The sequence below is a fragment of the Mixophyes fleayi genome, chromosome 3 (genome assembly GCF_038048845.1).
Source record: "Mixophyes fleayi isolate aMixFle1 chromosome 3, aMixFle1.hap1, whole genome shotgun sequence".
NCBI classification, from domain to species: domain Eukaryota; kingdom Metazoa; phylum Chordata; class Amphibia; order Anura; family Limnodynastidae; genus Mixophyes; species Mixophyes fleayi.
The window spans coordinates 7221267-7363590 of NC_134404.1; the positions used below are offsets into that span (position 1 = coordinate 7221267).

At 43.4% G+C, this 142324-nt stretch overlaps 37 non-coding genes across 37 annotated transcripts; 4 read left to right on the top strand and 33 right to left on the bottom strand.

Annotated features, from left to right (window-relative positions):
* Positions 1-6674: 6674 nt before the first annotated feature.
* On the bottom strand, positions 6675-6746 carry TRNAG-UCC (transfer RNA glycine (anticodon UCC)). Its single transcript has one exon. It is a non-coding gene; the product is annotated as a tRNA-Gly (tRNA).
* A 182-nt stretch (positions 6747-6928) lies between these two features.
* TRNAY-GUA (transfer RNA tyrosine (anticodon GUA)) lies at positions 6929-7018 on the top strand. Its single transcript is given in 2 exon segments — positions 6929-6965; positions 6983-7018. It is a non-coding gene; the product is annotated as a tRNA-Tyr (tRNA).
* Positions 7019-23440: 16422 nt separating this feature from the next.
* Positions 23441-23512, top strand: TRNAE-UUC (transfer RNA glutamic acid (anticodon UUC)). Its single transcript has one exon. It is a non-coding gene; the product is annotated as a tRNA-Glu (tRNA).
* A 3409-nt stretch (positions 23513-26921) lies between these two features.
* Positions 26922-26993, bottom strand: TRNAG-UCC (transfer RNA glycine (anticodon UCC)). The gene has a single exon. It is a non-coding gene; the product is annotated as a tRNA-Gly (tRNA).
* A 182-nt stretch (positions 26994-27175) lies between these two features.
* TRNAY-GUA (transfer RNA tyrosine (anticodon GUA)) lies at positions 27176-27265 on the top strand. The gene is given in 2 exon segments: positions 27176-27212; positions 27230-27265. It is a non-coding gene; the product is annotated as a tRNA-Tyr (tRNA).
* A 6682-nt stretch (positions 27266-33947) lies between these two features.
* TRNAE-UUC (transfer RNA glutamic acid (anticodon UUC)) lies at positions 33948-34019 on the top strand. The gene has a single exon. It is a non-coding gene; the product is annotated as a tRNA-Glu (tRNA).
* A 20743-nt stretch (positions 34020-54762) lies between these two features.
* On the bottom strand, positions 54763-54834 carry TRNAA-CGC (transfer RNA alanine (anticodon CGC)). The gene has a single exon. It is a non-coding gene; the product is annotated as a tRNA-Ala (tRNA).
* A 1314-nt stretch (positions 54835-56148) lies between these two features.
* On the bottom strand, positions 56149-56220 carry TRNAA-UGC (transfer RNA alanine (anticodon UGC)). Its single transcript has one exon. It is a non-coding gene; the product is annotated as a tRNA-Ala (tRNA).
* A 1384-nt stretch (positions 56221-57604) lies between these two features.
* On the bottom strand, positions 57605-57676 carry TRNAA-UGC (transfer RNA alanine (anticodon UGC)). Its single transcript has one exon. It is a non-coding gene; the product is annotated as a tRNA-Ala (tRNA).
* A 1384-nt stretch (positions 57677-59060) lies between these two features.
* Positions 59061-59132, bottom strand: TRNAA-UGC (transfer RNA alanine (anticodon UGC)). Its single transcript has one exon. It is a non-coding gene; the product is annotated as a tRNA-Ala (tRNA).
* A 1383-nt stretch (positions 59133-60515) lies between these two features.
* On the bottom strand, positions 60516-60587 carry TRNAA-UGC (transfer RNA alanine (anticodon UGC)). Its single transcript has one exon. It is a non-coding gene; the product is annotated as a tRNA-Ala (tRNA).
* Positions 60588-61972: 1385 nt separating this feature from the next.
* Positions 61973-62044, bottom strand: TRNAA-UGC (transfer RNA alanine (anticodon UGC)). The gene has a single exon. It is a non-coding gene; the product is annotated as a tRNA-Ala (tRNA).
* Positions 62045-63427: 1383 nt separating this feature from the next.
* TRNAA-UGC (transfer RNA alanine (anticodon UGC)) lies at positions 63428-63499 on the bottom strand. The gene has a single exon. It is a non-coding gene; the product is annotated as a tRNA-Ala (tRNA).
* Positions 63500-64884: 1385 nt separating this feature from the next.
* TRNAA-UGC (transfer RNA alanine (anticodon UGC)) lies at positions 64885-64956 on the bottom strand. The gene has a single exon. It is a non-coding gene; the product is annotated as a tRNA-Ala (tRNA).
* A 1384-nt stretch (positions 64957-66340) lies between these two features.
* TRNAA-UGC (transfer RNA alanine (anticodon UGC)) lies at positions 66341-66412 on the bottom strand. Its single transcript has one exon. It is a non-coding gene; the product is annotated as a tRNA-Ala (tRNA).
* A 964-nt stretch (positions 66413-67376) lies between these two features.
* TRNAA-UGC (transfer RNA alanine (anticodon UGC)) lies at positions 67377-67448 on the bottom strand. The gene has a single exon. It is a non-coding gene; the product is annotated as a tRNA-Ala (tRNA).
* Positions 67449-68832: 1384 nt separating this feature from the next.
* On the bottom strand, positions 68833-68904 carry TRNAA-UGC (transfer RNA alanine (anticodon UGC)). The gene has a single exon. It is a non-coding gene; the product is annotated as a tRNA-Ala (tRNA).
* Positions 68905-70287: 1383 nt separating this feature from the next.
* Positions 70288-70359, bottom strand: TRNAA-UGC (transfer RNA alanine (anticodon UGC)). The gene has a single exon. It is a non-coding gene; the product is annotated as a tRNA-Ala (tRNA).
* A 1385-nt stretch (positions 70360-71744) lies between these two features.
* TRNAA-UGC (transfer RNA alanine (anticodon UGC)) lies at positions 71745-71816 on the bottom strand. Its single transcript has one exon. It is a non-coding gene; the product is annotated as a tRNA-Ala (tRNA).
* Positions 71817-73200: 1384 nt separating this feature from the next.
* TRNAA-UGC (transfer RNA alanine (anticodon UGC)) lies at positions 73201-73272 on the bottom strand. The gene has a single exon. It is a non-coding gene; the product is annotated as a tRNA-Ala (tRNA).
* Positions 73273-74657: 1385 nt separating this feature from the next.
* TRNAA-UGC (transfer RNA alanine (anticodon UGC)) lies at positions 74658-74729 on the bottom strand. Its single transcript has one exon. It is a non-coding gene; the product is annotated as a tRNA-Ala (tRNA).
* A 1384-nt stretch (positions 74730-76113) lies between these two features.
* On the bottom strand, positions 76114-76185 carry TRNAA-UGC (transfer RNA alanine (anticodon UGC)). Its single transcript has one exon. It is a non-coding gene; the product is annotated as a tRNA-Ala (tRNA).
* Positions 76186-77570: 1385 nt separating this feature from the next.
* On the bottom strand, positions 77571-77642 carry TRNAA-UGC (transfer RNA alanine (anticodon UGC)). The gene has a single exon. It is a non-coding gene; the product is annotated as a tRNA-Ala (tRNA).
* Positions 77643-79026: 1384 nt separating this feature from the next.
* TRNAA-UGC (transfer RNA alanine (anticodon UGC)) lies at positions 79027-79098 on the bottom strand. The gene has a single exon. It is a non-coding gene; the product is annotated as a tRNA-Ala (tRNA).
* Positions 79099-80062: 964 nt separating this feature from the next.
* On the bottom strand, positions 80063-80134 carry TRNAA-UGC (transfer RNA alanine (anticodon UGC)). Its single transcript has one exon. It is a non-coding gene; the product is annotated as a tRNA-Ala (tRNA).
* Positions 80135-81518: 1384 nt separating this feature from the next.
* Positions 81519-81590, bottom strand: TRNAA-UGC (transfer RNA alanine (anticodon UGC)). Its single transcript has one exon. It is a non-coding gene; the product is annotated as a tRNA-Ala (tRNA).
* A 1384-nt stretch (positions 81591-82974) lies between these two features.
* Positions 82975-83046, bottom strand: TRNAA-UGC (transfer RNA alanine (anticodon UGC)). Its single transcript has one exon. It is a non-coding gene; the product is annotated as a tRNA-Ala (tRNA).
* Positions 83047-84429: 1383 nt separating this feature from the next.
* Positions 84430-84501, bottom strand: TRNAA-UGC (transfer RNA alanine (anticodon UGC)). The gene has a single exon. It is a non-coding gene; the product is annotated as a tRNA-Ala (tRNA).
* Positions 84502-85858: 1357 nt separating this feature from the next.
* Positions 85859-85930, bottom strand: TRNAA-UGC (transfer RNA alanine (anticodon UGC)). Its single transcript has one exon. It is a non-coding gene; the product is annotated as a tRNA-Ala (tRNA).
* A 1384-nt stretch (positions 85931-87314) lies between these two features.
* Positions 87315-87386, bottom strand: TRNAA-UGC (transfer RNA alanine (anticodon UGC)). Its single transcript has one exon. It is a non-coding gene; the product is annotated as a tRNA-Ala (tRNA).
* A 1384-nt stretch (positions 87387-88770) lies between these two features.
* On the bottom strand, positions 88771-88842 carry TRNAA-UGC (transfer RNA alanine (anticodon UGC)). Its single transcript has one exon. It is a non-coding gene; the product is annotated as a tRNA-Ala (tRNA).
* A 2829-nt stretch (positions 88843-91671) lies between these two features.
* TRNAA-UGC (transfer RNA alanine (anticodon UGC)) lies at positions 91672-91743 on the bottom strand. The gene has a single exon. It is a non-coding gene; the product is annotated as a tRNA-Ala (tRNA).
* A 1384-nt stretch (positions 91744-93127) lies between these two features.
* On the bottom strand, positions 93128-93199 carry TRNAA-UGC (transfer RNA alanine (anticodon UGC)). The gene has a single exon. It is a non-coding gene; the product is annotated as a tRNA-Ala (tRNA).
* A 10955-nt stretch (positions 93200-104154) lies between these two features.
* TRNAA-UGC (transfer RNA alanine (anticodon UGC)) lies at positions 104155-104226 on the bottom strand. Its single transcript has one exon. It is a non-coding gene; the product is annotated as a tRNA-Ala (tRNA).
* A 7480-nt stretch (positions 104227-111706) lies between these two features.
* On the bottom strand, positions 111707-111778 carry TRNAA-UGC (transfer RNA alanine (anticodon UGC)). Its single transcript has one exon. It is a non-coding gene; the product is annotated as a tRNA-Ala (tRNA).
* A 4007-nt stretch (positions 111779-115785) lies between these two features.
* TRNAA-UGC (transfer RNA alanine (anticodon UGC)) lies at positions 115786-115857 on the bottom strand. Its single transcript has one exon. It is a non-coding gene; the product is annotated as a tRNA-Ala (tRNA).
* Positions 115858-119714: 3857 nt separating this feature from the next.
* On the bottom strand, positions 119715-119784 carry TRNAA-CGC (transfer RNA alanine (anticodon CGC)). Its single transcript has one exon. It is a non-coding gene; the product is annotated as a tRNA-Ala (tRNA).
* Positions 119785-142324: the final 22540 nt, after the last annotated feature.

A 142324-nucleotide genomic window follows, 5' to 3' on the forward strand; every position in this document is an offset into this window, starting at 1 on the left:
AGCTTCGTTTTTTCCTAGAAGCAGTTGGCAGAGAAACTGAAGGAGGAGACTGTCACGGGCACTAGGAGTCTTTACCCAGGGATCACCAGGTGATAGGCTTACCAGAGCAGTATAGGTGGTAATATGGTACTCTGGTAGCAGGGTGATCACGGAACAGGAAATAGCAGATGATGAGATGCTCAGGAAAGTCTATGACTAGCAGCACTGGCAATATGGAGGTAATAATACACGAGGAACTGTATGGACAAAGGACACGTGAAGGTAGTCAGTGGTCTGCGGTAGCAAGTTGTACCACTGCTATAGTGAGGAGGAATGTCCAACAGAAACGAGGAGGTGATGAGAGTCAGCGGTCTGCGGATAGCAAGTTGTACCGCTGTCTGAGTGAAGGAATGGAATCCAAGTGGAGGTATCCGGGGAGTCAGTGGTCTGCGTTAGCAAGTTGTACCACTGCTATGTGAGAGGATACTGGAACAGGTGAAACTGTAAACAGGAGTCAGTGGTCTGCCACTAGCAAGTTGTACCACTGAATATATATGTGAGGAGGTGCACGGGGAGAGACTGCAACACAATATATACACGGGCACCTTGACTTTGATCCACAGTAATATGCACAATATAAATGTATAAATGACTGAACAACACTGCCAATATAGAAAGTCTCTTGAAGTAATCCGGCATGAGATAACACAGTCAATGATGGCAGTAGAGTCAGCAGATAGTACACTCCAGAGGAGAACCAACACAGTCAATGATGGCAATAGACTCAGCGGATAGTACACTCCAGAGGAGAACCAACACAGTCCAGCAAGGTATGCAATACACAGCACAGTCAATGGGAAGTATGCATACCGTGGTTCAGGAGAAGGCAGTCAGACAGGAGTGCAGAGATACCTGAAGGGCAGGAGGCCAGCAGGATACAAGTCCCTGGATGGGTGAAGCGGGGGTCTAGCAGGTGCAGCGCACAGGTAGGTAGACCAGCAGGGAACACAGGAAGGCGTGGAGAGCGGATCAGCAGTAGATGGATGAGTAGCGCTGAGAAGTAACAGCAGCGGGTCTCTGCGGGAACACGGAGGTAACCAATAGCAACCAGCAGGTGCAGTAACGATGGGACACCGGAGCAGAGTTGAACTGGAACAGTTGATCACGGAGAGTAGCGGGTAGCAATAGTGGCAGCAGACTCAAGGAAACACGGTAGAGTTGACAAGGACTGAAGACTGAAGCGCACAGAGGCAGCGGATAGGAATCAGCTAAACAGTCACGATGAAACACAGACGGGTTGCAGGTTGAAGACTGTAGTGCACGGAGGCAGCGGATAGGAATCAGCTAGCAGTCACGATGATGAAACACAGACGAGTTGCAGGTTGAAGACTGTAGTGCACGGAGGCAGCGGATAGGAATCAGCCAAACAGTCACGATGATGAAACACAGACGAGTTGCAGGTTGAAGCCTGTAGTGCACGGAGGCAGCGGATAGGCATCAGCTAACAGTCCCAATGATACATGGTAGAGTTGAAGTGATTAGAAGACTGTAGTGCACGGAGGCAGCGGATAGGAATCAGCTCACAGTCACGATGATACAGTAGATGGTAGAAGTGGTATGGGAACCACAGTAGTAGAAGTGGTTTGGAAACCACAGAGGTAGAAGTGGTTTGGAAACCACAGGAATCAGCTGGGCTGAATAAACAAGGAAACACAGGAACACCTTCAGAGACTCATGGGGAATGAGACTCCAAGATCAGGCAACGTGGTGTTGACCACAGGTGCTTAATATAGGGAGGTTGCCTGATCTGCCAATTTAGTTAAAGGAACATACACTGGAGGTATGGAAAGGGCTGCGCATGCGCAGTCCCTCAGGATGGAGGACGGCCACGGTTCCTAAATGTCCGGGAAGAAGCACTCACAGTCCGGTGAGTGACAGAGACTTAATTGTGTCATGTACCATTTGAGCTGTCAGCCTGCTAACCAGGAGCTCTTTGCATCTCTTGTGACCTGGGACAGTGGGGTATAAAGTCTATGGAAGGACCAATCAATTACGCAGCAGGAGAGTCAGCAACTTGCAGCTATACTTCAGAGGCACTATAGGCTTTAGTCCTAATAACAGGTACCATGCAAAATAGTAGGGTAAGCTGCTCCTGACATATGTTCCCGCTGGTAACTGTGCAGATGCTGGTATAATACTAGATAGCGTGGAGCGGTCTGCGGCTAGCAAGTTGTACCACTGATATGGAGAGAAGACTTGTCCGGGTGCAGTTATGTTATAAGGTAGCGTGAAGTGGTCTGCGGCTAGCAAGTTGTACCACTGATATGGAGAGACGACTTGTCCAGGTGCAGGTATGTTATAATATAGCGTGAAGTGGTCTGCGGCTAGCAAGTTGTACCACTGATATGGAGAGACGACTTTTCCAGGTGCAGATATGTTATAAGGTAGCGTAGAGTGGTCTGCGGCTAGCAAGTTGTACCACTGATATGGAGAGACAACTTGTCCAGGTGCAGGTATGTTATCAGGTAGCGTAGAGTGGTCTGCGACTAGCAAGTTGTACCACTGATATGGAGAGACGACTTGTCCAGGTGCAGGTATGTTATCAGGTAGCATAGAGTGGTCTGCGACTAGCAAGTTGTACCACGATATGAAGAGAAGGCTTGTCCAGGTGCAGGTATGTAACAAGGTAGTGTGGAGTGGTCTGCGGCTGACAAGTTGTACCACGATATGGAGAGAAGGCTTGTCCAGGCGCAGGTATGTAACAAGGTAGCGTGGAGTGGTCTGCAGCTGATAAATTGTACCACGATATGGAGAGAAGGCTTGTCCAGGCGCAGGTATGTTCCACAGCAAACAGAGAGCACGAGTAGAAACCGGAAACACCTCAGAGTCACAAAGGAATGAGAACCAAAGAACAGGCAACGGTAATAGAGTAACAGGTTCCTTAAGTAGTGAGAGGTGATTGATTGACCAATGAGACTATGAGCAAGGTTTTAACAGTTTGTGGTTTCTGCACATGTGCAATCATTGGTCAAGATGGTGGACGGCCGCGGCGCCGAACAGGCGCCGGCAAGAGAGAGAGAGACCCATGTCCCAAACCAGAGGCACTAACTGTCCGGTGAGTGACATAAGGATTGTTTAACAGTCAATTGTTGTAAACTACTAGTAGTCTTCTTCTTGGTCTGCTTCTGGCTTGAAGATCCACCCCCAGCAGCAGGAGCAGCAGCAGTGGGCCTAACGCACAAGGATTCTTCTGAAGAGTCCCGGGTTCGACTCCCGGTATGGGAAGTTGTTGTTTTATTTCCGCTAGTAACAGCTCTCTTAGCTTTAGTCATTTACAACCTGTCACAACACAAAATTCAGGTTAAAGTGTACTATCGTCATGTAAATGGGAGTGGGTCAAATCCAGAAGATTCATATACATCCCAAAACTTCTACACAAAAAATCAATACAACACTGACCTGTCATGATCAGCTTTTTTATTTCCCCATAGAGTAGAAAGGATGCTGCTTATGTGAGATTAGAGTTCAAATGAAAGCCCCCAGAACTGATGGGGAAATTGATTAAACTTTACAGTGGCTATGAATGGATTTCTTTGGAGAGTTCACAGGTCCGTAATAGGGACTGTACTGATAATGTGAGTAAAACTACACTATACCATACTTGCCTATTGTTGTGAAGTGCGAGTCCCAGGTGCGGCTGGGCGTCACAGATCGCATCATTTTGGCCCTGTCCCCCTTGACAATATAGTATTATCCCAGGTGCTATGTGGATATGTAAGGTGAATCTTAGTTATATTGAGCACTGTTATGTGGTGTGGTTACAAGTGACAAGATACACAGCCAGTTCATGATAAATAATAATTGTGTATTACAGCAACAGTTGACAAATTCCAAGTGCACTGGATACATTTAAAATGTTGCATACAAGATACTGGCTTGAATGGTCTCAGTAACTTCAGACAAGTATAAATGAGCAAATGTAATAACACCTTACTTCAAATACTTAGCTGCAATGGGTTCCAATGCAATATAATGTAATAAATAAGTCCAGCCGTATAACTCAGTCCACGTGCTAGGCTGAATGGGCCCCAAATAGCGACAAAAAGAAGTGTCCTGAAATATAAATGTCTTTTCCAGGACATTCAGAAAATGTGAAATGTCCTTTACGGGACATACGATGATATGGTCTTAATAATTCAATCCTGCTAGATAACTTCGTGAGCAGAAAGTGTAATAGCAGAGGAAAGTCCACAGTCTAGAATGGCAATAATAATGACGCGAAGTGTGGGTGAAAGATGGTAGCCCCACTTACAGGTAGTAGCAATGATGGCTGGTGGGTGATTCCCAGGAGCATCCAGTCCATTTCTCTGTCCCTTCTTTCCACTTGCATAGATGTTGTGGCGGCTGTGAGCCTCTTTTCTGTGCCCAGTGCTTTGCGCATGCTTTGAAAGACTCCAGTCCTCTGTTTTATTTCAGTGGATATGTTGATGAGCTCATGAGCTAAAAAATAGTTTGTAGATATGAACCCTACGCATTTCGCCATGCGGTCTTCATCAGGGATTGCTGGATAAGAATTGAATGTGGAGTGTAGTCTTTCCAATATAAGGAGAAACCTTATTAGAATGTAGGAGCAAGGATTGGTCCTTTTAGAACTACCCTCTTGGCTAGTTCTAAAAAAATGTCTAAATTTTGATCAGCCTCTTGACTACGAGACTGGGATAATTCCCTAGTATGTGATTTGTTTCTCCAAAGTGGCTGAGCTTTTCCAGAAAACCTTGCTTGGTCTTCCTGAAGTCCACAAGCGCCTCTCGGTTACCTTTTTTATAATGCTGCCTTGCTAGTGAGGTGTAATTTGCCCTACGTGGTGGCCTCTGAGAATTTTCCTGTCCAATGTTCCTAGGATTTAAGGGCTTGTGTTTCCCTTTATTGGGGATGTCCTTTACCAGGGGTGATCTAGGTGGGTTGCCACCAATCTGCAAGTTATGGTAAAGGTGCTTAGTATGCCTATGATTGCTATGGTATGCGTATTACCGTGCTTGCTGTCTCCTCTGAGGGTTATGGTGCTTTTGTGAGTGATGTGGTTGCCTAGGCTGATTTATATTCCTATTTAAGGGGTCATCTTGCTGGAGCTTATAGTCTATGACATCCCTTTGGAATTTCCTTTCTTTCTGAACATTTTCTGAATGTCCTGGAAAGGACATTTATATTTCAGGACATTTCTTTATTGTCGCTAATTGAGGCCCATTCAGCCCAGCACGTGGACTGAGTTATATGACTGGACTAATTTACTACATTTAATTGCATTGGTACCCATTGCAGCTAAGTATTTGAAGTAAGATGTTATTACATTTGCTCATTTATACTTGTTTGGAGTTACTGAGACCATTCAAGCCAGTATTTTGTATGTATCATTTTAAATGCATCCAGTGTGCTTGGAATTTGTTAATTGTTGCTTTAATACACAATTATTATTTATCATTAACTTGCTGTCTATCTTGTCACTTGTAACCACACCACATAACAGTGCTCAATATAACTAAGATTCACCTTACATATCCACATTGAGCCTGGGATTATACTATATTGTACGCTTACCTAATTGGGATTTAGGGCCACTGCCCTTTCTTCTTCCCCAAGGCAGCATACTCACCACCATACCAATAGGGAAGCGCGGATTCTATAGATTTGCATCTGCCTCCCTTGACATAATGACACCATCATATAATATTATTATGGAGTCCCCCATCCTACTCACTTTACTAGGATGTGGACAGTACGGGGGAACGGGACAATGTCCTACTCACCCAAGAAACCTACCTGGAATTTGGGAGTCTCCTGCACCTGTGTTCTTTCATTCTCTGTCTGCCTTCCTGAGTCATCATAGGGATCATCTGTTGTACACCACTGCCACCTACTGGCTAAATATGCATTCTGTTGCAGATTATTGGTCATACAGAAAAAATAAAATAAAAAAAACATAGTTGGCAGTATGTGAACCTGTACAGGGAGACCCCAATGGATTTTGAGTCCATCGCCTTAACCAGTCAGCCACAACTACAACCTTTCTTGCAGCTGACTTATACATGGTATTATCCAGGGACTCAGGGATTTCACAGATCACTGATTCTGTACATTAGGCGACATTTCTAAAATAATCTTTCTGATGACTGTAAGATTCAAAGCTCTGATCTGTAAATATAAAGTGCTAAATTGTGACAAGATTATTAACTAACAAATTTGATTAACAAAGTTGCTTTAAACTATGGTCCCCAAACAAGTTACACTTAAACTGTGAGTGCTTAGTACACACAGACTTTATTTCATTGTAATGATGTCTGTTTTCTGTTTATATTTATATTATTTTATGGTTTATGTAAAAAAAAATCATTAAAATGTACTTTTACAGAACAAATGGATTATATTTTTGAAGATACTTTTCCGTTAATGTCATCCCCACATATGTTTTTTATTGTTACATAATCATTTTAAAAATATATTAGGATATTAAAGGTCTGGAAAATAATGTTCTTCCTAAGCACAGCTATCATAGTATTGTTTTAAACACACTTGGTTGTACAGTTTCAGCAGCAGCAGCAATAATATATATTATCCGGCTTTCCCTCACTTGTTTCATCATATTTACAATACTTTCTTGTAATTAGTTAAATACATTGTAGGTTAATTTAAAATTGAGCTGCGTTGGCCAGGAATCGAACCAGGGTCAACTGCTTGGAAGGCAGCTATGCTCACCACTATACCACCAATGCTGTACAGTTTTGATGGAGCACAACTACTCTTTTCTGTACTACCTCATACACAGACTTCTCCCTTTTATTGGATCCAACCGTCAAAGTATCGCATCAGTATAAAACAATAATATGGGTATAGTTTACTGTTTGTGGCAGGTTTTTTTTAACCTATGATTTCACAACATCAGTAAAAATACAACCCTTCGATAGCTCAGCTGGTAGAGCGGAGGACTGTAGTGGAAATGGATGCAGAAATCCTTAGGTCGCTGGTTCAATTCCGTCTCGAAGGATTTATTTTTTAATTTTTGTAGAATTCCTAAAATGCTCATTTTTAAAATACTAAATTACTTATCCTGATTTCCCCTTTTTAAATGAGAGAAATAATAATTATTGTGCTACATGTTAATCATACTTCATGCTACTGAGGCTCTATTTGGGTGATTAACATCCATGCACTCATCATCTCCCGCCTGGACTACTGCAACCTCCTCCTCACTGGCCTCCCTCTCTCCCATCTCGCCCCGCTCTGATCTGTACTCAATGCAGCTGCCAGACTTATCTTTCTCTCACGTCGCTCCTCCTCTGCCTCCCCTCTCTACCAGGCCTTACACTGGCTCCCTTTCCCTTACAGAATCCTCTTTAAACTCCTTACTACCACTTACAAAGCTCTCTCCCAGTCTACTGCTCCCTACATCTCTAACCTCCTTACCATTCATACTCCCGCTCGCTCCCTGCGCTCAGCAAACGACCGTCGCCTCTCCTCCACTCTTATCACCTCTTCCCACTCCCGAGTCCAAGACTTCTCCCGAGCTGCCCCCCTGCACTGGAATGACCTCCCTCGCTCCATCCGTCTCGCTCCCAATCTGTGCTCCTTCAAACGGGCACTCAAAACTCACCTGTTCCTGAAAGCCTACCAACCATCCACTTAACCCCTCATCCACTCTGCTTGTTCTCCCTCCTCTCCCCTGGTCCCTTTTTCTCCATTGCATCACTGCCTCTCTTCATGCCTGTTTTGTCCACCCTCCCTTAGGATGTAAGCTCGTATGAGCAAGGCCCCTCTCCCCTCCTGTCTTCATTCTGACTCTTCTGCTCCGCCCTCACTCCATATGTCTGCCCGGAGTTTCCGAAGCATTGGTACTTAGTGTTTATTGTTCTGTGATGTTTTACCCTGTATGGCGGCGGTTCCCAAACTGTGCGCCGCGGCTCCCAGGGGTGCCGTGGCGCTGTCACTGGGGTACCGCGGGCCAGACATAAAAAAAAAACCACATAAACTTACCAATCCGTCGAGCACCGGGACCCAGCAGCCTCCTCTCTCCCGCAGCTGTCACTGAATATCGACGTCGGTAACAAGCTGCAGGAGAGAGGAGGCTGCTGGGTCCCGGCGCCCGACGGATTGGTAAGTTTCTGTGTTGTTGTTTTTTTATGGCTGGCGCCTGGCACGGGGCGGAGTGAGAGGGATCGTAGCAGAGGAGGGGGACAGAGGATGGTGACAGCGGGACAGAAGAGGGGGACAGAGGATGGTGAGAGGGGGACAGAGGATGGTGACAGCGGGACAGAAGAGGGGGACAGAGGATGGTGAGAGGGGGACAGAGGATGCTGACAGCGGGACAGAGGAGGAGAGCAGAGGATGGTGACAGTGGGACAGAGGTTGGTGACAGAGGTTGGTGACAGAGGGGCAGAGGAGGAGAGCAGAGGATGGTGACAGCGGGACAGGGGAGGAGAGCAGAGGATGGTGACAGTGGGACAGAGGTTGGTGACAGAGGATGGTGACAGCGGGACAGAGGAGGAGAGCAGAGGATGGTGACAGTGGGACAGAGGTTGGTGACAGAGGATGGTGACAGCGGGACAGAAGAGGAGAGCAGAGGATGGTGACAGTGGGACAGAGGTTGGTGACAGAGGATGGTGACAGCGGGACAGAGGAGGAGAGCAGAGGATGGTGACAGTGGGACAGAGGTTGGTGACAGAGGATGGTGACAGCGGGGCAGAGGAGGAGAGCAGAGGATGGTGACAGCGGGACAGAGGTTGGTGACAGAGGAGGGTGACAGCGGGACAGAGGAGGAGAGCAGAGGATGGTGACAGTGGGACAGAGGTTGGTGACAGCAGGACAGAGGAGGAGAGCAGAGGATGGTGACAGTGGGACAGTGGTTGGTGACAGAGGATGGTGACAGCGGGACAGAGGTTGGTGACAGAGGATGGTGGCAGAGGAGGAGAGCAGAGGATGGTGACAGCGGGATGGAGGTTGGTGACAGAGGATGGTGACAGCGGGACAGAGGAGGAGAGCAGAGGATGGTGACAGTGAGACAGAGGAGGGGGACAGGATGTTGACAGCGGGACAGAGGAGGGGGACAGAGGATGGTGACAGCGGGACAGAGGAGGAGAGCAGAGGTTGGTGACAGCGGGGCAGATGAGGGGGACAGAGAGCAGAGGATGGTGACAGCAGGGCAGAGGAGGGGGACAGAGAGTAGAGGAGGGGGACAGAGGGGCAGAGGATGGGGACAGAGAGCAGAGGATGGGGACAGAGAGCAGAGGATGGGGACAGCAGGGCAGAGAAGGGGGACAGAGAGCAGAGGAGGTGCACAGTGGGGCAGAGGAGGGGCACAGCGGGGCAGAGGAGGGGGACACAGCGTGAGAGGGGCAGTGGAGGGGGACACAGCGTGAGAGGGCAGAGATGGGGACAGCGTGTGAGAGGGCAGAGGGGGCAGTGTGAGAGAGGGCAGTGTGTCTGGATGTAGAGGGGGCAGTGTGTCTGAATGCAGAGGGGGCAGAGTGCCTGAGGGCAGAGTGTCTGGATGCATAGGGGGCATTTTTGCATACAACTAAATAAGTATTTCTGTCCTGGCCTAAATACTTATTACAATTTTTTGACCCAACTACTTCTAAAACAGGACTGCTCAATAATTATTTTGGAGGGGTGCCTTGAAAAAATTTGGAGACTCTAAGGGTGCCGCGAACTGCAAAAGTTTGGGAACCACTGCTGTATGGTCTACTGTTCGTATTATGTAAGGCGCTGCGAAAACCCTGTGGCGCTCAACAAATAAATGATAATAATAATAATAATAATAATAATAATAATAATTACGGGTTACCACACTACATGTAAGAACAGGGCACAGACAGATGATAGAGACAGAAGTCCTGATCCTGGTGATACTTTCCATAGCTCAGCTCACTGAGAGAGAGGAGATTCCCTGTGATTAGCAGGTTATATAGGACATACACATGGTGTCTGGCTGCACAGCAGGTAGGTGAGATGTCTGCTTTTACTATGTGGGGGGCAGTTGTCTAGAGGTGATTTGAATACAGGAGTCTGTTCACCAAGAAACGTTCTGCCTTTGGGGACAACACCTTGATTGAGGGTGCACCAGTGTGGGTAGCATAGGAGGGAGTAAGGTAAGCTCTAAAAAAGAGGTGAGTTTTCAGAGAGCAAATAAAGATTTGACGCCTGTGGTTGAATAAGATTTTATGTGTTGTAGGGAATACAATAGGTGGGTAACAGCATGGGATGAGCCATATAAACAGGAGTGAGAGGTGGTTATCAGAGACAAGGCACAGGTCAGAGGTAGATCTAAGAGTGTGACAGCGAGGGTATCTTCAGATGAGATTTGAGAAACCCTACCCTTGTAGGTAAGGGTGAGTAATTTGAATTGGATCCTTGAGAACACAAGAAACATGTGCAGAAATTTGCAAAGTAGTGCGGCAGATGTTGAACAGCAAGAGGAGATCAGTCTAGTTGTGGCATTTAGGGTGGATTGAAGTGGGGATAGATGGGTGAGGAGAATGTCAGATAGGAGGTTGCAATAGTCATGGCTGGAAATGAGGGAATGGGAGAAAGAATTCTAGTAGCATCTTCGATATAAAACTAATTTTAACAATATTTCGAAGATGGGGTTGGCATGACTGCAAGACAAACTTAATGTGATGGTCACTGCCTGCTGCCACAGTAACCCCTGGGTCTATGTTTCATGATCCCTTCTAATTTCCTGTCCTTCAAAAGTACCCAGTTCTAGCTCAGATAAAGATTAAATATGGCCTAGAACCATATCTATTGGACAGTCATAAAGTCGAAGAACCCTAATAGCTGACACACATCTTTCATAAACCTGGTCATGTACGGGGTGCCCTGGTCAGTCAGATTTTTCTTGGGAATTCCCAAATGTGTAAGAATCAATGCAAGCTCTTTAGCTATAATGTTGGACTTTATATTCTGCAGAGGAACTGCCTCTGTGAAACTGGTTACACAGTTAAGCACCACTAGTATATATTGGTGCCAACGAGTGAACTACTTCAGTGGCCCCACAAGGTACATAGCTATATGTTTAAATGGGACTTGAACTATTGGTATTGGTATGAGAGGTGCCCTGTATAGGGGTTTAGGACAGGTTCTCTGACAAAAAGGACATGACTACCTTCTCACCTTCATATGTAGACTGAGGCAGTAAAACATGAGCAGAACTTGTTCCCGTGTTGTATCTTCCCCTAAGTGTATGTGCAGATTTTAACACTAGAGGTAAAAGAAGCCGAGGGCTCATCCGTGACATCACCAGCCCGAGCTGCTTTCCATTGTCCAGGCTCCCCTGAACAGTGACACTTTTGTTAAAGCCCTGTCGTTACCCCCAGGGCAGCATTCCTGGTTGGCAGTTCCCAAAGGTCAAGGTCCAGACACTGATTTATTGGGCTGAAACTTTAAAACTGGGCTTCCAACCATTGATTAGGTTGCTGCCATGAGCAGAACTTGTTCTAAGGGGCCCACTTTAAACAAAGAATAAGCGGACACGGTAGCTTAGGCACTATGGCCACCCTCACCATAATGGTTTTTTTAAGGGTGACTGGCAGTAGAGGTCTCTCATTTTCCTTAGACTTTTCATTTATGTAAAGAACTATAACCTTAAGCAACAAAGTAGTTATGATTTAGGGCAGGGCAGAGCTGGAAACCAACATAAACTCACTCCCAGATCAAAATCAAAGCTAGAAAAAGATATTAGTTGATAAGCACAGTCACTCGGAACAAAAAGGACTTCCTGATGTGGGACTCATTGTACAACAACATCTTGGAGAAGCAGGCCCAATATGAGCGATAGAACAGATCATTAGCTTAGGACATTCGGCCCAAAAGTGGCTTGTCCCCCCAAATTCGGATAACTTCAGATTAGACACCTTTTTAACTGGTCCTCAGTCACTTGCAGTTTTACCGTTCTGCACTGTGGCAATGATTGTCAAGCCTGACTTTTGAAATAGTTTTGGATTTAACACAAAAGCTGGTAAAGCAACAAACCTCTCAACCACTTTGGCAAGTTCTTCATAAGTCTGAGGCTCCGACTGCAGCTCTTATCTTTGCAGACAGCGGTCTAGCCCTCGGATGCAATGATCTATCTCCAAAATTTCAATAATCCAAGTAGGCGGATTCACCTCTGGCTGTAGTAATTTTTTAAAATATTTGGAAAGCTTGGATAATTGTGCTCTGACTGGTTAGTCTTTGTCATAGCGACACTCGTGATATTGCTGGGCTCGTCCCAGGCCCCAAACCCCAATGCGAGCTAATATCTCAGACTTTAAGTATGAATAATCAGAGGCTCAGTCCTCACCAAGATCCATAATAGCTCACTGAGCTTAACTAGCTAGATATGGCGCGAGTGTCACAAATCGGGATCTTAGCCGCACTTACCTCATCCGCCGCTGTCATAACACGGCTACCTGGGTCCCTTCTGGTCGTCTGCAGCATTCCCATCCTCCACACCTCCGTTTGTAAACAAACACATACTGTTTGTTCTGCTGCATGGGCGCGGCCATCTTGGATGCAGTCAAGTGATCATTCCAGACCAACCAGATTCTGCAGCTGTGATCACATGAACTGATCAGCCAATAGTTGTTTAGGACATCCTATTTAAACCTGCTGCTGTGATCTGTTCATTGCCAGAACAACACACTTCTCTCCAGAGGATAGTTCTTGGCTCCAGTGTTCCTGACTGCATTACAAGTGCAGTGTTCCTGACTGCATTACAAGTGCAGTGTTCCTGACTGCATTACAAGTGCAGTGTTCCTGACTGCATTACAAGTGCAGTGTTCCTGTCTGCATTACTAGTGCAGTAATCCTGTCTGCACTCCTAAGTGCAGTGTTCCTGACTGCATTACAAGTGCAGTGTTCCTGTCTGCATTACTAGTGCACTGTTCCTGTCTACATTTCCAGACTGCTCATTCCCCTGCTATATTCTACAATCAGCAAGAACATGAGCAAGAAGATCATCCAGGCTGCTAAGTTCTGTTTCACTCCTGCTCCAGCTAGTCCCAAGGGTCCCGAATCGGATCAAGAAATTCAGACGACCGTGACAGTTTGTTCTGGCCCAATGGATCCGCTAGGGGAACATACCCCGAGGGAGGACTCTGTCCAAATATTAGCTGAACGCATTGAGAGACAAGAAACTAACCAGGGGCAAATTTTGAGATTGCTGCAGGATGTTTCTACACGTATGGATACCTTGCAGTTATTCCGCAGTCAACCATCCCATACTCCGCCTGAGCCAGTAATACCTGCTTCACTACCTACTTCATCCGGACTCCATCTTCCCACGCCAGCTAAATACAATGGCGATCCGAAGAATTTCCGCGGGTTTCTCAACCAGTGTAGTTTACACTTTGAATTACAACCCGGGAATTTCCCTACTGCACGTACCAAAACTGCTTATATTGTTTCGCTACTATCAGGGCAAGCTCTGGCATGGGCATCACCGCTCTGGGAAAAATCTGACCCAATTTTATCTGATATTGATAGCTTCCTGTCTACCTTCCGCAGAATATTCGACGAGCCTGGAAGAACAACGTCAGCCGCTTTAGATATTCTGCGGCTTCGGCAAGGGCAGCAGACCGTGGGCCAGTATGCCGTTCAATTTCAAACACTTTCCTCTGAGCTGTCTTGGAATAACGATGCTCTTGTTGCGGTCTTCTGGCAGTGCCTGTCTGACCACATTAAAGATGTATTAGCGTCTCGGGATTTACCTACAACGCTAGACCAATTGATTACCATCTGCAATCGGGTTGATCTTCGGTTCAGAGAGAGAGCTCTAGAAAAGAGGAGGCTGAAACACCCCAAGTTCCTCCCTATTCAACGGGTCCGTGCATTGTCTCCTTTCCCTTAAGGACCCATGCAACTAGGCAAAGCACGTCTTTTCACCCACCGAGCGACAACGGCGAGTTAGAGAGAAACTTTGCTTATACTGTGCCAGTTCTGGACATCTGCTACATTATTGTCCTCGCAAACCGGGTAAACATACCCTCCTAGCTGACTATGAGGAGGTGAGCCTAGGAGTGGCCCTTCGCTCCCCACAAGGCAAGGACTGTATCATCCCAGTTACCCTGAAACACGCTCAAGGCTTCCAATACATTTCAGCCCTGCTGGATTCAGGAGCAGCTGGGAATATCATGTCTGCCAAATTAGCTGCTGAACTAGCCATTCCACTAGTGAAAATTCCAGTGACCATCTTTCTCTCTGCGGTTGATGATAGCCGTATTCCAGGGGGTACCATTACGCATCAGACTTCTCCAGTGACGCTCCAAATAGGAGTTCTGCATTCTGAATCTCTTACCTTTTTGGTCATCCCAGAAGCCACTAGTCCTGTGGTTTCCATGGCTTCAATTGCATAACCCCCATATCGACTGGTCGACTCCACAAATCTTGGCGTGGGCTCCAACTTGTTTTGGGTCCTGTTTACAACGTGTTCTTCCACATTGCTCCACCTCTGATAAAGAAGTTTTGACAGTTCCTTCTGCCTACCAAGAGTTCACAGATGTTTTCAGTAAGCAGGCTGCTGAAACTCTACCACCTCATCGGGATTGGGACTGTCCCATTGATCTTGTTCCAGGTAAAACCCCACCACGTGGCAGAATCTACCCTCTTTCTATCCCTGAGACAAACTCTATGTCTGAATATATAAAAGAGAACTTGGAAAGGGGCTTCATTCGTCCATCCTCTTCACCAGCAGGAGCCGGGTTCTTTTTTGTAAAGAAAAAGGATGGTGGATTACGTCCCTGCATCGATTACCGAGGTCTCAATGACATTACCATCAAGAACCGGTATCCTCTGCCCCTCATCACAGAGTTATTTGACAGAGTCAAAGGTGCCCAAATATTCACAAAGTTGGATCTCCGTGGGGCCTACAATTTGATTCGCATTAGGCGTGGCGACGAATGGAAAACCGCCTATAACACCAGGGATGGGCACTACGAATATCTAGTCATGCCATTCGGTCTGAGCAATGCCCCAGCAGTTTTTCAGAAATTAATGAAATCTTTCGTGACTTACTGTACCATACTATTTTGGTATATTTGGACGATATCCTCGTTTTCTCCTCTGATATCCAGTCCCATCGCAAACATGTTAAAGAGGTCCTCAGCCGTCTCAAAAGGAATAAACTGTATTGCAAGCTTGAAAAATGCACCTTCGAAGTTGAATCCAATCCATTCTTGGGGTATATCATCTCAGGTACTGGTCTCCGTATGGACCCAGAGAAGGTGCAAGCTATTCTTAACTGGCCTCAACCATCTACACTAAAGGCAGTACAGCGATTTCTGGGATTCGCGAACTGTTATCGAAAATTTATTCGTGGCTACTCTACTGTAGTAGCACCACTCACCGCCCTCACCAGGAAAGGAGCTAATCCTGCCAAGTGGTCTGAAGAAGCCCAAACAGCTTTTCAACTTCTGAAACAAGCATTTATTTCTGCTCCCATACTCAGACAACCAGATTTAACCTATCCATTCTACTTGGAAGTTGATGCTTCATCTGTCGGAGTAGGGGCAGTTCTCTCCCAAAAACCAGCTGATGAGCAATGGCATCCCTGCGGGTTCTTCTCCAGGAAATTTTTACCAGCTGAACGAAATTATGCCATAGGGGACAAAGAACTGCTTGCCATCAAATTGGCGCTTGAAGAGTGGAGGCATTTACTTAAGGGGGCTCGTTATCCTGTCACAATATACACAGATCACAAGAATCTGCTCTACCTTAAAACTGCACAGTGCATGAATCCACGACAGGCCCTGATGGGCACTATTCTTTTCTCGATTTGATATCCATGTCACCTTCCGTCCCGGTTCCAAAAATCGCAAGGCCGATGCTCTGTCACGTTCTATGGTGAAAGAGGATGATTCCATCACTGTGGATCCACGGCCTATTATCAGCCCACTCAGCATCGCAGTCAGTAGACCCGACAATACACCTCCCCAGGGAAAAACTTTTGTTCCTGAGAATCTGCGTAAAAAATTGCTCCAATGGGCACATTGTTCCAGATTTGCCGGTCATGCGGGCATCCGCAAAACTCAATCTTTCATATCGAAAAGCTACTGGTGGCCTACTCTTCATCAGGATGTTTAGCAATTTGTTTCGGCATGTGGCAGCTGTGCCCAACATAAAAGTTCAAGACAATCTTCAGCTGGTCAACTTTTGCCTCTGCCTATTCCCACCAAACCCTGGACCCATATTTCTATGGACCGATTTGCCAAATTCTAATAATATCAATACCATCTGGGTCATCGTTGACCGATTCTCTAAAACGGCGCATTTTGTTCCTCTCCGTGGCCTCCCATCAGCACCTGTAGGCCATAGACCATATGAAATGGAGTGGAAGCAGAAGATTCGTGATAATGATTATTATGAGCAAATTCTGCCCAAGGAAGCAGATCTACCCAGTCGTCTTGAGAAGAAGATATGTACAAATGGAGAAATGTTTGTAGGTCCAGCAATTGGCTCAGCAATTTATAAAGGAGATCTTCCGTTTGCATGGGTGTCCTGAAGAAATCGTCTAAGATAGAGGAGTTGAGTTTGTGGCGAAATTCTGGAGATCCTTATGCCAAGCGCTACAGATCAAACTAAACTTCTCTTCGGCCTATCATGCACAAACCAACGGGCAAATGGAAAGAGTCAATCAGGACCTAGAAACATTTCTCCGTTTGTACATATCTTCTTCTCAAGACGACTGGGTAGATCTGCTTCCTTGGGCAGAATTTGCTCATAATAATCATTATCACGAATCTTCTGCTTCCACTCCATTTCATACGGTCTATGGCCTACACCACAGGGTACCCTTGTTTACTCCACTTCCTACAGCCTCAGTACCTGCCTATGAAGTTTTCCTAAATAATTTTGCAGGCCACTGGCGCTAGGTACGGGAATCTCTACTTAAAGCGTCCCAACGCTACAAAATTCAGGCCGACAAAAAGCGACGAGCCATTCCAAGCTTGAAACCAGGAGACAGAGTATGGCTGTCTACTCGCAATCTATGCCTCAGAGTTCCATCTATGAAATTCGCTCCCTGCTTTATTGGACCGTTTAACATCTCCCGGGTCATCAATCCAGTGTCCTACAAATTACATTTACCATCTTACCTCAAGGTACCCAACTCCTTCCATATTTCTCTCTTAAAACCACTGGTGCTAAATCGGTTTTATAAAGGTGTGAAGTTACAAAGGTTCTCCCTGGAGGACAACTTCTCTCAGTCAGCGGAGACAAAGCCAATATACAGCTGGTATCCAAGATGGGTTTGTTTCTCTCTGAGGCTTCAGTATCAGTGGCATCAAATGAACGAGAAATGGCTTCCACTTTGACATATTTTGAGCCTGGGTGGAAGGTAATATTGATATTAAAGCGGGAAAAGAAAATGTCGCATCTGGCCTGACGAGGGTTCAAACAATGTGCAGACCGTAGATAAAGTAAATTCTTGTGATCGGTGTATACCGTTACCGGAGACTGAGTACCGTCAATTAAATGTCTCCACTCAGAGAGGGCCAGTTTGACAGCCAGAAGCTCCTTATCGCCAATTCCATAATTTTTTTCTTCGGGGAGGAACTGACGAGGAAAAAACCCCACAAGGATGAAATTTACCATTCGAGTCTTTTTGGGATAGTACCGCTCCGACCCCCACATAGGATGCGTCCACCTCTACGAATAAAGGCCGTTGACAGTCCGGTTGAAGAAGAATTGGAGCTGTAGAGAATAAAGTTTTGAGATCCGTAAAGGCTTTGATTGCCTCAGGAGTCCAGAACATAGGATTGGCAGATTTACAAGGGAGAGCTGTGATGGGAGCTACTAATGAAGAGTAACCTTTAATAAACTGTCAATAATAATTAGAGAACCCTAGAAATCGCTGAGTAGCCTTAAAGCCCGATGGTTGTGGCCAGTCCAGGATGGCTTGAAGCTTGGATGGGTCCATTTGAAGACCAGTTTTGGATATAATATATCCTAGAAAGGATAGTCTCTTCTGTTAAAACCCACATTTTTCGAGTTTACAATATAATTGATACCTTCGAAGCCTACTCAGTACTTCTCTTACATATCTGCGATGAGATAATAAGTCTGGGGAAAAGATAAGGATGTCATCTAGGTAGATAACTACGAATTGATAGAGTAGGTCTTGGAAGATTTCATTCATAAAATTCTGGAAAACAGCAGGAGCATTACATAACCCAAAGGGCATTACCGGGTGCTCAAAGTATCCATCCCAAGTATTAAAAGCTGTCTTCCACTCGACCCCTTCTCTTACTCTAATTAAGTTATATGCACCTCTTAAGTCCAACTTGGAGTAAATGGTAGCCCCTTTTAATTGGTCAAAGAGCTCAGAGTTCAAGGGTAGGGGATATCTGTTCTTCACAGTAATATATTTTTTTTTACAAAGAAGAGGCCTGCCTCTGCTGGAGATGATGATTTACGTATAAATCCTCTCTTGAGATTCTCTTGGACATATTCAGATACTGCATTAGTCTCAGGAACAAAAAGGGGAAAAATACGTCCACGGGGAATGGGTTAGCCAGGCTGGAGAGTAATAGCACAGTCCCAATTTCTATGAGGTGGAAGTTTAGTGGCCTCCTGTTCACAGAAGACATTTGCAAAATTCTGGTATTGAATAGGCAATAATTCAGGGTTGCCCAATTGTGCATTGATTTTGGAAAAAATAGGAGTCACTTTAGTTAAACAATAGCTGTGGCAAGCTGAACTCCAGGAAAGAATCTCACCAGAATGCCAGTCTATCACAGGGGAGTGAAGGCGAAGCCATGGAATCAAGGACTTAATGGCTTTGGGAATCACTAAAAAAGAGATGGTCTCAACATGTAAAGCTCCAATCCTGTGTCCTCCAGAAATAGTGCCTCCGTCAATGGTGGTGAGGGAGATGGGCTTCTCCAAGAACTGGGTAGGAATACCTAGATGAGAGATGGTAGCGGAAGAAATGAAATTGCTTGCTGCCCCGGAATCCAACAAGGCAGGAACAGGGTGGACAATGGAACCTACCACTACTTCACAGGGAATGATAGGACAATCTTTACTGTTGGAAGAAGAGAGGATGTGAAAAGAGGGACCTAACGTTACCTCACTACTAAACGTTAGGTACTGTCGTTTCTCGGACGCTTGGGACAGGCACCCAAAAGATGACCCCCTTCACCACAGTGCAAGCACAATCTGTTCCTGAATCTTCTTTCTCTCTCCTCGGCAGAGAGGCGGGTTCTCCCAAGTTGCATGGGTTCCTCCGGAGGTTGAAAAAACTAGGAGCTAGACGAAAAGGACCACGCCGGGACTGTTCCTTCTCCAAAGATCGCTCCTTGAAGAGAAGATCAATTTTAATGGATAAGGAGATTAAATTATCCAAAGAAGTAGGGAGTTCTTGGGAGATCAAATCATCCTTAATTCGGTCTGCTAGACCTTGCTAAAAAGCAGCTATTTAGGCTTCATTATTCCAACGGAGTTTTGAGGCCATCGTTCTAAACTGTACAGCATATGGACCTACAGAGAGACTTCCTTGCCAAAAACGAAGTATGCTGATAGCTGCGTTGGCGACCCGACCAGACTCATTAAAAACCTTCTTGAAGGTTGAGAGGAAATTGGGGTAATTATGAAGTAAGGGATCATCTCTCTCCCAGAGCGGAGATGCCCAGGCTAGGGCCTGTCCAGACAAGAGAGATATTATATATGCTACATTCGCTTTTTCAGATGGAAAATTCCCGGGAAGGAGCTCAAATTTTATAGCACACTGATTTAAAAATCACCTACATAACTTAGGGTCCCCATCAAACTCAGGTGGGTTAGGAATGCGCAGGGATGTAGCTGCCCCTGCAGGCGAGGAGGCAACAGTAGGAGCCGTATGGGGGCTGATGCCACCCCTGAAGCTGCTAAGGTTGTCTGCAAGGTATCCATTCGGGCTGACAGTCCTTGTAAAAATTTAAGCAACTGGTCCTGATTAGATTCCTGCTTTTCTACTCTTCCTAACAGGTGTTGGAGCAAATCCCTAGGAGAAGAGTCTCCCGCTGTATCCATATTTTGTTCAGAGCAAACTGTAACAGTAATGTAACGTTAAGTAATATTAGATGGAGTACTTGCCTTACTCTAGATCAACGCTGGCCCGCCAGTGGTGTGGAGTCTAACGAACACCCTGGTGTTCACCAAGAACAGCCGCAAGGCGGGATGGGCTTAGCTGCGGAGGATCGCAGGTCGCAGTCCACTGATCCGCCTCTATAGGTAAGGATGCGGGAGGTAGCTCACTATCAACACTGAAGCCAGGAGATGGATATGAACCAAGCCGTGGTCAGGATAGCCGGATCGGTACACAGGAATGCAGACATATGCAGTTATGCACATGCATCTGGCCTCTCTCCTTATCCTTTCAGCCAGGAATGATTTAGACTGTATCAGCTTCTAATCTGAAGTATACTAGCATTGCTCTGATCCTACTATTCAATTGGAGATATTCATTATTAATTGGATTAACCAAAAGAGCTTCCAGATCAGCAGGATGTAAGTCACATACTGCTGTATAGCATTGACGTGCCTTTTATTGCACATATGTGTGCGTGTGCTGCAGTCTGATCTGTGTGTCACATGGAAACGTTCTTGAGATACGCTTAGATTTAAATGAACAAGTTTCCTGCAAGTTGCATTTGGACTTGATTTAGGCCCTTTGTATTGTATGGTAATTATAAAATCAAATTGCTGAACACAATTCTGTTCTCTATGGGGGACATTTATGACAATTGGTGCACAGACATTTTCTAAAGAGGACTGGTTGCTATGGGTTACAGCATCTTTTGCCATTGCATTTTCAAGAAGAATTAGTGAAATACAGGTCCTGAGGGCTTTGGAACCATACTTTACAGATTTCCACAATGAATTGGTTCACTAGCTTGCTGACTATTTTATTGTTTTTTAAGATAGTATATTCTTCTCACCTAAATCTGGACATCATTATGCCTTTTTAATTTCCCTCTCCTAGAAATAAGGGAAAAAAGTAGGTTGTTTTTCAGAAGATGATAGTTAACCATTTTATAGAAAGTCCAAAGATATAGGAAATTCTATGAACAGCAAGTCTTCACCTCTGTTCCAAAAGCAGGTCATCAGGCTTCTAATTCGGGGCCTCCTAAATGTGCTTAAACACTGAGATACAGCCTCTCTTATGGATTGTATTATAACTTTTCCCATTAAAGAAGAGTGCTTTCATGGTCATTGAAGTGATGTTACTATCTTTGCCAGTGTTAATATGCAACTGTGATCCTAGATCTCACAAGTGACAACACAAAGCATTTGCATGAAAGTTTTTCAAAAAAGGGAAAGGGTGGCGTTCAGACATGTTAATGTTTCTTTTTTATTAAATGACCAATTGTCTCTGTCAGCCTTTCCTTTACAGTCATTGTTTTAAAATCCTTATAAATCAATTTTTTTACCCATACATCTGTTGGTTTGCTTGATTTCCTTGGCTCTTTCGGAGAGACAACTTTCAGTTGCGAAAGTAACCATAAAAGCTGGAGATGCCGGGGATTCAACCCGGGGCCTCATACGTGATATACATCCCCTTTTATTCCGTGAATAGGGTGCTCGACTGATTGCCTCTTTACATGTTATTCCAGTGCTATACTTTACAGTCTTCATAGGTAGATCTAAGAGGATGGAACGATGAGCACCATTATACTCTGATGGTGAGTAGAGAAACTGTGGTTTCCGCAGGTCATCAGAATGGCAGTAGAGAAACAATTCAAACTTTGGATGTTTGTGAGCCTTCCTCATCAGCGATTGATTTTTCATCAGATATCCTAGCAGATGTAATGGAAGTCATGGATATTTTCACAGTTGATGGTCAGCGGAGTACTGTCCGATAGACTGTAGTGCGCTAGAAAGTCATCCAGCTCTAAAAGATATTCAATGGTCTGGAAGACTTTTGCAACCTGGTGTGTAGCATCCAAAGTGCATGTTGAAGCTTGTTGGCTAATAATATGGAAGAGTTCCTTTCGATGGGTCTTGAAAATTACCTGAGACAGAGAGAGGGCTAAGGGAGGATGCCAGGAGGGCAGAGGAACAGGTTGCAGGTGACTGGGGAGACAAAGGACACGAAGAGAATGAGAGGGAGAGAGGAAGTCAGTTAATGAGGCTAGAGGTGGAAGGGAGAAAAGGTGTGGCAAATGGAAAACAAGGCAGGAGGAAAACAGTGAGTGATAGAGTGAAAACAGTGAGTAATGGAGACAATAAAATGGCGTAACAGTGGATAATAGAGACAAAAACAGTGAGACAAAATAATGGAGTAACAGTGGATAATAGAGACAAAAACAGTGAGAATGGAGAGAATGAATAACAGATGGTAACAGGAAAATAAAAATAGAGGCAATAAAACAGGCTATAGAAGCAATTGGCAATAGGTAACAGGCAATAAATGGCAGTAAGCAATGGGTGCCTAAATGTGGCTAGGAGCTGTTCAGAGTGGCAAGCCAAGCCAGGGGAAGAGTTCGAGATTCCAGGGAACAGTCAGGGAAAATGTCAGAGGTGTGATCCAGAGAAACAAAAGTGTAGACCGTAGACGATACCTGGAGAGCATGGGTGAAAGTTAGAGGAGAGCCAGGAGGCATCAAAGGAGGGGCAGCATCCGTGGACATCAGAGGTGGCAATGGAGACAGTCCAGGGCATGGATGGAGGGACCGTGGGCAGCGATGGAGACAGACCCGGGCGTGGTAGGAGGTAACATTTCCTTGAATTACTCGCCAAGGGAAGTTTCTTGTAGCTTCAAGGTGCTGGTGTGTGCTTTGATGGGTGAGTAGTTGTTGGAATCCTGCTCAAGTGAAATCCGGAGGGTAACTGCAGAGTGGAGAGGCAGCGGAGGCGAGGAGGCCATCATCCACCAGGAGGAGGCCTCAGAGCGGGTCAGTCCGGGGAACACTGAAGCGAGGTGGAGAGGTGCGGCACTTGAGGCCGGGGGTGAAACCGGAAGTAGCCCACGCGGTCGGCAGCGGGAAGATCCGGGAAGACAGCCGGGGAACACTGGAGCGGAGTGGAGGGCGGTCGTCTTCGGGAGGAGCGCTGAGAAGAAGCTGGAGCAGCGCAGGCCGAAAGCAGAACCCAGACGAGGTGGAGAGGTGCGGCACTCGAAGCCGGGGATTAAACATGTAACATTGAGCCATTGTTTTAAAATCCTAATAAATCAATTTTTTTACCCATTCATCTGTTGATTTCCTTGAAATGATGAACCCACCGGCCAGGTGTACCAAGATGAGATCACTGTTACTTAACAATGGCACAGGCATCCCTGGGTATGTCCAGGTGTGGGTGTTAAAATCACTGGTGAAATGCTTCAATCTGCGGTTTGTTTGAACTAACTGCCAAACCTGCACATTAATGAATTCCTCACCCCTGGTATCTGGGTGCATTGCAGATAAATAGCAGTGCTGTGTTCAGCTGTTATTGCACAAGGGTAGATGTCAGATCCCATATGGTCTAGCGGTTAGGATTCCTGGTTTTCACCCAGGCGGCCCGGGTTCGACTCCCGGTATGGGAAGTTGTTGTTCTATTTCCGCTAGTAACAGCTCTCTTAGCTTTAGTCATTTACAACCTGTCACAACACAAAATTCAGGTTAAAGTGTACTATCGTCATGTAAATGGGAGTGGGTCAAATCCAGAAGATTCATATACATCCCAAAACTTCTACACAAAAAATCAATACAACACTGACCTGTCATGATCAGCTTTTTTATTTCCCCATAGAGTAGAAAGGATGCTGCTTATGTGAGATTAGAGTTCAAATGAAAGCCCCCAGAACTGATGGGGAAATTGATTAAACTTTACAGTGGCTATGAATGGATTTCTTTGGAGAGTTCACAGGTCCGTAATAGGGACTGTACTGATAATGTGAGTAAAACTACACTATACCATACTTGCCTATTGTTGTGAAGTGCGAGTCCGAGGTGCGGCTGGGCGTCACAGATCCCATCATTTTGGCCCTGTCCCCCTTGACAATATAGTATTATCCCAGGTGCTATGTGGATATGTAAGGTGAATCTTAGTTATATTGAGCACTGTTATGTGGTGTGGTTACAAGTGACAAGATACACAGCCAGTTAATGATAAATAATAATTGTGTATTACAGCAACAGTTGACAAATTCCAAGTGCACTGGATACATTTAAAATGTTGCATACAAGATACTGGCTTGAATGGTCTCAGTAACTTCAGACAAGTATAAATGAGCAAATGTAATAACACCTTACTTCAAATACTTAACTGCAATGGGTTCCAATGCAATATAATGTAATAAATAAGTCCAGCCGTATAACTCAGTCCACGTGCTGGGCTGAATGGGCCCCAAATAGCGACAAAAAGAAGTGTCCTGAAATATAAATGTTTTTTCCAGGACATTCAGAAAATGTGAAATGTCCTTTACGGGACATACGATGATATGGTCTTAATAATTCAATCCTGCTAGATAACTTCGTGAGCAATAAGTGTAATAGCAGAGGAAAGTCCACAGTCTAGAATGACAATAATAGTGACGCGAAGTGTGGGTGAGAGATGGTAGCCCCACTTACAGGTAGTAGCAATGATGGCTGGTGGGTGATTCCCTGGAGCGTCCAGTCCATTTCTCTGTCCCTTCTTTCCACTTGCATAGATGTTGTGGCGGCTGTGAGCCTCTTTTCTGTGCCCAGTGCTTTGCGCATGCTTTGAAAGACTCCAGTCCTCTGTTTTATTTCAGTGGATATGTTGATGAGCTCATGAGCTAAAAAATAGTTTGTAGATATGAACCCTACGCATTTCGCCATGCGGTCTTCATCAGGGATTGCTGGATAAGAATTGAATGTGGAGTGTAGTCTTTCCAATATAAGGAGAAACCTTATTAGAATGTAGGAGCAAGGATTGGTCCTTTTAGAACTACCCTCTTGGCTAGTTCTAAAAAAATGTCTAAATTTTGATCAGCCTCTTGACTACCAGACTGGGATAATTCCCTAGTATGTGATTTGTTTCTCCAAAGTGGCTGAGCTTTTCCAGAAAACCTTGCTTGGTCTTCCTGAAGTCCACAAGCGCCTCTCGGTTACCTTTTTTATAATGCTGCCTTGCTAGTGAGGTGTAATTTGCCCTACGTGGTGGCCTCTGAGAATTTTCCTGTCCAATGTTCCTAGGATTTAAGGGCTTGTGTTTCCCTTTATTGGGGATGTCCTTTACCAGTGGTGATCTAGGTGGGTTGCCAGCAATCTGCAAGTTATGGTAAAGGTGCTTAGTATGCCTATGATTACTATGGTATGCGTATTACCGTGCTTGCTGTCTCCTCTGAGGGTTATGGTGCTTTTGTGAGTGATGTGGTTGCCTAGGCTGATTTATATATCTATTTAAGGGGTCATCTTGCTGGAGCTTATAGTCTCTGACATCCCTTTGGAATTTCCTTTCTTTCTGAACATTTTCTGAATGTCCTGGAAAGGACATTTATATTTCAGGACACTTATTTATTGTCGCTAATTGAGGCCCATTCAGCCCAGCACGTGGACTGAGTTATATGACTGGACTAATTTACTACATTTAATTGCATTGGTACCCGTTGCAGCTAAGTATTTGAAGTAAGATGTTATTACATTTGCTCATTTATACTTGTTTGGAGTTACTGAGACCATTCAAGCCAGTATTTTGTATGTATCATTTTAAATGCATCCAGTGTGCTTGGAATTTGTTAATTGTTGCTTTAATACACAATTATTATTTATCATTAACTGACTGTCTATCTTGTCACTTGTAACCACACCACATAACAGTGCTCAATATAACTAAGATTCACCTTACATATCCACATTGAGCCTGGGATTATACTATATTGTACGCTTACCTAATTGGGATTTAGGGCCACTGCCCTTTCTTCTTCCCCAAGGCAGCATACTCACCACCATACCAATAGGGAAGCGCGGATTCTATAGATTTGCATCTGCCTCCCTTGACATAATGACACCATCATATAATATTATTATGGAGTCCCCCATCCTACTCACTTTACTAGGATGTGGACAGTACGGGGGAACGGGACAATGTCCTACTCACCCAAGAAACCTACCTGGAATTTGGGAGTCTCCTGCACCTGTGTTCTTTCATTCTCTGTCTGCATTCCTGAGTCATCATAGGGATCATCTGTTGTACACCACTGCCACCTACTGGCTAAATATGCATTCTGTTGCAGATTATTGGTCATACAAGAAAAATAAAATAAAAAAAACATAGTTGGCAGTATGTGAACCTGTACAGGGAGACCCCAATGGATTTTGAGTCCATCGCCTTAACCACTCAGCCACAACTACAACCTTTCTTGCAGCTGACTTATACATGGTATTATCCAGGGACTCAGGGATTTCACAGATCACTGATTCTGTACATTAGGCGACATTTCTAAAATAATCTTTCTGATGACTGTAAGATTCAAAGCTCTGATCTGTAAATATAAAGTGCTAAATTGTGACAAGATTATTAACTAACAAATTTGATTAACAAAGTTGCTTTAAACTATGGTCCCCAAACAAGTTACACTTAAACTGTGAGTGCTTAGTACACACAGACTTTATTTCATTGTAATGATGTCTGTTTTATGTTTATATTTATATTATTCTATGGTTTATGTAAAAAAAATCATTAAAATGTACTTTTACATAACAAATGGATTATATTTTTGAAGATACTTTTCCGTTAATGTCATCCCTACATATGTTTTTTATTGTTACATAATCATTTTAAAAATATATTAGGATATTAAAGGTCTGGAAAATAATGTTCTTCCTAAGCACAGCTATCATAGTATTGTTTTAAACACACTTGGTTGTACAGTTTCAGCAGCAGCAGCAATAATATATATTATCCGGCTTTCCCTCACTTGTTTCATCATATTTACAATACTTTCTTGTAATTAGTTGAATACATTGTAGGTTAATTTAAAATTGAGCTGTGTTGGCCAGGAATCGAACCCGGGTCAACTGCTTGGAAGGCAGCTATGCTCACCACTATACCACCAACGCTGTACAGTCTTGATGGAGCACAACTACTCTTTTCTGTACTACCTCATACACAGACTTCTCCTTTTTATTGGATCCAACCGTCAAAGTATCGCATCAGTATAAAACAATAATATGGGGATAGTTTACTGTTTGTGGCAGGTTTTTTTTGACCTATGATTTCACAACATCAGTAAAAATACAACCCTTCGATAGCTCAGCTGGTAGAGCGGAGGACTGTAGTGGAAATGGATGCAGAAATCCTTAGGTCGCTGGTTCAATTCCGGCTCAAAGGAATTATTTTTTAATTTTTGTAGAATTCCTAAAATGCTCATTTTTAAAATACTAAATTACTTATCCTGATTTCCCCTTTTTAAATGAGAGAAATAATAATTATTGTGCTACATGTTAATCATACTTCATGCTACTGAGGCTCTATTTGGGTGATTAACATCCATGCACTCATCATCTCCCGCCTGGACTACTGCAACCTCCTCCTCACTGGCCTCCCTCTCTCCCATCTCGCCCCGCTCTGATCTGTACTCAATGCAGCTGCCAGACTTATCTTTCTCTCACGTCGCTCCTCCTCTGCCTCCCCTCTCTACCAGGCCTTACACTGGCTCCCTTTCCCTTACAGAATCCTCTTTAAACTCCTTACTACCACTTACAAAGCTCTCTCCCAGTCTACTGCTCCCTACATCTCTAACCTCCTTACCATTCATACTCCCGCTCGCTCCCTGCGCTCGGCAAACGACCGTCGCCTCTCCTCCACTCTCATTACCTCCTCCCACTCCCGAGTCCAAGACTTTTCCCGAGCTGCCCCCCTGCACTGGAATGACCTCCCTCGCTCCATCCGTCTCGCTCCCAATCTGTGCTCCTTCAAACGGGCACTCAAAACTCACCTGTTCCTGAAAGCCTACCAACTATCCACTTAACCCCTCATCCACTCTGCTTGTTCTCCCTCCTCTCCCCTCGTCCCTTTTTCTCCATTGCATCACTGCCTCTCTTCATGCCTGTTTTGTCCACCCTCCCTTAGGATGTAAGCTCGTATGAGCAAGGCCCCTCTCCCCTCCTGTCTTCATTCTGACTCTTCTGCTCCGCCCTCACTCCATATGTCTGCCCGGAGTTTCCGAAGCATTGGTACTTAGTGTTTATTGTTCTGTGATGTTTTACCCTGTATGGCGGCAGTTCCAAAACTGTGCGCCGCGGCTCCCAGGGGTGCCGTGGCGCTGTCACTGGGGTGCCGCGGGCCAGACATAAAAAAAAAACCACAGAAACTTACCAATCCGTCGAGCACCGGGACCCAGCAGCCTCCTCTCTCCTGCAGCTGTCACTGAATATCGACGTCGGTAACAAGCTGCAGGAGAGAGGAGGCTGCTGGGTCCCGGCGCCCGACGGATTGGTAAGTTTCTGTGTTGTTTTTTTTTTATGGCTGGCGCCTGGCCCGGGGCAGAGTGAGAGGGATCGTAGCAGAGGAGGGGGACAGAGGATGGTGACAGCGGGACAGAAGAGGGGGACAGAGGATGGTGAGAGGGGGACAGAGGATGGTGACAGCGGGACAGAAGAGGGGGACAGAGGATTGTGAGAGGGGGACAGAGGATGCTGACAGCGGGACAGAGGAGGAGAGCAGAGGATGGTGACAGCGGGACAGAGGAGGAGAGCAGAGGATGGTGACAGCGGGACAGAGGAGGAGAGCAAAGGATGGTGACAGTGGGACAGAGGTTGGTGACAGAGGTTGGTGACAGAGGGGCAGAGGAGGAGAGCAGAGGATGGTGACAGTGGGACAGAGGTTGGTGACAGAGGATGGTGACAGCGGGACAGAGGAGGAGAGCAGAGGATGGTGACAGTGAGACAGAGGTTGGTGACAGAGGATGGTGACAGCGGGGCAGAGGAGGAGAGCAGAGGATGGTGACAGCGGGACAGAGGTTGGTGACAGAGGAGGGTGACAGCGGGACAGAGGAGGAGAGCAGAGGATGGTGACAGCGGGACAGAGGTTGGTGACAGAGGTTGGTGACAGCAGGACAGAGGAGGAGAGCAGAGGATGGTGACAGTGGAACAGTGGTTGGTGACAGAGGATGGTGACAGTGGGACAGAGGTTGGTGACAGAGGATGGTGGCAGAGGAGGAGAGCAGAGGATGGTGACAGCGGGATGGAGGTTGGTGACAGAGGATGGTGACAGCGGGACAGAGGAGGAGAGCAGAGGATGGTGACAGTGAGACAGAGGAGGGGGACAGGATGTTGACAGCGGGACAGAGGAGGGGGACAGAGGATGGTGAAAGTGGGACAGAGGAGGAGAGCAGAGGTTGGTGACAGCGGGGCAGATGAGGGGGACAGAGAGCAGAGGATGGTGACAGCAGGGCAGAGGAGGGGGCAGAGCAGAGGAGGGGGACAGAGGGGCAGAGGATGGGGACAGAGAGCAGAGGATGGGGACAGAGAGCAGAGGATGGGGACAGCAGGGCAGAGAAGGGGGACAGAGAGCAGAGGAGGGGCACAGTGGGGCAGAGGAGGGGCACAGCAGGGCAGAGGAGGGGGACACAGCGTGAGAGGGGCAGTGGAGGGGGACACAGCGTGAGAGGGCAGAGATGGGGACAGCGTGTGAGAGGGCAGAGGGGGCAGTGTGAGAGAGGGCAGTGTGTCTGGATGTAGAGGGGGCAGTGTGTCTGGATGCAGAGGGGGCAGAGTGCCTGAGGGCAGAGTGTCTGGATGCATAGGGGGCATTTTTGCATACAACTAAATAAGTATTTCTGTCCTGGCCTAAATACTTATTACAATTTTTTGACCCAACTACTTCTAAAACAGGACTGCTCAATAATTATTTTGGAGGGGTGCCTTGAAAAAATTTGGAGACTCTAAGGGTGCCGCGAACTGCAAAAGTTTGGGAACCACTGCTGTATGGTCTACTGTTCGTATTATGTAAGGCGCTGCGAAAACCCTGTGGCGCTCAACAAATAAATGATAATAATAATAATAATAATAATAATAATAATTACGGGTTACCACACTACATGTAAGAACAGGGCACAGACAGATGATAGAGACAGAAGTCCTGATCCTGGTGATACTTTCCATAGCTCAGCTCACTGAGAGAGAGGAGATTCCCTGTGATTAGCAGGTTATATAGGACATACACATGGTGTCTGGCTACACAGCAGGTAGGTGAGATGTCTGCTTTTACTATGTGGGGGGCAGTTGTCTAGAGGTGATTTGAATACAGGAGTCTGTTCACCAAGAAACGTTCTGCCTTTGGGGACAACACCTTGATTGAGGGTGCACCAGTGTGTGTAGCATAGGAGGGAGTAAGGTAAGCTCTAAAAAAGAGGTGAGTTTTCAGAGAGCAAATAAAGATTTGACGCCTGTGGTTGAATAAGATTTTATGTGTTGTAGGGAATACAATAGGTGGGTAACAGCATGGGATGAGCCATATAAACAGGAGTGAGAGGTGGTTATCAGAGACAAGGCACAGGTCAGAGGTAGATCTAAGAGTGTGACAGCGAGGGTATCTTCAGATGAGATTTGAGAAATCCTACCCTTGTAGGTAAGGGTGAGTAATTTGAATTGGATCCTTGAGAACACAAGAAACATGTGCAGAAATTTGCAAAGTGGTGCGGCAGATGTTGAACAGCAAGAGGAGATCAGTCTAGTTGTGGCATTTAGGGTGGATTGAAGTGGGGATAGATGGGTGAGGAGAATGTCAGATAGGAGGTTGCAATAGTCATGGCTGGAAATGAGGGAATGGGAGAAAAAATTCTAGTAGCATCTTCGATATAAAACTAATTTTAACAATATTTCGAAGATGGGGTTGGCATGACTGCAAGACAAACTTAATGTGATGGTCACTGCCTGCTGCCACAGTAACCCCTGGGTCTATGTTTCATGATCCCTTCTAATTTCCTGTCCTTCAAAAGTACCCAGTTCTAGCTCAGATAAAGATTAAATATGGCCTAGAACCATATCTATTGGACAGTCATAAAGTCGAAGAACCCTAATAGCTGACACACATCTTTCATAAACCTGGTCATGTACGGGGTGCCCTGGTCAGTCAGATTTTTCTTGGGAATTCCCAAATGTGTAAAAATCAATGCAAGCTCTTTAGCTATAATGTTGGACTTTATATTCTGTAGAGGAACTGCCTCTGTGAAACTGGTCACACAGTTAAGCACCACTAGTATATATTGGTGCCAATGAGTGAACTACTTCAGTGGCCCCACAAGGTACATAGCTATATGTTTAAATGGGACTTGAACTATTGGTATTGGTATGAGAGGTGCCCTGTATAGGGGTTTATGACAGGTTCTCTGACAAAAAGGACATGACTACCTTCTCACCTTCATATGTAGACTGAGCCAGTAAAACATGAGCAGAACTTGTTCCCGTGTTGTATCTTCCCCTAAGTGTATGTGCAGATTGGATGCAATGATCTATCTCCAAAATTTCAATAATCTAAGTAGGCGGATTCACCTCTGGCTGTAGTAATTTTTTAAAATATTTGGAAAGCTTGGATAATTGTGCTCTGACTGGTTAGTCTTTGTCATAGCGACACTCGTGATATTGCTGGGCTCGTCCCAGGCCCCAAACCCCAATGCGAGCTAATATCTCAGACTTTAAGTATGAATAATCAGAGGCTCAGTCCTTACCAAGATCCATAATAGCTCACTGAGCTTAACTAGCTAGATATGGCGCGAGTGTCACAAATCGGGATCTTAGCCGCACTTACCTCATCCGCCGCTGTCATAACAGGGCTACCTGGGTCCCTTCTGGTCGTCTGCAGCATTCCCATCCTCCACACCTCCGTTTGTAAACAAACACATACTGTTTGTTCTGCTGCATGGGCGCTGCCATCTTGGATGCAGTCAAGTGATCATTCCAGACCAACCAGATTCTGCAGCTGTGATCACATGAACTGATCAGCCAATAGTTGTTTGGGACATCCTATTTAAACCTGCTGCTGTGATCTGTTCATTGCCAGAACAACACACTTCTCTCCAGAGGATAGTTCTTGGCTCCAGTGTTCCTGACTGCATTACAAGTGCAGTAATCCTGTCTGCACTCCTAAGTGCAGTGTTCCTGACTGCATTACAAGTGCAGTGTTCTTGACTGCATTACAAGTGCAGTGTTCCTGTCTGCATTACTAGTGCACTGTTCCTGTCTACATTTCCAGACTTCTCATACCCCTGCTATATTCTACAATCAGCAAGAACATGAGCAAGAAGATCATCCAGGCTGCTAAGTTCTGTTTCACTCCTGCTCCAGCTAGTCCCAAGGGTCCCGAATCGGATCAAGAAATTCAGACGACCGTGACAGCGAGTCTCAGCCCAAAATTCAGGAAGCCAAATTGCACTTTTTTCAACTCTCTCGATAGACACCAGATGCATTTCTATATTATTAGTTGACAGTGGCGGATCCAGGGAGGGGGGGCGGCGATCATGGCGATGGCCCCCCCTAGCGGGGTCTTGCTGCCGGCGGCTGCACACTATGTGCGGACCAGTGACAGTGTGCTGCCCGGCTGTTCTGATTGTGTTTAAAACACAATCAGAGCAGCCGGGCAGCACATTGTCACTGCCGAGCGGACCTGCAGCCGCCGGCAGCCTTGAAGTCAAAAACGGGGTGGGGCGGGGCCTAAATATATAATATATTAAATTATATAGGCGCCTTTTTCAGCTATCTATTTTATTTTGCATCCATTAAGGAGATGTATTAAAAAAGTGGCAAATTAAGACACGCTAAGTTCCATCAAGCGATGTGGTATAGATAATATTTATTATAAGAGTCATGGGACAAGATACTTAAAGGTTGGCACAAAATAAAGAGCAGCGACGTGGCCAGACAAAGAGCATTTGTCTTTTTAACTGTTATCTTCATTCAGTGTGTTATTTAATTACAAATTTTAATATTTCGCTACTAGACCTGGTTTACGAACATTTAATAAAGATTTACTCAGGAAAAGTCCTGATCAGATGGCATTCTGTGCAGGCATTTTCGGAATTACATTTTTTTGAGTTTACAGTTTGTGATTTTTCTTTGACCTCTGAATTCACAAGCTCCCACATGAAAACAAATATTCTGTAGCTCAGCTAGTAGAGTGAAGGAAAGCAGTGAAAATTTATGTGGAAACCTTTAGGGTCAATGGGTCTAATCCAGCTCCAAGGATTAAGGTTTCCTATTTTTGTCTAATTCCAAAAATGCGTATTTTTGAAAGTAGCAAATGCCCACAAATACACAAAGTTTACATTACTCATCCTGATTTCAACTTTTTAATGGAGAGAACTATTCATTGTTCTGCTACATGTTAATCATACTGCATGCTGCTGAGCCTCTCTTATAGTGATTACGGTTTACCACACTACATGTGAGAACAGGGCACAGACAGCTGATAGAGACATACATCCTGATCCTGGTGACACTTTCCATAGCTCAGCTCACTGAGAGAGAGGAGATTCCCTGGGATCAGCAGGCAGGTAAAGGGTTACCAGGTTGCATAGGACATACACATGGTGTCTGGCTGCAGGGGTCTGTGGTCAGCGATTATTATGTGGAGGGAGATGTCAAGTGGTTATTTGGGTGATTTTAGCAATGGGAAACCACTGAAATGTAGCAAAAAACTGCTGGATGCACTGTTACTATTGTATTTGATAAAGGTGGCACTACTAGTGTCTTTATTCATAAAGGGGGCACAGAAAACAATATTTATTTATGAGACACATTTTTGTTTTACTTGGTACCCACCGGCCAGGTGTACCAAGATGGTGCTAATGTTACAAGCATCCCTTGGTTTGTCCAGGTGCCTGTTAGGTATGGGGGGGGACACATTACCAGCAGTGTGGGTGTTAAAATCACTGGTGAAATGCTTCAATCTGCGGTTTGCTTGAACTAACTGCCAAACCTGCACAGTGATGAATTCCTCACCCCTGGTGTCTGGTTGCATTGCAGATCAGTGACATAGCTGGGTTCAGCTGTTATTGTGAGCACTTTGCCATCAGGTTCCATATGGTCTAGCGGTTAGGATTCCTGGTTTTCACCCAGGTGGCCCGGGTTCAACTCCCGGTATGGGAATTTGTATTTTCGTAACAGCTCTCCTTGCTTTAGTCCAGGCTTGTCCAACCTGCGGCCCTCCAGGAGTTGTGCAACTACAAGCCCCAGTATGCTTTGCCAGTAGACAACCTGTTGATAGCTGGGATGGCATGCTGGGACTTGTAGTTTCACAACATCTGGAGGGCCGCAGGTTGGACAGGCCTGCTTTAGTCATTTACAATCTATCACAACTCAAAAATCCAGCTTAGAGTATGCTATGGTCATGTAAATGGGAGTAGGGCAAATCCAGAACATTCATATACTTCCCAACAATTCTGCAGAAAAAAATGAGGGGGTTACCTTGGACGTCAGTGCTTGTCTTGTGTTGATGTGGTGGTTGCTGCTTTTGTGCATGTGACAGGTGTTCCGGTGCTGTGGGTACCGCTTACAATGGATGCTTCCATGGTGTAACGTAGGGTGCTGCTGTGTTGTTGAGTTATAGTGGGTTTTGGTGGTCTAGATACCTTTTCTTTTTGGTCTCTATACTGTACCTGTGGTTCAGAGAAAGGGCCACACCACATAGATACACCACATAAATGTCACCTATATCCCAGACACAAGATTAAGAGCTATAAACAACTATAAACCTACTAAAAAAAACAAAACCCAATCTATATACATTAGGAGCCATAAACAGATTGAGCTACAATCACTGCAAAGTAAAAACACCAAGAGCATGAACTCCAAGAGCTAGAGACACTCCACACAAACTGCTATAGATACCAAAAGCTATAAACATGCAATACTATAAACCTACAGAGATATATAGCCAGAGCTATAATCACTTACACCACTTGACCACCAAACCACTCAGCGGAATAGAAATATACTTTCAGGCCAATACTACGTGCACGCCAAAAAGACTGCATAAGTGCTCTAAACCTATAGATAATATTACTGTACAAGGGAAAGTATATTGCCTCAAGTCTCCCTGGAAAGAAATTGGCTGCTCTCCACCTCCACACCTGTTCTACCCCACTCTCCTCTTCTCTATCCCACAGACTGAACCAGGAAAACCAACAAGAAAACAATCAACAAGGCTACAAATATTAACACTAAGAAGGAACAAAAAATAACCAAAGAAAGGTGAGACCCCCGAGATAACCCATCACCACCTTGTCTGTCCCCCCTCCTCTCCTCTTCTCTAAACCACAGTACGGAGACCAAAAGAAAAAGATTCTAGACCACCATAGCCCTGTATCGGGTAACAACACAGCAATACCCCACATTGCACCACAGAAGCATCAATTCTAAGGAACATAATTATGATGCAAAGTGTAGACAATATTCAGGCAGCATGGTGTTATGAAGTACTAATCACTGCTGAACTAAAGGCTGCTAGATGGAGAGTAGGAATAGGATAATTATACACAGAACAGTAAGACTGGGCTAAACCTTTTAGTAGTGGCTACACAGAATGAGAGAAAGGTATCTGCTGTATGGGGCTCTCCACCATTCATTTGTATTAGTCCACTATTCAATAAAAAATAAATCATATTTCTTTATTATTGCACTTAAACGAGAAACCTTTGTTAAACACATAACCATTGAAGACGAAATATTAAAATCAGAGGTAAAGAGTGAAGACTATGGAAGAAAATGATTAAAAATGTATCAACACATTATGAGAGAGCTCCTGTGATATTGTGTTATCATTTTATGGAATTCTCCAATGATGTGATAACACTCAGTGATTTATACTCTGTATTGGTCAGGGAGTATTGTTACTGGGTATTCATTCACCTCGTGTTATGAGAGCTCTGCCTAGCTTCCAGATCGTTATTCGTTTATTACAGTCTGTTAATTCATGTTCTAGTCCTCGATATATAATTGTGGTCATTTGATATTAAACTCTGTGGCTCCTTATCCCAAGCCAGTAATTCCCCTTAATCTCTTAAACCGCTGTTACCGCTTAGTGTCTCGTGTCAGTAGTAATACTCCTATAATACAATGTAGCTATTTCTCACTTAACTTGCCATCTGACAACATAGTATCAAACACTGGTCTCTGTATCATAATAGACTAGGGGGTAAATGTATTAATGTCCGGATTCTTCAACTCCGGCGTGTTCGGCGTCTTCGGCGATTAAATTTAAAGCGGCGCTGCCTTGTAAAGGGAAGTTTCCCTTTACAAAGCAGCGCCGCTTTAAATTTAATCGCCGAATACGCTGAACACGCCGGAGTTGAAGAATCCGGACATTAATACATTTACCCCCAGATGTTCTTCTGAGAGGTATTAATATTCATATGGTCTTTAATGGTGGGGAAGTCATATAATTGGATGGAGTCGTTTCAAATTAATAACCATCAATCTAATTGACTTTATCAGAAAATATGCACATAGCACACTGCGGCTTGGAAGGGCGTATTTATCAATAACACGTTCGAACACTTCTGCATACACTTACACTCACACATTAATTTGTAAATAGTTCACCTTAATAAAGTTCCAACACACAGTCTTTTATAATCTAATGTAATAGCTTTAATAGTTTAATATAATAATGTTAAAACCACTTTGTTGATATCTTAGGTCCAGGTTATAGGAAACATATCATGTTTAGTGTTATTTTAATCCAATTTTTACCACCAGATACTGGCTATAATCAGCTAAACGATCGTACCTTGCGTATGCAAGTTATGGATAACAGAGGATTAATGATCAGAATGATATTGTGTGCGTAATGTTAATAGACCAGTTTAAACCAACTTTTTGGTGGGAAGACACATAGGCAGCTGTTGGAGAGCTGACCCCCACCCTTGTAGGGCATTGTTTGAACCGACCTATGACCTGCATTATACTGGACTCTCCTAAATCCTGAACCATTGGAAACATACCAAGACATTACTACTGTTTTTTATGTACCACAAACTGTATATAAAGCAGGCACTGAGACGATCATACAGTCTACTTGACCACAGACTTCAGGATTGAATGATTGAAGGACAAACAATGGCACAGTACAAGGTGAAACAGCACAGTACAAGTAACAGTAAGCACTATAACTATGGGGGCTCAGGCACAGCTAGAAAGAAAGGGAGGGTAAAAGTCAGTACAGGTAGATAACTTGAGCCCAAGAGGGTGGGCATGGATGACAGGTTAAGAGCCACTGAGGGGAGCCGAGAGAAGCGAGAGTAGACAGAGGGCAGAGGGACCGAGAGGAGGTGAGCTGAGTAGCTGGAGAGCACAGTTAAAAGTGATTGAAACAGGAGGTGGGAGAGTCCTGCTCAAAGGAGCGTACAATCTAAAGGGAGGGGAAGACAGACAGACACAAGGATGAGACGGAGAGACGGGTGAAACGGAGACGGAGTTGAGGAGGGGGGGAGAAGGGAAGAAGGGATGAGAGGGAGAGGTAGGCCAACAGGGGGGAGGTTAGGCATGTGACTGGAAGGCTTTTAAGAAAAAGGTGGGTTTTTAATGTTCGTTTGAAATGCTGTATGCTGGACCATGTGCGCTACGTTTGTATGGGCTGTACTTTATTTATTGAATGGTTAATTGTTGCATCTTGCTTTTAAATTGTAACAGTAATGTAACGTTAAATAATATTAAATGGAGTTCCTGCCTTACTCTAGATCAGCACTGGCCGGCCGATGGTGCAGAGTCTAACGAACCCCCTGGTGTTCACCAAGAACCGCCGCAAGGTGGGATGGGCTTAGCTGTGGAGGATCACAGGTCGCAGTCCACCAGTCTGCCTCTAGAGGTAAGGATGCAGGAGGTAGCTCACGATCAACACTGAAGCCAGGAGATAGATATGAACCACGCCATGGTCAGGATAGCCGGGTTGGTACACAGGAATGCCAGAGGTATGCGTAGTCAGGATTGCCGGATCGGTACACAGGAATGCAGAGATATGTGTGGTCAGAGTAACCAGGTAGGTAAGCAGGAATGCCAGAGATATGCGTGTCAGGATTGCCAACGGTACACAAGAATGCAGAGATATGCGTAGTCAGGATAGCAGGGTCGGTACACAGGGATTCCAGAAATATACATAGTCAGGATAGCCGAGTTGGAACACAGGAACACAGAGATATGCGTATTCAACAAGCCTGGGTCTGGTACACTGGGATACAGAGATAGGCGTGGTCAACAAGCCTGGGATTGGTACACTGGGCTAGGAGAGCCTGAGTAGTCAGCAACCAGGTCTGGTACACGAGGAAGCCACACTGAGAAATGCCAAGTCAGGAACGGAGGAAGTTGCTCTGACGCTGCCCACCATCAGAGCAGGATTTACATAGTGCAGGTTTGAATTCCCCGCCCTGCACGATCATGTGACTAGCACTGCCAAAACCTGGAAGAGAGAGGCGATCGTGGCGCAGGAACGGGGACAGGTGAGTTGTAACAGTACCCCCCTCCAAAAAAGGTGGACTCCGGACACCTCCACAGGCTTTGTGGGTAATTTCCTATGGAAGGCTCGCATGAGCCATGGGGCATTTAAATCAGAAGCAGAAACCCATGAACGCCAGAATTTGCTTGACTTATTTGACAGGATGGACCGCCTATGCCACCCTGTCTGTTGTTGCTGGGAAGCGGCTGGGCTTATTTTGCCACCGTTCCCTTTCATTATCCCAAATGCGCCCTCTTGCCACAGTAGGAGGGGCTTATAATGCTGCCACCACTGAACTCCTTTATGGCGCTCAGAACCATGTTCCTTCTGGGTAACTGTCACTGCTAGTGTACTCTGTGCTGGTGTACCTGGGCTGGTAACTCTAGACCTCTTACTATGGATCCGGGTTGCTGTGGATGGATCCTCCCTGGCCTATCACACTGACCAGAGCTGCAGGTAGCATGCAGAGCATTGGTACTGGAAAATCTTGTGTCCAAACCTCAGAATCAGCTGGAGAACGGATTAGATTTAGGGTCTAATCGGCAGGTCACAGGATTACAGCAATATTGAAGAAGCTGTCTGTCACTCACCGGACTGTGAGTGCTTCTTCCCGGACATTTAGGAACCGTGGCCGTCCTCCATCCTGAGGGACTGCGCATGCGCAGCCCTTTCTATACCTCCAGTGTATGTTCCTTTAACTTAATTGGCAGATCAGGCAACCTCCCTATATTTAGCACCTGTGGTCAACACCTAGTTGCCTGATCTTGGAGTCTCATTCCCCATGAGCCTCTGAAGGTGTTCCGGTGTTTCCTTGTTATTCAGCCCTGCTGATTCCTGTGGTTTCCAAACCACTTCTACCTCTGTGGTTTCCAAACCACTTCTACTACTGTGGTTCCCATACCACTTCTACCATCTACTGTATCATCGTGACTGTGAGCTGATTCCTATCCGCTGCCTCCGTGCACTACAGTCTTCTAATCACTTCAACTCTACCATTTATCATTGGGACTGTTAGCTGATGCCTATCCGCTGCCTCCGTGCACTACAGGCTTCAACCACATCCACTCACCTGTTCATGATTGTGACTGCCAGCTGATTCCTATCCGCTGCCTCCGTGCACTACAGGCTTCAACCTGCAACTCGTCTGTGTTTCATCATCGTGACTGTTTGGCTGATTCCTATCCGCTGCCTCCGTGCACTACAGTCTTCAACCTGCAACTCGTCTGTGTTTCATCATCGTGACTGCTAGCTGATTCCTATCCGCTGCCTCTGTGCGCTTCAGTCTTCAGTCCTCGTCAACTCTACCGTGTTTCCTTGAGTCTGCTGCCACTATTGCTACCCGCTACTCTCCGTGATCATCTGTTCCAGTTCAACTCTGCTCCGGGGTCCCATCGTTACTGCACCTGCTGGTTGCTATTGGTTACCTCCGTGTTCCCGCAGAGACCCGCTGCTGTGACTTCTCAGCGCTACTCATCCATCTACTGCTGATCCGCTCTCCACGCCTTCCTGTGTTCCCTGCTGGTCTACCTACCTGTGCGCTGCACCTGCTAGACCCCCGCTTCACCCATCCAGGGACTTGTATCCTGCTGGCCTCCTGCCCTTCAGGTATCTCTGCACTCCTGTCTGACTGCCTTCTCCTGAACCACGGTATGCATACTTCCCATTGACTGTGCTGTGTATTGCATACCTTGCTGGACTGTGTTGGTTCTCCTCTGGAGTGTACTATCCGCTGAGTCTATTGCCATCATTGACTGTGTTGGTTCTCCTCTGGAGTGTACTATCTGCTGACTCTACTGCCATCATTGACTGTGTTATCTCATGCTGGATTACTTCAAGAGACTTTCTATATTGGCAGTGTTGTTCAGTCATTTATACATTTATATTGTGCATATTACTGTGGATCAAAGTCAAGGTGCCCGTGTATATATTGTGTTGCAGTCTCTCCCCGTGCACCTCCTCACATATATATTCAGTGGTACGACTTGCTAGTGGCAGACCACTGACTCCTGTTTACAGTTTCACCTGTTCCAGTATCCTCTCACATAGCAGTGGTACAACTTGCTAACGCAGACCACTGACTCCCCGGATACCTCCACTTGGATTCCATTCCTTCACTCAGACAGCGGTACAACTTGCTATCCGCAGACCGCTGACTCTCATCACCTCCTCGTTTCTGTTGGACATTCCTCCTCACTATAGCAGTGGTACAACTTGCTACCGCAGACCACTGACTACCTTCACGTGTCCTTTGTCCATACAGTTCCTCGTGTATTACTACCTCCATATTGCCAGTGCTGCTAGTCATAGACTTTCCTGAGCATCTCATCATCTGCTATTTCCTGTTCCGTGATCACCCTGCTACCAGAGTACCATATTACCACCTATACTGCTCTGGTAAGCCTATCACCTGGTGATCCCTGGGTAAAGACTCCTAGTGCCCGTGACAGTAAGATCAGGCCATGACAGACCCAGATACGGAACCTACTGCTAAAGAGATGCTGCAGCATCTGGTCAGCCGTGTGGAGCAACAGGATGCTCGCCAACAGCTGTTACTTCAATGTTACCAATCGTTAACCTCCCAAGGAACATCTGGACAGACTGTTACAGCTAGTATTGAAGCTCCTGTGCTTTCCTCCGTTTCCCCAGTGCCATCCCAGGTGTCTACAGCTCCTACGCTTCACCTGCCTACTCCGTCAAAATATGACGGGGACCCCAAAACTTGTAGAGGTTTCCTTAACCAATGTTCAGTCCATTTTGAACTCCAACCTCAAAATTTTTCTACCCATCGTTCCAGAGTGGCCTATCTTATCTCATTGTTTTCTGGACAAGCCCTGGCTTGGGCCTCCCCTCTGTGGGAAAGAAACGATCCAATTCTACAAGATAGTGCCAAATTCATTTCCACGTTCCGAAGTGTGTTCGATGAACCAGGTCGTGTGACCTCCGCTGCTTCCAGCATTCTTCGTTTGCGACAAGGCTCCCATACAGTAGGACAGTATGTCATTCAATTTAGGATCTTAGCCTCTGAACTTCAGTGGAACACTGAAGCATTAGTTGCCGCCTTCTGGCAGGGGCTCTCCGATAAAATTAAAGATGCACTGACTACCCAAGAGCTCCCTTCGTCACTAGAAGATTTGATCTCTCTTTGCCATCGTGTAGACATGAGATTTCGTGAAAGAGAATCTGAGAAAACAACTTCTGCTAAAGCACCTCTTCGTTTAAACCCTCAATTTCGTCCAGTTTCACCTTCTGTGATTCCCATGGAGATAGGACGTTCCAAATTATCTTTAGAAGAGAGGAAACGAAGAGTAAAGAATAGACTCTGTATCTATTGTGCTGATTCCACACATATGCTCAGTTCTTGCCCTAAGAAATCGGGAAATGCCAGGCCCTAACTAGTTCTGGAGAGGTGAAGTTAGGGTCCCTGGAGTCCTCTCCATTGTCTATGAAATCTAAAGTCTGCGCTTTCGATGTTACGATTTCCTTTGCTACCAAATCCTTTGAGTCACAGGCATTGATTGATTCCGGAGCAGCAGGAAATTTCATTTCTAAATCACTAGTGAATCAATGGTCCCTACCAGTGATCACTTTAAAAACACCCATTACTGTGACGGCTATAGATGGATCACGTCTCATCAATGGTCTCATCACCCAGAGTACGTCTCCAGTAACCCTTCAGATTGGTGTACTACACCATGAAGAAATTTCGTTTTTAATTCTTCCTGTTACGACAAGTCCGATTGTCTTAGGCCTTCCATGGCTTCAATGTCACTCTCCCCAGATTGACTGGCGCACCCCTCAAGTTACGTCTTGGGGGTCTGAATGTCACCATCGTTGTCTCTCTCAAGTTATTCCTCTTAAAGTACAGCAATCTTCCATCTCATCTTCCTCCCCGGGACTCCCTCCTCAGTATGCTTCATTTGCCGATGTGTTTGATAAAGCTCAGTCTGAACGTCTTCCTCCTCATCGTTCTTGGGATTGTCCGATCGACCTTCTACCTGGCAAGACTCCTCCCAGGGGTCGGGTCTATCCTCTCTCGTTACCTGAAACTCAAGCCACATCTGAGTACATACAGGAGAATCTCCAGCGTGGGTTCATTCGACCTTCCACCTCTCCCGCTGGAGCTGGGTTCTTCTTCGTCAAAAAGAAGGATGGATCATTACGCCCTTGTATAGATTTTCGTGGACTCAACGCCATTACTATCAAGAATCGGTATCCCATTCCGCTGATCACTGAGCTATTTGATCGCATCAAGGGAGCTCGGATATTTACTAAGTTGGATCTTCGTGGTGCCTACAATTTAATTAGAATCCGTTCCGGTGACGAATGGAAGACCGCGTTTAACACCAGAGATGGGCATTATGAATATTTAGTAATGCCCTTCGGGCTGTGTAATGCCCCCGCGGTTTTCCAGGGTTTCATCAATGAGATCTTTCGGGACTTATTATATGTATGTGTCGTTGTCTACCTGGACGACATATTGATCTTCTCACAGGACCTGCCTTCTCATCACCAACATGTGGCAGAGGTCCTCTCCAGACTACGGAAAAACTCGTTGTTCTGCAAATTGGAAAAATGTTCATTCGAGTTACCCCAGATTCCATTCTTGGGGTATATAGTTTCCGGAGTTGGCCTGAAGATGGATCCAGACAAAGTAAATGCTGTACTACATTGGCCTCAGCCAACTACTCTTCGTGCCATCCAGCGTTTTTTAGGTTTTGCCAATTACTATAGACGCTTCATTCAAGACTTCTCATCCATTGCATCTCCCATTGTGGCCTTAACTCGGAAAGGGGCTAATACTAAGCAATGGTCATCTGAGGCTCTCCAAGCCTTTCAAATCCTCAAAGAGTCCTTCTCGTCTGCTCCCATTCTGCGACAACCTGATGTGACACTCCCCTTCTTCCTAGAAGTAGATGCCTCTAATGTGGGCTTAGGAGCTATTCTCTCCCAACGCTCGGAGCAACAAAAATTACATCCTTGTGCCTTCTACTCTCGGGGTCTTCTGCCCGCAGAGAAAAACTATACTATCGGGGACAAGGAGTTGCTGGCCATCAAAGCTGCATTAGAGGAATGGAGATACTTGTTGGAAGGAGCTCGCCATCCGGTGACGATCTTCACGGATCATAAGAACTTGTCATATTTGCAATCTGCTCAATGCTTGAACCCTCGTCAAGCAAGATGGTCTCTTTTCTTTTCCCGTTTTGAATTAATTATAACCTTCAAACCAGCTGCTAAGAACAAGAAAGCTGACGCTCTATCTCGAGCTTTTGTGACGTCCTCTGATGTAGAAGAGGTTCCCAACCATGCTATTCTAGATCCCAAATGTATTTCTCTGGCTGCTTCATCCACCAAAATGCTACCATTTGGGAAGACCCTCGTGCCTCCTACTCTGAGGAGGAAAATCCTTTCGTGGTTCCATGCCTCTCGTTTTTCTGGACACGCCGGTGAACATAAGACCTTTGAGATTCTCTCTCGTAGTTACTGGTGGCCTTCAATGAGGAGAGACGTCAAAGAGTTTATTGCTTCCTGTGATTTATGTTCTCAGTTCAAATCCTCCCGCAGAACTCCAGCAGGGTTGCTGCGACCACTACCCATTCCGTCCAAGCCTTGGACCCATATTAGTATGGATTTCGTTACTGATTTGCCACCAAGTAAGAATCACAATACTATTTGGGTAGTGGTAGACAGATTTTCGAAGATGGCTCATTTCGTCCCTCTGTCCGGTTTACCTTCCTCGTCTACTCTGGCTGAACATTTCATTAAAGAAATCTTCCGCATCCATGGATGTCCGTCTGAGATTGTGTCAGATAGAGGAGTACAATTCGTTTCCAGATTCTGGCGGGCCCTTTGTAAAACCTTGGGCATACGATTAGCACTCTCATCGTCTTACCATCCGCAATCTAACGGACAAACGGAACGAGTCAATCAAGATCTTGAGACTTTTATTAGGATGTTCTCTTCAGCCAACCAAGACAACTGGGTAGAATTGCTCCCTTGGGCTGAATTCGCCCATAACAACATGTACCATGAGTCATCATCCAAAACTCCATTCTTTGTGGTCTACGGTCACCATCCGTCTTTTCCGGAATTTCCTGCCCTCCCGCCCACCCAAGTTCCTGCTGTGGAGACTGCTTGTCAGACCTTCAAAAATATCTGGTCTCAGGTCAAAACCTGTTTAAAGAAGACATCTAACAAATATAAGTCTTTCGCAGATAAGAAGAGGCGGGCTATTCCACCACTAAAAATTGGAGATCGTGTCTGGTTATCTACCAAAAATATTCGTTTGAAGGTTCCATCTATGAAATTCGCCCCTCGTTTTATTGGTCCATATAGGATCATTCAAGTTATCAATCCAGTATGTGTTAAACTTCTTCTTCCTAAGAATCTTCGGATTTCCAATGCCTTCCATGTGTCCTTGCTCAAACCTCTCATCATCAACCGTTTCTCGACTCCTTCCTCAGCACCGCAGCCAGTTCAAGTTCATCAGGAGGAGGATTTCGAGATTACTGAGGTATTGGATGCAAAAATTTCGCGAGGAGTCCTCCGTTTCCTCGTTCATTGGAAGGGCTTTGGTCCTGAAGAGCGTTCATGGATCAAAGCTGAAGATCTTAATGCTCCTGCCCTTCTGAAGAAGTTTTATTCCAAAAATCCGGACAAGCCCGGTTCCAGGCGTTCTGTGCCCACCTTTAAAAGGGGGGGTACTGTCACTCACCGGACTGTGAGTGCTTCTTCCCGGACATTTAGGAACCGTGGCCGTCCTCCATCCTGAGGGACTGCGCATGCGCAGCCCTTTCTATACCTCCAGTGTATGTTCCTTTAACTTAATTGGCAGATCAGGCAACCTCCCTATATTTAGCACCTGTGGTCAACACCTAGTTGCCTGATCTTGGAGTCTCATTCCCCATGAGCCTCTGAAGGTGTTCCGGTGTTTCCTTGTTATTCAGCCCTGCTGATTCCTGTGGTTTCCAAACCACTTCTACCTCTGTGGTTTCCAAACCACTTCTACTACTGTGGTTCCCATACCACTTCTACCATCTACTGTATCATCGTGACTGTGAGCTGATTCCTATCCGCTGCCTCCGTGCACTACAGTCTTCTAATCACTTCAACTCTACCATTTATCATTGGGACTGTTAGCTGATGCCTATCCGCTGCCTCCGTGCACTACAGGCTTCAACCACATCCACTCACCTGTTCATGATTGTGACTGCCAGCTGATTCCTATCCGCTGCCTCCGTGCACTACAGGCTTCAACCTGCAACTCGTCTGTGTTTCATCATCGTGACTGTTTGGCTGATTCCTATCCGCTGCCTCCGTGCACTACAGTCTTCAACCTGCAACTCGTCTGTGTTTCATCATCGTGACTGCTAGCTGATTCCTATCCGCTGCCTCTGTGCGCTTCAGTCTTCAGTCCTCGTCAACTCTACCGTGTTTCCTTGAGTCTGCTGCCACTATTGCTACCCGCTACTCTCCGTGATCATCTGTTCCAGTTCAACTCTGCTCCGGGGTCCCATCGTTACTGCACCTGCTGGTTGCTATTGGTTACCTCCGTGTTCCCGCAGAGACCCGCTGCTGTGACTTCTCAGCGCTACTCATCCATCTACTGCTGATCCGCTCTCCACGCCTTCCTGTGTTCCCTGCTGGTCTACCTACCTGTGCGCTGCACCTGCTAGACCCCCGCTTCACCCATCCAGGGACTTGTATCCTGCTGGCCTCCTGCCCTTCAGGTATCTCTGCACTCCTGTCTGACTGCCTTCTCCTGAACCACGGTATGCATACTTCCCATTGACTGTGCTGTGTATTGCATACCTTGCTGGACTGTGTTGGTTCTCCTCTGGAGTGTACTATCCGCTGAGTCTATTGCCATCATTGACTGTGTTGGTTCTCCTCTGGAGTGTACTATCTGCTGACTCTACTGCCATCATTGACTGTGTTATCTCATGCTGGATTACTTCAAGAGACTTTCTATATTGGCAGTGTTGTTCAGTCATTTATACATTTATATTGTGCATATTACTGTGGATCAAAGTCAAGGTGCCCGTGTATATATTGTGTTGCAGTCTCTCCCCGTGCACCTCCTCACATATATATTCAGTGGTACGACTTGCTAGTGGCAGACCACTGACTCCTGTTTACAGTTTCACCTGTTCCAGTATCCTCTCACATAGCAGTGGTACAACTTGCTAACGCAGACCACTGACTCCCCGGATACCTCCACTTGGATTCCATTCCTTCACTCAGACAGCGGTACAACTTGCTATCCGCAGACCGCTGACTCTCATCACCTCCTCGTTTCTGTTGGACATTCCTCCTCACTATAGCAGTGGTACAACTTGCTACCGCAGACCACTGACTACCTTCACGTGTCCTTTGTCCATACAGTTCCTCGTGTATTACTACCTCCATATTGCCAGTGCTGCTAGTCATAGACTTTCCTGAGCATCTCATCATCTGCTATTTCCTGTTCCGTGATCACCCTGCTACCAGAGTACCATATTACCACCTATACTGCTCTGGTAAGCCTATCACCTGGTGATCCCTGGGTAAAGACTCCTAGTGCCCGTGACACTGTCAAGCAGGTCTTTGAAACAGAGTGATGTTTATTGCTCAAGTGTCCTGACAAGGACAGTCCCACTGATTTAAGGTATCAGTGGTCAGGTCAGATGAAACATCAGAATGATAAATTTCAGTGTACAAGTCAGAGCATTTATACCTTTCAGACACATGCTATTTTTAGCATCAGATTATACTCTATTTTCACAAACATAGATTTACATGCATTCAAAGCCACTAATATGTATACTTAGCTATGAAATTCTTAAAAACCTTGCTGTGATTTCCTGGATCTTATTTCAGAGGCAGGAGACCCACTAGCAAGTCAAAAGGTCTGACTGGCATGAATACTTCAGACAGTCGTCGAATACCCATTCCCACAGAAAAAAAACAAAAAAAAAACCAACAAGCTACTTCCCCACATCACAATACACCAAAGGATTGGTAAACACAGGCTCATTGTATCAGATATATACATCAGAAATAGGCATATCCTATAGCAAGGTTAAACAAGAGACGAATTTCTTCCAGTGGTCTCAGAAACAATGATTTCCTATATTACAATATGCACAATTTAAAAAAATAAGTGCATTGGCAATTTATATAAATCAGCGGCCTGCAGTATTTGCTTTAAATAAATTTATACCAAATGTTATTTAATAATGATCCAGTCACAACTTCAAACACAGGCTGTTCTTGAATTACCCCAGGAGGTGGAGGTCTCTCTGTAGTATAAAATTGATTGGTAATCAAAGGTTTAAGGAGAAAAACATGGAAAACACTAGGAATACGTATTGAAGAAGGAAGCTTTAACCTAAAAGCCACCGGATTGATAGCCTCGGATATTTCAAAAGGACCGATAAATCTAGCAGCCAATTTCTTGCTAGGAACTTTCAAATGGATGTTACGGGTGGACAGCCACACCTTATCCCCTAGGGTGAGTTGAGGGACTACCTTCTTCTACTTGTCATACGCCTTCTTAGCACGGATAGCGGATCGCCTCAGGTTTGTTTTCACTAGATCCCAGATGGTAGAAAACCTGCGAAAGAGAGAATCCACCGCTGGTACCTCTGAGTGAGGAAGAGAAGAGAAGGCTGGTAGCCTGGGATGACAACCATACAAGATAAAGAAGGGGGAATTGGAGGCTGCTTAATGGTATTGGTAGTTGTGAGCAAACTCTGCCCAGGGAAGAAGATCAACCCAGTTGTCTTGAACCTTAGAAACTTCTCCAATTGTTGATTAGTCCTCTCAGTCAACCCATTAGTCTGGGGATGATATGTAGAGGAAAGATCCAGTTTGGTTCTTAGTTTTTTGTGAAAGGCTCTCCAGAATTTAGATACAAATTGTGACCCAGGATCAGAGACTATGTGTGTAGGACAGCCATGGAGTCGAAAAATTTCTTTAATAAAAAGGTCGGCTAAAAAGGGAGATGAAGTGAGTTTCTTCAAGGGAACAAAATGTGCTACTTTAGAAAACTGGTCAGTGAAGACCCAGATGACGGTGCATCCTTTAGAACTTGGAAGGTCCGTGATAAAGTCCATTGAAATGTGGGACCATGGAATATCAGGAATAGGTAATGGCATAAGCGGACCAGTCGGCTTTTCTCTGGGAATTTTATGCTGAGCACATCTTTGAGCATGCGAAGACAAAAGACGTGACATCTCTACATATAGTAGGCCACCAGTATTTTTGGGAGATTAATTCCCAAGTCTTCCGCATCCCAGCATGTCCGGAAAAAAGGGTAAGAATGGACCCAACGTAATAGTTTGACACAAAGGTGTGAAGTTACAAAGGTTCTCCCTGGAGGACAACTTCTCTCAGTCAGCGGAGACAAAGCCAATATACAGCTGGTATCCAAGATGGGTTTGTTTCTCTCTGAGGCTTCAGTATCAGTGGCATCAAATGAACGAGAAACGGCTTTCACTTTGACATATTTTGAGCCTGGGTGGAAGGTAATATTGATATTAAAGCGGGAAAAGAAAATGTCGCATCTGGCCTGACGAGGGTTCAAACAATGTGCAGACCGTAGATAAAGTAAATTCTTGTGATCGGTGTATACCGTTACCGGAGACTGAGTACCGTCAATTAAATGTCTCCACTCAGAGAGGGCCAGTTTGACAGCCAGAAGCTCCTTATCGCCAATTCCATAATTTTTTTCTTCGGGGAGGAACTGACGAGAAAAAAACCCCACAAGGATGAAATTTACCATTCGAGTCTTTTTGGGATAGTACCGCTCCGACCCCCACATAGGATGCGTCCACCTCTACGAATAAAGGCCGTTGACAGTCCGGTTGAAGAAGAATTGGAGCTGTAGAGAATAAAGTTTTGAGATCCGTAAATGCTTTGATTGCCTCAGGAGTCCAGAACTTAGGATTGGCAGATTTACAAGTGAGAGCTGTGATGGGAGCTACTAATGAAGAGTAACCTTTAATAAACTGTCAATAATAATTAGAGAACCCTAGAAATCGCTGAGTAGCCTTAAGGGCCGATGGTTGTGGCCAGTCCAGGATGGCTTGAAGCTTGGATGGGTCCATTTGAAGACCAGTTTTGGATATAATATATCCTAGAAAGGATAGTCTCTTCTGTTCAAACCCACATTTTTCGAGTTTACAATATAATTGATACCTTCGAAGCCTACTCAGTACTTCTCTTACATATCTGCGATGAGATAATAAGTCTGGGGAAAAGATAAGGATGTCATCTAGGTAGATAACTACGAATTGATAGAGTAGGTCTTGGAAGATTTCATTCATAAAATTCTGGAAAACAGCAGGAGCATTACATAACCCAAAGGGCATTACCGGGTGCTCAAAGTATCCATCCCAAGTATTAAAAGCTGTCTTCCACTCGACCCCTTCTCTTACTCTAATTAAGTTATATGCACCTCTTAAGTCCAACTTGGAGTAAATGGTAGCCCCTTTTAATTGGTCAAAGAGCTCAGAGTTCAAGGGTAGGGGATATCTGTTCTTCACAGTAATATATTTTTTTTTTACAAAGAAGAGGCCTGCCTCTGCTGGAGATGATGATTTACGTATAAATCCTCTCTTGAGATTCTCTTGGACATATTCAGATACTGCATTAGTCTCAGGAACAAAAAGGGGAAAAATACGTCCACGGGGAATGGGTTAGCCAGGCTGGAGAGTAATAGCACAGTCCCAATTTCTATGAGGTGGAAGTTTAGTGGCCTCCTGTTCACAGAAGACATTTGCAAAATTCTGGTATTGAATAGGCAATAATTCAGGGTTGCCCAATTGTGCATTGATTTTGGAAAAAATAGGAATCACTTTAGTTAAACAATAGCTGTGGCAAGCTGAACTCCAGGAAAGAATCTCACCAGAATGCCAGTCTATCACAGGGGAGTGAAGGCGAAGCCATGGAATCAAGGACTTAATGGCTTTGGGAATCACTAAAAAAGAGATGGTCTCAACATGTAAAGCTCCAATCCTGTGTCCTCCAGAAATAGTGCCTCCGTAAATGGTGGTGAGGGAGATGGGCTTCTCCAAGAACTGGGTAGGAATACCTAGATGAGAGATGGTAGCGGAAGAAATGAAATTGCTTGCTGCCCCGGAATCCAACAAGGCAGGAACAGGGTGGACAATGGAACCTACCACTACTTCACAGGGAATGATAGGACAATCTTTACTGTTGGAAGAAGAGAGGATGTGAAAAGAGGGACCTAACGTTACCGCCCTACTAAACGTTAGGTACTGTCGTTTCTCGGACGCTTGGGACAGGCACCCAAAAGATGACCCCCTTCACCACAGTGCAAGCACAATCTGTTCCTGAATCTTCTTTCTCTCTCCTCGGCAGAGAGGCGGGTCCTCCCAAGTTACATGGGTTCCTCCGGAGGTTGAAAAAACTAGGAGCTAGACGAAAAGGACCACGCCGGGACTGTTCCTTCTCCAAACATCGCTCCTTGAAGAGAAGATCAATTTTAATGGATAAGGAGATTAAATTATCCAAAGAAGTAGGGAGTTCTTGGGAGATCAATTCATCCTTAATTCGGTCTGCTAGACCTTGCTAAAAAGCAGCTATTTAGGCTTCATTATTCCAACGGAGTTTTGAGGCCATCGTTCTAAACTGTACAGCATATGGACCTACAGAGAGACTTCCTTGCCGAAACGAAGTATGCTGATAGCTGCGTTGGCGACCCGACCAGACTCATTAAAAACCTTCTTGAAGGTCGAGAGGAAATTGGGGTAATTATGAAGTAAGGGATCATCTCTCTCCCAGAGCGGAGATGCCCAGGCTAGGGCCTGTCCAGACAAGAGAGATATTATATATGCTACATTCGCTTTTTCAGACGGAAAATTCCCGGGAAGGAGCTCAAATTTTATAGCACACTGATTTAAAAATCACCTACATAACTTAGGGTCCCCATCAAACTCAGGTGGGTTAGGAATGCGCAGGGATGTAGCTGCCCCTGCAGGCGAGGAGGCAACAGTAGGAGCCGTATGGGGGCTGATGCCACCCCTGAAGCTGCTAAGGTTGTCTGCAAGGTATCCATTCGGGCTGACAGTCCTTGTAAAAATTTAAGCAACTGGTCCTGATTAGATTCCTGCTTTTCTACTCTTCCTAACAGGTGTTGGAGCAAATCCCTAGGAGAAGAGTCTCCCGCTGTATCCATATTTTGTTCAGAGCAAACTGTAACAGTAATGTAACATTAAGTAATATTAGATGGAGTACTTGCCTTACTCTAGATCAACGCTGGCCCGCCAGTGGTGTGGAGTCTAACGAACACCCTGGTGTTCACCAAGAACAGCCGCAAGGCGGGATGGGCTTAGCTGCGGAGGATCGCAGGTCGCAGTCCACTGATCCGCCTCTATAGGTAAGGATGCGGGAGGTAGCTCACTATTAACACTGAAGCCAGGAGATGGATATGAACCAAGCCGTGGTCAGGATAGCCGGATCGGTACACAGGAATGCAGACATATGCAGTTATGCACATGCATCTGGCCTCTCTCCTTATCCTTTCAGCCAGGAATGATTTAGACCGAATCAGCTTCTAATCTGAAGTATACTAGCATTGCTCTGATCCTACTATTCAATTGGAGATATTCATTATTAATTGGATTAACCAAAAGAGCTTCCAGATCAGCAGGATGGCAGGATGTAAGTCACATACTGCTGTATAGCATTGACGTGCCTTTTATTGCACATATGTGTGCGTGTGCTGCAGTCTGATCTGTGTGTCACATGGAAACGTTCTTGAGATACGCTTAGATTTAAATGAACAAGTTTCCTGCAAGTTGCATTTGGACTTGATTTAGGCCCTTTGTATTGTATGGTAATTATAAAATCAAATTGCTGAACACAATTCTGTTCTCTATGGGGGACATTTATGACAATTGGTGCACAGACATTTTCTAAAGAGGACTGGTTGCTATGGGTTACAGCATCTTTTGCCATTGCATTTTCAAGAAGAATTAGTGAAATACAGGTCCTGAGGGCTTTGGAACCATACTTTACAGATTTCCACAATGAATTGGTTCACTAGCTTGCTGACTATTTTATTGTTTTTTAAGATAGTATATTCTTCTCACCTAAATCTGGACATCATTATGCCTTTTTAATTTCCCTCTCCTAGGAATAAAGGAAAAAAGTAGGTTGTTTTTCAGAAGATGATAGTTAACCATTTTATAGAAAGTCCAAAGATATAGGAAATTCTATGATCAGCAAGTCTTCACCTCTGTTCCAAAAGCAGGTCATCAGGCTTCTAATTCGGGGCCTCCTAAATGTGCTTAAACACTGAGATACAGCCTCTCTTATGGATTGTATTATAACTTTTCCCATTAAAGAAGAGTGCTTTCATGGTCATTTAAGTGATGTTACTATCTTTGCCAGTGTTAATATGCAACTGTGATCCTAAATCTCACAAGTGACAACACAATGCATTTGCATGAAAGTTTTTCAAAAAAGGGAAAGGGTGGCGTTCAGACATGTTAATGTTTCTTTTTTATTAAATGACCAATTGTCTCTGTCAGCCTTTCCTTTACAGTGTAACATTGAGTCATTGTTTTAAAATCCTTATAAATCAATTTTTTTACCCATACATCTGTTGGTTTGCTTGATTTCCTTGGCTCTTTCAGAGAGACAACTTTCAGTTGCGAAAGTAACCATAAAAGCTGGAGATGCCGGGGATTCAACCCGGGGCCTCATACGTGATATACATCCCCTTTTATTCCGTGAATAGGGTGCTCGACTGATTGCATCTTTACATGTTATTCCAGTCTTCATAGGTAGATCTAAGAGGATGGAACGATGAGCACCATTATACTCTGATGGTGAGTAGAGAAACTGTGGTTTCCGCAGATCATCAGGATGGCAGTAGAGAAACAATTCAAACTTTGGATGTTTGTGAGCCTTCCTCATCAGCGATTGATTTTTCATCAGATATCCTAGCAGATGTAATGGAAGTCATGGATATTTTCACAGTTGATGGTCAGCGGAGTACTGTCCGATAGACTGTAGTGCGCTAGAAAGTCATCCAGCTCTAAAAGATATTCAATGGTCTGGAAGACTTTTGCAACCTGGTGTGTAGCATCCAAAGTGCATGTGGAAGCTTGTTGGCTAATAATATGGAAAAGTTTCTTTCGATGGGTCTTGAAAATTACCTGAGACAGAGAGAGGGCTAAGGGAGGATGCCAGGAGGGCAGAGGAACAGGTTGCAGGTGACTGGGGAGACAAAGGACACGAAGAGAATGAGAGGGAGAGAGGAAGTCAGTTAATGAGGCTAGAGGTGGAAGGGAGAAAAGGTGTGGCAAATGGAAAACAAGGCAGGAGGAAAACAGTGAGTGATAGAGTGAAAACAGTGAGTAATGAAGACAATAAAATGGCGTAACAGTGGATAATAGAGACAAAAACAGTGAGACAAAATAATGGAGTAACAGTGGATAATAGAGACAAAAACAGTGAGAATGGAGAGAATGAATAACAGATGGTAACAGGAAAATAAAAATAGAGGCAATAAAACAGGCTATAGAAGCAATTGGCAATAGGTAACAGGCAATAAATGGCAGTAAGCAATGGGTGCCTAAATGTGGCTAGGAGCTGTTCAGAGTGGCAAGCCAGGGGAAAAGTTCGAGATTCCAGGGAACAGTCAGCGAAAATGTCAGAGGTGTGATCCAGAGAAACAAAAAGTGTAGACCGTAGACGATACCTGGAGAGCATGGGTGAAAGTTAGAGGAGAGCCAGGAGGCATCGAAGGAAGGGCAGCATCCGTGGACATCAGAGGTGGCAATGGAGACAGTCCAGGGCATGGATGGAGGGACCTTGGGCAGCAGAGGCAGCGATGGAGACAGACCCGGGCGTGGAAGGAGGTAACATTTCCTTGAATTACTCGCCAAGGGAAGTTTCTTGTAGCTTCAAGGTGCTGGTGTGTGCTTTGATGGGTGAGTAGTTGTTGGAATCCTGCTCAAGTGAAATCCGGAGGGTAACTGCAGAGTGGAGAGGCAGCGGAGGCGAGAATCCACCAGGAGGAGGCCTCAGAGCGGGTCAGTCCGGGGAACACTGAAGCGAGGTGGAGAGGTGCGGCACTTGAGGCCGGGGGTGAAACCGGAAGTAGCCCACGCGGTCGGCAGCGGGAAGATCCGGGAAGACAGCCGGGGAACACTGGAGCGGAGTGGAGGGCGGTCGTCTTCGGGAGGAGCGCTGAGAAGAAGCTGGAGCAGCGCAGGCCGAAAGCAGAACCCAGACGAGGTGGAGAGGTGCGGCACTCGAAGCCAGGGATGAAACATGGAACATTGAGCCATTGTTTTAAAATCCTAATAATTCAATTTTTTTACCCATTTATCTGTTGGTTTGCTTGATTTCCTTGGCTCTTTCCGTTGCGAAAGTAACCATAAAATCTGGAGATGCCGGGGATTGAACCCGGGGCCTCATACATGCGAAGCATGCGCTCTACCACTGAGCTACATCCCCTTTTACTTTAAGAATTAGGTGCTCGACTAATTGCATCTTTACATGTTATTCCAGTGCCATACTTTCCAGTCTTCTTAGGTAAATCTAAGAGGATGGAACAATGAGCACCATTATACTCTGATGGTCAGTAGAGAAACTGTGGTTTCCGCAGGTCATCAGGATGGCAGTAGAGAAACAATTCAAACTTTGGATGTCATCAGCGATTGATTTTTTATCAGAAACCTTAGCAGTTGTAATGGAAGGAATGGAAATTTTCACAGTTGATGGTCAGCGGAGTACTGTCCGATAGACTGTAGTGTGCTAGGAAGTCTTCCAGCTCTAAAAGATATTCAATGGTCTGGAAGGCTTTTGCAACCTGGTGTGTAGCATCCAAAGTGCATGTTGGAAGCTTGTTGGCTAATAATATGGAAGAGTTCCTTTCGATGGGTCTTGAAAATTACCTGAGCCCTGAACATTGAACATGCAATTTATCATTCTTTAAGCACACTTAGGCATTGTATCCTTTAATTGTCATATTATTCAGTGAGTCTAGCGGTTGAATACTCCCAAATCATTGAAGAATCTCGCTTGAGTTTTTAACATTCTTTTTTTAACATTCTTTCTTAGAGCTCTGTCATGCCTTTAGTGAAATACAGGTCCTGAGGGCTTTGGAACCATACTTTACAGATTTCCACAATGAATTGGTTCACTAGCTTGCTGACTATTTCATTCTTTTTTAAGATAGTATATTCTTCTTACCTCAATCTGGACATCATTATGCCTTTTTAATTTCCCTCTCCTAGGAATAAAGGAAAAAAGTAGGTTGTTTTTCAGAAGATAATAGTTAACCATTTTATAGAAAGTCCAAGGATATAGGAAATTCTATAATGAGGATGTCTTTACCTCTGTTTCAAAAGCAGGTCATCAGGCTTCTAATTTGGGGCCTCCTGAATGTGCTCAAACACTGAGATACAGCCTCTCTTATGGATTGTATTATAACTTTTCCCATTACAGAAGAGTGCTTTAATGGACATTGAAGCGATGTTACTATCTTTGCCAGTGTTAATATGCAACTGTGTACCTAAATCTCACAAGTGACAACATAAAGCATCTGCATGAAAGTTTTTCAAAAAAGGTAAAGGGTGGCTTTCAGACATGTTAATGTTTCTTTTTATTAGATGACCAATTGTCAGCCTTTCCTTTACAGTGTAACATTGAGCCATTGTTTTAAATTCCTTATCAAACAATTTTTTTACCCATTCATCTGTTGGTTTGCTTGATTTCCTTGGCTCTTTCGAAGAGACAACTTTCAGTTGCGAAAGTAACCATAAAAGCTGGAGATGCTGGGGATTGAACCCGGGGCCTCATACATGCAAAGCATGCGCTCTACCACTGAGCTACATCCCCTTTTCTTTCGAGAATCGGGTGCTCGACTGATTGCATCTTTACATGTTATTCCAGTCTTCATAGGTAGATCTAAGAGGATGGAATGATGAGCACCATTATACTCTGATGGTGAGTAGAGAAACTGTGGTTTCCGCAGGTCATCAGGATGGCAGTAGAGAAACAATTCAAACTTTGGATGTTTGTGAGCCTTCCTCATCAGCGATTGATTTTTCATCAGATATCCTAGCAGATGTAATGGAAGTCATGGATATTTTCGCAGTTGTAGGTCAGCGGAGTACTGTCCGATAGACTGTAGTGTGCTAGGAAGTCATCCAGCTCTAAAAGATATTCAATGGTCTGGAAGACTTTTGCAACCTGGTGTGTAGCATCCAAAGTGCATGTTGATGCTTGTTGGCTAATAATATGGAAGAGTTCCTTTCGATAGGTCTTGAAAATTACCTGAACCCTGAACATTGAACATGCAATTTACCATTCTTTAAGCACACTTGGGCATTGTATCCTTTAGTTGTCACATTATTCAGTAATTCTAGCGGTTGAATACTCCCAAATCATTGTAGAATCTTGCTTGAGCTTTAACATTCTTTCTTAGAGCTCTGTCATGCCTTTATTTGAACCTTTCCAGTAAATCCCTCTTAAGTCTCTTAACTGGTGTATTGCCATTCCCACTGATCATAACATCTTCAAGAAGAATTAGTGAAATACAGGTCTTGAGGGCTTTGGAACATTACTTTACAGATTTCCACAATGAATTGGTTCACTAGCTTGCTGACTATTTCATTCTTTTTTAAGATACTATATTCTTCTCACCTCAACCTGAACATCATTATGCCTTCTTAATTTCCCTCTTCTAGGAATAAGGGAAATAAAGTAGGTTGTCTTTCAGAAGATGATAGTTAACCATTTTATAGAAAGTCCAAGGATATAGGTAATTCTATGAACAGCATGTCTTCACCTCTGTTCCAAAAGCAGGTCATCAGGCTTGTAATTCGGGGCCTCCTAAATGTGCTCAAACACTGAGATACAGCCTCTCTTATGGAATGTATTATAACTTTTCCCATTACAGAAGAGTGCTTTCATGGACATTGAAGCGATGTTACTATCTCTGCCAGTGTTAATATGCAACTGTGTACCTAAATCTCACAAGTGACAACATAAAGCATCTGCATGAAAGTTTTTCAAAAAAGGTAAAGGGTGGCTTTCAGACATGTTAATGTTTCTTTTTATTAGATGACCAATTGTCAGCCTTTCCTTTACAGTGTAACATTGAGCCATTGTTTTAAATTCCTTATCAAACAATTTTTTTACCCATTCATCTGTTGGTTTGCTTGATTTCCTTGGCTCTTTCGAAGAGACAACTTTCAGTTGCGAAAGTAACCATAAAAGCTGGAGATGCCGGGGATTGAACCCGGGGCCTCATACATGCAAAGCATGCGCTCTACCACTGAGCTACATCCCCTTTTCTTTTGAGAATTGGGTGCTCGACTGATTACATCTTTACATGTTATTCCAGTCTTCATAGGTAGATCTAAGAGGATGGAACGATGAGCACCATTATACTCTGATGATGAGTAGAGAAACTGTGGTTTCCGCAGGTCATCAGGATGGCAGTAGAGAAACAATTCAAACTTTGGATGTTTGTGAGCCTTCCTCATCAGCGATTGATTTTTCATCAGATATCCTAGCAGATGTAATGGAAGTCATGGATATTTTCACAGTTGTAGGTCAGCGGAGTACTGTCCGATAGACTGTAGTGTGCTAGGAAGTCATCCAGCTCTAAAAGATATTCAATGGTCTGGAAGACTTTTGCAACCTGGTGTGTAGCATCCAAAGTGCATGTTGATGCTTGTTGGCTAATAATATGGAAGAGTTCCTTTCGATAGGTCTTGAAAATTACCTGAACCCTGAACATTGAACATGCAATTTACCATTCTTTAAGCACACTTGGGCATTGTATCCTTTAGTTGTCACATTATTCAGTAATTCTAGCGGTTGAATACTCCCAAATCATTGTAGAATCTTGCTTGAGCTTTAACATTCTTTCTTAGAGCTCTGTCATGCCTTTATTTGAACCTTTCCAGTAAATCCCTCTTAAGTCTCTTAACTGGTGTATTGCCATTCCCACTGATCATAACATCCTCAAGAAGAATTAGTGAAATACAGGTCTTAAGGGCTTTGGAACCATACTTTACAGATTTCCACAATGAATTGGTTCACTAGCTTGCTGACTATTTCATTCTTTTTTAAGATACTATATTCTTCTCACCTCAACCTGAACATCATTATGCCTTTTTAATTTCCCTCTCCTAGGAATAAGGGAAATAAAGTAGGTTGTCTTTCAGAAGATGATAGTTAACCATTTTATAGAAAGTCCAAGGATATAGGTAATTCTATGAACAGCATGTCTTCACCTCTGCTCCAAAAGCAGGTCATCAGGCTTGTAATTCGGGGCCTCCTAAATGTGCTCAAACACTGAGATACAGCCTCTCTTATGGAATGTATTATAACTTTTCCCATTACAGAAGAGTGCTTTCATGGACATTGAAGCGATGTTACTATCTCTGCCAGTGTTAATATGCAACTGTGTACCTAAATCTCACAAGTGACAACATAAAGCATCTGCATGAAAGTTTTTCAAAAAAGGTAAAGGGTGGCTTTCAGACATGTTAATGTTTCTTTTTATTAGATGACCAATTGTCAGCCTTTCCTTTACAGTGTAACATTGAGCCATTGTTTTAAATTCCTTATCAAACAATTTTTTTACCCATTCATCTGTTGGTTTGCTTGATTTCCTTGGCTCTTTCGAAGAGACAACTTTCAGTTGCGAAAGTAACCATAAAAGCTGGAGATGCCGGGGATTGAACCCGGGGCCTCATACATGCAAAGCATGCGCTCTACCACTGAGCTACATCCCCTTTTCTTTTGAGAATCGGGTGCTCGACTGATTGCATCTTTACATGTTATTCCAGTCTTCATAGGTAGATCTAAGAGGATGGAACGATGAGCACCATTATACTCTGATGGTGAGTAGAGAAACTGTGGTTTCCGCAGGTCATCAGGATGGCAGTAGAGAAACAATTCAAACTTTGGATGTTTGTGAGCCTTCCTCATCAGCGATTGATTTTTCATCAGATATCCTAGCAGATGTAATGGAAGTCATGGATATTTTCACAGTTGCAGGTCAGCGGAGTACTGTCCGATAGACTGTAGTGTGCTAGGAAGTCATCCAGCTCTAAAAGATATTCAATGGTCTGGAAGACTTTTGCAACCTGGTGTGTAGCATCCAAAGTGCATGTTGAAGCTTGTTCGCTAATAATATGGAAGAGTTCCTTTCGATGGGTCTTGAAAATTACCTGAACCCTGAACATTGAACATGCAATTTACCATTCTTTAAGCACACTTGGGCATTGTATCCTTTAGTTGTCACATTATTCAGTAATTCTAGCGGTTGAATACTCCCAAATCATTGTAGAATCTTGCTTGAGCTTTAACATTCTTTCTTAGAGCTCTGTCATGCCTTTATTTGAACCTTTCCAGTAAATCCCTCTTAAGTCTCTTAACTGGTGTATTGCCATTCCCACTGATCATAACATCTTCAAGAAGAATTAGTGAAATACAGGTCTTGAGGGCTTTGGAACATTACTTTACAGATTTCCACAATGAATTGGTTCACTAGCTTGCTGACTATTTCATTCTTTTTTAAGATACTATATTCTTCTCACCTCAACCTGAACATCATTATGCCTTTTTAATTTCCCTCTCCTAGGAATAAGGGAAATAAAGTAGGTTGTCTTTCAGAAGATGATAGTTAACCATTTTATAGAAAGTCCAAGGATATAGGTAATTCTATGAACAGCATGTCTTCACCTCTGTTCCAAAAGCAGGTCATCAGGCTTGTAATTCGGGGCCTCCTAAATGTGCTCAAACACTGAGATACAGCCTCTCTTATGGAATGTATTATAACTTTTCCCATTACAGAAGAGTGCTTTCATGGACATTGAAGCGATGTTACTATCTCTGCCAGTGTTAATATGCAACTGTGTACCTAAATCTCACAAGTGACAACATAAAGCATCTGCATGAAAGTTTTTCAAAAAAGGTAAAGGGTGGCTTTCAGACATGTTAATGTTTCTTTTTATTAGATGACCAATTGTCAGCCTTTCCTTTACAGTGTAACATTGAGCCATTGTTTTAAATTCCTTATCAAAAAATTTTTTACCCATTCATCTGTTGGTTTGCTTGATTTCCTTGGCTCTTTCGAAGAGACAACTTTCAGTTGCGAAAGTAACCATAAAAGCTGGAGATGCCGGGGATTGAACCCGGGGCCTCATACATGCAAAGCATGCGCTCTACCACTGAGCTACATCCCCTTTTCTTTTGAGAATTGGGTGCTCGACTGATTGCATCTTTACATGTTATTCCAGTCTTCATAGGTAGATCTAAGAGGATGGAACGATGAGCACCATTATACTCTGATGGTGAGTAGAGAAACTGTGGTTTCCGCAGGTCATCAGGATGGCAGTAGAGAAACAATTCAAACTTTGGATGTTTGTGAGCCTTCCTCATCAGCGATTGATTTTTCATCAGATATCCTAGCAGATGTAATGGAAGTCATGGATATTTACACAGTTGCAGGTGAGCGGAGTACTGTCCGATAGACTGTAGTGTGCTAGGAAGTCATCCAGCTCTAAAAGATATTCAATGGTCTGGAAGACTTTTGCAACCTGGTGTGTAGCATCCAAAGTGCATGTTGATGCTTGTTGGCTAATAATATGGAAGAGTTCCTTTCGATAGGTCTTGAAAATTACCTGAACCCTGAACATTGAACATGCAATTTACCATTCTTTAAGCACACTTGGGCATTGTATCCTTTAGTTGTCACATTATTCAGTAATTCTAGCGGTTGAATAGTCCCAAATCATTGTAGAATCTTGCTTGAGCTTTAACATTCTTTCTTAGAGCTCTGTCATGCCTTTATTTGAACCTTTCCAGTAAATCCCTCTTAAGTCTCTTAACTGGTGTATTGCCATTCCCACTGATCATAACATCTTCAAGAAGAATTAGTGAAATACAGGTCTTGAGGGCTTTGGAACATTACTTTACAGATTTCCACAATGAATTGGTTCACTAGCTTGCTGACTATTTCATTCTTTTTTAAGATACTATATTCTTCTCACCTCAACCTGAACATCATTATGCCTTCTTAATTTCCCTCTCCTAGGAATAAGGGAAATAAAGTAGGTTGTCTTTCAGAAGATGATAGTTAACCATTTTATAGAAAGTCCAAGGATATAGGTAATTCTATGAACAGCATGTCTTCACCTCTGTTCCAAAAGCAGGTCATCAGGCTTGTAATTCGGGGCCTCCTAAATGTGCTCAAACACTGAGATACAGCCTCTCTTATGGAATGTATTATAACTTTTCCCATTACAGAAGAGTGCTTTCATGGACATTGAAGCGATGTTACTATCTCTGCCAGTGTTAATATGCAACTGTGTACCTAAATCTCACAAGTGACAACATAAAGCATCTGCATGAAAGTTTTTAAAAAAAGGTAAAGGGTGGCGTTCAGACATGTTAATGTTTCTTTTTATTAGATGACCAATTGTCAGCCTTTTCCTTTACAGTGTAACATTGAGCCATTGTTTTAAATTCCTTATCAAACAATTTTTTTACCCATTCATCTGTTGGTTTGCTTGATTTCCTTGGCTCTTTCAAAGAGACAACTTTCAGTTGCAAAAGTAACCATAAAAGCTGGAGATGCCGATGATTGAACCCGGGGCCTCATACATGCAAAGCATGCGCTCTACCACTGAGCTACATCCCCTTTTCTTTCGAGAATCGGGTGCTCGACTGATTGCATCTTTACATGTTATTCCAGTCTTCATAGGTAGATCTAAGAGGATGGAATGATGAGCACCATTATACTCTGATGGTGAGTAGAGAAACTGTGGTTTCCGCAGGTCATCAGGATGGCAGTAGAGAAACAATTCAAACTTTGGATGTTTGTGAGCCTTCCTCATCAGCGATTGATTTTTCATCAGATATCCTAGCAGATGTAATGGAAGTCATGGATATTTTCACAGTTGCAGGTCAGCGGAGTACTGTCCGATAGACTGTAGTGTGCTAGGAAGTCATCCAGCTCTAAAAGATATTCAATGGTCTGGAAGACTTTTGCAACCTGGTGTGTAGCATCCAAAGTGCATGTTGATGCTTGTTGGCTAATAATATGGAAGAGTTCCTTTCGATAGGTCTTGAAAATTACCTGAACCCTGAACATTGAACATGCAATTTACCATTCTTTAAGCACACTTGGGCATTGTATCCTTTAGTTGTCACATTATTCAGTAATTCTAGCGGTTGAATACTCCCAAATCATTGTAGAATCTTGCTTGAGCTTTAACATTCTTTCTTAGAGCTCTGTCATGCCTTTATTTGAACCTTTCCAGTAAATCCCTCTTAAGTCTCTTAACTGGTGTATTGCCATTCCCACTGATCATAACATCTTCAAGAAGAATTAGTGAAATACAGGTCTTGAGGGCTTTGGAACATTACTTTACAGATTTCCACAATGAATTGGTTCACTAGCTTGCTGACTATTTCATTCTTTTTTAAGATACTATATTCTTCTCACCTCAACCTGAACATCATTATGCCTTCTTAATTTCCCTCTCCTAGGAATAAGGGAAATAAAGTAGGTTGTCTTTCAGAAGATGATAGTTAACCATTTTATAGAAAGTCCAAGGATATAGGTAATTCTATGAACAGCATGTCTTCACCTCTGTTCCAAAAGCAGGTCATCAGGCTTGTAATTCGGGGCCTCCTAAATGTGCTCAAACACTGAGATACAGCCTCTCTTATGGAATGTATTATAACTTTTCCCATTACAGAAGAGTGCTTTCATGGACATTGAAGCGATGTTACTATCTCTGCCAGTGTTAATATGCAACTGTGTACCTAAATCTCACAAGTGACAACATAAAGCATCTGCATGAAAGTTTTTCAAAAAAGGTAAAGGGTGGCTTTCAGACATGTTAATGTTTCTTTTTATTAGATGACCAATTGTCAGCCTTTCCTTTACAGTGTAACATTGAGCCATTGTTTTAAATTCCTTATCAAAAAATTTTTTACCCATTCATCTGTTGGTTTGCTTGATTTCCTTGGCTCTTTCGAAGAGACAACTTTCAGTTGCGAAAGTAACCATAAAAGCTGGAGATGCCGGGGATTGAACCCGGGGCCTCATACATGCAAAGCATGCGCTCTACCACTGAGCTACATCCCCTTTTCTTTTGAGAATTGGGTGCTCGACTGATTGCATCTTTACATGTTATTCCAGTCTTCATAGGTAGATCTAAGAGGATGGAACGATGAGCACCATTATACTCTGATGGTGAGTAGAGAAACTGTGGTTTCCGCAGGTCATCAGGATGGCAGTAGAGAAACAATTCAAACTTTGGATGTTTGTGAGCCTTCCTCATCAGCGATTGATTTTTCATCAGATATCCTAGCAGATGTAATGGAAGTCATGGATATTTACACAGTTGCAGGTGAGCGGAGTACTGTCCGATAGACTGTAGTGTGCTAGGAAGTCATCCAGCTCTAAAAGATATTCAATGGTCTGGAAGACTTTTGCAACCTGGTGTGTAGCATCCAAAGTGCATGTTGATGCTTGTTGGCTAATAATATGGAAGAGTTCCTTTCGATAGGTCTTGAAAATTACCTGAACCCTGAACATTGAACATGCAATTTACCATTCTTTAAGCACACTTGGGCATTGTATCCTTTAGTTGTCACATTATTCAGTAATTCTAGCGGTTGAATAGTCCCAAATCATTGTAGAATCTTGCTTGAGCTTTAACATTCTTTCTTAGAGCTCTGTCATGCCTTTATTTGAACCTTTCCAGTAAATCCCTCTTAAGTCTCTTAACTGGTGTATTGCCATTCCCACTGATCATAACATCTTCAAGAAGAATTAGTGAAATACAGGTCTTGAGGGCTTTGGAACATTACTTTACAGATTTCCACAATGAATTGGTTCACTAGCTTGCTGACTATTTCATTCTTTTTTAAGATACTATATTCTTCTCACCTCAACCTGAACATCATTATGCCTTCTTAATTTCCCTCTCCTAGGAATAAGGGAAATAAAGTAGGTTGTCTTTCAGAAGATGATAGTTAACCATTTTATAGAAAGTCCAAGGATATAGGTAATTCTATGAACAGCATGTCTTCACCTCTGTTCCAAAAGCAGGTCATCAGGCTTGTAATTCGGGGCCTCCTAAATGTGCTCAAACACTGAGATACAGCCTCTCTTATGGAATGTATTATAACTTTTCCCATTACAGAAGAGTGCTTTCATGGACATTGAAGCGATGTTACTATCTCTGCCAGTGTTAATATGCAACTGTGTACCTAAATCTCACAAGTGACAACATAAAGCATCTGCATGAAAGTTTTTAAAAAAAGGTAAAGGGTGGCGTTCAGACATGTTAATGTTTCTTTTTATTAGATGACCAATTGTCAGCCTTTTCCTTTACAGTGTAACATTGAGCCATTGTTTTAAATTCCTTATCAAACAATTTTTTTACCCATTCATCTGTTGGTTTGCTTGATTTCCTTGGCTCTTTCAAAGAGACAACTTTCAGTTGCAAAAGTAACCATAAAAGCTGGAGATGCCGATGATTGAACCCGGGGCCTCATACATGCAAAGCATGCGCTCTACCACTGAGCTACATCCCCTTTTCTTTCGAGAATCGGGTGCTCGACTGATTGCATCTTTACATGTTATTCCAGTCTTCATAGGTAGATCTAAGAGGATGGAATGATGAGCACCATTATACTCTGATGGTGAGTAGAGAAACTGTGGTTTCCGCAGGTCATCAGGATGGCAGTAGAGAAACAATTCAAACTTTGGATGTTTGTGAGCCTTCCTCATCAGCGATTGATTTTTCATCAGATATCCTAGCAGATGTAATGGAAGTCATGGATATTTTCACAGTTGCAGGTCAGCGGAGTACTGTCCGATAGACTGTAGTGTGCTAGGAAGTCATCCAGCTCTAAAAGATATTCAATGGTCTGGAAGACTTTTGCAACCTGGTGTGTAGCATCCAAAGTGCATGTTGATGCTTGTTGGCTAATAATATGGAAGAGTTCCTTTCGATAGGTCTTGAAAATTACCTGAACCCTGAACATTGAACATGCAATTTACCATTCTTTAAGCACACTTGGGCATTGTATCCTTTAGTTGTCACATTATTCAGTAATTCTAGCGGTTGAATACTCCCAAATCATTGTAGAATCTTGCTTGAGCTTTAACATTCTTTCTTAGAGCTCTGTCATGCCTTTATTTGAACCTTTCCAGTAAATCCCTCTTAAGTCTCTTAACTGGTGTATTGCCATTCCCACTGATCATAACATCTTCAAGAAGAATTAGTGAAATACAGGTCTTGAGGGCTTTGGAACATTACTTTACAGATTTCCACAATGAATTGGTTCACTAGCTTGCTGACTATTTCATTCTTTTTTAAGATACTATATTCTTCTCACCTCAACCTGAACATCATTATGCCTTCTTAATTTCCCTCTCCTAGGAATAAGGGAAATAAAGTAGGTTGTCTTTCAGAAGATGATAGTTAACCATTTTATAGAAAGTCCAAGGATATAGGTAATTCTATGAACAGCATGTCTTCACCTCTGTTCCAAAAGCAGGTCATCAGGCTTGTAATTCGGGGCCTCCTAAATGTGCTCAAACACTGAGATACAGCCTCTCTTATGGAATGTATTATAACTTTTCCCATTACAGAAGAGTGCTTTCATGGACATTGAAGCGATGTTACTATCTCTGCCAGTGTTAATATGCAACTGTGTACCTAAATCTCACAAGTGACAACATAAAGCATCTGCATGAAAGTTTTTCAAAAAAGGTAAAGGGTGGCTTTCAGACATGTTAATGTTTCTTTTTATTAGATGACCAATTGTCAGCCTTTCCTTTACAGTGTAACATTGAGCCATTGTTTTAAATTCCTTATCAAACAATTTTTTTACCCATTCATCTGTTGGTTTGCTTGATTTCCTTGGCTCTTTCGAAGAGACAACTTTCAGTTGCGAAAGTAACCATAAAAGCTGGAGATGCCGGGGATTGAACCCGGGGCCTCATACATGCAAAGCATGCGCTCTACCACTGAGCTACATCCCCTTTTCTTTCGAGAATCGGGTGCTCGACTGATTGCATCTTTACATGTTACCATTCTTTAAGCACACTTGGGCATTGTATCCTTTAGTTGTCACATTATTCAGTAATTCTAGCGGTTGAATACTCCCAAATCATTGTAGAATCTCGCTTGAGCTTTAACATTCTTTCTTAGAGCTCTGTCATGCCTTTATTTGAACCTTTCCAGTAAATCCCTCTTAAGTCTCTTAACTGGTGTATTGCCATTCCCACTGATCATAACATCCTCAAGAAGAATTAGTGAAATACAGGTCTTAAGGGCTTTGGAACCATACTTTACAGATTTCCACAATGAATTGGTTCACTAGCTTGCTGACTATTTCATTCTTTTTTAAGATACTATATTCTTCTCACCTCAACCTGAACATCATTATGCCTTTTTAATTTCCCTCTCCTAGGAATAAGGGAAATAAAGTAGGTTGTCTTTCAGAAGATGATAGTTAACCATTTTATAGAAAGTCCAAGGATATAGGTAATTCTATGAACAGCATGTCTTCACCTCTGTTCCAAAAGCAGGTCATCAGGCTTGTAATTCGGGGCCTCCTAAATGTGCTCAAACACTGAGATACAGCCTCTCTTATGGAATGTATTATAACTTTTCCCATTACAGAAGAGTGCTTTCATGGACATTGAAGCGATGTTACTATCTCTGCCAGTGTTAATATGCAACTGTGTACCTAAATCTCACAAGTGACAACATAAAGCATCTGCATGAAAGTTTTTCAAAAAAGGTAAAGGGTGGCTTTCAGACATGTTAATGTTTCTTTTTATTAGATGACCAATTGTCAGCCTTTCCTTTACAGTGTAACATTGAGCCATTGTTTTAAATTCCTTATCAAACAATTTTTTTACCCATTCATCTGTTGGTTTGCTTGATTTCCTTGGCTCTTTCGAAGAGACAACTTTCAGTTGCGAAAGTAACCATAAAAGCTGGAGATGCCGGGGATTGAACCCGGGGCCTCATACATGCAAAGCATGCGCTCTACCACTGAGCTACATCCCCTTTTCTTTTGAGAATCGGGTGCTCGACTGATTGCATCTTTACATGTTATTCCAGTCTTCATAGGTAGATCTAAGAGGATGGAACGATGAGCACCATTATACTCTGATGGTGAGTAGAGAAACTGTGGTTTCCGCAGGTCATCAGGATGGCAGTAGAGAAACAATTCAAACTTTGGATGTTTGTGAGCCTTCCTCATCAGCGATTGATTTTTCATCAGATATCCTAGCAGATGTAATGGAAGTCATGGATATTTTCACAGTTGCAGGTCAGCGGAGTACTGTCCGATAGACTGTAGTGTGCTAGGAAGTCATCCAGCTCTAAAAGATATTCAATGGTCTGGAAGACTTTTGCAACCTGGTGTGTAGCATCCAAAGTGCATGTTGAAGCTTGTTCGCTAATAATATGGAAGAGTTCCTTTCGATGGGTCTTGAAAATTACCTGAACCCTGAACATTGAACATGCAATTTACCATTCTTTAAGCACACTTGGGCATTGTATCCTTTAGTTGTCACATTATTCAGTAATTCTAGCGGTTGAATACTCCCAAATCATTGTAGAATCTTGCTTGAGCTTTAACATTCTTTCTTAGAGCTCTGTCATGCCTTTATTTGAACCTTTCCAGTAAATCCCTCTTAAGTCTCTTAACTGGTGTATTGCCATTCCCACTGATCATAACATCTTCAAGAAGAATTAGTGAAATACAGGTCTTGAGGGCTTTGGAACATTACTTTACAGATTTCCACAATGAATTGGTTCACTAGCTTGCTGACTATTTCATTCTTTTTTAAGATACTATATTCTTCTCACCTCAACCTGAACATCATTATGCCTTCTTAATTTCCCTCTCCTAGGAATAAGGGAAATAAAGTAGGTTGTCTTTCAGAAGATGATAGTTAACCATTTTATAGAAAGTCCAAGGATATAGGTAATTCTATGAACAGCATGTCTTCACCTCTGTTCCAAAAGCAGGTCATCAGGCTTGTAATTCGGGGCCTCCTAAATGTGCTCAAACACTGAGATACAGCCTCTCTTATGGAATGTATTATAACTTTTCCCATTACAGAAGAGTGCTTTCATGGACATTGAAGCGATGTTACTATCTCTGCCAGTGTTAATATGCAACTGTGTACCTAAATCTCACAAGTGACAACATAAAGCATCTGCATGAAAGTTTTTCAAAAAAGGTAAAGGGTGGCTTTCAGACATGTTAATGTTTCTTTTTATTAGATGACCAATTGTCAGCCTTTCCTTTACAGTGTAACATTGAGCCATTGTTTTAAATTCCTTATCAAACAATTTTTTTACCCATTCATCTGTTGGTTTGCTTGATTTCCTTGGCTCTTTCGAAGAGACAACTTTCAGTTGCGAAAGTAACCATAAAAGCTGGAGATGCCGGGGATTGAACCCGGGGCCTCATACATGCAAAGCATGCGCTCTACCACTGAGCTACATCCCCTTTTCTTTCGAGAATCGGGTGCTCGACTGATTGCATCTTTACATGTTATTCCAGTCTTCATAGGTAGATCTAAGAGGATGGAATGATGAGCACCATTATACTCTCATGGTGAGTAGAGAAACTGTGGTTTCCGCAGGTCATCAGGATGGCAGTAGAGAAACAATTCAAACTTTGGATGTTTGTGAGCCTTCCTCATCAGCGATTGATTTTTCATCAGATATCCTAGCAGATGTAATGGAAGTCATGGATATTTTCACAGTTGCAGGTCAGCGGAGTACTGTCCGATAGACTGTAGTGTGCTAGGAAGTCATCCAGCTCTAAAAGATATTCAATTGTCTGGAAGACTTTTGCAACCTGGTGTGTAGCATCCAAAGTGCATGTTGATGCTTGTTGGCTAATAATATGGAAGAGTTCCTTTCGATAGGTCTTGAAAATTACCTGAACCCTGAACATTGAACATGCAATTTACCATTCTTTAAGCACACTTGGGCATTGTATCCTTTAGTTGTCACATTATTCAGTAATTCTAGCGGTTGAATACTCCCAAATCATTGTAGAATCTCGCTTGAGCTTTAACATTCTTTCTTAGAGCTCTGTCATGCCTTTATTTGAACCTTTCCAGTAAATCCCTCTTAAGTCTCTTAACTGGTGTATTGCCATTCCCACTGATCATAACATCCTCAAGAAGAATTAGTGAAATACAGGTCTTAAGGGCTTTGGAACCATACTTTACAGATTTCCACAATGAATTGGTTCACTAGCTTGCTGACTATTTCATTCTTTTTTAAGATACTATATTCTTCTCACCTCAACCTGAACATCATTATGCCTTTTTAATTTCCCTCTCCTAGGAATAAGGGAAATAAAGTAGGTTGTCTTTCAGAAGATGATAGTTAACCATTTTATAGAAAGTCCAAGGATATAGGTAATTCTATGAACAGCATGTCTTCACCTCTGTTCCAAAAGCAGGTCATCAGGCTTGTAATTCGGGGCCTCCTAAATGTGCTCAAACACTGAGATACAGCCTCTCTTATGGAATGTATTATAACTTTTCCCATTACAGAAGAGTGCTTTCATGGACATTGAAGCGATGTTACTATCTCTGCCAGTGTTAATATGCAACTGTGTACCTAAATCTCACAAGTGACAACATAAAGCATCTGCATGAAAGTTTTTCAAAAAAGGTAAAGGGTGGCTTTCAGACATGTTAATGTTTCTTTTTATTAGATGACCAATTGTCAGCCTTTCCTTTACAGTGTAACATTGAGCCATTGTTTTAAATTCCTTATCAAAAAATTTTTTACCCATTCATCTGTTGGTTTGCTTGATTTCCTTGGCTCTTTCGAAGAGACAACTTTCAGTTGCGAAAGTAACCATAAAAGCTGGAGATGCCGGGGATTGAACCCGGGGCCTCATACATGCAAAGCATGCGCTCTACCACTGAGCTACATCCCCTTTTCTTTTGAGAATTGGGTGCTCGACTGATTGCATCTTTACATGTTATTCCAGTCTTCATAGGTAGATCTAAGAGGATGGAACGATGAGCACCATTATACTCTGATGGTGAGTAGAGAAACTGTGGTTTCCGCAGGTCATCAGGATGGCAGTAGAGAAACAATTCAAACTTTGGATGTTTGTGAGCCTTCCTCATCAGCGATTGATTTTTCATCAGATATCCTAGCAGATGTAATGGAAGTCATGGATATTTACACAGTTGCAGGTGAGCGGAGTACTGTCCGATAGACTGTAGTGTGCTAGGAAGTCATCCAGCTCTAAAAGATATTCAATGGTCTGGAAGACTTTTGCAACCTGGTGTGTAGCATCCAAAGTGCATGTTGATGCTTGTTGGCTAATAATATGGAAGAGTTCCTTTCGATAGGTCTTGAAAATTACCTGAACCCTGAACATTGAACATGCAATTTACCATTCTTTAAGCACACTTGGGCATTGTATCCTTTAGTTGTCACATTATTCAGTAATTCTAGCGGTTGAATAGTCCCAAATCATTGTAGAATCTTGCTTGAGCTTTAACATTCTTTCTTAGAGCTCTGTCATGCCTTTATTTGAACCTTTCCAGTAAATCCCTCTTAAGTCTCTTAACTGGTGTATTGCCATTCCCACTGATCATAACATCTTCAAGAAGAATTAGTGAAATACAGGTCTTGAGGGCTTTGGAACATTACTTTACAGATTTCCACAATGAATTGGTTCACTAGCTTGCTGACTATTTCATTCTTTTTTAAGATACTATATTCTTCTCACCTCAACCTGAACATCATTATGCCTTCTTAATTTCCCTCTCCTAGGAATAAGGGAAATAAAGTAGGTTGTCTTTCAGAAGATGATAGTTAACCATTTTATAGAAAGTCCAAGGATATAGGTAATTCTATGAACAGCATGTCTTCACCTCTGTTCCAAAAGCAGGTCATCAGGCTTGTAATTCGGGGCCTCCTAAATGTGCTCAAACACTGAGATACAGCCTCTCTTATGGAATGTATTATAACTTTTCCCATTACAGAAGAGTGCTTTCATGGACATTGAAGCGATGTTACTATCTCTGCCAGTGTTAATATGCAACTGTGTACCTAAATCTCACAAGTGACAACATAAAGCATCTGCATGAAAGTTTTTAAAAAAAGGTAAAGGGTGGCGTTCAGACATGTTAATGTTTCTTTTTATTAGATGACCAATTGTCAGCCTTTTCCTTTACAGTGTAACATTGAGCCATTGTTTTAAATTCCTTATCAAACAATTTTTTTACCCATTCATCTGTTGGTTTGCTTGATTTCCTTGGCTCTTTCAAAGAGACAACTTTCAGTTGCAAAAGTAACCATAAAAGCTGGAGATGCCGATGATTGAACCCGGGGCCTCATACATGCAAAGCATGCGCTCTACCACTGAGCTACATCCCCTTTTCTTTCGAGAATCGGGTGCTCGACTGATTGCATCTTTACATGTTATTCCAGTCTTCATAGGTAGATCTAAGAGGATGGAATGATGAGCACCATTATACTCTGATGGTGAGTAGAGAAACTGTGGTTTCCGCAGGTCATCAGGATGGCAGTAGAGAAACAATTCAAACTTTGGATGTTTGTGAGCCTTCCTCATCAGCGATTGATTTTTCATCAGATATCCTAGCAGATGTAATGGAAGTCATGGATATTTTCACAGTTGCAGGTCAGCGGAGTACTGTCCGATAGACTGTAGTGTGCTAGGAAGTCATCCAGCTCTAAAAGATATTCAATGGTCTGGAAGACTTTTGCAACCTGGTGTGTAGCATCCAAAGTGCATGTTGATGCTTGTTGGCTAATAATATGGAAGAGTTCCTTTCGATAGGTCTTGAAAATTACCTGAACCCTGAACATTGAACATGCAATTTACCATTCTTTAAGCACACTTGGGCATTGTATCCTTTAGTTGTCACATTATTCAGTAATTCTAGCGGTTGAATACTCCCAAATCATTGTAGAATCTCGCTTGAGCTTTAACATTCTTTCTTAGAGCTCTGTCATGCCTTTATTTGAACCTTTCCAGTAAATCCCTCTTAAGTCTCTTAACTGGTGTATTGCCATTCCCACTGATCATAACATCCTCAAGAAGAATTAGTGAAATACAGGTCTTGAGGGCTTTGGAACCATACTTTACAGATTTCCACAATGAATTGGTTCACTAGCTTGCTGACTATTTCATTCTTTTTTAAGATACTATATTCTTCTCACCTCAACCTGAACATCATTATGCCTTTTTAATTTCCCTCTCCTAGGAATAAGGGAAATAAAGTAGGTTGTCTTTCAGAAGATGATAGTTAACCATTTTATAGAAAGTCCAAGGATATAGGTAATTCTATGAACAGCATGTCTTCACCTCTGTTCCAAAAGCAGGTCATCAGGCTTGTAATTCGGGGCCTCCTAAATGTGCTCAAACACTGAGATACAGCCTCTCTTATGGAATGTATTATAACTTTTCCCATTACAGAAGAGTGCTTTCATGGACATTGAAGCGATGTTACTATCTCTGCCAGTGTTAATATGCAACTGTGTACCTAAATCTCACAAGTGACAACATAAAGCATCTGCATGAAAGTTTTTCAAAAAAGGTAAAGGGTGGCTTTCAGACATGTTAATGTTTCTTTTTATTAGATGACCAATTGTCAGCCTTTCCTTTACAGTGTAACATTGAGCCATTGTTTTAAATTCCTTATCAAACAATTTTTTTACCCATTCATCTGTTGGTTTGCTTGATTTCCTTGGCTCTTTCGAAGAGACAACTTTCAGTTGCGAAAGTAACCATAAAAGCTGGAGATGCCGGGGATTGAACCCGGGGCCTCATACATGCAAAGCATGCGCTCTACCACTGAGCTACATCCCCTTTTCTTTTGAGAATTGGGTGCTCGACTGATTGCATCTTTACATGTTATTCCAGTCTTCATAGGTAGATCTAAGAGGATGGAACGATGAGCACCATTATACTCTGATGGTGAGTAGAGAAACTGTGGTTTCCGCAGGTCATCAGGATGGCAGTAGAGAAACAATTCAAACTTTGGATGTTTGTGAGCCTTCCTCATCAGCGATTGATTTTTCATCAGATATCCTAGCAGATGTAATGGAAGTCATGGATATTTACACAGTTGCAGGTGAGCGGAGTACTGTCCGATAGACTGTAGTGTGCTAGGAAGTCATCCAGCTCTAAAAGATATTCAATGGTCTGGAAGACTTTTGCAACCTGGTGTGTAGCATCCAAAGTGCATGTTGATGCTTGTTGGCTAATAATATGGAAGAGTTCCTTTCGATAGGTCTTGAAAATTACCTGAACCCTGAACATTGAACATGCAATTTACCATTCTTTAAGCACACTTGGGCATTGTATCCTTTAGTTGTCACATTATTCAGTAATTCTAGCGGTTGAATAGTCCCAAATCATTGTAGAATCTTGCTTGAGCTTTAACATTCTTTCTTAGAGCTCTGTCATGCCTTTATTTGAACCTTTCCAGTAAATCCCTCTTAAGTCTCTTAACTGGTGTATTGCCATTCCCACTGATCATAACATCTTCAAGAAGAATTAGTGAAATACAGGTCTTGAGGGCTTTGGAACATTACTTTACAGATTTCCACAATGAATTGGTTCACTAGCTTGCTGACTATTTCATTCTTTTTTAAGATACTATATTCTTCTCACCTCAACCTGAACATCATTATGCCTTCTTAATTTCCCTCTCCTAGGAATAAGGGAAATAAAGTAGGTTGTCTTTCAGAAGATGATAGTTAACCATTTTATAGAAAGTCCAAGGATATAGGTAATTCTATGAACAGCATGTCTTCACCTCTGTTCCAAAAGCAGGTCATCAGGCTTGTAATTCGGGGCCTCCTAAATGTGCTCAAACACTGAGATACAGCCTCTCTTATGGAATGTATTATAACTTTTCCCATTACAGAAGAGTGCTTTCATGGACATTGAAGCGATGTTACTATCTCTGCCAGTGTTAATATGCAACTGTGTACCTAAATCTCACAAGTGACAACATAAAGCATCTGCATGAAAGTTTTTAAAAAAAGGTAAAGGGTGGCGTTCAGACATGTTAATGTTTCTTTTTATTAGATGACCAATTGTCAGCCTTTTCCTTTACAGTGTAACATTGAGCCATTGTTTTAAATTCCTTATCAAACAATTTTTTTACCCATTCATCTGTTGGTTTGCTTGATTTCCTTGGCTCTTTCAAAGAGACAACTTTCAGTTGCAAAAGTAACCATAAAAGCTGGAGATGCCGATGATTGAACCCGGGGCCTCATACATGCAAAGCATGCGCTCTACCACTGAGCTACATCCCCTTTTCTTTCGAGAATCGGGTGCTCGACTGATTGCATCTTTACATGTTATTCCAGTCTTCATAGGTAGATCTAAGAGGATGGAATGATGAGCACCATTATACTCTGATGGTGAGTAGAGAAACTGTGGTTTCCGCAGGTCATCAGGATGGCAGTAGAGAAACAATTCAAACTTTGGATGTTTGTGAGCCTTCCTCATCAGCGATTGATTTTTCATCAGATATCCTAGCAGATGTAATGGAAGTCATGGATATTTTCACAGTTGCAGGTCAGCGGAGTACTGTCCGATAGACTGTAGTGTGCTAGGAAGTCATCCAGCTCTAAAAGATATTCAATGGTCTGGAAGACTTTTGCAACCTGGTGTGTAGCATCCAAAGTGCATGTTGATGCTTGTTGGCTAATAATATGGAAGAGTTCCTTTCGATAGGTCTTGAAAATTACCTGAACCCTGAACATTGAACATGCAATTTACCATTCTTTAAGCACACTTGGGCATTGTATCCTTTAGTTGTCACATTATTCAGTAATTCTAGCGGTTGAATACTCCCAAATCATTGTAGAATCTCGCTTGAGCTTTAACATTCTTTCTTAGAGCTCTGTCATGCCTTTATTTGAACCTTTCCAGTAAATCCCTCTTAAGTCTCTTAACTGGTGTATTGCCATTCCCACTGATCATAACATCCTCAAGAAGAATTAGTGAAATACAGGTCTTGAGGGCTTTGGAACCATACTTTACAGATTTCCACAATGAATTGGTTCACTAGCTTGCTGACTATTTCATTCTTTTTTAAGATACTATATTCTTCTCACCTCAACCTGAACATCATTATGCCTTTTTAATTTCCCTCTCCTAGGAATAAGGGAAATAAAGTAGGTTGTCTTTCAGAAGATGATAGTTAACCATTTTATAGAAAGTCCAAGGATATAGGTAATTCTATGAACAGCATGTCTTCACCTCTGTTCCAAAAGCAGGTCATCAGGCTTGTAATTCGGGGCCTCCTAAATGTGCTCAAACACTGAGATACAGCCTCTCTTATGGAATGTATTATAACTTTTCCCATTACAGAAGAGTGCTTTCATGGACATTGAAGCGATGTTACTATCTCTGCCAGTGTTAATATGCAACTGTGTACCTAAATCTCACAAGTGACAACATAAAGCATCTGCATGAAAGTTTTTCAAAAAAGGTAAAGGGTGGCTTTCAGACATGTTAATGTTTCTTTTTATTAGATGACCAATTGTCAGCCTTTCCTTTACAGTGTAACATTGAGCCATTGTTTTAAATTCCTTATCAAACAATTTTTTTACCCATTCATCTGTTGGTTTGCTTGATTTCCTTGGCTCTTTCGAAGAGACAACTTTCAGTTGCGAAAGTAACCATAAAAGCTGGAGATGCCGGGGATTGAACCCGGGGCCTCATACATGCAAAGCATGCGCTCTACCACTGAGCTACATCCCCTTTTCTTTTGAGAATTGGGTGCTCGACTGATTGCATCTTTACATGTTATTCCAGTCTTCATAGGTAGATCTAAGAGGATGGAACGATGAGCACCATTATACTCTGATGGTGAGTAGAGAAACTGTGGTTTCCGCAGGTCATCAGGATGGCAGTAGAGAAACAATTCAAACTTTGGATGTTTGTGAGCCTTCCTCATCAGCGATTGATTTTTCATCAGATATCCTAGCAGATGTAATGGAAGTCATGGATATTTACACAGTTGCAGGTGAGCGGAGTACTGTCCGATAGACTGTAGTGTGCTAGGAAGTCATCCAGCTCTAAAAGATATTCAATGGTCTGGAAGACTTTTGCAACCTGGTGTGTAGCATCCAAAGTGCATGTTGATGCTTGTTGGCTAATAATATGGAAGAGTTCCTTTCGATAGGTCTTGAAAATTACCTGAACCCTGAACATTGAACATGCAATTTACCATTCTTTAAGCACACTTGGGCATTGTATCCTTTAGTTGTCACATTATTCAGTAATTCTAGCGGTTGAATAGTCCCAAATCATTGTAGAATCTTGCTTGAGCTTTAACATTCTTTCTTAGAGCTCTGTCATGCCTTTATTTGAACCTTTCCAGTAAATCCCTCTTAAGTCTCTTAACTGGTGTATTGCCATTCCCACTGATCATAACATCTTCAAGAAGAATTAGTGAAATACAGGTCTTGAGGGCTTTGGAACATTACTTTACAGATTTCCACAATGAATTGGTTCACTAGCTTGCTGACTATTTCATTCTTTTTTAAGATACTATATTCTTCTCACCTCAACCTGAACATCATTATGCCTTCTTAATTTCCCTCTCCTAGGAATAAGGGAAATAAAGTAGGTTGTCTTTCAGAAGATGATAGTTAACCATTTTATAGAAAGTCCAAGGATATAGGTAATTCTATGAACAGCATGTCTTCACCTCTGTTCCAAAAGCAGGTCATCAGGCTTGTAATTCGGGGCCTCCTAAATGTGCTCAAACACTGAGATACAGCCTCTCTTATGGAATGTATTATAACTTTTCCCATTACAGAAGAGTGCTTTCATGGACATTGAAGCGATGTTACTATCTCTGCCAGTGTTAATATGCAACTGTGTACCTAAATCTCACAAGTGACAACATAAAGCATCTGCATGAAAGTTTTTAAAAAAAGGTAAAGGGTGGCGTTCAGACATGTTAATGTTTCTTTTTATTAGATGACCAATTGTCAGCCTTTTCCTTTACAGTGTAACATTGAGCCATTGTTTTAAATTCCTTATCAAACAATTTTTTTACCCATTCATCTGTTGGTTTGCTTGATTTCCTTGGCTCTTTCAAAGAGACAACTTTCAGTTGCAAAAGTAACCATAAAAGCTGGAGATGCCGATGATTGAACCCGGGGCCTCATACATGCAAAGCATGCGCTCTACCACTGAGCTACATCCCCTTTTCTTTCGAGAATCGGGTGCTCGACTGATTGCATCTTTACATGTTATTCCAGTCTTCATAGGTAGATCTAAGAGGATGGAATGATGAGCACCATTATACTCTGATGGTGAGTAGAGAAACTGTGGTTTCCGCAGGTCATCAGGATGGCAGTAGAGAAACAATTCAAACTTTGGATGTTTGTGAGCCTTCCTCATCAGCGATTGATTTTTCATCAGATATCCTAGCAGATGTAATGGAAGTCATGGATATTTTCACAGTTGCAGGTCAGCGGAGTACTGTCCGATAGACTGTAGTGTGCTAGGAAGTCATCCAGCTCTAAAAGATATTCAATGGTCTGGAAGACTTTTGCAACCTGGTGTGTAGCATCCAAAGTGCATGTTGATGCTTGTTGGCTAATAATATGGAAGAGTTCCTTTCGATAGGTCTTGAAAATTACCTGAACCCTGAACATTGAACATGCAATTTACCATTCTTTAAGCACACTTGGGCATTGTATCCTTTAGTTGTCACATTATTCAGTAATTCTAGCGGTTGAATACTCCCAAATCATTGTAGAATCTCGCTTGAGCTTTAACATTCTTTCTTAGAGCTCTGTCATGCCTTTATTTGAACCTTTCCAGTAAATCCCTCTTAAGTCTCTTAACTGGTGTATTGCCATTCCCACTGATCATAACATCCTCAAGAAGAATTAGTGAAATACAGGTCTTGAGGGCTTTGGAACCATACTTTACAGATTTCCACAATGAATTGGTTCACTAGCTTGCTGACTATTTCATTCTTTTTTAAGATACTATATTCTTCTCACCTCAACCTGAACATCATTATGCCTTTTTAATTTCCCTCTCCTAGGAATAAGGGAAATAAAGTAGGTTGTCTTTCAGAAGATGATAGTTAACCATTTTATAGAAAGTCCAAGGATATAGGTAATTCTATGAACAGCATGTCTTCACCTCTGTTCCAAAAGCAGGTCATCAGGCTTGTAATTCGGGGCCTCCTAAATGTGCTCAAACACTGAGATACAGCCTCTCTTATGGAATGTATTATAACTTTTCCCATTACAGAAGAGTGCTTTCATGGACATTGAAGCGATGTTACTATCTCTGCCAGTGTTAATATGCAACTGTCTACCTAAATCTCACAAGTGACAACATAAAGCATCTGCATGAAAGTTTTTCAAAAAAGGTAAAGGGTGGCTTTCAGACATGTTAATGTTTCTTTTTATTAGATGACCAATTGTCAGCCTTTCCTTTACAGTGTAACATTGAGCCATTGTTTTAAATTCCTTATCAAACAATTTTTTTACCCATTCATCTGTTGGTTTGCTTGATTTCCTTGGCTCTTTCGAAGAGACAACTTTCAGTTGCGAAAGTAACCATAAAAGCTGGAGATGCCGGGGATTGAACCCGGGGCCTCATACATGCAAAGCATGCGCTCTACCACTGAGCTACATCCCCTTTTCTTTTGAGAATCGGGTGCTCGACTGATTGCATCTTTACATGTTACCATTCTTTAAGCACACTTGGGCATTGTATCCTTTAGTTGTCACATTATTCAGTAATTCTAGCGGTTGAATACTCCCAAATCATTGTAGAATCTTGCTTGAGCTTTAACATTCTTTCTTAGAGCTCTGTCATGCCTTTATTTGAACCTTTCCAGTAAATCCCTCTTAAGTCTCTTAACTGGTGTATTGCCATTCCCACTGATCATAACATCCTCAAGAAGAATTAGTGAAATACAGGTCTTGAGGGCTTTGGAACCATACTTTACAGATTTCCACAATGAATTGGTTCACTAGCTTGCTGACTATTTCATTCTTTTTTAAGATACTATATTCTTCTCACCTCAACCTGAACATCATTATGCCTTTTTAATTTCCCTCTCCTAGGAATAAGGGAAATAAAGTAGGTTGTCTTTCAGAAGATGATAGTTAACCATTTTATAGAAAGTCCAAGGATATAGGTAATTCTATGAACAGCATGTCTTCACCTCTGTTCCAAAAGCAGGTCATCAGGCTTGTAATTCGGGGCCTCCTAAATGTGCTCAAACACTGAGATACAGCCTCTCTTATGGAATGTATTATAACTTTTCCCATTACAGAAGAGTGCTTTCATGGACATTGAAGCGATGTTACTATCTCTGCCAGTGTTAATATGCAACTGTGTACCTAAATCTCACAAGTGACAACATAAAGCATCTGCATGAAAGTTTTTCAAAAAAGGTAAAGGGTGGCTTTCAGACATGTTAATGTTTCTTTTTATTAGATGACCAATTGTCAGCCTTTCCTTTACAGTGTAACATTGAGCCATTGTTTTAAATTCCTTATCAAACAATTTTTTTACCCATTCATCTGTTGGTTTGCTTGATTTCCTTGGCTCTTTCGAAGAGACAACTTTCAGTTGCGAAAGTAACCATAAAAGCTGGAGATGCCGGGGATTGAACCCGGGGCCTCATACATGCAAAGCATGCGCTCTACCACTGAGCTACATCCCCTTTTCTTTCGAGAATTGGGTGCTCGACTGATTGCATCTTTACATGTTATTCCAGTCTTCATAGGTAGATCTAATAGGATGGAACGATGAGCACCATTATACTCTGATGGTGAGTAGAGAAACTGTGGTTTCCGCAGGTCATCAGGATGGCAGTAGAGAAACAATTCAAACTTTGGATGTTTGTGAGCCTTCCTCATCAGCGATTGATTTTTCATCAGATATCCTAGCAGATGTAATGGAAGTCATGGATATTTTCACAGTTGTAGGTCAGCGGAGTACTGTCCGATAGACTGTAGTGTGCTAGGAAGTCATCCAGCTCTAAAAGATATTCAATGGTCTGGAAGACTTTTGCAACCTGGTGTGTAGCATCCAAAGTGCATGTTGAAGCTTGTTCGCTAATAATATGGAAGAGTTCCTTTCGATGGGTCTTGAAAATTACCTGAACCCTGAACATTGAACATGCAATTTACCATTCTTTAAGCACACTTGGGCATTGTATCCTTTAGTTGTCACATTATTCAGTAATTCTAGCGGTTGAATACTCCCAAATCATTGTAGAATCTCGCTTGAGCTTTAACATTCTTTCTTAGAGCTCTGTCATGCCTTTATTTGAACCTTTCCAGTAAATCCCTCTTAAGTCTCTTAACTGGTGTATTGCCATTCCCACTGATCATAACATCTTCAAGAAGAATTAGTGAAATACAGGTCTTGAGGGCTTTGGAACATTACTTTACAGATTTCCACAATGAATTGGTTCACTAGCTTGCTGACTATTTCATTCTTTTTTAAGATACTATATTCTTCTCACCTCAACCTGAACATCATTATGCCTTCTTAATTTCCCTCTCCTAGGAATAAGGGAAATAAAGTAGGTTGTCTTTCAGAAGATGATAGTTAACCATTTTATAGAAAGTCCAAGGATATAGGTAATTCTATGAACAGCATGTCTTCACCTCTGTTCCAAAAGCAGGTCATCAGGCTTGTAATTCGGGGCCTCCTAAATGTGCTCAAACACTGAGATACAGCCTCTCTTATGGAATGTATTATAACTTTTCCCATTACAGAAGAGTGCTTTCATGGACATTGAAGCGATGTTACTATCTCTGCCAGTGTTAATATGCAACTGTCTACCTAAATCTCACAAGTGACAACATAAAGCATCTGCATGAAAGTTTTTCAAAAAAGGTAAAGGGTGGCTTTCAGACATGTTAATGTTTCTTTTTATTAGATGACCAATTGTCAGCCTTTCCTTTACAGTGTAACATTGAGCCATTGTTTTAAATTCCTTATCAAACAATTTTTTTACCCATTCATCTGTTGGTTTGCTTGATTTCCTTGGCTCTTTCGAAGAGACAACTTTCAGTTGCGAAAGTAACCATAAAAGCTGGAGATGCCGGGGATTGAACCCGGGGCCTCATACATGCAAAGCATGCACTCTACCACTGAGCTACATCCCCTTTTCTTTTGAGAATCGGGTGCTCGACTGATTGCATCTTTACATGTTATTCCAGTCTTCATAGGTAGATCTAATAGGATGGAACGATGAGCACCATTATACTCTGATGGTGAGTAGAGAAACTGTGGTTTCCGCAGGTCATCAGGATGGCAGTAGAGAAACAATTCAAACTTTGGATGTTTGTGAGCCTTCCTCATCAGCGATTGATTTTTCATCAGATATCCTAGCAGATGTAATGGAAGTCATGGATATTTTCACAGTTGTAGGTCAGCGGAGTACTGTCCGATAGACTGTAGTGTGCTAGGAAGTCATCCAGCTCTAAAAGATATTCAATGGTCTGGAAGACTTTTGCAACCTGGTGTGTAGCATCCAAAGTGCATGTTGAAGCTTGTTCGCTAATAATATGGAAGAGTTCCTTTCGATGGGTCTTGAAAATTACCTGAACCCTGAACATTGAACATGCAATTTACCATTCTTTAAGCACACTTGGGCATTGTATCCTTTAGTTGTCACATTATTCAGTAATTCTAGCGGTTGAATACTCCCAAATCATTGTAGAATCTCGCTTGAGCTTTAACATTCTTTCTTAGAGCTCTGTCATGCCTTTATTTGAACCTTTCCAGTAAATCCCTCTTAAGTCTCTTAACTGGTGTATTGCCATTCCCACTGATCATAACATCTTCAAGAAGAATTAGTGAAATACAGGTCTTGAGGGCTTTGGAACATTACTTTACAGATTTCCACAATGAATTGGTTCACTAGCTTGCTGACTATTTCATTCTTTTTTAAGATACTATATTCTTCTCACCTCAACCTGAACATCATTATGCCTTCTTAATTTCCCTCTCCTAGGAATAAGGGAAATAAAGTAGGTTGTCTTTCAGAAGATGATAGTTAACCATTTTATAGAAAGTCCAAGGATATAGGTCATTCTATGAACAGCATGTCTTCACCTCTGCTCCAAAAGCAGGTCATCAGGCTTGTAATTCGGGGCCTCCTAAATGTGCTCAAACACTGAGATACAGCCTCTCTTATGGAATGTATTATAACTTTTCCCATTACAGAAGAGTGCTTTCATGGACATTGAAGCGATGTTACTATCTCTGCCAGTGTTAATATGCAACTGTGTACCTAAATCTCACAAGTGACAACATAAAGCATCTGCATGAAAGTTTTTCAAAAAAGGTAAAGGGTGGCTTTCAGACATGTTAATGTTTCTTTTTATTAGATGACCAATTGTCAGCCTTTCCTTTACAGTGTAACATTGAGCCATTGTTTTAAATTCCTTATCAAACAATTTTTTTACCCATTCATCTGTTGGTTTGCTTGATTTCCTTGGCTCTTTCGAAGAGACAACTTTCAGTTGCGAAAGTAACCATAAAAGCTGGAAATGCCGGGGATTGAACCCGGGGCCTCATACATGCAAAGCATGCGCTCTACCACTGAGCTACATCCCCTTTTCTTTCGAGAATCGGGTGCTCGACTGATTGCATCTTTACATGTTATTCCAGTCTTCATAGGTAGATCTAAGAGGATGGAATGATGAGCACCATTATACTCTGATGGTGAGTAGAGAAACTGTGGTTTCCGCAGGTCATCAGGATGGCAGTAGAGAAACAATTCAAACTTTGGATGTTTGTGAGCCTTCCTCATCAGCGATTGATTTTTCATCAGAATCCTAGCAGATGTAATGGAAGTCATGGATATTTTCACAGTTGCAGGTCAGCGGAGTACTGTCCGATAGACTGTAGTGTGCTAGGAAGTCATCCAGCTCTAAAAGATATTCAATGGTCTGGAAGACTTTTGCAACCTGGTGTGTAGCATCCAAAGTGCATGTTGATGCTTGTTGGCTAATAATATGGAAGAGTTCCTTTCGATAGGTCTTGAAAATTACCTGAACCCTGAACATTGAACATGCAATTTACCATTCTTTAAGCACACTTGGGCATTGTATCCTTTAGTTGTCACATTATTCAGTAATTCTAGCGGTTGAATACTCCCAAATCATTGTAGAATCTCGCTTGAGCTTTAACATTCTTTCTTAGAGCTCTGTCATGCCTTTATTTGAACCTTTCCAGTAAATCCCTCTTAAGTCTCTTAACTGGTGTATTGCCATTCCCACTGATCATAACATCTTCAAGAAGAATTAGTGAAATACAGGTCTTGAGGGCTTTGGAACATTACTTTACAGATTTCCACAATGAATTGGTTCACTAGCTTGCTGACTATTTCATTCTTTTTTAAGATACTATATTCTTCTCACCTCAACCTGAACATCATTATGCCTTCTTAATTTCCCTCTCCTAGGAATAAGGGAAATAAAGTAGGTTGTCTTTCAGAAGATGATAGTTAACCATTTTATAGAAAGTCCAAGGATATAGGTAATTCTATGAACAGCATGTCTTCACCTCTGTTCCAAAAGCAGGTCATCAGGCTTGTAATTCGGGGCCTCCTAAATGTGCTCAAACACTGAGATACAGCCTCTCTTATGGAATGTATTATAACTTTTCCCATTACAGAAGAGTGCTTTCATGGACATTGAAGCGATGTTACTATCTCTGCCAGTGTTAATATGCAACTGTGTACCTAAATCTCACAAGTGACAACATAAAGCATCTGCATGAAAGTTTTTCAAAAAAGGTAAAGGGTGGCATTCAGACATGTTAATGTTTCTTTTTATTAGATGACCAATTGTCAGCCTTTCCTTTACAGTGTAACATTGAGCCATTGTTTTAAATTCCTTATCAAACAATTTTTTTACCCATTCATCTGTTGGTTTGCTTGATTTCCTTGGCTCTTTCGAAGAGACAACTTTCAGTTGCGAAAATAACCATAAAAGCTGGAGATGCCGGGGATTGAACCCGGGGCCTCATACATGCAAAGCATGCGCTCTACCACTGAGCTACATCCCCTTTTCTTTCGAGAATCGGGTGCTCGACTGATTGCATCTTTACATGTTATTCCAGTCTTCATAGGTAGATCTAATAGGATGGAACGATGAGCACCATTATACTCTGATGGTGAGTAGAGAAACTGTGGTTTCCGCAGGTCATCAGGATGGCAGTAGAGAAACAATTCAAACTTTGGATGTTTGTGAGCCTTCCTCATCAGCGATTGATTTTTCATCAGATATCCTAGCAGATGTAATGGAAGTCATGGATATTTTCACAGTTGTAGGTCAGCGGAGTACTGTCCGATAGACTGTAGTGTGCTAGGAAGTCATCCAGCTCTAAAAGATATTCAATGGTCTGGAAGACTTTTGCAACCTGGTGTGTAGCATCCAAAGTGCATGTTGAAGCTTGTTCGCTAATAATATGGAAGAGTTCCTTTCGATGGGTCTTGAAAATTACCTGAACCCTGAACATTGAACATGCAATTTACCATTCTTTAAGCACACTTGGGCATTGTATCCTTTAGTTGTCACATTATTCAGTAATTCTAGCGGTTGAATACTCCCAAATCATTGTAGAATCTCGCTTGAGCTTTAACATTCTTTCTTAGAGCTCTGTCATGCCTTTATTTGAACCTTTCCAGTAAATCCCTCTTAAGTCTCTTAACTGGTGTATTGCCATTCCCACTGATCATAACATCCTCAAGAAGAATTAGTGAAATACAGGTCTTAAGGGCTTTGGAACCATACTTTACAGATTTCCACAATGAATTGGTTCACTAGCTTGCTGACTATTTCATTCTTTTTTAAGATACTATATTCTTCTCACCTCAACCTGAACATCATTATGCCTTTTTAATTTCCCTCTCCTAGGAATAAGGGAAATAAAGTAGGTTGTCTTTCAGAAGATGATAGTTAACCATTTTATAGAAAGTCCAAGGATATAGGTAATTCTATGAACAGCATGTCTTCACCTCTGTTCCAAAAGCAGGTCATCAGGCTTGTAATTCGGGGCCTCCTAAATGTGCTCAAACACTGAGATACAGCCTCTCTTATGGAATGTATTATAACTTTTCCCATTACAGAAGAGTGCTTTCATGGACATTGAAGCGATGTTACTATCTCTGCCAGTGTTAATATGCAACTGTGTACCTAAATCTCACAAGTGACAACATAAAGCATCTGCATGAAAGTTTTTCAAAAAAGGTAAAGGGTGGCTTTCAGACATGTTAATGTTTCTTTTTATTAGATGACCAATTGTCAGCCTTTCCTTTACAGTGTAACATTGAGCCATTGTTTTAAATTCCTTATCAAACAATTTTTTTACCCATTCATCTGTTGGTTTGCTTGATTTCCTTGGCGAAAGTAACCATAAAAGCTGGAGATGCCGGGGATTGAACCCGGGGCCTCATACATGCAAAGCATGCGCTCTACCACTGAGCTACATCCCCTTTTCTTTTGAGAATCGGGTGCTCGACTGATTGCATCTTTACATGTTATTCCAGTCTTCATAGGTAGATCTAATAGGATGGAACGATGAGCACCATTATACTCTGATGGTGAGTAGAGAAACTGTGGTTTCCGCAGGTCATCAGGATGGCAGTAGAGAAACAATTCAAACTTTGGATGTTTGTGAGCCTTCCTCATCAGCGATTGATTTTTCATCAGATATCCTAGCAGATGTAATGGAAGTCATGGATATTTTCACAGTTGTAGGTCAGCGGAGTACTGTCCGATAGACTGTAGTGTGCTAGGAAGTCATCCAGCTCTAAAAGATATTCAATGGTCTGGAAGACTTTTGCAACCTGGTGTGTAGCATCCAAAGTGCATGTTGAAGCTTGTTCGCTAATAATATGGAAGAGTTCCTTTCGATGGGTCTTGAAAATTACCTGAACCCTGAACATTGAACATGCAATTTACCATTCTTTAAGCACACTTGGGCATTGTATCCTTTAGTTGTCACATTATTCAGTAATTCTAGCGGTTGAATACTCCCAAATCATTGTAGAATCTCGCTTGAGCTTTAACATTCTTTCTTAGAGCTCTGTCATGCCTTTATTTGAACCTTTCCAGTAAATCCCTCTTAAGTCTCTTAACTGGTGTATTGCCATTCCCACTGATCATAACATCTTCAAGAAGAATTAGTGAAATACAGGTCTTGAGGGCTTTGGAACATTACTTTACAGATTTCCACAATGAATTGGTTCACTAGCTTGCTGACTATTTCATTCTTTTTTAAGATACTATATTCTTCTCACCTCAACCTGAACATCATTATGCCTTCTTAATTTCCCTCTCCTAGGAATAAGGGAAATAAAGTAGGTTGTCTTTCAGAAGATGATAGTTAACCATTTTATAGAAAGTCCAAGGATATAGGTCATTCTATGAACAGCATGTCTTCACCTCTGCTCCAAAAGCAGGTCATCAGGCTTGTAATTCGGGGCCTCCTAAATGTGCTCAAACACTGAGATACAGCCTCTCTTATGGAATGTATTATAACTTTTCCCATTACAGAAGAGTGCTTTCATGGACATTGAAGCGATGTTACTATCTCTGCCAGTGTTAATATGCAACTGTGTACCTAAATCTCACAAGTGACAACATAAAGCATCTGCATGAAAGTTTTTCAAAAAAGGTAAAGGGTGGCTTTCAGACATGTTAATGTTTCTTTTTATTAGATGACCAATTGTCAGCCTTTCCTTTACAGTGTAACATTGAGCCATTGTTTTAAATTCCTTATCAAACAATTTTTTTACCCATTCATCTGTTGGTTTGCTTGATTTCCTTGGCTCTTTCGAAGAGACAACTTTCAGTTGCGAAAGTAACCATAAAAGCTGGAGATGCCGGGGATTGAACCCGGGGCCTCATACATGCAAAGCATGCGCTCTACCACTGAGCTACATCCCCTTTTCTTTCGAGAATCGGGTGCTCGACTGATTGCATCTTTACATGTTATTCCAGTCTTCATAGGTAGATCTAAGAGGATGGAATGATGAGCACCATTATACTCTGATGGTGAGTAGAGAAACTGTGGTTTCCGCAGGTCATCAGGATGGCAGTAGAGAAACAATTCAAACTTTGGATGTTTGTGAGCCTTCCTCATCAGCGATTGATTTTTCATCAGATATCCTAGCAGATGTAATGGAAGTCATGGATATTTTCACAGTTGCAGGTCAGCGGAGTACTGTCCGATAGACTGTAGTGTGCTAGGAAGTCATCCAGCTCTAAAAGATATTCAATGGTCTGGAAGACTTTTGCAACCTGGTGTGTAGCATCCAAAGTGCATGTTGATGCTTGTTGGCTAATAATATGGAAGAGTTCCTTTCGATAGGTCTTGAAAATTACCTGAACCCTGAACATTGAACATGCAATTTACCATTCTTTAAGCACACTTGGGCATTGTATCCTTTAGTTGTCACATTATTCAGTAATTCTAGCGGTTGAATACTCCCAAATCATTGTAGAATATTGCTTGAGCTTTAACATTCTTTCTTAGAGCTCTGTCATGCCTTTATTTGAACCTTTCCAGTAAATCCCTCTTAAGTCTCTTAACTGGTGTATTGCCATTCCCACTGATCATAACATCTTCAAGAAGAATTAGTGAAATACAGGTCTTGAGGGCTTTGGAACATTACTTTACAGATTTCCACAATGAATTGGTTCACTAGCTTGCTGACTATTTCATTCTTTTTTAAGATACTATATTCTTCTCACCTCAACCTGAACATCATTATGCCTTCTTAATTTCCCTCTCCTAGGAATAAGGGAAATAAAGTAGGTTGTCTTTCAGAAGATGATAGTTAACCATTTTATAGAAAGTCCAAGGATATAGGTAATTCTATGAACAGCATGTCTTCACCTCTGTTCCAAAAGCAGGTCATCAGGCTTGTAATTCGGGGCCTCCTAAATGTGCTCAAACACTGAGATACAGCCTCTCTTATGGAATGTATTATAACTTTTCCCATTACAGAAGAGTGCTTTCATGGACATTGAAGCGATGTTACTATCTCTGCCAGTGTTAATATGCAACTGTGTACCTAAATCTCACAAGTGACAACATAAAGCATCTGCATGAAAGTTTTTCAAAAAAGGTAAAGGGTGGCATTCAGACATGTTAATGTTTCTTTTTATTAGATGACCAATTGTCAGCCTTTCCTTTACAGTGTAACATTGAGCCATTGTTTTAAATTCCTTATCAAACAATTTTTTTACCCATTCATCTGTTGGTTTGCTTGATTTCCTTGGCTCTTTCGAAGAGACAACTTTCAGTTGCGAAAGTAACCATAAAAGCTGGAGATGCCGGGGATTGAACCCGGGGCCTCATACATGCAAAGCATGCGCTCTACCACTGAGCTACATCCCCTTTTCTTTCGAGAATCGGGTGCTCGACTGATTGCATCTTTACATGTTATTCCAGTCTTCATAGGTAGATCTAATAGGATGGAACGATGAGCACCATTATACTCTGATGGTGAGTAGAGAAACTGTGGTTTCCGCAGGTCATCAGGATGGCAGTAGAGAAACAATTCAAACTTTGGATGTTTGTGAGCCTTCCTCATCAGCGATTGATTTTTCATCAGATATCCTAGCAGATGTAATGGAAGTCATGGATATTTTCACAGTTGTAGGTCAGCAGAGTACTGTCCGATAGACTGTAGTGTGCTAGGAAGTCATCCAGCTCTAAAAGATATTCAATGGTCTGGAAGACTTTTGCAACCTGGTGTGTAGCATCCAAAGTGCATGTTGAAGCTTGTTCGCTAATAATATGGAAGAGTTCCTTTCGATGGGTCTTGAAAATTACCTGAACCCTGAACATTGAACATGCAATTTACCATTCTTGAAGCACACTTGGGCATTGTATCCTTTAGTTGTCACATTATTCAGTAATTCTAGCGGTTGAATACTCCCAAATCATTGTAGAATCTCGCTTGAGCTTTAACATTCTTTCTTAGAGCTCTGTCATGCCTTTATTTGAACCTTTCCAGTAAATCCCTCTTAAGTCTCTTAACTGGTGTATTGCCATTCCCACTGATCATAACATCCTCAAGAAGAATTAGTGAAATACAGGTCTTAAGGGCTTTGGAACCATACTTTACAGATTTCCACAATGAATTGGTTCACTAGCTTGCTGACTATTTCATTCTTTTTTAAGATACTATATTCTTCTCACCTCAACCTGAACATCATTATGCCTTTTTAATTTCCCTCTCCTAGGAATAAGGGAAATAAAGTAGGTTGTCTTTCAGAAGATGATAGTTAACCATTTTATAGAAAGTCCAAGGATATAGGTCATTCTATGAACAGCATGTCTTCACCTCTGCTCCAAAAGCAGGTCATCAGGCTTGTAATTCGGGGCCTCCTAAATGTGCTCAAACACTGAGATACAGCCTCTCTTATGGAATGTATTATAACTTTTCCCATTACAGAAGAGTGCTTTCATGGACATTGAAGCGATGTTACTATCTCTGCCAGTGTTAATATGCAACTGTGTACCTAAATCTCACAAGTGACAACATAAAGCATCTGCATGAAAGTTTTTAAAAAAAGGTAAAGGGTGGCGTTCAGACATGTTAATGTTTCTTTTTATTAGATGACCAATTGTCAGCCTTTCCTTTACAGTGTAACATTGAGCCATTGTTTTAAATTCCTTATCAAACAATTTTTTTACCCATTTTGCTTGATTTCCTTGGCTCTTTCGAAGAGACAACTTTCAGTTGCGAAAGTAACCATAAAAGCTGGAGATGCTGGGGATTGAACCCTGGGCCTCATACATGCAAAGCATGCGCTCTACCTATGAGCTACACCCCCTTTTCTTTCGAGAATCGGGTGCTCGACTGATTGCATCTTTACATGTTATTCCAGTCTTCATAGGTAGATCTAAGAGGATGGAACGATGAGCACCATTATACTCTGATGGTGAGTAGAGAAACTGTGGTTTCCGCAGGTCATCAGGATGGCAGTAGAGAAACAATTCAAACTTTGGATGTTTGTGAGCCTTCCTCATCAGCGATTGATTTTTCATCAGATATCCTAGCAGATGTAATGGAAGTCATGGATATTTTCACAGTTGTAGGTCAGCGGAGTACTGTCCGATAGACTGTAGTGTGCTAGGAAGTCATCCAGCTCTAAAAGATATTCAATGGTCTGGAAGACTTTTGCAACCTGGTGTGTAGCATCCAAAGTGCATGTTGAAGCTTGTTCGCTAATAATATGGAAGAGTTCCTTTCGATGGGTCTTGAAAATTACCTGAACCCTGAACATTGAACATGCAATTTACCATTCTTTAAGCACACTTGGGCATTGTATCCTTTAGTTGTCACATTATTCAGTAATTCTAGCGGTTGAATACTCCCAAATCATTGTAGAATCTCGCTTGAGCTTTAACATTCTTTCTTAGAGCTCTGTCATGCCTTTATTTGAACCTTTCCAGTAAATCCCTCTTAAGTCTCTTAACTGGTGTATTGCCATTCCCACTGATCATAACATCCTCAAGAAGAATTAGTGAAATACAGGTCTTAAGGGCTTTGGAACCATAATTTACAGATTTCCACAATGAATTGGTTCACTAGCTTGCTGACTATTTCATTCTTTTTTAAGATACTATATTCTTCTCACCTCAACCTGAACATCATTATGCCTTCTTAATTTCCCTCTCCTAGGAATAAGGGAAATAAGGTAGGTTGTCTTTCAGAAGATGATAGTTAACCATTTTATAGAAAGTCCAAGGATATAGGTAATTCTATGAACAGCATGTCTTCACCTCTGTTCCAAAAGCAGGTCATCAGGCTTGTAATTCGGGGCCTCCTAAATGTGCTCAAACACTGAGATACAGCCTCTCTTATGGAATGTATTATAACTTTTCCCATTACAGAAGAGTGCTTTCATGGACATTGAAGCGATGTTACTATCTCTGCCAGTGTTAATATGCAACTGTGTACCTAAATCTCACAAGTGACAACATAAAGCATCTGCATGAAAGTTTTTCAAAAAAGGTAAAGGGTGGCGTTCAGACATGTTAATGTTTCTTTTTATTAGATGACCAATTGTCAGCCTTTCCTTTACAGTGTAACATTGAGCCATTGTTTTAAATTCCTTATCAAACAATTTTTTTACCCATTCATCTGTTGGTTTGCTTGATTTCCTTGGCTCTTTCGAAGAGACAACTTTCAGTTGCGAAAGTAACCATAAAAGCTGGAGATGCCAGGGATTGAACCCGGGGCCTCATACATGCAAAGCATGCGCTCTACCACTGAGCTACATCCCCTTTTCTTTTGAGAATAGGGTGCTCGACTGATTGCATCTTTACATGTTATTCCAGTCTTCATAGGTAGATCTAAGAGGATGGAACGATGAGCACCATTATACTCTGATGGTGAGTAGCGAAACTGTGGTTTCCACAGGTCATCAGGATGGCAGTAGAGAAACAATTCAAACTTTGGATGTTTGTGAGCCTTCCTCATCAGCGATTGATTTTTCATCAGATATCCTAGCAGATGTAATGGAAGTCATGGATATTTTCACAGTTGTAGGTCAGCGGAGTACTGTCCGATAGACTGTAGTGTGCTAGGAAGTCATCCAGCGCTAAAAGATATTCAATGGTCTGGAAGACTTTTGCAACCTGGTATGTAGCATCCAAAGTGCATGTTGAAGCTTGTTGGCTAATAATATGGAAGAGTTCCTTTCGATGGGTCTTGAAAATTACCTGAACCCTGAACATTGAACATGCAATTTACCATTCTTTAAGCACACTTGGGCATTGTATCCTTTAATTGTCACATTATTCAGTAATTCTAGCGGTTGAATACTCCCAAATCATTGTAGAATCTCGCTTGAGCTTTAACATTCTTTCTTAGAGCTCTGTCATGCCTTTATTTGAACCTTTCCAGTAAATCCCTCTTAAGGCTCTTAACTGGTGTATTGCCATTCCCACTGATCATAACATCCTCAAGAAGAATTAGTGAAATACAGGTCTTAAGGGCTTTGGAACCATACTTTACAGATTTCCACAATGAATTGGTTCACTAGCTTGCTGACTATTTCATTCTTTTTTAAGATACTATATTCTTCTCACCTCAACCTGAACATCATTATGCCTTCTTAATTTCCCTCTCCTAGGAATAAGGGAAATAAAGTAGGTTGTCTTTCAGAAGATGATAGTTAACCATTTTATAGAAAGTCCAAGGATATAGGTCATTCTATGAACAGCATGTCTTCACCTCTGCTCCAAAAGCAGGACATCAGGCTTGTAATTCGGGGCCTCCTAAATGTGCTCAAACACTGAGATACAGCCTCTCTTATGGAATGTATTATAACTTTTCCCATTACAGAAGAGTGCTTTCATGGACATTGAAGCGATGTTACTATCTCTGCCAGTGTTAATATGCAACTGTGTACCTAAATCTCACAAGTGACAACATAAAGCATCTGCATGAAAGTTTTTCAAAAAAGGTAAAGGGTGGCGTTCAGACATGTTAATGTTTCTTTTTATTAGATGACCAATTGTCAGCCTTTCCTTTACAGTGTAACATTGAGCCATTGTTTTAAATTCCTTATCAAACAATTTTTTTACCCATTCATCTGTTGGTTTGCTTGATTTCCTTGGCTCTTTCGAAGAGACAACTTTCAGTTGCGAAAGTAACCATAAAAGCTGGAGATGCCGGGGATTGAACCCGGGGCCTCATACATGCAAAGCATGCGCTCTACCACTGAGCTACATCCCCTTTTCTTTTGAGAATCGGGTGCTCGACTGATTGCATCTTTACATGTTATTCCAGTCTTCATAGGTAGATCTAAGAGGATGGAACGATGAGCACCATTATACTCTGATGGTGAGTAGAGAAACTGTGGTTTCCGCAGGTCATCAGGATGGCAGTAGAGAAACAATTCAAACTTTGGATGTTTGTGAGCCTTCCTCATCAGCGATTGATTTTTCATCAGATATCCTAGCAGATGTAATGGAAGTCATGTATATTTTCACAGTTGCAGGTCAGCGGAGTACTGTCCGATAGACTGTAGTGTGCTAGGAAGTCATCCAGCTCTAAAAGATATTCAATGGTCTGGAAGACTTTTGCAACCTGGTGTGTAGCATCCAAAGTGCATGTTGAAGCTTGTTGGCTAATAATATGGAAGAGTTCCTTTCGATAGGTCTTGAAAATTACCTGAACCCTGAACATTGAACATGCAATTTACCATTCTTTAAGCACACTTGGGCATTGTATCCTTTAGTTGTCACATTATTCAGTAATTCTAGCGGTTGAATACTCCCAAATCATTGTAGAATCTTGCTTGAGCTTTAACATTCTTTCTTAGAGCTCTGTCATGCCTTTATTTGAACCTTTCCAGTAAATCCCTCTTAAGTCTCTTAACTGGTGTATTGCCATTCCCACTGATCATAACATCTTCAAGAAGAATTAGTGAAATACAGGTCTTGAGGGCTTTGGAACCATACTTTACAGATTTCCACAATGAATTGGTTCACTAGCTTGCTGACTATTTCATTCTTTTTTAAGATACTATATTCTTCTCACCTCAACCTGAACATCATTATGCCTTCTTAATTTCCCTCTCCTAGGAATAAGGGAAATAAAGTAGGTTGTCTTTCAGAAGATGATAGTTCCTCATCAGCGATCGATTTTTCATCAGATATCCTAGCAGATGTAATGGAAGTCATGGATATTTTCACAGTTGTAGGTCAGCGGAGTACTGTCTGATAGACTGTAGTGTGCTAGGAAGTCATCCAGCTCTAAAAGATATTCAATGGTCTGGAAGACTTTTGCAACCTGGTGTGTAGCATCCAAAGTGCATGTTGAAGTGTCACGGACACTAGGAGTCTTTACCCAGGAAATCACCAGATGGTGGCTTACCAGAGTAATATAGGTGGTAATAGGTACTCTGGTAGCAGGGTGACAACGGAACAGGAAGAACAGCAGATGGTGAGAGAATGCTCAGGAAAAGTCTATGACTAGCAGCACTGGTAATGAGTATATAACTGTACACGAGGAACCAGATGGACAAGGAAACGTGAGGGTAGTCAGTGGTCTGCGTATAGCAAGTTGTACCACTGCTATAGTGAGGAGGAATGTCCAGAGGTAACGAGGAGGCAGTGAGAGTCAGCGGTCTGCGTATAGCAAGTTGTAACGCTGTCTAGGTGAAGGAATGGAATCCAGGTGGAGGTAGATAACAGGGAAGTCAGTGGTCTGCGGATAGCAAGTTGTACCACTGCTATGTGAGAGGATACTGGAAACTGGTGTCACAGGGAACAGGAATCAATGGTCTGCATCTAGCAAGTTGTACCACTGAAATATATATGTGAGGAGAGCACGAGGAGATGAATGCTATGCAGAGTATACACGGGCACACAGGACTTGATCCCACGATGATATCATAATACAAATGATAACAGAGCAGCACTGCTAAGGTATACAAAGTCACAATAACAATCCAGGCAAATAGGAAACAAAGTCAATGGTAGCGATAGTCTCAGTGGATAAAGGACTCCGGAGGAGAACACAACACAGTCCAGCTAGATATGCAATCACAAGCAAAGTCAATGAGAAGTATGCATACCGCGATTCAGGAGAGCAGGCTGTCAGAGAGATGTGCAGGGATACCTGAACGGCTGTAGGCCGGTAGGAGGAGAGACCACTGGAAGGTGGGAGCGGTAATCAAGTTGGTGCAGCGCACGGCAAGTAAACCAGCGTGAATGAGGCAATACTCTGGAAGCAGTAGTAAAAGGAACTGGAACATGAAGAACACGGGAGAGTTGAGGCGGTCAGCGGAGCGCTGACCCGATGAACACAGGAGAGTTGAGATGAGCTGGAACTCTGTAGAGGCAATGGAGGCAGCGGATAGGAATCATCTGGCTACAGACACGATGAATACCGGGGAGTTGAGGTGAGCAGGAACTCTGTAGAAACAACGGAGGCAGCGGATAGGAATCAGCTGGTGCAGACACGATGAACACAGGAGAGTTGAAGTGAGCCTGGAAACTCTGTAGAGACAACGGAGGCAGCAGATAGGAATCAGCTGCTGTAGACGCGATGAACACAGGAGAGTTGAATTAAGTCTGGAAACTCTGTAGACACAACGGAGGCAGCGGATAGGAATCAGCTGCTGCAGACACGAGGAACACAGGAGAGTTGAAGTGGTCTGGAAACCACAAACGAATAACAGGAATCAGCAGAAGCTGAATACACGAGGAAACACAGGAACACCTTCAGAGGCTCATAGGAATGAGACTCCAAGATCAGGCAACGAGGTATTGACCTCAGGTGCTTTAAATAGGGAGTGTTGCCTGATCAGCCAATAAATGAAAAGGAACAGGTACTGAAGGCTTGAAAGGGCTGCACATGCGCAGACCCTCAGGATGGCGGACGGCCATGGTTCCTAGACACACGAGAAGTAGCACTCACCGTCCGGTGAGTGACAAAACCCCCCCTTTTAAAGGTGGGCACAGAACACCTGGAACCGGGTTTGTCCGGAAAATTGGAATAGAACTTCTTAAGAAGAGTTGGAGCGTTGAGATCTTCAGCTTTGATCCATGAACGCTCCTCAGGACCAAAGCCCTTCCAATGAACGAGGAGACGAAGAACTCCTTGCGAAAATTTTGCATCCAATATATGAGTAATCTCAAAGTCCTCCTCTTGATGAATCTGAACTGGCCGAGGTGCTAAAGGAGGGACCGAGTAACGGTTGATGACAAGAGGTTTAAGCAAAGACACATGGAAGGCATTGGAAATACGAAGGTTCTTAGGAAGTAGAAGTTTGAAACAAACTGGATTTATCACCTGAATGATCCTATATGGACCAATAAAACGAGGAGCGAACTTCATAGATGGAACCTTCAAACGAATATTTTTGGTTGATAACCAAACACGATCTCCGATTTTCAGTGGTGGAATAGCCCGTCTCTTTTTATCTGCAAAAGACTTATATCTGGCAGATGTCTTCTTTAAACAGGTTTTGACCTGCGACCAAATATTTTTGAAGGTTTGGCAAATAGTCTCTACAGCAGGAACTTGGGTGGGAGGGCAGAAAATTCCGGAAAAGACGGATGGTGACCGTAAACCACAAAGAATGGAGTTTTAGAAGATGACTCATGGTACATGTTGTTATGAGCGAATTCAGCCCATGGAAGCAATTCTACCCAGTTGTCTTGGTTGGCTGAAGAGAACATCCTTATAAAAGTTTCAAGATCTTGATTGACCCTTTCAGTTTGTCCGTTTGATTGAGGATGGTAGGAAGATGAGAGTGATAATCGTATGCCCAAGGTCTTACAGAGGGCCCACCAGAATCTGGAAACGAATTGTACTCCTCTATCTGACACAATCTCTGACGGACATCCATGAATACGGAAGATTTCTTTGATGAAATACTCAGCCAGAGTAGAAGAAGAAGGCAAACCAGTCAAGGGAACGAAATGTGCCATCTTCGAAAATCTATCCACCACTACCCAAATAGTATTGCAGTTTTTACTAGGAGGAAGATCAGTAACAAAGTCCATACTAATATGGGTCCACGGCTTGGATGGAATGGGTAGTGGTTGAAGCAAGCCCGCAGGAGTTCTGCGGGGAGTCTTGAACTGGGAACATAATTCACATGCAGCTACAAAATCTTTGACATCTCTTCTCATAGAAGGCCACCAATAACTTTGAGAAAGAATTTCAAAGGTCTTGCGTTCACCAGAGTGTCCAGAAAAACAAGAAGAGTGAAACCATGAAAGGATTTTCTTCCTAAGAGTAGGAGGCACGAGGGTTTTCCCAAATGGTAGCACTTTAGTAGAAGAAGCAGTCAGAGAAACACATTTGGGGTCTAATATAGAATGGTTGGGACCATCTTCAACGTCTGAGGACGTCACAAAAGCTCGAGATAGAGCATCTGCTTTTTTATTCTTTGCAGCTGGTTTGAAGGTTATGATTAATTCAAAACGAGAAAAGAAAAGAGACCATCTTGCTTGACGAGGATTCAAACATTGAGCAGACAGTAAATATGACAAATTCTTATGATCAGTAAAAATTGTCACAGGATGACGAGCTCCCTCCAACAAGTATCTCCACTCCTCTAATGCTACTTTAATAGCCAGCAACTCCTTGTCCCCGATGGTGTAATTCTTCTCCGCAGGCAGAAGACCCCGAGAGTAAAAGGCACAAGGATGGAATTTTGTTGCTCCGATCTTTGGGAGAGAATGGCTCCTAAACCAACATTAGAGGCATCTACCTCTAGGAAGAAAGGAAGCGTCACATCAGGCTGTCGAAGAATAGGAGCAGAGGAAAAGGACTCTTTAAGAAACTGGAAAGCTTGAAGGGCCTCAGAGGACCATTGCTTAGTATTGGCCCCTTTACGAGTTAGGGCCACAATAGGAGATGCAATCGAGGAGAAATCTTGAATGAAGCGTCTATAGTAATTGGCAAAACCTAAAAAACGCTGAATTGCACGAAGAGTAGTTGGCTGAGGCCAATGTAACACAGCATTCACCTTTTCTGGATCCATCTGTAGACCAACTCCGGAGACAATATATCCCAGAAATGGAATCTGGGGCAACTCGAATGAACATTTTTCTAACTTGCAGAATAATGAATTTTTCCGGAGTCTGGAAAGGACCTCTGCCACATGTTGATGATGAGAAGGCAGGTCCTGCGAAAAGATCAAGATGTCGTCCAGATAGACGACGACACAAACATATAACAAGTCCCGAAAGATCTCATTAACGAAACCCTGGAAAACAGCGGGGCATTACATAAGCCGAAAGGCATTACTAAATATTCATAATGCCCATCTCTGGTGTTGAAAGCTGTTTTCCATTTGTCACCAGACCTGATTCTAATTAAATTGTAGGCACCACGAAGATCCAACTTGGTAAAGATCCAAGCTCCCTTAATACGATCAAATAACTCAGTAATAAGTGGAATGGGATACCGATTTTTGATAGTTATGGCATTAAGTCCACGGAAATCAATGCAGGGGCGTAATGATCCATCCTTCTTTTTTACAAAGAAAAACCCTGCTCCAGCGGGGGAGGTAGAAGGTCGAATAAATCCTCGCTGGAGATTCTCTTGAATGTATTCAGATGTAGCTTGAGTTTCAGGTAAAGAAAGTGGATACACACGACCCCTGGGAGGAGTCTTGCCAGGTTGAAGATCAATCGGACAGTCCCACGAACGATGAGGAGGAAGACGTTCAGACTGAGTTTTATCAAATACATCGGCAAATGAAGCATACTGAGGAGGAAGTCCCGGTGAGGAAGGTGAAATGGAGGATTGCTGTATTTTAAGAGGAACGACTTGAGAGAGACAACGATGATGACATTCAGTTCCCCAAGACGTAACTTGAGGAGTGTGCCAATCAATCTGGGGAGAATGACGTTGAAGCCATGGAAGGCCTAATACAATCGGACTTGTAGTAACAGGAAGAATTAAAAATGAAATTTCTTCTTGGTGTAATACACCAATTTGAAGGGTTACTGGAGACGTACTCTGGGTGATGAAACCATTGACAATGCGTGATCCATCAATAGCAGTCACAGTAATAGGTGTCTTTAAAGTAATCACTGGTAGGGACCATTGATTCACGAGGGATTTAGAAATAAAGTTTCCCGCAGCTCCAGAGTTAATAAGTGCTTGGGACTTAAAGGATTTGGTAGCAAAGGAAACTGTAACATCAAAAGCACAGACTTTTAATTTCGTAGAACAAGGAGAGGACTCCAGGGACCCTAACTTCACCTCTCCAGAACTGGTTAGGGCCTGGCATTTCCCGATTTTTTAGGGCATGAATTGAGCATATGCGTGGAATCAGCACAATAGATACAAAGTCTATTTTTTACTCTTCGGTCCCTCTCCTCAGAGGTTAATTTGGAGCGACCTATCTCCATGGGTATCACCGGAGAAGAAGCTAGGCGAGGTTGAGGACTTGAGTGAAGAGGTGCTTTAACTGAAGTTGTTTTTTCAGACTCTCTTTCACGAAATCTCATATCTACACGGTGGCAAAGAGAAATCAAATCTTCTAAAGAGGTAGGTAATTCTTGAGTAGTCAGTGCATCTTTAATTTTATCAGAAAGCCCCTGCCAGAAGGCGGCAATTAACGCTTCAGTGTTCCACTGAAGTTCAGAGGCTAATATCCTAAATTGAATGACGTACTGGCATACTGTACGAGAACCCTGACGTAGACGGAGGATGCTGGATGCAACGGAAATAACACGACCTGGTTCATCAAATACACTTCGGAACGTGGAAATAAATTTGGCACTATCCTGTAATAATGGGTCATTTCTTTCCCACAGAGGGGATGCCCTTGCGAGTGCTTGTCCTGAAAACAAGGAAATGAGATAGGCCACTCTGGAACGATGAGTAGAGAAATTTTGAGGTTGAAGCTCAAAATGAACTGAGCATTGATTCAGAAACCCCCTGCATGTTTTGGGGTCTCCATCATATTTTGACGGAGTAGGCAGGTGAAACGTGGAAGCCGTAGACACCTGGGATGGCACTGGGGAAATGGAGGAAAGTACAGGAGCATCAATAGTAGCTGTGATATTTTGCACAGACGTTCCTTGGGAGGCTAACGCCTGGTAACATTGCAGAAACAGTTATTGGCGAGCATCCTGTTGTTCCATTTGGGAAACCAGATGCTGCAGCATCTCTTTAGCTGTAGGTTCCGCATCTGGGTCTGTCATGGCCTGATCTTACTGTCACGGACACTAGGAGTATTTACCCAGGAAATCACCAGATGGTGGCTTACCAGAGTAATATAGGTGGTAATAGGTACTCTGGTAGCATGGTGACAACGGAACAGGAAGAACAGCAGATGGTGAGAGAATGCTCAGGAAAAGTCTATGACTAGCAGCACTGGTAATGAGTATATAACTGTACACGAGGAACCAGATGGACAAGGAAACGTGAGGGTAGTCAGTGGTCTGCGTATAGCAAGTTGTACCACTGCTATAGTGAGGAGGAATGTCCAGAGGTAACGAGGAGGCAGTAAAAGTCAGCGGTCTGCATATAGCAAGTTGTACCGCTGTCTAGGTGAAGGAATGGAATCCAGGTGGAGGTAGATAACAGGGAAGTCAGTGGTCTGCGGATAGCAAGTTGTTCCACTGCTATGTGAGAGGATACTGGAAACTGGTGTCACAGGGAACAGGAATCAATGGTCTGCATCTAGCAAGTTATACCACTGAAATATATATGTGAGGAGAGCATGAGGAGATGAATGCTATGCAGAGTATACACAGGCACACAGGACTTGATCCCACGATGATATCATAATACAAATGATAACAGAGCAGCACTGCTAAGGTATACAAAGTCACAATAACAATCGAGGCAAATAGGAAACAAAGTCAATGATAGCGATAGTCTCAGTGGATAAAGGACTCCGGAGGAGAACACAACACAGTCCAGCTAGATATGCAATCACAAGCAAAGTCAATGAGAAGTATGCATACCGCGATTCAGGAGAGCAGGCTGTCAGAGAGATGTGCAGGGATACCTGAACGGCTGTAGGCCGGCAGGAGGAGAGACCACTGGAAGGTGGGAGTGGTAATCAAGTTGGTGCAGCGCACGGCAAGTAAACCAGCATGAATGAGGCAATACTCTGGAAGCAGTAGTAAAAGGAACTGGAACATGAAGAACACGGAAGAGTTGAGGCGGTCTGAACTCCAGTAGCAGAGATGGTAGCAGCGGAGCGCTGACCCGATGAACACAGGAGAGTTGAGATGAGCTGGAACTCTGTAGAGGCAACAGAGGCAGCGGATAGGAATCAGCTTTTGCAGACACGATGAACACAGGAGAGTTGAAGTGAGCCTGGAAACTCTGTAGAGACAATGGAGGCAGCGGATAGGAATCAGCTGCTGTAGACACGAGGAACACAGGAGAGTTGAAGTAAGTCTGGAAACTCTGTAGACACAACGGAGGCAGCGGATAGGAATCAGCTGCTGTAGACACGAGGAACACAGGAGAGTTGAAGTGGTCTGGAAACCACAAACGAATAACAGGAATCAGCAGAAGCTGAATACACGAGGAAACACAGGAACACCTTCAGAGGCTCATAGGAATGAGACTCCAAGATCAGGCAACGAGGTATTGACCTCAGGTGCTTTAAATAGGGAGTGTTGCCTGATCAGCCAATAAATGAAAAGGAACAGGTACTGAAGGCTTGAAAGGGCTGCACATGCGCAGACCCTCAGGATGGCGGACGGCCATGGTTCCTAAACACACGAGAAGTAGCACTCAACGTCCGGTGAGTGACATGAAGCTTGTTGGCTAATAATATGGAAGAGTTCCTTTCGATGGGTCTTGAAAATTACCTGAACCCTGAACATTGAACATGCAATTTACCATTCTTTAAGCACACTTGGGCATTGTATCCTTTAATTGTCACATTATTCAGTGATTCTATACTCCCAAATCATTGTAGAATCTCGCTTGAGCTTTAACATTCTTTCTTAGAGCTCTGTCATGCCTTTATTTGAACCTGTACAGTAAATCCCTCTTAAGGCTCTTAACTGGTGTATTGCCATTCCCACTGATCATAACTTCTTCAAGAAGAATTAGTGAAATACAGGTCTTGAGGGCTTTGGAACCATACTTTACAGATTTCCACAATGAATTGGTTCACTAGCTTGCTGACTATTTCATTCTTTTTTAAGATACTATATTCTTCTCACCTCAACCTGAACATCATTATGCCTTCTTAATTTCCCTCTCCTAGGAATAAGGGAAAAAAAGTAGGTTGTCTTTCAGAAGATGATAGTTAACCATTTTATAGAAAGTCCAAGGATATAGGAAATTCTATGAACAGCATGTCTTAACCTCTGTTCCAAAAGCAGGTCATCAGGCTTGTAATTCGTGGCCTCCTAAATGTGCTCAAACACTGAGATACAGCCTCTCTTATGGAATGTATTATAACTTTTCCCATTACAGAAGAGTGCTTTCATGGACATTGAAGTGATGTTACTATCTTTGCCAGTGTTAATATGCAACTGTGTCCCTAAATCTCACAAGTGACAACACAATGCATCTGCATGAAAGTTTTTAAAAAAAGGGGTGGCGTTCAGACATGTTAATGTTTCTTTTTTATTAAATGACCAATTGTCTCTGTCAGCCTTTCCTTTACAGTGTAACATTGAGCCATTGTTTTAAATTCCTTATCAAGCAATTTTTTTACCCATTCATCTGTTGGTTTGCTTGATTTCCTTGGCTCTTTCGGAGAGACAACTTTCAGTTGCGAAAGTAACCATAAAAGCTGGAGATGCCGGGGATTGAACCCGGGACCTCATACATGAGCTACATCCCCTTTTCTTTTGAAAATTGGGTGCTCGACTGATTGCATCTTTACATGTTATTCCAGTATTTATAGGTAGATCTAAGAGGATGGAACGATGAGCACCATTATACTCTGATGGTGAGTAGAGAAACTGTGGTTTACGCAGGTCATCAGGATGGCAGTAGAGAAACAATTCAAACTTTGGATGTTTGTAAGCCTTCCTCATCAGCGATTGATTTTTTTTATCAGATATCCTAGCAGATGTAATGGAAGTCATGGATATTTTCACAGTTGATGGTCAGCGGAGTACTGTCCGATAGACTGTAGTGTGCTATGATGTCATTCAGCTCTAAAAGATATTTAATGGTCTGGAAGACTATTGCAACCTGGTGTGTAGCATCCAAAGTGCAATTTGAAGCTTGTTGACTAATAATATGGAAGAGTTCCTTTCGAAGGGTCTTGAAAATTACCTGAACCCTGAACATTGAACATGCAATTTACCATTCCTTAAGCACGCTTGGGCATTGTATCCTTTAAATGTCACATTATTCAGTGATTCTAGCGGTTGAATACTCCCAAATCATTGTAGAATCTCGCTTGAGCTTTAACATTCTTTCTTAGAGCTCTGTCATGCCTTTATTTGAACCTTTCCAGTAAATCCCTCTTAAGTCTCTTAACTGGTGTATTGCCATTCCCACTGATCATAACATCTTCAAGAAGAATTAGTGAAATACAGGTCTTGAGGGCTTTGGAACATTACTTTACAGATTTCCACAATGAATTGGTTCACTAGCTTGCTGACTATTTCATTCTTTTTTAAGATACTATATTCTTCTCACCTTAACCTGAACATCATTATGCATTCTTAATTTCCCTCTCCTAGGAATAAGGGAAATAAAGTAGGTTGTCTTTCAGAAGATGACAGTTACCCATTTTATAGAAAGTCCAAGGATATAAGAAATTCTATGAACAGCATGTCTTCCCCTCTGTTCCAAAAGCAGGTCATCAGGCTTCTAATTCGGGGCTTCCTGAATGTGCTAAAACACTGAGATACAGCCTCTCTTATGGATTGTATTATAACTTTTCCCATTACAGAAGAGTGCTTTCATGGACATTGAAGTGATGTTACTATCTTTGCCAGTCTTAATATGCAACTGTGTACCTAAATCTCACAAGTGACAACACAAAGCATCTGCATGAAAGTTTTTTAAAAAAGGGAAAGGGTGGCGTTCAGACATGTTAATGTTTCTTTTTTATTAAATGACCAATTGTCTCTGTCAGCCTTTCCTTTACATTGTAACATTGAGCCATTGTTTTAAAATGCTTATAAATCAATATTTTTACCCATTCCTCTGTTGGTTTGCTTGATTTCCTTGGCTCTTTTGGAGAGACAACTTTCAGTTGCGAAAGTAACCATAAAAGCTGGAGATGCCGAGGATTGAAACCAGGGCCTCATACATGCAAAGCATGCGCTCTACCACTGAGCTACATCCCCTTTCCTTTTGTGAATTGGGTGCTCGACTGATTGCATCTTTACATGTTATTCCAGTCTTCATAGGTAGATCTAAGAGGATGGAACGATGAGCACCATTATACTCTCATGGTGAGTAGAGAAACTGTGGTTTTTATTTTATTATTATTATTATTAATTTTTATTTATAAGGCGCCACTAGGTATCCGTAGCACCGTACAGGGACATACAGAAACACGATACAGGGTGAGACAGCACGGTACAATTAACAAAAAGCACTGTAACTCAGAAGCTCAAAGTACAGCTAAATGAAAGGTGAGAGCCCCCAGCGGTGAAGCTAGAGGGGCAGAAGGGCAGGAGGACCTCACGGAGGAGACAAGAAGCTGGAGAGGAGAGTTAAGGTGGTGGAGAACAGGAGGAGAGGAGGCCCTGCTCGAAGGAGCATACAATCTAAGGGGAGGGTAGGACGGACAGAGACATAAGGGTAGGAGGAGGAAAGGGGGAGAACGCAGAGAGGGAGAGGGGGGAGAGGAGAATGACGAGGAGGGAGGCAGGAGGAGGGCAGGATAGGGAGGGCGGTAGGTGGGAGGCTGGAAGGGGGTCGATTAGGTGGGGGAATGGAATGCTTTGAGGAAGAGGTGGGTTTTTAAGGCCCGTTTAAAGCTGGACAAGTTGGACGATGTTCTGATGGAGCGGGTGAGCTGGTTCCAGTGGAGGGGAGCAGCGTGGGAGAAGTCTTGGATGCGAGCATGGGAGGAGGTAACCAGTGGGAAGGTGAGGCGATGGTCATTAGCCGATTGCAGAGGGCGGGATGGAGCGTGGATGGAAATGAGGTTGGAGATGTAGGGAGCAGTGGAGTTGGAGAGGGCCTTGAAAGTAAGTGTGAGGAGCTTGAACACTATTCTGTAGGGGAAGGGGAGCCAGTGAAGGGATTGGTATAGGGGGGAGACAGAAGAGGAGCGGCGAGAAAGGAAAATGAGCCGAGCGGCTGCATTGAGTACAGAGTGAAGGGGAGCGAGATGAGTGCGGGGGAGGCCGGTAAGGAGGAGGTTGCAGTAGTTCAAGTGGGAGATGATAAGAGCGTGGACAAGAGCCTTAGTGGCATCTTGGGAGAGGAAGGGCCGAATGCGTGCGATAATCCGCAGCTGGAAGCGGCAGGATTTGGCGAGAGAGAGAATGTGAGGAGCAAAGGAGAGAGAGGAGTCAAGGATGACACCGAGGCAGCGAAGTTGAGGAACAGGGGAAATAGAGGAGTTGAGAACAGAGATAGAAAGGTCGGAAGGGGAGGGGGAATGAGCGGGAGGAAAAACACTAAGTTCGGTTTTAGCGAGATTAAGTTTGAGGAATCTAGAGGACATCCAGGAGGAGATGGCAGAGAGGCAGGCAGACACCCTGGAGAGGAGGGAGGAAGAGAGATCGGGAGAGGAAAGGTAGAGTTGGGTATCATCGGCATAAAGGTGGTACTGGAGACCAAAAGAGCTGATGAGTTTCCCCAGGGAAGAGGTGTAAAGAGAGAAGAGTAGGGGTCCGAGAACAGAGCCTTGGGGGACCCCTACTGGAAGGGAAGAGGGGGGGGGGAGAGATCCAGAGGTGGAGACAGAGAAGGAACGGTCAGCAAGGTAGGAGGTGAACCATGACAGGACTGGGCCGGAGAGGTCAAAGGATTGAAGGGCGAGGAGCAGGAGCGGGTGGTCAACGGTGTCGAAGGCCGCTGAGAGATCCAAGAGAATGAGAAGGGAGAAGTGGCCCTTGGCTTTCGCAGAGAGGAGATCATTAGTGACTGTGGCTAGGGCAGTTTCAGTGGAGTGGAGGGTTCGGAAGCCAGATTGAAGAGGGTCAAGGAGGGAGTGGTCAGAGAGGTAGGTGGACAGGCGGCTGCAGACGATCCTCTCAAGTAGTTTGGAGGCAAAGGGGAGAAGAGAGATGGGGCGATAGTTAGAGAAAGAGGTGGGGTCAAGGTTAGGTTTCTTAAGAATGGGGGATACAAGGGCGTGTTTGAAGGAGGAGGGGAAGATGCCGGCGGAGAGGGAGAGATTAAAGAGGTGGGCGAGGTGGGAGCAGGTGGTGGGGGAAAGGGAGCAAAGGAGGTGGGAGGGGATGGGGTCCAGGGGACAGGAGGAGGGAGGGGAGGATGAAATAAGAGAGTGTACTTTTTCGCCCGTAGTGGGGCGGAAGGAGAAGAGGGGGTGGTGGCGGGAGAGGGAGGGAGGAAGCTTGGGGGGGGGCGGAAGATGGGAGGAGGTGATTTCGAGTCGGATGGCCTCAATTTTCGAGGAGAAGATGGAGGCAAAGTCGGTGGCGGTGAGGGAGGAGAGGAGGGGAGGGGAGGGGGGGGACAGGAGAGTGTTGAAGGTGGCGAAGAGGCGGCAGGGTTGGAGGACTGGGAGGAGATGAGGGATTTAAAGAAAGATTGTTTGGCTAGAGAGAGGGCGGAGCTATAGGAAGAGAGGATGAACTTAAAATGGAGAAAATCAGCCAGGGAGCGGGATTTTCTCCAGTGTCGTTCAGCCGTGCGGGAGCATTTTTGGAGGAAGCGTGTGAATTTGGAGTGCCAGGGTTGGGGTTTGGAGCGACGGGGGTTGACAGAGTGGGCCGGGGCGATGGCATCAAGAGCGGAGGTGAGGGCGTGGTTGTAGAGGGAGACCGCCAGGTTGGGGCAGGCCTGGGAGGAAAGGGGGGAAAGGAGAGTATCGAGAGTAGCAGACAGGGTAGCAGGATCGAGGGCGTCAAGGTTGCGCCTGGACTGAGCAGGAATGGGCCTGGGGTGGGGAGCGGGAGGGGAGGAGAGAGAGAAAGAGAGAAGGTGGTGGTCGGATAGAGGAAAGGGAGAGATGGAGAAGTCAGAGAGATTACAGAGGTAGGAGAAGACTAGGTCAAGGGAGTGACCAAGGCAGTGGGTAGAGGAAGAGGTCCATTGTGTGAGGCCAAGAGAGGAGGAGAGGGTGAGCAGCTTAATGGACGCAGGGTCAGAGGGGTTGTCGATAGGGAAGTTAAAGTCGCCGAGGATGATGGAGGGGAGGTCAGAGGAGAGGTGGTGAGGAAGCCAGGCGGCGAAGTTGTCGATGAAGAGGGAGGTGGGACCAGGGGGCGGTAGATGACAGTGACTCTGAGGTGGATGGGGTAGAAGAGATGGATAGAGTGGGATTCAAAAGAGGAGATGGTAAGGGAGGGTTCAGGGGGGATGACACGGAAAGTACCACACCACCGCCTGGGCGGGCGCCAGGTCTGGTGGAGTGGGTGAAGGAGAGGCCACCATAGGAGAGGGCGGCGGGGGAGGCGGTGTCAGAGTCAGAGAGACAGGTTTCCGTAATGGCAAGAAGGTTAAAAGAGTTAGACAAGAAGAGGTCGTGGATAGCGGTGAGTTTGTTGCGGACAGATCGAGCATTCCAGAGGGCACAGGAGAAGGGGAAGGAGGAAAGAGGAGAGATAGTGATGAGGTTGGCAAGGTTGGCAGAGCGCTAGGGGGAGCGGGGGCAAGATGGTGAGGTGGGGCAGCGGGAGAGAATGGGAATGGCGTTTGGACAGGGCGGCATAGTGGGGGGGAGAGAGAGGCGCGGAAAGAGGGGGATGCAGAGAGGAGCGAGGGAGACAGAGAGAGGGCTAAGGGAGGATGCCAGGAGGGCAGAGGAACAGGTTGCAGGTGACTGGGGAGACAAAGGACACGAAGAGAATGAGGGGGAGAGAGGAAGCCAGTTAATGAGGCTAGAGGTGGAAGGGAGAAAAGGTGTGGCAAATGGAAAACAAGGCAGGAGGAAAACAGTGAGTGATAGAGTGAAAACAGTGAGTAATGGAGACAATAAAATGGCGTAACAGTGGATAATAGAGACAAAAACAGTGAGACAAAATAATGGAGTAACAGTGGATAATAGAGACAAAAACAGTGAGAATGGAGAGAATAAATAACAGATGGTAACAGGAAAATAAAAATAGAGGCAATAAAACAGGCTATAGAAGCAATTGGCAATAGGTAACAGGCAATAAATGGCAGTAAGCAATGGGTGCCTAAATGTGGCTAGGAGCTGTTCAGAGTGGCAAGCCAAGCCAGGGGAAGAGTTCGAGATTCCAGGGAACATTTAGGGAAAATGTCAGAGGTGTGATCCAGAGAAACAAAAGTGTAGACCGTCGACGATACCTGGAGAGCATGGGTGAAAGTTAGAGGAGAGCCAGGAGGCATCAAAGTAGGGGCAGCATCCGTGGACCTCAGAGGTGGCAATGGAGACAGTCCAGGGCATGGATGGAGGGACCGTGGGCAGCGGAGGCAGTGATTGAGACAGACCCGGGCGTGGAAGGAGGTAACATTTCCTTGAATTACTCGCCAAGGGAAGTTGCTTGTAGCTTCAAGGTGCTGGTGTGTGCTTAGATGGGTGAGTAGTTGTTGGAATCCTGCTCAAGTCAAATCCAGAGGGTAACTGCAGAGTGGAGAGGCAGCGGAGGTGAGGAGGCCGGCGGAGGTAACGGAATCCACCAGCAGGAGGCCTCAGAGCGGGTCAGTCCAGGGAACACTGGAGCGAGGTGGAGAGGTGCGGCACTTGAGGCCGGGGGTGAAACCGGAAGTAGGCCACGCGGTCGGCAGCGGAAAGATCCGGGAAGACAGCCAGGGAACACTGGAGCGGAGTGGAGGGCGGTCGTCTTCGGGAGGAGCGCTGAGAAGAAGCTGGAGCAGCGCAGGCCAAAAGCAGGACCCAGGCGAGGTGAAGAGGTGCGGCACTCGAGGCCGGGGATGAAACCGGAAGTAGGCCTCGAAGACGGCAACGGGAGGATTCGGAAAGACAGCCGGCTGGAGGTCCGCAGGAGACGAGAATCGGGCAGCACTGAAGCCAGGTAAGAGTGGAGGAGGCACGGTGGGGGCAGCTGGGCCGGAGCCGGGGACCCGAGTAGGTGCTGTCGGGGGACGAGGACAGGCACAGTCGGAGGAGCCAAGTTTCCGCAGGTCATCAGGATGGCAGTAGAGAAACAATTCAAACTTTGGATGTTTGTAAGCCTTCCTCATCAGCGATTGATTTTTTTTATCAGATATCCTAGCAGATGTAATGGAAGTCATGGATATTTTCACAGTTGATGGTCAGCGGAGTACTGTCCGATAGACTGTAGTGTGCTAGGAAGTCATCCAGCTCTTAAAGATATTCAATGGTCTGGAAGACTTTTGCAACCTAGTGTGTAGCATCAAAAGTGCATGTTGAAGCTTCTTGGCTAATAATATGGAAGAGTTCCTTTCGATGGGTCTTAAAAATTACCTGAACCCTGAACATTGAACATGCAATTTACCATTCTTTAAGCACACTTGGGCATTGTATCCTTAATTGTTACATTATTCAGTGATTCTAGCGGTTGAATACTCCCAAATCATTGTAGAATCTTGCTTGAGCTTTAACATTCTTTCTTAGAGCTCTGTCATGCCTTTATTTGAACCTTTCCAGTAAATCCCTCTTAAGTCTCTAAACTGGTGTATTGCCATTCCCACTGATCATAACATCTTCAAGAAGAATTAGTGAAATACAGGTCTTGAGGGCTTTGGAACCATACTTTACAGATTTCCACAATGAATTGGTTCACTAGCTTGCTGACTATTTTATTCTTTTTTAAGATACTATATTCTTCTCACCTCAACCTGAACATCATTATGCCTTCTTAATTTCCCTCTCCTAGGAATAAGGGAAAAAAAGTAGGTTGTCTTTCAGAAGATGATAGTTAACCATTTTATAGAAAGTCCAAGGATATAGGAAATTCTATAATGAGGATGTCTTTACCTCTGTTCCAAAAGCAGGTCATCAGGCTTCTAATTCGGGGCCTCCTGAATATGCTCAAACACTGAGATACAGCCTCTCTTATGGATTGTATTATAACTTTTCCCATTACAGAAGAGTGCTTTCATGGACATTGAAGTGATGTTACTATCTTTGCCAGTCTTAATATGCAACTGTGGACCTAAATCTCACAAGTGACAACACAATGCATTTGCATGAAAGTTTTTTAAAAAAGGGAAAGGGTGGCCTTCAGACATGTTAATGTTTCTTTTTTATTAAATGACCAATTGTCTCTGCAGCCTTTTCTTTACAGTGTAACATTGAGCCATTGTTTTAAAATCCTTATAAATCAATTTTTTTACCCATTCATCTGTTGGTTTGCTTGATTTCCTTGGCTCTTTCGGAGAGACAACTTTCCGTTGCGAAAGTAACCATAAAATCTGGAGATGCCGGGGATTGAACCCGGGGCCTCATACATGCGAAGCATGCGCTCTACCACTGATTGCATCTTTACATGTTGTTCCAAACAATTCAAACTTTGGATGTTTGTGAGCCTTCCTCATCAGCGATTGATTTTTTTTATCAAATATCCTAGCAGATGTAATGGAAGTCATGGATATTTTCACAGTTGATGGTCAGCGGAGTACTGTCCGATAGACTGTAGTGTGCTATGATGTCATTCAGCTCTAAAAGATATTTAATGGTCTGGAAGACTATTGCAACCTGGTGTGTAGCATCCAAAGTGCAATTTAAAGCTTGTTGGCTAATAATATGGAAGAGTTCCTTTCGAAGGGTCTTGAAAATTACCTGAACCCTGAACATTGAACATGCAATTTACCATTCTTTAAGCACACTTGGGCATTGTATCCTTTAAATGTCACATTATTCAGTGATTCTAGCGGTTGAATACTCCCAAATCATTGTAGAATCTCGCTTGAGCTTTAACATTCTTTCTTAGAGCTCTGTCATGCCTTTATTTGAACCTTTCCAGTAAATCCCTCTTAAGGCTCTTAACTGGTGTATTACCATTCCCACTGATCATAACATCTTCAAGAAGAATTAGTGAAATACAGGTCTTGAGGGCTTTGAAACCATACTTTACAGATTTCCACAATGAATTGGTTCACTAGCTTGCTGACTATTTCATTCTTTTTTAAGATACTATATTCTTCTCACCTCAACCTGAACAACATTATGCCTTCTTAATTTCCCTCTCCTAGGAATAAGGGAAAAAAAGTAGGTTGTCTTTTTTAGAAGATGATAGTTAACCATTTTATAGAAAGTCCAAGGATATAGGAAATTCTATGAACAGCATGTCTTCACCTCTGTTCCAAAAGCAGGTCATCAGGCTTGTAATTTGGGGCCTCCTAAATGTGCTCAAACACTGAGATACAGCCTCTCTTATGGAATGTATTATAACTTTTTCCATTACAGAAGAGTGCTTTCATGGACATTGAAGCGATGTTACTATCTCTGCCAGTGTTAATATGCAACTGTGGACCTAAATCTCACAAGTGACAACACAATGCATTTGCATGAAAGTTTTTAAAAAAGGGAAAGGGTGGCGTTCAGACATGTTAATGTTTCTTTTTTATTAAATGACCAATTGTCTCTGCAGCCTTTTCTTTACAGTGTAACATTGAGCCATTGTTTTAAAATCCTTATAAATCAATTTTTTTACCCATTCATCTGTTGGTTTGCTTGATTTCCTTGGCTCTTTCGGAGAGACAACTTTCAGTTGCGAAAGTAACCATAAAAGCTGGAGATGCCAGGGATTGAACCTGGGGCCTCATACATGCAAAGCATGCGCTCTACCACTGAGCGACATCTACTTTCTTTTTTGTGGATAGGGTGCTTGCCTGATTGCATCTTTACATATTATTCCAGTGCTATACTTTACAGTCTTCATAGGTAGATCTAAGAGGATGGAACGATGAGCACCATTATACTCTGATGGTGAGTAGAGAAACTGTGGTTTCCGCAGGCCATCAGGATGGCAGTAGAGAAACAATTCAAACTTTGGATGTCATCAGCGATTGATTTTTTATCAGAAACCTTAGCAGTTGTAATGGAAGGCATGGAAATTTTCACAGTTGATGGTCAGCGGAGTACTGTCCGATAGACTGTAGTGTGCTAGGAAGTCATACAGCTCTAAAAGATATTCAATGGTCTGGAAGGCTTTAGCAACCTGGTGTGTAGCATCCAAAGTGCATGTTGGAAGCTTGTTGGCTAATAATATGGAAGAGTTCCTTTCGATGGGTCTTGAAAATTACCTGAGCCCTGAACATTGAACATGCAATTTATCATTCTTTAAGCACACTTGGGCATTGTATCCTTTAATTCTCATATTATTCAGTGAGTCTAGCGGTTGACTACTCCCAAATCATTGAAGAATCTCGCTTGAGCTTTAACATTCTTTCTTAGAGCTCTGTCATGCCTTTATTTGAACCTTTCCAGTAAATCCCTCTTAAGTCTCTTAACTGGTGTATTGCCATTCCCACTGATCATAACATCTTCAAGAAGAATTAGTGAAATACAGGTCTTGAGGGCTTTGGAACCATATTTACAGATTTCCACAATGAATTGGTTCACTAGCTTGCTGACTATTTCATTCTTTTTTAAGATACTATATTCTTCTCACCTCAAGCTGAACATCATTATGCCTTCTTAATTTCCCTCTCCTAGGAATAAGGGAAAAAAAGTAGGTTGTCTTTCAGAAGATGATAGTTAACCATTTTATAGACAGTCCAAGGATATAAGAAATTCCATGATCAGCATGTCTTCACCTCTGTTCCAAAAGCAGGTCATCAGGCTTCTAATTCGGGGGCCTCCTGAATGTGCTCAAACACTGAGATACAGCCTCTCTTATGGATTGTATTATAACTTTTCCCATTACAGAAGAGTGCTTTCATGGACATTGAAGTGATGTAACTATCTTTGCCAGTCTTAATATGCAACTGTGGACCTAAATCTCACAAGTGACAACACAATGCATTTGCATGAAAGTTTTTAAAAAAAGGGAAAGGGCGGCGTTCAGACATGTTAATGTTTCTTTTTTATTAAATGACCAATTGTCTCTGCAGCCTTTTCTTTACAGTGTAACATTGAGCCATTGTTTTAAAATCCTTATAAATCAATTTTTTTACCCATTCATCTGTTGGTTTGCTTGATTTCCTTGGCTCTTTCGGAGAGACAACTTTCCGTTGCGAAAGTAACCATAAAATCTGGAGATGCCGGGGATTGAACACGGGGCCTCATACATGCAAAGCATGCGCTCTACCACTGATTGCATCTTTACATGTTGTTCCAAACAATTCAAACTTTGGATGTTTGTGAGCCTTCCTCATCAGCGATTGATTTTTTTTATCAAATATCCTAGCAGATGTAATGGAAGTCATGGATATTTTCACATTTGATGGTCAGCGGAGTACTGTCCGATAGACTGTAGTGTGCTATGATGTCATTCAGCTCTAAAATATTTTAAATGGTCTGGAAGACTATTGCAACCTGGTGTGTAGCATCCAAAGTGCAATTTGAAGCTTGTTGGCTAATAATATGGAAGAGTTCCTTTCGAAGGGTCTTGAAAATTACCTGAACCATGAACATTGAACATGCAATTTACCATTCTTTAAGCACACTTGGGCATTGTATCCTTTAATTGTCACATTATTCAGTGATTCTAGCGGTTGAATACTCCCAAATCATTGTAGAATCTCGCTTGAGCTTTAACATTCTTTCTTAGAGCTCTGTCATGCCTTTATTTGAACCTTTCCAGTAAATCCCTCTTAAGGCTCTTAACTGGTGTATTGCCATTCCCACTGATCATAACATCTTCAAGAAGAATTAGTGACATACAGGTCTTGAGGGCTTTACAACCATACTTTACAGATTTCCACAATGAATTGGTTCACTAGCTTGCTGACTATTTCATTCTTTTTTAAGATACTATATTCTTCTCACCTCAAGCTGAACATCATTATGCCTTCTTAATTTCCCTCTCCTAGGAATAAGGGAAAAAAAGTAGGTTGTCTTTCAGAAGATGACAGTTAACCATTTTATAGAAAGTCCAAGGATATGAGAAATTCCATGATCAGCATGTCTTCACCTCTGTTCCAAAAGCAGGTCATCAGGCTTCTAATTCGGGGCCTCCTGAATGTGCTCAAACACTGAGATACAGCCTCTCTTATGGATTGTATTATAACTTTTCCCATTACAGAAGAGTGCTTTCTTGGACATTGAAGTGATGTTACTATCTTTGCCAGTCTTAATATGCAACTGTGTACCTAAATCTCACAAGTGACAACACAAAGCATCTGCATGAAAGTTTTTTAAAAAAGGGAAAGGGTGGCGTTCAGACATGTTAATGTTTCTTTTTTATTAAATGACCAATTGTCTCTGTCAGCCTTTTCTTTACAGTGTAACATTGAGCCACTGTTTTAAAATCCTTATAAATCAATTTTTTTACCCATTCATCTGTTTGTTTGCTTGATTTCCTTGGCTCTTTCGGAGAGACAACTTTCCGTTGCGAAAGTAACCATAAATTCTGGAGATGCCGGGGATTGAACCCGGGGCCTTTTACATGCGAAGCATGCTCTCTACCACTGATTGCATCTTTACATGTTGTTCCAAACAATTCAAACTTTGGATGTTTGTGAGCCTTCCTCATCAGCGATTGATTTTTTTTATCAGATATCCTAGCAGATGTAATGGAAGTCATGGATATTTTCACAGTTGATGGTCAGCGGAGTACTGTCCGATAGACTGTAGTGTGCTATGATGTCATTCAGCTCTAAAAGATATTTAAAGGTCTGGAAGACTATTGCAACCTGGTGTGTAGCATCCAAAGTGCAATTTGAAGCTTGTTGGCTAATAATATGGAAGAGTTCCTTTCGAAGGGTCTTGAAAATGACCTGAACCATGAACATTGAACATGCAATTTACCATTCTTTAAGCACACTTGGGCATTGTATCCTTTAATTGTCACATTATTCAGTGATTCTAGCGGTTGAATACTCCCAAATCATTGTAGAATCTCGCTTGAGCTTTAACATTCTTTCTTAGAGCTCTGTCATGCCTTTATTTGAACCTTTCCAGTAAATCCCTCTTAAGGCTCTTAACTGGTGTATTGCCATTCCCACTGATCATAACATCTTCAAGAAGAATTAGTGACATACAGGTCTTGAGGGCTTTACAACCATACTTTACAGATTTCCACAATGAATTGGTCCACTAGCTTGCTGACTATTTCATTCTTTTTTAAGATACTATATTTTTCTCACCTCAAGCTGAACATCATTATGCCTTCTTAATTTCCCTCTTCTAGGAATAAGGGAAAAAAAGTAGGTTGTCTTCAGAAGATGATAGTTAACCATTTTATAGAAATTCCAAGGATATAAGAAATTCTATGAACACAATGTCTTCACCTCTGTTCCAAAAGCAGGTCATCAGGCTTCTAATTCGGGGCTTCCTGAATGTGCTCAAACACTGAGATACAGCCTCTCTTATGGATTGTATTATAACTTTTCCCATTACAGAAGAGTGCTTTCATGGACATTAAAGTGATGTTACTATCTTTGCCAGTCTTAATATGCAACTGTGGACCTAAATCTCACATGAAAGTTTTTCAAAAAAGGGAAAGGGTGGCGTTCAGACATGTTAATGTTTCTTTTTTATTAAATGACCAATTGTCTCTGTCAGCCTTTCCTTTACAGTGTAACATTGAGCCATTGTTTTAAATTCCTTATCAAACAATTTTTTTACCCATTCATCTGTTGGTTTGCTTGATTTCCTTGGCTCTTTCGAAGAGACAACTTTCAGTTGCGAAAGTAACCATAAAAGCTGGAGATGCCGGGGATTGAACCCGGGGCCTCATACATGCAAAGCATGCGCTCTACCACTGAGCTACATCCCCTTTTCTTTTGAGACTCGGGTGCTCGACTGATTGCATCTTTACACGTTATTCCAGTCTTCATAGGTAGATGGATTTAAAAAAAAATTGTTTGGCTAGAGAGAGGGCGGAGCTATAGGAAGAGAGGATGAACTTAAAATGGAGAAAATCAGCCAGGGAGCGGGAATTTCTCCAGTGTCGTTCAGCCGTGCGGGAGTATTTTAATAGGAAGCGGGTGAATTTGGAGTGCCAGGGTTGGGGTTTGGAGCGACGGGGGTTGACAGAGTGGGCTGGGGCGATGCCATCAAGAGCGGAGGTGAGGGCGTGGTTGTAGAGGGAGACCGCCAGGTTGGGGCAGGCCTGGGAGGAAAGGGGGGAAAGGAGAGTATCGAGAGTAGCAGACAGGGTTGCAGGATCGAGGGCGTCACGGTTGCGCCTGGACTAAGCAGGAATGGGCGTGGGGTGGGGAGCGGGAGGGGAGGAGAGAGAGAAAGAGAGAAGGTGGTGGTCAGATAGAGGAAAGGGAGAGATGGAGAAGTCAGAGAGATTACAGAGGTAGGAGAAGACTAGGTCAAGGGAGTGACCAAGGCAGTGGGTAGAGGAAGAGGTCCATTGTGTGAGGCCAAGAGAGGAGGAGAGGGTGAGCAGCTTAATGGACGCAGGGTCAGAGGGGTTGTCGATAGGGAAGTTAAAGTCGCCGAGGATGATGGAGGGGAGGTCAGAGGAGAGGTGGTGAGGAAGCCAGGCGGCGAAGTTGTCGATGAAGAGGGAGGTGGGACCAGGGCGGCGGTAGATGACAGTGACTCTGAGGTAGATGGGGTAGAAGAGACGGATAGAGTGGGATTCAAAAGAGCAGATGGTAAGGGAGGGTTCAGGGGGGATGACACGGAAAGTACCACACCACCGCCTGGGCAGGGGCGCCAGGTCTGGTGGAGTGGGTGAAGGAGAGGCCACCATAGGAGAGGGTGGCGGGGGAGGCGGTGTCAGAGTCAGAGAGCCAGGTTTCCGTAATGGCAAGAAGGTTAAAAGAGTTAGACAAGAAGAGGTCGTGGATAGCGGTGAGTTTGTTGCGGACAGATCGAGCATTCCAGAGGGCACAGGAGAAGGGGAAGGAGGAAAGAGGAGAGATAGGGATGAGGTTGGCAAGGCTGTCAGAGCGCTGGGGAGAGCGGGGGCAAGATGGTGAGGTGGGGCAGCGGGAGAGAATGGGAATGGCGTTTGGACAGGGCGGCATAGTGGGGGGGAGAGAGAGGCGCGGAAAGGGGGGGATGCAGAGAGGAGCGAGGGAGACAGAGAGAGGGCTAAGGGAGGATGCCAGGAGGGCAGAGGAACAGGTTGCAGGTGACTGGGGAGACAAAAGACACGAAGAGAATGAGGGGGAGAGAGTAAGTCAGTTAATGAGGCTAGAGGTGGAAGAGAGAAAAGGTGTGGCAAATGGAAAACAAGGCAGGAGGAAAACAGTGAGTGATAGAGTGAAAACAGTGAGTAATGGAGACAATAAAATGGCGTAACAGTGGATAATAGAGACAAAAACAGTGAGACAAAATAATGGAGTAACAGTGGATAATAGAGACAAAAACAGTGAGAATGGAGAGAATGAATAACAGATGGTAACAGGAAAATAAAAATAGAGGCAATAAAACAGGCTATAGAAGCAATTGGCAATAGGTAACAGGCAATAAATGGCAGTAAGCAATGGGTGCCTAAATGTGGCTAGGAGCTGTTCAGAGTGGCAAGCCAAGCCAGGGGAAGAGTTACAGATTCCAGGGAACAGTCAGGGAAAATGTCAGAGGTGTGATCCAGGGAAACAAAAGTGTAGACCGTAGACGATACCTGGAGAGCATGGGTGAAAGTTAGAGGAGAGCCAGGAGGCATCGAAGGAAGGGCAGCATCCGTGGACATCAGAGGTGGCAATGGAGACAGTCTAGGGCATGGATGGAGGGACCGTGGGCAACGGAGGCAGCGAGGGAGACAGACCCGGGCGTGGAAGGAGGTAACATTTCCTTGAATTACTTGCCAAGGGAAGTTGCTTGTAGCTTCAAGGTGCTGGTGTGTGCTTTGATGGGTGAGTAGTTGTTGGAATCCTGCTCAAGTCAAATCCGGATGGTAACTGCAGAGTGGAGAGGCAGCGGAGGCGAGGAGGCCGGCGGAGGCAACGGAATCCACCAGGAGGAGGCCTCAGAGCGGGTCGGTCCGGGGAACACTGGAGCGAGGTGGAGAGGTGCGGCACTTGAGGCCGGGGGTGAAACCGGAAGTAGGCAACGCGGTCGGCAGCAGGAAGATCCGGGAAGACAGCCAGGGAACACTGGAGCGGAGTGGAGGGCGGTCGTCTTCGGGAGGAGCGCTGAGAAGAAGCTGGAGCAGCGCAGGCCGAAAGCAGGACCCAGGCGAGGTGGAGAGGTGCGGCACTCGAGGCCGGGGATGAAACCAGAAGTAGGCCTCGAAGACGGCAACGGGAGGATTCAGAAAGACAGACGGCTGGAGGTCCGCAGGAGACGAGAATCGGGCAGCACTGAAGCCAGGTAAGAGTGGAGGAGGCACGGTGGGGGCAGCTGGGCCGGAGCTGGGGACCCGAATAGGTGCTGCCGGGGGACGAGGACAGGCACAGCCGGAGGAGCCAAGTTTCCGCAGGTCATCAGGATGGCAGTAGAGAAACAATTCAAACTTTGGATGTTTGTAAGCCTTCCTCATCAGCGATTGATTTTTTTTATCAGATATCCTAGCAGATGTAATGGAAGTCATGGATATTTTCACAGTTGATGGTCAGCGGAGTACTGTCCGATAGACTGTAGTGTGCTAGGAAGTCATCCAGCTCTTAAAGATATTCAATGGTCTGGAAGACTTTTGCAACCTAGTGTGTAGCATCAAAAGTGCATGTTGAAGCTTCTTGGCTAATAATATGGAAGAGTTCCTTTCGATGGGTCTTAAAAATTACCTGAACCCTGAACATTGAACATGCAATTTACCATTCTTTAAGCACACTTGGGCATTGTATCCTTTAATTGTCACATTATTCAGTGATTCTAGCGGTTGAATACTCCCAAATCATTGTAGAATCTCGCTTGAGCTTTAACATTCTTTCTTAGAGCTCTGTCATGCCTTTATTTGAACCTTTCCAGTAAATCCCTCTTAAGTCTCTTAACTGGTGTATTGCCATTCCCACTGATCATAACATCTTCAAGAAGAATTAGTGAAATACAGGTCTTGAGGGCTTTGGAACATTACTTTACAGATTTCCACAATGAATTGGTTCACTAGCTTGCTGACTATTTCATTCTTTTTTAAGATACTATATTCTTCTCACCTTAACCTGAACATCATTATGGCTTCTTAATTTCCCTCTCCTAGGAATAAGGGGAAAAAAGTAGGTTGTCTTTCAGAAGATGACAGTTAACCATTTTATAGAAAGTCCAAGGATATAAGAAATTCTATGAACAGCATGTCTTCACCTCTGTTCCAAAAGCAGGTCATCAGGCTTCTAATTCGGGGCCTCCTGAATGTGCTCAAACATTGAGATACAGCCTCTCTTATGGATTGTATTATAACTTTTCCCATTACAGAAGAGTGCTTTCATGGACATTGAAGCAATGTTACTATCTCTGCCAGTGTTAATATGCAACTGTGTACATAAATCTTACAAGTGAAAACACAAAGCATCTGCATGAAAGTTTTTCAAAAAAGGGAAAGGGTGGCGTTCAGACATGTTAATGTTTCTTTTTATTAGATGACCAATTGTCAGCCTTTCCTTTACAGTGTAACATTGAGCCATTGTTTTAAATTCCTTATCAATCAATTTTTTTAACCATTCATCTGTTGTTTTGCTTGATTTCCTTGGCTCTTTCGGAGAGACAACTTTCCATTGTGAAAGTAATTATAAAATCTGGAGATGCCGGGGATTGAACCGGGCCTCATACATGCGAAGCATGCGCTCTACCACTGAGCTACATCCCCTTTTACTTTGGGAATTGGGTGCTCGACTAATTGCATCTTTACATGTTATTCCAGTGCCATACTTTCCAGTCTTCTTAGGTAAATCTAAGAGGAAGAAACGATGAGCACCATTATACTCTGATGGTGAGTAGAGAAACTGTGGTTTCCGCAGGTCATCAGGATGGCAGTAGAGAAACAATTCAAACTTTGGATGTTTGTGAGCCTTCCTCATCAGCGATTGATTTTTTATCAGAAACCTTAGCAGTCGTAATGGAAGTCATGGAAATTTTAACAGTTGCAGGTCAGCGGAGTACTGTCCGATAGATTTTAGTGTGCTAGGATGTCATCCAGCTCTAAAATATATTCCTTGGTCTGGAAGACTTTTGCAACCTGGTGTGTAGCATCCAAAGTGCATATTGGAAAATTTTTGGCTAATAATATGGAAGAGTTGCTTTCGATGGGTCTTGAAAATTACCTGAGCCCTGAACGTTGAACTTGCAATTTATCCATTCTTTAAGCACACTTGGGCATTGTATCTTGTTTGCAGAGTTTCAGCAACAGAAATAATAATACATATTATCTGACTTTCCCCCACTTGTTTCATGATACCTGACTCCAATACTGACTCCCAGGTAGATTGCTGGGTCATTTTGCGCAATCCTCTTAGGAATTCTTATTTTGAGTTTACAATCTGTGACTTTTGTTTGATCTATAGTTTCACATCATCAATGAAAACACAACCTTTTGATAGCTCAGCTGGTAGAGCAGAGGACTGTAGTGATGGTGGTTCAATTCCAGCTCGGAGTTGTTGTGTTATTTTTCAAGAATTCTTGAAATGACCTTTTTCTAAAATAGAAAATTCCCACAAAAATACAAAATATACATTACTTATCCTGATTTCCACTTCTGTAAATGAAAGCAATAATAATTTCTCTGCTACATGTTAATCATACTACATGCTGCTGAGCCTCTATTTGGGTGATTACTAGAGATGAGCGCACTCGGATTTTGTGAATCCGAGCCCACCTGAACGTTTCCGATCCGAGTCGGGTACGAGACAGATCCGGGTATTGGAGCCAAATGAAAACTTGAAACCGAGGCTCGGAGTCATAATCCCGCTGTCGGATCTTGCGATACTTGGAACCTATAAATTCCCCGCTAGTCGCCGCCATCTTCACTCGGGCATTGATCAGGGTAGAGGTGTGTTAGGTGGGCTACTGTCCTGGTAGATCTCGTGCTGTGCTGTGCTGTTTAGTTCTGTACTGTGCTGTGTTCTGCAGTATCAGTCCAGTGGTGCTGTGTGCTGTGCTGTGTCAAATTTGAGTTCAGTGGTGCTGATGGGTCCTGTGCTGTGTCCTGTTCAGTCCAGTGGTCCTGTGTCCTGTGCTCTGTGCTTCTAAGGGCATAGTTATTTCCCCAATATTCCCAAGTCTTTAAAAAATTTAAAAAAAAATACAAAAAACTAATTAAATTTTTTTTTAATTACAACAAAATTTGCAAAACTAATCCTGCAGTATAAGCCCATTGGTACTGCAATATTACCAAGTTCACATATTCAGCAGTAAAAGTCGAGTGGTACTGCAATATTACAAAGTTCACACATTCAGCAGTATCAGTCCAGTGGTGCTGTGTGCTGTGCTCTGTCAATTTTGAGTTCAGTGGTGCTGCTGGGTCCTGTGCTGTGTCCTGTTCAGTCCAGTGGTGCTGTGTCCTGTGCTCTGTGCTTCTAAGGGCATAGTTATTTCCCCATTATTCCCAAGTGTTTAAAAAATTAAAAAAAATACAAAAAAAAAATTAAAAAAAAAATTAATTGAAACAAAATTTGCAAAACCAATCCTGCAGTATAAGCCCATTGATACTGCAATATTACCAAGTTCACACATTCAGCAGTAAAAGTCCAGTGGTACTGATATATTACAAAGTTCACTGATTTAGCAGTATAAGTCCAGTGGTACTGATATATTACAAAGTTCACTGATTTAGCAGTATAAGTCCAGTGGTACTGATATATTACAAAGTTCACTGATTCAGCAGTATAAGTCCAGTGGTACTGATATATTACCAAGTTCACTGATTCAGCAGTATAAGTCCAGTGGTACTCTCCTGTGCCGCATATAATTTTTAAAGGCTTTGCCGAGTGTGTGTGGTTTAGGGCTACGCTCTCTTGTGCTACATATAATGGAAAACCAAAATTTGGAGGATAAAGTAGGGAAAGATCAAGACCCACTTCCTCCTAATGCTGAAGCTGCTGCCACTAGTCATGACATAGACGATGAAATGCCATCAACGTCGTCTGGCAAGCCCGATGCCCAATCTCCTAGTACAGGGCATGTAAAATCCAAAAAGCCCAAGTTCTCAAAAATAATCGAAAAGAGAAACTTAAAATCATCTGAGGAGAAACGTAAAGTTGGCAATATGCCATTTACGACACATAGTGGCAAGGAACGGCTTAGACCCTGGCCCGTGTTCATGACTAGTGGTCCAGCTTCACCCAAGGATCTAAGCCCTCCTCCCCCCCCTACAAAAAATTTAAGAGAGTTATGCTGTCAGCAACAACAACAAAACAGCAAAGAACTCTGCCTTCTAAACAGATGACATCACAAATCCCCAAGGCGAGTCCAAGGGTGTTGGTGGTTGTGAAGCCTGACCTTCCCATCACTGTACGGGAAGAGGTGACTCCATCCAGCATTTGCAGCATGACCTCTGCATATGCTGGAAGGATCACCCACAGTCTAGTTACAGATTTGGCTAATGAAGGTGTGAATGTTGTACACCGGGAGGAGGATATTGATGTAGCTGGCGCTGAGGAGGATGTTGATGATTATGATGCAGACAGATACCAAATTGCCTTTCTCCATTTCTATTTCTATTCTAGATTATATAACGGCTGAATAGTTTTCTATTTTACTCCTAGTGGAGAGGGGATCTGATGCAGACAGATACCAAACAGCCTTTGTCCATTTCTTTGTATATTTCAATTTCTAGTTCTACAGTCTATGCAGGCTGCTTTTTTTTATATTCAACTACAAGTGTAGGGCGGGGGGGGGGGGGGGCATAGATAGCCACCAAAGTAACGTGGTCCATTTAATTTCACTTACTAGCTCCACAGTTTGTGCAGCCTGCTTTTTTTATCTTCAAAGTATTTACAAGCCTTGCAATCTAAATTAACTAGAGGTAGTGACGTGCTAGAACTCCACCCTCTATATGCTGCAGAGGATGGAGGAGCATCAAAAGGCCATTCAAGCCTACACAGCCACCTACGACATAGGTAAAGGAGTGGGGATGCGCCTGAGTCAAGCGCACTGGAGAATGATTTCCGTGTTGTGCAAGGTTCTGCAGCCATTTGAATTTGCATCACGAGAAGTCAGTTCCGACACTGCCAGCTTGAGTCAGGTGATTCCCCTGATCAGGCTTTTGCAGAAGCAGCTGAAGAAAGTGAGGGAGGAGCTGGTAAACCATTGCGATTCCACCAAGCATTTAGCTCTTGTGGATGAAGCCCTTCGTACGTTTTGCCAGGATCCGAGGGTGGTCAGTCTTTTAAAGTCAGAGGAATACATTTTGCCCACCGTTCTCGATCCTCGGTTTAAAGCATGTGTCACGGACACTAGGAGTCTTTGCCCAGGATATCACCAGATGATGTTCTTACCAGAGTAATATAGCTGGTACTATGGTCCTCTGGTAGCAGGGTGACAACGGAACAGGAGAATCAGCAGATGGTGATAGAATGCTCAAGGAAAGTCTATGACTAGCAGCAACTGATAATGACTTAGATGTATGAACGTGAGGAACCAGATGGACAAGTAAATGTGAGGAGAGTCAGTGGTCTGCGTACAGCAAGTTGTACCACTGCTATAGTGAGGAGGAATGTCCAGGAGTAGAGAGGAGGTAGTGAGAGTCAGTGGTCTGCGTATAGCAAGTTGTACCACTGTCTATAGTGAAGGAATGGATTCCAGGTGCAAGTAGGTAACGGGGAAGTCAGTGGTCTGCGTACAGCAAGGTGTACCACTGCTTATGTGAGAGGATACTTGAAACTGGTGTCAATGGGAAACAGGAGTCAGTGGTCTGCGTTCAGCAAGTTGTACCACTGCTATATATATGTGAGGAGGGGCACGAGGAGATGAATGGAATGCAGAGGATACACGGGGCACACGGAACTTGATCCCATGATGATAACCACAATACAATAATAACTGACAAGCGCTGCTTGAAGTATACAAAGTCACTATAGAGATCCAGGTAATATTAAACAAAGTCAAAAGTAACAATAGCTTCAGTAGATGGAAGACTCCGGAGATGAACACAACACAGTCCAGACGGATATGCAATACAATAGCAAAGTCAATGGAAAGTATGCATACCGCGGTTCAGGAGAGAAGGCTGTCAAGGAGACGTGCAGGGATACCTGAACGGCTGAACGCCGGCAGGCGGAGAGACCACTGGAGGATGGAAGCGGTAATCAGGTTGGTGCGGCGCACGGAAGGTAACCGGTAATCAACGGAGCAATACTCAGGAAGCAGTAGTAAGTAAAACTGGAAAACATGATGAACACGGGAGAGTTGAGGCTGTCTGGTATCCGGCAGTAGTAGCGGAGGCAGCGGAGGGAAGGCACGCTGAACACAGGAGAGTAGAGGCGGTCTGGAATCCTGCAGTAGTAGCGAAGGCAGCGGAGGGGAGACACGCTGAACACAGGAGAGTAGAGACGGTCTGGAATCCGGCAGCAGTAGCAGATAGGAATCAGTGGAGAGCTGACACGATGAACACAGGAGAGTTGAGACGGTCTGGAACCCGGCAGTAGTAACGGAGGCAGCGGAGAGCAGACACGCTGAACACAGGAGAGTTGAGGCGGACTGGAATCCGGCAGCAGTAGCAGATAGGAATCAGTGGAGAGCTGACACGATGAACACAGGAGATTTGAGACGGTCTGGAACCCGGCAGTAGTAACGGAGGCAGCGGAGAGCAGACACGCTGAACACAAGAGAGTTGAGGCGGACTGAATTCCGGCAGCAGCAGCAGATAGGAATAAGCTGAGTGCAGACACGATGAACACAGGAGAGTTGAAGTGGTCTGGAAACCACAATCGTAGTAGACAGGAATCAGCTGGAGCTGAATACACGAGGAAACACAGGAACACCTTGAGAGGCTCATGGGGAATGAGACTCCAAGATCAGGCAACTAGGTAATGATCACAGGTGGTTTAAATAGGGAGGGTTGCCTGATCATCCAATCAATTAAAAGCAACAGGTACTGAAGGTTTCATAAGGGCTGCACATGCGCAGACCCTCAGGATGGCGGACGGCCACGGTTCCTGAACACAGGAGAAATGGCACTCACAGTCCGTCGAGTGACAGTACCCCCCCCTTTTAAAGGTGGGCACAGAACACATGGAACCGGGTTTGTCCGGAAACTTGGAATAAAACTTCTTAAGAAGAGCTGGAGCATTGAGATCTTCTGCTTTAATCCATGAACGCTCTTCAGGACCAAAGCCCTTCCAATGAACGAGGAAATGAAGCACTCCTCGCGAAATTTTTACATCCAATATGTGAGTAATCTCAAAGTCCTCCTCTTGATGAGCTTGAACTGGCCGAGGTGCTGAAGGAGGGACCGAGAAACGGTTGATGATAAGAGGTTTGAGCAAAGACACATGGAAGGCATTGGAAATACGAAGGTTCTTAGGTAGTAGAAGTTTGAAACAAACTGGATTTATCACTTGAATGATCCTATATGGACCAATAAAACGAGAAGCGAACTTCATAGATGGGCCTTTCAAATGAATATTTTTGGTTGATAACCATACACGATCTCCGATTTTAAGTGGTGGAATAGCACGTCTCTTTTTATCTGCAAAAGACTTATATCTGGCAGATGTCTTCTTTAAACAGGTTCTGACCTGAGACAAAATATTTTTGAAGGTCTGACAAATAGTCTCTACAGCAGGAACTTGGGTGGGAGGGAGGGCAGGAAATTCCGGAAAAGACGGATGGTGACCGTAAACTACAAAGAATGGAGTTTTAGAAGATGATTCATGATACATGTTGTTATGAGCGAATTCAGCCCATGGAAGCAAATCTACCCAGTTGTCTTGGTTGGCTGAAGAGAACATCCTTATAAAAGTCTCAAGATCTTGATTGACCATTTCGGTTTGTCCGTTTGATTGAGGATGGTAGGAGGATGAGAGTGATAATCGGATACCAAAGGTCTTACAGAGGGCCCGCCAGAATCTGGAAACGATTTGCACTCCTCTATCTGAAACAATCTCGGAAGGACATCCATGAATACGGAAGATTTCTTTGATGAAATAATCAGCCAGAGTAGATGAAGAAGGTAAACCGGTCAAAGGAACGAAATGTGCCATCTTCGAAAATCTATCCACCACTACTCAAATAGTATTGCACTTTTTACTAGGAGGAAGATCAGTAACAAAGTCCATACTTATATGGGTCCACGGCTTGGAAGGAATGGGTAGTTTGTTGAAGCAAACCTGCTGGAGTTCTGCGGGGAGTCTTAAACTGGGAACACAATTCACAAGCAGCCACAAAATCTTTGACATCTCTCCTCATAGAAGGCCACCAGTAACTTCGAGAAAGAATTTCAAAAGTCTTGCGTTCACCAGAATGTCCAGAAAAACGAGAAGAGTGAAACCACGAAAGGATTTTCTTCCTAAGAGCAGGAGGCACGAGGGTTCTCCCAAATGGTAGCACCTTAGTGGAAGAAGCAGCCAGAGAAACACATTTGGGGTCTAATATAGAGTGGTTAGGACCATCTTCAACGTCTGAGGACGTCACAAAAGCTCGAGATAGGGCGTCTGCTTTTTTATTTTTCGCAGCTGGTTTGAAGGTTATGATTAGTTCAAAACGAGAAAAGAAAAGAGACCATCTTGCTTGACGAGGATTCAAACATTGAGCAGACTGTAAATATGACAAATTTTTATGATCAGTAAAAATTGTCACAGGATGACGAGCTCCTTCCAACAAATATCTCCATTCCTCTAATGCTACTTTTATAGCCAGCAACTTGTTGTCCCCGATGGTATAATTCTTCTCCGCAGGCAGAAGACCCAGAGAGTAAAAGGCACAAGGATGGAATTTTTGTTGCTCCGATCTTTCGGAGAGAATGGCTCCTAAGCCAACATTAGAGGCATCTACCTCTAGGAAGAAGGGAAGCGTCACATCAGGCTGTCGAAGAACAGGAGCGGAGGAGAAGGACTCTTTGAGAAACTAGAAGGCTTGAAGGGCCTCAGAGGACCATTGTTTAGTATTGGCCCCTTTACGAGTTAGGGCCACAATAGGAGATGCAATCGAGGAAAAATCTTGAATGAAGCGTCTATAGTAATTGGCAAAACCTAAAAAACGCTGAATTGCACGAAGAGTAGTTGGCTGAGGCCAATGTAATACAGCATTCACCTTTTCTGGATCCATCTGAAGACCAACTCCGGAGACAATATATCCCAGAAATGGAATCTGGGGCAACTCGAATGAACATTTTTCTAACTTGCAGAATAATGAAGTTTTCCGGAGTCTGGAAAGGACCTCTGCCACATGTTGATGATGAGAAGGCAGGTCCTGAGAAAAGATTAATATGTCGTCCAGATAGACGACGACACAAACATATAACAAGTCCCGGAAGATCTCATTAACGAAACCCTGGAAAACAGCGGGGGCGTTACATAACCCGAAGGGCATTACTAAATATTCATAATGCCCGTCTCTGGTGTTGAAAGCTGTCTTCCATCCATCACCGGACCTGATTCGAATTAAATTATAGGCACCACGAAGATCCAACTTGGTAAAGATCCGGGCTCCCTTGATACGATTAAATAACTCAGTAATTAATGGAATGGGATACAGATTTTTGATAGTTATGGAGTTAAGTCCACGGAAATCTATGCAGGGACGTAATGACCCATCCTTCTTTTTTACAAAGAAAAACCCTGCGCCAGCGGGAGAGGTAGAAGGTCGAATAAATCCTCGCTGGAGATTCTCTTTGATGTACTCAGATGTGGCTTGAGTTTCAGGTAACGAAAGTGGATACACACGACCCCTGGGAGGAGTCTTGCCAGGTTGAAGATCAATCGGACAGTCCCACGAACGATGAGGAGGAAGACGTTCAGACTGAATTTTATCAAATACATCGGCAAAAGAAGCATACTGAGGAGGAAGTCCCGGTGAACAAGGTGAAATGGAGGATTGCTGTATCTTGAGAGGAACGAATTGAGAGAGGCAATGATGATGACATTCAGGCCCCCAAGACGTAACTTGAGGAGTGTGCCAGTCAATCTGGGGAGAATGACGTTGAAGCCATGGAAGGCCTAATACAATCGGACTGGTAGTAACAGGAAGAATTAAAAATGAAATTTCTTCCTGGTGTAATACACCAATTTGAAGGGTTACTGGAGACGTACTCTGGGTGATGAGACCATTAATAATGCGTGATCCATCGATAGCAGTCACAGTAATAGGTATTTTCAAAGTAATCACTGGTAGGGACCATTGATTCACGAGGGATTTAGAAATAAAATTTCCTGCAGCTCCAGAGTCAATAAGTGCTTGGGACATGAAAGATTTGGTAGCAAAGGAAACCGTAACATCAAAAGCACAAACTTTTAATTTCATAGAACATGGAGAGGACTCCAGGGACCCTAACTTCACCTCTCCAGAACTGGTTAGGGCCTGGCATTTCCCGATTTTTTAGGGCATGAATTGAGCATATGAGTAGAATCAGCACAATAGATACAAAGTCTATTTTTTACTCTTCGGTCCTTCTCCTCTGAAGTTAATTTGGAGCGACCTATCTCCATAGGTATCACCGGAGATGAAACTTGGCGAACTTCAGGACTTGAGCGAAGAGGTGCTTTAAATAAAGTTGTTTTTTCAGACTCTCTTTCACGAAATCTCATGTCTACACGATGGCAAAGAGAAATCAAATCTTCTAGAGAAGTAGGTAATTCTTGAGTAGTCAGTACCTCTTTAATTTTATCAGAAAGCCCCTGCCAGAAGGCGGCAATTAAAGCTTCAGTGTTCCACTGAAGTTCAGAGGCTAATATGCGAAATTGAATGACGTACTGGGCTACAGTACGAGAACCCTGACGTAGACGGAGGATGCTGGATGCAGCGGAAATAACACGACCAGGTTCATCGAATACACTTCGAAACATGGAAATAAATTTGGCACTATCTTGTAATAATGGATCTGTCACTCACCGGACTGTGAGTGCTACTTCTCGTGTCTTTAGGAACCGTGGCCGTCCGCCATCCTGAGGGTCTGCGCATGAGCAGCCCTTTCAAGCCTTCAGTACCTGTTCCTTTTCATTAATTGGCTGATCAGGCAACACTCCCTATTTAAAGCACCTGAGGTCAATACCTGGTGGCCTGATCTTGGAGTCTCATTCCTATGAGCCTCTGAAGGTGTTCCTGTGTTTCCTTGTGTATTCAGCTTCTGCTGATTCCTGTTATTCGTTTGTGGTTTCCAGACCACTTCAACTCTCCTGTGTTCCTCGTGTCTGCAGCAGCTGATTCCTATCCGCTGCCTCCGTTGTGTCTACAGAGTTTCCAGACTCACTTCAACTCTCCTGTGTTCATCGTGTCTACAGCAGCTGATTCCTATCCGCTGCCTCCGTTGTCTCTACAGAGTTTCCAGACTCACTTCAACTCTCCTGTGTTCATCGTGTCTACAGCAGCTGATTCCTATCCGCTGCCTCCGTTGTGTCTACAGAGTTTCCAGCCTTACTTCAACTCTCCTGTGTTCATCGTGTCTACAGCAGCTGATTCCTATCCGCTGCCTCCATTGTCTCTACAGAGTTTCCAGGCTCACTTCAACTCTCCTGTGTTCATCGTGTCTACAGCAGCTGATTCCTATTCGCTGCCTCCGTTGTCTCTACAGAGTTTCCAGGCTCACTTCAACTCTCCTGTGTTCATCGTGTCTGCACCAGCTGATTCCTATCCGCTGCCTCCGTTGTTTCTACAGAGTTCCTGCTCACCTCAACTCCCCGGTGTTCATCGTGTCTGCAGCCAGCTGATTCCTATCCGCTGCCTCCATTGCCTCTACAGAGTTCCAGCTCATCTCAACTCTCCTGTGTTCATCGGGTCAGCACTCCGCTGCTACCATCTCTGCTACTGGAGTTCAGACCGCCTCAACTCTCCCGTGTTCTTCATGTTCCAGTTCCTTTTACTACTGCTTCCAGAGTATTGCCTCATTCATGCTGGTTTACTTGCCGTGCGCTGCACCAACTTGATTACCGCTCCCACCTTCCAGTGGTCTCTCCTCCTGCCGGCCTACAGCCGTTCAGGTATCCCTGCACGTCTCTCTGACAGCCTGCTCTCCTGAATCGCGGTATGCATACTTCTCATTGACTTTGCTTGTGATTGCATATCTAGCTGGACTGAGTTGTGTTCTCCTCCGGAGTCCTTTATCCACTGAGACTATCGCTACCATTGACTTTGTTTCCTATTTGCCTGGATTGTTATTGTGACTTTGTATACCTTAGCAGTGCTGCTCTGTTATCATTTGTATTATGATATCATCGTGGGATCAAGTCCTGTGTGCCCGTGTATACTCTGCATAGCATTCATCTCCTCTTGCTCTCCTCACATATATATTTCAGTGGTACAACTTGCTAGATGCAGACCATTGATTTCTGTTCCCTGTGACACCAGTTTCCAGTATCCTCTCACATAGCAGTGGTACAACTTGCTATCCGCAGACCACTGACTTTCCTGTTATCGACCTTCACCTGGATTCCATTCCTTCACCTAGACAGCGGTACAACTTGCTATACGCAGACCGCTGACTCTCACTGCCTCCTCATTACCTCTGGACATTCCTCCTCACTATAGCAGTGGTACAACTTGCTATACGCAGACCATTGACTACCCTCACGTTTCCTTGTCCATCTGGTTCCTCGTGTACAGTTATATACTCATTAAAAGTGCTGCTAGTCATAGACTTTTCCTGAGCGTTCGCTCACCATCTGCTGTTCTTCCTGTTCCGTTGTCACCCTGCTACCAGAGTACCTATTACCACCTATATTACTCTGGTAAGCCACCATCTGGTGATTTCCTGGGTAAAGACTGCTAGTGCCCGTGACAGGATCATTTCTTTCCCACAGAGGGGAAGCCCAAGCGAGAGCTTGTCCGGAAAACAAGGAAATGAGATAGGCCACTCTGGAACGATGAGTAGAGAAATTGTGAGGTTGAAGCTCAAAATAAACTGAGCATTGATTTAGAAAACCCCTGCATGTTTTGGGGTCTCCATCATATTTTGAAGGAGTAGGCAACTGTAGCATGGAAGCAGTAGACACCTGGGATGGCACTGGGGAAACGGAGGAAGGCACAGGAGCATCAACAGTAGCTGGGATATTTTGCGCAGACGTTCTTTGGGGGGCCAACACCTGGCAACATTGCAGCAATTGTTGTTGGCGAACATCCTGTTGTTCAATACGGGTAACCAGATACTGCAGCATCTCTTTAGCTGTAGGTTCCGCTCCTGGGTCTGTCATGGCCTGATCTTACTGTCACGGGCACTAGAAGTCTTTGCCCAGGATATCACCAGATGATGTTCTTACCAGAGTAATATAGCTGGTACTATGGTCCTCTGGTAGCAGGGTGACAACGGAACAGGAGAATCAGCAGATGGTGAGAGAATGCTCAAGGAAAGTCTATGACTAGCAGCAACTGGTAATGACTTAGATGTATGAATACGAGGAACCAGATGGACAAGTAAACGTGAGGAGAGTCAGTGGTCTGCATACAGCAAGTTGTACCACTGCTATAGTGAGGAGGAATGTCCAGGAGTAGAGAGGAGGTAGTGAGAGTCAGTGGTCTGCGTATAGCAAGTTGTACCACTGTCTATAGTAAAGGAATGGATTCCAGGTGCAAGTAGGTAACGGGGAAGTCAGTGGTCTGCGTACAGCAAGTTGTACCACTGCTTATGTGAGAGAATACTTGAAACTGGTGTCAATGGGAAACAGGAGTCAGTGGTCTGCGTTCAGCAAGTTGTACCACTGCTATATATATGTGAGGAGGGGCACGAGGAGATGAATGGAATGCAGAGGATACACGGGGCACATGGAACTTGATCCCATGATGATAACCACAATACAATAATAACTGACAAGCGCTGCTTGAAGTATACAAAGTCACTATAGAGATCCAGGTAATAGGAAACAAAGTCAATAGTAACAATAGCTTCAGTAGATGGAAGACTCCGGAGATGAACACAACACAGTCCAGACGGATATGCAATACAATAGCAAAGTCAATGGAAAGTATGCATACCGCGGTTCAGGAGAGAAGGCTGTCAAGGAGACGTGCAGGGATACCTGAACGGCTGAACGCCGGCAGGCGGAGAGACCACTGGAGGATGGAAGCGGTAATCAGGTTGGTGCAGCGCACGGAAGGTAACCGGTAATCAACGGAGCAATACTCAGGAAGCAGTAGTAAGTAAAACTGGAAACATGATGAACACGGGAGAGTTGAGGCTGTCTGGTATCCGGCAGTAGTAGCGAAGGCAGCGGAGGGGAGACACGCTGAACACAGGAGAGTAGAGACGGTCTGGAATCCGGCAGCAGTAGCAGATAGGAATCAGTGGAGAGCTGACACGATGAACACAGGAGAGTTGAGACGGTCTGGAACCCGGCAGTAGTAATGGAGGCAGCGGAGAGCAGACACGCTGAACACAGGAGAGTTGAGGCGGACTGGAATCCGGCAGCAGTAGCAGATAGGAATCAGCTGAGTGCAGACACGAAGAACACAGGAGAGTTGAAGTGGTCTGGAAACCACAATCGTAGTAGACAGGAATCAGCTGGAGCTGAATACACGAGGAAACACAGGAACACCTTCAGAGGCTCATGGGGAATGAGACTCCAAGATCAGACAACTAGGTAATGATCACAGGTGGTTTAAATAGGGAGGGTTGCCTGATCATCCAATCAATTAAAAGCAACAGGTACTGAAGGTTTCATAAGGGCTGCACATGCGCAGACCCTCAGGATGGCGGACGGCCACGGTTCCTGAACACAGGAGAAATGTCACTCACAGTCCGGTGAGTGACAGTATGTTGTGTCTCTGTTTCCGGCGGACCCAAGTCTACAGCAGTGCAAAGACCTGCTGGTCAGGAGATTGTCCTCTGAAGAGGACCGTGACATGCTACCAGCTCCACCTTCATTTTCATCACTGTTTGTGCAGTTCCAAAAAAGAGGAACTGCCATTTCTATTGCTACCTTCTTTCTTTCTATATTTAAAACCAAAAAAAACCTGCCATTTCTAGTACTACCTTATTTCTTTCTCTATTTAAAAGAAACTAAATAACTGCCATTTCTAGTACTACCTTCTTTCTTTCTATATTTAAAAAAAAAAAAACTGTCATTTCTATTACTACGTTAATTGTTTGTGCAGTCACAAAAAAGAGGAACTGCGCCCTTAACTGCTATGTTGGTTTTAGACGTCCATCCGGTGTCCGCCATCTGTTCCCTGGAATTCTGACCAGTTGAGGGTGTATTTATTATATTGTGGCCCCGGTATCAAATTGGGTACCGGGGCCACCCCACTACGCAGTCCAGATACTTGTTTGGTGGAATTCTGACCAGTTGAGGGTGTATTAATTATATTGTGGCCCCGGTATTAAATTGGGTACCGGGGCCACCCCACTACGCAGTCCAGAATTTTTTTGGGGGGAATTCAGACCCATGGAGGGTTTTTTATTAATTATATTGTGGTGACCACTCCTCTACGCAGTCCAGATACATTTTTTGGTGCGATTCAGACCAGTTGATGGTTTTCTTATTATATTGTGGTGACCACTCCTCTACGCAGTCCAGATACATTTATTGGTGCGAATCATACAAGTTCAGGGTTTTTAAATTATATTGTGGTGACCACTCCTCTACGCAGTCCAGGTACATTTTTTGGTGCGATTCAGACCAGTTGATGGTTTTCTTATTATATTGTGGTGGCCACTCCTCTACGCACTCCAGGTACATTTTTTGGTGCGATTAAGACCAGTTGATGGTTTTCTTATTATATTGTGGTGACCACTCCACTACGCAGTCCAGAAAGAAACATCGAGAAAATCCGAATCCAAAACACAAAACACGAGACACCAAAAGTCGCCGGTGCACATCCCTAGTGATTACTATCATTTTGTGCAGTCATCTTAGGAATTTTTTATGTTTTGTTTACTGTTTCTGACTTTTGTTTTGACCCTTGTTGTCACAGCTTCTGTGAGATTATGGTCCTTAGATAGCTCAGCTGGTAGAGTGGAAGACTGCAGTAGAAGTTGTACAGAAATCCTTAAGTCGCTGCTTCAGTTCTGGCTCGAAGGAGGTATTTTTAGTTTGCTTCCTAGAATCCCTTCAATTCTCATTTTTTAAAATAGATAATTCCCAGAAAACATTGCTTATCCTGATTTCAACTTTTTAATGTAGAGAACTATTAATTTTTTCTGCTACATGTTAATCATACTGCATGCTGCTGAGCATCTATTTGGGTGATTAAGGTTTACCACACTACATGTAAGAACAGGGTAGGGACAACTGATCCTGGTGATACTTTCCATAGCTCAGCGCACTGAGGGGTCTATTTACCAATCACTGCAAAATATGAATGAAAATTTTCAATCCTCATCGCATCGATGCGGATTGAAAAGTTTCTCATATGTATGAAAAAAATCAACACTGGAACAGCCGTTTCGATCACCGGCTGCTCCTGTGAAGAATAACACTTACCTTTCACTTGGGTCTTCTCTTCTCCTCCCTGTGCGGTGCTGCTCGCCCCTCTTTCAATCCCTGTGCGCATGCTCCAATCTGTAAACTTGGGCATGCGCACAGAGATCCCCGAATGAAGGAACCTGAGGCATGTGACATGGAGGGATCACATGATCCCTCCACACATGCGCTGTGCAGCTCTGCTCTTCGGAGAAGAGCTGTTTTCAGTGTAAGTTTTCAATCATGGTAATGTACACCAGTTTCAGATGGCACCAGTTTCAGATGGCGTACATTAACATGATTGAAAACTTCGTTTCGGCGATTAGTACATAGCGTTACTGAGCACTTCCCATACACTGTTATGGGGAGTGCTCAGTAAAACGATGAGAGAAGCAAAGCAGCAGATATCTGAGATATATGCTGCAATGCTAGAATACTACATAGTAATTTAGTGGTAATTGCCCAAGAACAGCAGTTTTCGGGGATTTACCTCTAAATAACGGGGGGAGGAGTTCTTTGATAAATAGGCCCCTGAGAGAGAGGAGATTCTCTGTGATCAGCAGGCAGGTAAAGGGTTACCAGGTTATATAGGACATACACATGGTGTCTGGCTGCAGGGCAGGTAGGTGAGATGTCTGTGTTTAGCTATTTCTATGGGGAGTAGGGGGGGTGTCTATTATTTCAGATGACCTAAAGGTGGGTAAGCAATGTAACAAAGTAATGAGAAAGGCAAGTCAGATGCCTGGTTGACATTCAGTACAAGCTGGAAGCCTGTGCCCAAGAGGGTGGGCGCTGGTTAAGAGACACGGAAAAGGTGCAGAGAAAAGCAAGATATATTTATGTAAATTTCATTCATTAAAATGTTGTTTTTCAGAACATATGGATTATATTTTTGAAGACACTTTTCCGTTAATAACTCTAAATATGTATTAATTATTACATAATCATTTTAGAAATATATTAGACCATTAAAAGTATGGTAAATAATATTGTTCCTAAGCATGATTATCCAAGTATTGTCTTAAACACAGGAAAAAAAAGTGTGTTCTTGTATTATTGCTTAAGGTATATCCACTACATTGTGACTGCAGCTTTTTACTATTTAATATATATATATATTTACAACCTACTAGCACCATCAGGAAAGGGAGTTTGTATCGGTGACACGATATACATACCAGATAGTGTGGGTGTCTCTCGTAGCCACTTTTTTCATTCTCATTATTTTCTCTATAATTGTCTTAATCACACTTGCTTGCAGAGATTCAGCAGCAGTAATAATAATACATATTATCTGACTTTCTCCCACTTGTTTCATGATACCTGACTCCAATGCTTTTTTGTAGTTAAAAAAATATTTTGTTTGGGTTAGCCAATAAAGATGTCACTCCTATAATTCTTTTGTATTTTTTGACATGAAAGTAGTTAACATCACATAGATTTTTCTGGATAACACGGTGCTGCAATATTAATAAAAAAATATTCTTTGCTGCACATATTTCACATTTTGTAGTTAATTAAAAAAATTGCTGTGTTGGCCGGGAATGGAACCCGGGTCAACTGCTTGGAAGGCAGCTATGCTCACCACTCTACCACCAATGCTGTACATATGTCATCATCATGGTCATCATCATTATCATTTAGTTATATAGCATCACTAATTGCGCAGTGCTGTACAGAGAACTCACTCACATCAGTCCCTGCCCCACTGGGGCTTACAGTGTGTGTGTGTGTGTGTCACACACACACACACACACACACGTAAATTTGTTAGCAGCCAATTAACCTACCAGTATGTTTTGCATTGGATTCAACATTCAAAGCATTGTATCAGCATAAAGCAACAATATGGTAACAGTTCTGTCCTATAATTGCCCATGTTTATGATTTTATTTAATTTTGATGACGAATTGCCAAGATAATGATTATACTAAAAAAGTATTAGCAGTAAAATTAGAATAGAATGAAATATAAAACAAATAAAATACAATGATTATTATTATTATTATTTATTTTTAAGGCACCACAGATTCCGTAGCACCAGACACAGAAGCAAGTAACAAATAGATCAGGTAATACATGTCAGTAGCTCAGATGAGTGTGAGTAATGCTATGGGGACTTATTATTATTATTATTATTATCATTATAATTTATTTGTTAGGCGCCACAAGGTATCCGCAGCGCCGCACACAGTACTAACAGTAGACTATACAGGGTGAAACCATACAGAACGATGAACAAAAAGTACCAATACTTCAGAAACTCCGGCTAGGCATATGCAGTAAAGACGGAGCGGAAGAACAGGTATGGAGACAGGAGGGGAGGGGGCCCTGCTCATACGAGCTCACATCCTAAGGGAGGGTAAACAGACCAGGCACAAGAGGAGCCAGTTGAGGCAAGAGGAGAGAAGGGAGGACGAGCAAAGGGAGGAGATGGGGGTTAAGTAGATGGTTGGTAGGCTTTGAGGAAGAGGTGAGTTTTGAGTGCACGTTTGAAGGAGCACAGAGTAGGAGAGAGACAGATGGAACGAGGGAGGTCGTTCCAGAGAAGGGGTACTGCACGGGAAAAGTCTTGGATTCTGGAGTGGGAAGAGGTGATAAGAGTGGAGGAGAGGCGGCGGTCATTGGCCGAGCACAGGGAGCGGGCAGGAGTGTTAATGGAGAGGAGGTTAGAGATATAAGGGGCAATATAGTTGGAGAGAGCCTTGTAGGTGGTGGTGAGAGGGGAGGCAGAGGAGCAGCGGCATGAGAGGAAGATGAGTCTTGCGGCCGCATTGAGTATAGAGCGGAGGGGGGAGAGACGGGAGAGGGGAAGGCCAGTGAGGAGGAAGTTACAATAATCGAGGCGGGAGATGATGAGTGCGTGGATGACAGTTTTGGCGGCATTCTGAGAGAGAAAAGGACGGATGCGGGCGATGTTGCGTAGTTGGAAGCGACAGGCTTGGGCAAGGGAATGAATGTGAGGGGCAAAAGAGAGAGAGGAGTCGAGGGTGACACCCAAGCAGCAAAGTTGGTTGACAGAGGAGATGGTGTTATTGACGACAATAGAGAGGTCATGGTGGGATGGGAGTCTGGGCGGAGGAAAGACAATGAGTTCAGTTTTAGAGATATTGATTTTGAGAAAGCGCTCGGACATGCATCCAGGAGGAGATGGCGGAGAGGCAGTCGGATACCCGAGCGAGGAGGGTGGAGGAAAGATCAGGAGAGGAGATATAGAGTTGAATGTCGTCAGCATAAAGGTGATACTGAAGACCCAAGGAGGAGATGAGAGCACCAAGGGAGGAAATGTAGAGCAAAAAGAGTAGAGGGCCAAGAACAGAGCCCTGCAGGACTTCTACGGGGAGAGGGTAGGGGGAGGAGGAAGAACCAGACGTGGATACAGAGAAAGAGCGATTAGCCAGGTATGAGGCGAACCAGGCATGGACAGAACCAGAGAGGCCGAGAAAGAGAAGAGTTTGCAGCAGCAGGGGGTGGTCCATGGTGTCAAAGGCTGCAGAGAGGTCAAGGAGGATGACAACGGAGAAGTGACCCTTGGATTTGGCTGATAGGAGATCATTAGTAACCTTGGCCAGGGCAGTTTCGGTAGAATGGAGGGGGCGGTAGCTAGATTGGAGAGGGTCAAGGAGGGAATTGTCCGTGAGGTGCCTGGTTAGGCGGCTTCAGACAATTCGCTCAAGTAATTTGAAGGCATAGGGGAGAAGAGAGATAGGGCGATAATTAGCATGTGAGGTGGGGTCAAGATTGGGGTTTTTTGAGGATAGAAAAGATAAGAGCGTGTTTAAAAGAGAAGGATACTACACCAGAGGAGAGTGATAGGTTGAAAAGGTGTGCTAGGTAAGAGCAGGCAGTAGGAGAAAGAGAGCGAAGGAGGTGAGAGGGGATGGGATTGAGAGGGCAGGTATAGGGTGGAGAGGAAAGAATAAGGGAGCGAACTTCTTCACCGGTTGTAGGGCTTACACAGAGTGCAGCAAAAGACGTGGCAGGACTTACATGGGACATGAGACAGACGTTGGACAAAAGAGAGGACCCTGCCCATGAGGGCTTACATTCTAAAGGGATGGTGGTTAGAGTCAGTAGGACCAACATGGAGAAAAATTTAGATGGCAGACAAGGAAGAGGAAGTAATGGATAGAATGGTTAGGAGGTGGAAGGATAGGCAAGCTTGAAAAGGTGAGTTTTGAGTGAGTGTTTGAAGGGCTGAAGGTTGGGGGAGAGTCGAGTGAGATCAGGTAGGGAGTTCTAAAGATTAGGGGCAGCACGGCAGAGGTGTTGGAGGCGACTGTGGGAAGAGAGATAATGAGAGAAGAATTGAATTGGAAGTCAGAGGCCATGTAGGTATGTACCTTCGAGACAAGAACAGAGATGTAAGGAGGAGAAGTGTTGGTTAGGGCTTTGTAAGTGAGGGTAAGGAGTTGAACTGAATTCTGAAACGGACACGGAGCCATTGAAGGGATTTACGCAGAGGAGAAGCAGAAGAGGTACGTTGGGATAGGAAGATGAGCCTAGCTGCAGCTTTCTGTATGGATTGAAGGTCAGAAGTGCAAGTTTCAGGAAGCGCTGTGACATTCAGTTAGTTACAGTAGAGAGACAACTAGATAACTGAGTTAGGACAGTGGGAGAGAGGTCAGGGGAGGAAAGATAGATTATGCCTGTCATCAGAATAGAGGTGGTCTTGGAGACCAAATGATTGAATGAGTTCATCAAGACAGGTGGTGTAGAGATAGAAGAGCAGAGGGCCAAGGAAAGAGCCTTGTGGGACTCCAATATAAAGGGGAAGAGGGGGGGAGGAAGAGCCAGAAGCAGAGACTCTAAAAGAGTGGCCAGAGAGGTAGGAGGCAACCAGAAGACAGCTGTTTCGCCAATACCTATGGAGTGAAGGGTGGTAAGAAAAAGTATGAACAACGGTATCATAAGCAGCAGAGAGATCGAGGAGTACGAGAAGGGAGAAGTGACCTTTGGACTTAGCAGAGAGTAAGTCATTTGTTACTTTAGTGAGTCAGTTTCAATTGAGTGAAAGAGACGGAAGCCAGACTGGGAAGGTCAAGAAGAAAGTGGGAAGAGAGAAAGTGGGTGAGATGATTGAAGATAAGTCACTTGAGAATTTTTGAAGTAAAGGGAAGCAGAGATATGGGGCGATAGTTGAAGAGAGAGGATGGGTCATGGGAAGGCTTCTTGAGAATAGGAGAGATGAGAGCATGCTTGATGGCTGAGGGGAAGACACCAGTGGAGAGTGAGAGGTTAAAGAGGTGAGCAAGGTAACGACAGGCAATGGAAGAAGGGAGCGGAAGAATTTGGAGTGCACAGGATCGGGAGGATAGGTTGTAGAAGAGGAGGAGGAGAGAAGAGAGATGATCTCAGGCACAGTAATAGGTGAGTAGGAGCCAAGGGTGGCATAGTGAGTGATAGAGTGGACAGATGGGGGGAGGCAAGTTTGACAAGAAACGATATTGTGTATAGAGTCAATTTTGTCTTTGAAGTAGGTGGCTATGTCAAGAGCAGTGATGGATAAGGGGGAAGGAGGTAAGGGAGGATACAGTAGAGAATTAATAGTTTCAATGAGGTGTCAGGGTTTATTGGACAGGGAGGAAATGAGACAGAAGTAGTGCATGCTATGTAATAAATAGTGAAAATAAACTGGGCAATGGGATTCAAACTGTTGAGAATGCAGGAGTCTGTCCAAACTTGTTTCATGAAGAAACATTCTGCCTTTGGGGAGAACACCTGAACTGTTGTTGTACTATTATTGGTTTTATGTAAACCTATTATTACTATTAATATATGTTTTGCTGTCATCTTTCTCCATGAATAAATAAAGTCTACAAAAAACGGATACCTTCGTGTGGTCCAGGTACTATATTGCATGTGATGCATAAAGTATATGGTTTCCCCATTGAGGGTGTACCAGTGTGGGTAGCATAGAAGGCAGTAGGGTAAGCTCTAATAAGGAGGTGAGCTTTAAGAGGGCATATAAAGATTTGAAGCATGGGGTTGAATAAGATTGTGTGGTGTAGGGAATAAAATAGGTGGGTAACAGCATGGGATGAGTCATAGAAACGGGAGTGAGAGGTGGTTACCAGAGACAAGGCAAGGCACAGGTCAGAGGTAGATCTAAGAGTGCATTAGCGAGGGTATATTGAGATGAGATTTGAGAAATATGAAGAGGTGTTAATTTTGAGGGCTTTGTAGGTAAGGGTGAGTAATTTAAATTGGATTCTTCTAATTTTCTATCCTTCAAAGTACCCAGTTCTGACTCAGACAAAGATTAATTATGGCCAAAAGGAGGAGGAACTCTTGGAACCATATCTATTGGACAGTCATAAAGTCAATGAGGGGGCAGGACATCGGCTTGTTTCTTGTTGAAAATATCAGTAAATTCTAGGTATGGATAAGAATTCTGTAACTGCTGAATTACTTTTATAGCGGTACCTGACTAAATGATAAGACAGTAGGAAGTACAGAATTCGTAGGGAAATACCAACTCTTTTTTGGACCAATTCATTTAAGGGTTATGTTTGATAACCATGGACTTCCCAGCACAACAGGAAATTTAGGGGACTGATTATTATCTAAGGTTAAGATCTCCTGATGATTTTGAATTGCCTTATGATGTATTGACCCCATTTCTTTATCAACAGGACCTGAAGCAATAAGGAACCATCAATGGTTTCCAAAGGTATGGTAATGGATTTAGTCCTGTGGGAATATTGTGATATTTAACTAGACCGCGATCAATTAAATTAGTCATGGAGCCAGAATTAACTGGCCACTGTCATGATGTGATTATCCTTGAAGATTAGATGTAATTGGAGGGATATATGGCATTGTAAAGAGTTTGGGTCTGACAGTTTCCCGAAGGCTGTGGGTTTCACACCAATTCGGACATTCTGTCAAGAAATGCTTTGGACTGAAACAATAAATTGAACTCTCATCTTCCATTTCTTTTCTAAGGGAAGATTTTATTCAATACTGAAATAAAAGTTTTATGCATTCTGATGAGACCTTTTATTGCACATATGCAGGTGTTAGTAAACCAGTTGTCCCAGTTTAGGCAGTAAAGGTCTGATTGATGAGTCATCCCAACTATCGGGACCTTTCTCTCGATGGTTGCATTTTGGATGGTATGTTACGTCCACTGGCGCTCGTGGCAAGGATTGGTAGTTTTTAGGGAAGTTAGAGGCAACCTAGACACCTAAAGTATCAATATGTCCCAATTCCATATCCACTTACACCTTCTTCTCTGCCACTCATTGGGGTTGTATCTTCTCAGTGCATCCAGGTAGATTGCTGAAGTCATTTTGTGCAGTCATCTTAGGATTTTTTTTTTTTTTGTTAATGTTTCTAACTTTTGTTTTGACCTATGATGCCACAGATTTAGGGTGACAATGGTCCTTTGGTAGCTCAGCTGGTAGAATGGAGGACTGTAGTGGAAGTTGACACAGCAATCCTTAGGTCGCTGGTTCAATTCCAGCTCAAAAGAGGTATTTTTTTTTGTTTCCTACAATTCTCATTTTTTAAAATAGATAAATAGATAATTCCCACAAAACATTACTCATCCGGATTTCAACTTTTTAATGGAGAGAACTAATCATTTTTGTGCTACATGTTAATCATACTGCGGAGCCTCTATTTGGGTGATTAAGGTTTACCACACTACATATAAGAACAGGGCAGAAACACGTCCTGATCCTGGTGATACTTTCCATAACTCAGCTCACTGAGAGAGAAGAGATTCATCTTCACCATTTATTTATACTTACCGACTTTCTTCAGCTCTCTTCTGGGAGCCAGCCAGTGGAGGCGGGCGTGAGGGGGGCGGGGCGGCCAAAATTGCGTCATTTCGGGCCCGCCCCTGTGACGTCATTTGAC